The 144,179-nt window shown below is 35.5% G+C and overlaps 6 protein-coding genes, 2 long non-coding RNA genes and 3 pseudogenes across 22 annotated transcripts in view; 8 read left to right on the forward strand and 3 right to left on the reverse strand.

Annotated features, from left to right (window-relative positions):
- Positions 1-14,345: 14,345 nt before the first annotated feature.
- On the forward strand, positions 14,346-18,749 carry LOC124846876 (putative disease resistance RPP13-like protein 1). Its single transcript, XM_047324249.2, has one exon. It carries the CDS (start codon positions 14,540-14,542, stop codon positions 18,167-18,169), a length of 3,630 nt encoding a protein of 1,209 aa, XP_047180205.1. The 5' UTR covers positions 14,346-14,539; the 3' UTR covers positions 18,170-18,749.
- A 6,448-nt stretch (positions 18,750-25,197) lies between these two features.
- Positions 25,198-28,505, forward strand: LOC124846877 (putative disease resistance RPP13-like protein 1; annotated as a pseudogene).
- A 12,106-nt stretch (positions 28,506-40,611) lies between these two features.
- Positions 40,612-43,217, forward strand: LOC148196877 (uncharacterized). The gene is made up of 3 exons (XR_015780037.1): positions 40,612-40,779; positions 40,878-40,963; positions 42,793-43,217. It is a non-coding gene; the product is annotated as an uncharacterized LOC148196877 (long non-coding RNA).
- A 12,521-nt stretch (positions 43,218-55,738) lies between these two features.
- On the reverse strand, positions 55,739-60,992 carry LOC124846875 (uncharacterized). 7 transcript variants are annotated; one of them, XR_015780170.1, is made up of 9 exons: positions 60,842-60,989; positions 60,629-60,767; positions 60,460-60,549; positions 59,270-59,415; positions 58,485-58,588; positions 57,934-58,012; positions 56,506-56,590; positions 56,339-56,409; positions 55,739-56,056 (listed from the first exon to the last, which is right to left on the reverse strand). It is a non-coding gene; the product is annotated as an uncharacterized LOC124846875 (long non-coding RNA). The 7 variants fall into 7 exon arrangements; XR_015780174.1 differs by having other exon boundaries at positions 56,339-56,423; positions 60,629-60,992; XR_015780169.1 differs by having other exon boundaries at positions 57,934-58,000; positions 60,629-60,991.
- Positions 60,993-77,848: 16,856 nt separating this feature from the next.
- On the forward strand, positions 77,849-80,142 carry LOC148196878 (uncharacterized; annotated as a pseudogene).
- A 1,652-nt stretch (positions 80,143-81,794) lies between these two features.
- Positions 81,795-83,589, forward strand: LOC148196879 (uncharacterized). Its single transcript, XM_088092511.1, has 5 exons — positions 81,795-82,276; positions 82,358-82,484; positions 82,597-82,877; positions 82,921-82,996; positions 83,080-83,589. The coding sequence occupies exons 1-5, from the start codon at positions 81,795-81,797 to the stop codon at positions 83,587-83,589; spliced, it is 1,476 nt and encodes a 491-aa protein (XP_087948637.1).
- A 1,302-nt stretch (positions 83,590-84,891) lies between these two features.
- LOC148196880 (uncharacterized) lies at positions 84,892-89,007 on the forward strand. Of its 6 annotated transcripts, none has more exons than XM_088092478.1 (7): positions 84,892-84,929; positions 85,306-86,336; positions 86,597-86,662; positions 87,381-87,500; positions 87,580-87,671; positions 87,868-87,925; positions 88,730-89,007. In XM_088092478.1, exons 2-7 carry the CDS (start codon positions 86,334-86,336, stop codon positions 88,787-88,789), a joined length of 399 nt encoding a protein of 132 aa, XP_087948604.1. In that variant the 5' UTR covers positions 84,892-84,929; positions 85,306-86,333; the 3' UTR covers positions 88,790-89,007. The 6 variants fall into 6 exon arrangements, with proteins under 6 accessions (XP_087948604.1, XP_087948605.1, XP_087948608.1 ...); XM_088092479.1 differs by having other exon boundaries at positions 85,396-86,336; XM_088092482.1 differs by lacking the exon at positions 84,892-84,929 and having other exon boundaries at positions 84,939-86,078; positions 86,276-86,336; positions 86,597-86,647.
- Positions 89,008-92,200: 3,193 nt separating this feature from the next.
- LOC124845694 (fatty acyl-CoA reductase 8-like) lies at positions 92,201-97,693 on the forward strand. Its single transcript, XM_088093222.1, has 5 exons — positions 92,201-92,283; positions 92,372-92,475; positions 92,543-92,745; positions 92,839-92,939; positions 97,434-97,693. The coding sequence occupies exons 1-5, from the start codon at positions 92,205-92,207 to the stop codon at positions 97,508-97,510; spliced, it is 564 nt and encodes a 187-aa protein (XP_087949348.1). The 5' UTR covers positions 92,201-92,204; the 3' UTR covers positions 97,511-97,693.
- A 933-nt stretch (positions 97,694-98,626) lies between these two features.
- Positions 98,627-103,585, forward strand: LOC148196881 (alcohol-forming fatty acyl-CoA reductase-like). Of its 2 annotated transcripts, XM_088093220.1 has the most exons (9): positions 98,627-98,771; positions 98,840-99,153; positions 99,234-99,454; positions 99,537-99,698; positions 99,776-99,880; positions 99,949-100,024; positions 100,116-100,211; positions 100,295-100,359; positions 101,193-101,344. In XM_088093220.1, the coding sequence occupies exons 1-9, from the start codon at positions 98,651-98,653 to the stop codon at positions 101,206-101,208; spliced, it is 1,176 nt and encodes a 391-aa protein (XP_087949346.1). In that variant the 5' UTR covers positions 98,627-98,650; the 3' UTR covers positions 101,209-101,344. The 2 variants fall into 2 exon arrangements, with proteins under 2 accessions (XP_087949346.1, XP_087949347.1); XM_088093221.1 differs by lacking the exons at positions 98,627-98,771; positions 98,840-99,153; positions 99,234-99,454; ... (1 more) ...; positions 99,776-99,880; positions 99,949-100,024 and adding exons at positions 102,175-102,336; positions 102,458-102,539; positions 102,633-102,905; positions 103,072-103,199; positions 103,286-103,585 and having other exon boundaries at positions 100,135-100,211; positions 101,193-101,385.
- A 6,917-nt stretch (positions 103,586-110,502) lies between these two features.
- Positions 110,503-112,965, reverse strand: LOC124824002 (fatty acyl-CoA reductase 1-like; annotated as a pseudogene).
- A 29,407-nt stretch (positions 112,966-142,372) lies between these two features.
- The window catches only part of BUG22 (cilia/flagella-associated protein), a 5,380-nt gene continuing 3,573 nt past the window's right edge, over positions 142,373-144,179 (reverse strand). For 2 of the 3 annotated variants that reach the window (XM_047292866.2, XM_047292863.2), the window contains exons 5-6: positions 142,735-142,971; positions 142,373-142,592 (exon numbers count right to left, since the gene is read on the reverse strand). In XM_047292866.2, coding sequence (XP_047148822.1) covers positions 142,584-142,592; positions 142,735-142,971 — 246 coding nt within the window. In that variant the 3' untranslated portion in view covers positions 142,373-142,583. Of the gene's footprint in view, positions 142,593-142,734; positions 142,972-144,179 lie in introns of those variants that run through there. The other variant, XM_088093360.1, reaches the window with a different exon arrangement.

Consider the following 144,179-nt stretch of genomic DNA (forward strand, 5'->3'; position numbering starts at 1 on the left):
ATATTCAAAAATCAGAAACTTCAATTTTCTATCATAACATGAAAACGTATTTTTCAAAATCTTAACATTAAACATGCATAATTTATTCAAACTATATGGGTTCCAAAATACTTGTCCAATTACATTATTCAAAATAATGGAAATAACGACAACTACATTGTCTTAAATTTAACAAAATATCTCTCGAATCTATCCTTCCCCAGCACCATCTACAACACCATTTGCTAACGTATAATACATTATACGATCATCGCCAATAATTTCATTCACAACACACAAACACAAACACGTATACGGTAAACTACCGAAAAAACAATTATAATAATAATAAGATATAAACACACTGAATATATCAACCATAAACCAACTCATACCTAATTGTAATAACAATAATATTCCTAATCCTCTAGCATGACAACTTAATCAATATGAATTACTCAATTCTCGATCCTCGATCCTTGATTACTTGACCCTTGATGTCATTACTAACATCTCACAAATAGATCCTTGGTCTATCCACTCATTAACACCTATGCTAACTACATACTATAACCATTATAGTAACAACATTATCAACACAACATCATCTGAAGCATCTCCAATACTATGACCATCATTGCTGATAGGGGGAGCAATATCATGAATGCTAAACCCAACTCCTTATATGGTTTTTGTTTTGATGATGACAACACATGTAGTTGCTTTTGATGATGACAATACATATGTTTCCTTGATTGCAACACATTTTGTATGAACTGGTTGATGTGCATACTTACTGTGATTATACATGTGTTAACATCTATTGTATGCAAGCTACAACTTTTAACCAATTACATTATGTGTATAATCGATTAAAACTCGTGCCTTTGCAATACATCTTTCTGGATTGTGCTTTGATGAGTTTTGTGTTGAAAATGTTTTCAAAATTCCTAAGTGTTGTACTTAATCGATTACACCTGAAGAACAAATTTGGGTTTTCATTGCTGATCAACTACTGCACTACTAAGGTGTACTCTTCACTAATCAGATTTTGTTTTTAGCAATCTTGGATTGTGTAATTCCCTGTGCGTGCGGCATGGAAGAAGAGCGTGGAGTTATTTGTACTTTGAGAGGTGCGTCAAAGGGCGACTATAGAAGAGGATTGTTCTTGCTGCAGGGTTTTGTTGTTAGCTATATTATATTAGTGAGTTAGAGAGGTGGTTACACTTGAGAGGTGGTCTCTGTAAAGCCTTGTTGTATAATTTAAAATGTGTTGCTTGTTGAAGGCTTAAAACATAATCTTCTTAGTATAAGCCAACTCTGTGATAAAGGTCTGAAAATCACTTTTGAACCTAATCATTGTATTATCTGTAATGGTGCAATAAATGAACTTTAGTTGATTGAAAAGAAGGTGTAATAATATCTATATGATTGACTTAAGGAAAACATCTTTTAAATCGGTTATTTACTTGTTGTCCAAAGATGATGATGCTTGGTTATGGCATAAAAGGCTAGCTCACATTCATATGGCACAGTTAAATAAACTTGTTTCTAAACACCTTGTAGTCGGATTGCCAAACATAAAATGTGTCTTTGATAGGCTTTGTGATGCTTGTCAAAGGGGAAACAAACAAAAACATCTTTTAGAACCAAGAGGGAAATGTCTACCAGTAGACCTCTTGAACTACTTCACATGGATTTGTTTGTTCCCTCTAGAATCAAAAGCCTTGGAGGGAATCTTTATGGATTGGTAATTGTAGATGACTTCTCTAAATATACCTGAACTTTTTTTCTTGCTGTCAAAAGTGACACTTTCAGGTTATTCAAGAAGTTCGCAACAAAGATACAAAATGAAATGGATTTAAAAATTAAGTCTATCAAGAGTGATCATGAAGGGAATTCCAGAATGAATGCTATGACAATTATTGTGCCAAAATGGGAATATCTCACAACTTCTCAGCTCCCAGAACTCCTCAACAAAATGGCATGGTGGAGAGAAAGAATAGAGCTTTGGAAGACCTAGCATAAACAGTGTTGAATGAAAGGGACCTGCCACAATATTTCTGGGCAGACGCTGTTAGCACAGCATGCTATGTTCTCAACAAGACGATCATTAGACCGATACTATAGCTCACTCCATATGAACTGCTCAAGGGAAGAAAGCCAACCATTACACATTTGAAAGTCTTCGACAATAAGTGTTTTGTGGTCAATAATGGTCAAGATAGTCTTGGTAAATTCGACTCAAAAGCTGATGAGGGCATTTTCATTGGATATTCACCATCTAGTAAGGCTTATAGAGTATACAATAAAAGAACTTTATGTGTAGAAGAGTTTGTACATGTTGCATTTGATGAGTATATTGAAAATGCTACTGATAAAATGCATCCTAGAAAGTATGTAGATGTAGGTGATTCTACACGAGAAGAGTAAGAGAGTGAAGAGATCCAGGAAAATCAGAGTCCAGAGGTGACTATAGATCCTCCTATAACTAAGCCAGTAAAGGAATAGAAGACTCCACGAAATGTTTTAACTAGTAACATCGTTGGTGATATTTTTAGAGGCATATCAACCCATAGAAAACTCAACCAATTATGTATGAACGTTTCTTATTGATAATAGTTGAAAAACTGTTATTTTTAGACTTATTTGGACCTTAAAGACAACCTTTATGACTTAGAAACTAGCTTGTAATCATGCTTTTGCTTATGTTTTGAAAATAAGAGAGTTGGATGGGTTTTATGTTTGGTTTTCCTGGTTTTTGCAGTTCTAAGATGAATTGAATGGAAGAAGTGAAGTAGCCATAAGTTGGAATCAGAAAAGGAAGAAAAAGTGCATAAAAGAAGAGCCGCAAGTACCGCTTAACGCCACTTTTACCGCTGAGTGGCACTTTGAAGACCCGCAGTCACCGCTAAGGGGAAAAACTACAACTGAGCGTCAATTAGAAGAATCACACTCACCGCTGAGTGGTAATTACCGTTGAGTGCCATTTTTATGGGCCTTGGGCCACTTTTCTGTAATTTTTAGGAAGCTATATAAGGCTTTAGTCGACCTAGGTTAGACATCTTTGACCAGAACGAAGCAAAATCACACTTTCTTCCCCTTGGAGGCGGATTTTGGATGCAGAAGCTCCACTCTTCAAATTATAGGGTTTTATCTTTCACTCTTTCATTGTTTTTCATCTAGTTTCACCATGTCTATGGTGAACTAAACCTCCATTGTTGTTGGGGAACCGATGTAATCTTTTGAAACTCTCATGTATTGAATTTATTGTTGATTATATATGTTTTACTTCATTATTTGTTAGGGTTTTTCCTCTTTACTCTTTGCATGCTTTGTTTAACTCATTCAATTGCATGATCTTTGATTTTATCGATATGGACACATACGGGGAAATCTAGAACTGGGGAAATTCTCCCGGAAGCAATATTACCTAGACATAGGAATAGGAGGATCAATTGCCTTTAAGCTTCTGTGTGAATGTAATGCATGATTAATTGCTAGGGAGACAAGACATTGTGAACTAGTGATTATGATTAGGCTTTCTTCACCGAGACATCGGGTTTAAGGTAAATTAGAAAGTGACATTAACATTAATGAAGAAAGATGAATTCATATATGCATGAGAGTAAATTAGGTGAAATCTAAACCCAACAACAATATCATCAACTTCATCCATTCATGATTGTGTTTAGCCTCAATTGATCAAATTGCATTCATGTTTATTTTATTGATTTGCATTCAAAAACCCCCAAATTTTTTCTTTAGAGTCTTAATTAGTTGAGTAATCACATAACTTTTTAGTGTCGTGAGTCTCTTGGGAAACGATACTTGGTCTTACTATTTATTATTACTTGATACGATTCGGTACACTTGCCGATGTATTAACAAGTTTTTGACTCCGTTTTCGGGGATTAAAAATTTGTTTATCACTTATGTATCTCAGATTGAGCTTAAAAACATAGATACTGCACTGAAAGACGAGAACTGATTCATGGAAATGCAAGAGGAGCTGAATCAATTCAAGAGGAATAATGTTTTGGAACTTTTTCCAAGGGAAGACACACATAAAGTCATTGGTGCTAAATGGGTATTCCGAAATAAGATGAATGACTCTGGAGAGATTGTGAAGAACAAAGCCAGATTGGTAGCAAAAGGCTACTGTTAGGAGGAAGGAATCGATTAGGATGAATAATATGCTCCTATAACTAGATTAGAAGCCATCATAATTCTCCTTGCTATTGCATCAATGATGAAGTTCAAGTTGTATCAAATGGATGTGAAGACTGCATTCCTAAATGGTTATATCAAAGAAGAGGTGTTTATTGAACAACCCCCTGATTTTCAAGATTATGAGTTTCCAGATCATGTTTTCAAGCTGAGGAAGGCATTGTATGGATTAAAGCAGACACCAAGGTCCTGGTATGAGAGATTGAGTGAATTCCTAATAAAAAAGGGTTTCCTAAGGGGTAAAGTTGACTCAACTCTATTTATTAAAAAATATAGAAAGGACCATTTGTATGTGCAAATATATGTAGATGATATTATCTTTGGTTCTACTAATCAACTTCTTTGCAAGTAATTTTCAAAGACTATGCAAGATGAATTTGAAATGTCCATGATGGAGAACTGACCTACTTTCTTGGACTACAAGTCAAACAAGATGAAAGTGGCATCTTCATCCATCAATCTAAGTACTGCATAGGTCTACTCAAGAAGTACAAGATGTTCGAGTGCAAGGAAGCAGCCACACCAATGGCAACAAACTGTTATCTTGACTTGAATGAGAAAGGTAATTTTGTGGATCAAAAGCTATATAGAGGTATGATTGCATCCTTATTATACCTTACTACTAGTCGACCAGACATTGTGCACAGTGTTTGCCTATATGCTAGGTTTCAATCCAATTCAAAAGAGTCACACCTTACTACTGTAAATAGAATTTTAAAATACCTAAAGGGAACCAAGAATCTTAGATTATGGTACCCTAGTGGATCAAATATTTTTCTAGAAGGATATAGTGATTCTGACTTTAGTGGGTGTAAACTAGATAGGAAGAGCACTAGTGCCACATGTCATCTTCTAGGTTGTTCTCTAGTGTTTGGCATTCAAAGAAACAGGCCTGTGTGACATTGTCCACAACAGAAGCCGAGTGCATTGCAACAGGAAGTTGTTGTGCTCAGTCTCTTTAGATCAAAAGTCAACTAGAAGACTATGGTATTCTTTTAAATCATACACCTTTGAAATGTGATAACACAAGTGCTATAAATTTGACAAAAAATCTTGTACATCATTCGTAAACCAAGCACATTGAAATAAGGAACCACTTTATAAGAGATCACATTTTGAAAGGAGAAATCAAAATTGAATATGTGAATGCCTTACATCAATTGGCTGATATTTTTACAAAACCTATGAATAAAGAGATATTATATACAATAAGGAATGAATTAGGTATACTTGATCAAAATGGCATAAATGAACAATGAATCTACTGAATGTGTTGTATGAGTGTGAAACTGTGTTATTTACTGTTACATAATCCCTTTGCATGCTCATACTCAGTTTATGATTCTGTTTATTTCACAATTATGTTTTGTATCTGGACTAACCCTCAACAAAGTTGAGAAGAAAGTTTTATGCAGGTCTAATACTGAACATGAATGTAATTACTTTTATGAAATGGATTTTCAACACTCTATAGAATTTAATCAAATGCAAAAGCAATATAATCGATTACACATTGTGAATGTGGTTTGAGTCTCTATACTGTTAAGTCATATTTTCTATCACATTCATATTGTTCTCATATGTGTTCATTCATTCTAAAACTCATTGTTTCATATCCGTTGTATATCATCTTAAGCTTTATGAATGGTAACACACAAATATATTGGCTTCAAGCACTATCTGTTTTACTCTGACTTCTATCATTTCATATGATACATGCTTGAAACTAGTTCTGTTATATATGCTCTAATACAACTTTATCTTTTGCTCTAATACTGAATTGTGTATTTGAAATATTTTGGAAATACTGCATAGTGATAGGGGGAGCTTCAATATCTGATATTTATTTGTCCACATGAAAAAGGGGGAGAAATTATATATATTCAAAATTCCTTTTTTGCTAATGCCCAAAGGGGGAGAAATTTGTGGAAATATTTGTATTATCTGTGGTATTTTAATATGTTGATAATACTTATTGATATCTATGATTGTGCATCATGGTTTTGTTTTGCTATGTTTTGCGCATCAATGCATCATGGTTGTGCATCAATGCATCATGGTTGTGCATCATCAAAAAAGGGCGAGATTGTTGATAGAGGGAGAAATATGAATCTTAAACCTAACTGTTTATATGGTTTTTATTTTTGATGATGACAACACATGTAGTTGCTTTTGATGATGACATTACATATGTTTCCATGACTGGAACATATTTTGTATGAATTGGTTGATATGCATACTTACTATGATTATACCTGTGTTAACATCTATTGTATGCATACTCATACTCTGATATGTGAAAATCACTTGCACAATGTATTATTTGTATGAAGTAATCGATTACATAATTATGTAATCAATTAAGTTCAACAGATAGCCATATGCTTAAACTGGTACAAGCTACAAGTTTTAACCGATTACATTATGTGTATAATCGATTAAAACTCGTGTCTTTGCAATACATCTTTCTGGATTGTGTTGTGATGAGTTTTGCAATACATCTTTCTGGATTGTACTTAATCGATTACATAAATTTGTTATACATTGAAAACTGTTTGTTGATAAGTCTTAACTGTCGAAACGGTCATATTTTCATATGTTTTGACTTACATGATATATTTAACCAATTACATTATTATAGTAATCGATTTAATTGCGTCTGTCATGAGAAAACTATAAATTGACGCATTGCACACTATACTAAAAACTTTTGATCATTCTAAACTTTCATATCTAATATTTGTGGATTGAGAAAAAAGCTACATGTGTGCTGAGACACTCCAAAAAACAAGATACATAGAAGTTGATAATCCTGAAGGTTTCTTGAAGAACAACTTTGGGTTTTCATTACTGATCAACTATGCAGAATTGGACATCTTGACTTAAAGGCAAAAACTTAGTTTCTTAGTGTTGAAGATCTCACACCAATTATAAATAAAGTAGATTTATAACATATAAGTAGGTACAAACATCACTGCCTTACAAGTTGGTTTTAAAGTCCATCAATATCTTAACATGGTAGCAAAATCATGAATTAGAGTTTATTCTAGTGAAATTTGTTGTTTATTAGGCTTATTGTTATGACACAACTATCTATTAATGTTTAATTTCACACTCAAAATGTATATGTTTCGACATGAGATAAAATGAAGTGAAATAACTTTTAAATAACATAATTTAAATTGTTACACTGTTATAAAACTTATTAAACCTAAATCTTGATTAAGTATAAATAATATAACTTTTAAATAAGATGATTTAAATGGTTAAGCTATTATAAACATACCACTTATAATTAAAAAACAATATATCTCTTTTGTGATTAAGTATAAGTACTATAACTTTTAAATAACATGATTTAAATGGTTACACTATTATCAAACTTATTAAACCTAAATATTGAATAATATCAATAAAAAGAAAGAGATTTATTTTCTCTTTTATTGAATGAATAAAACTTTAGGATTTATTTAATCTTTAATACATAGTCTTTTATATATATAGGTCTAAACCCTCAGATCGTCCTCATATTTGTTGGAGAATCTCAAGTAGCTCCTCGTTTTTTAAACTGTCAAAACTGGGTTCTGATAACAGTTGAAAAACTGTTATTTTCATGCTTAAAATTGACACAAAAAGCAACCTTTACACTTAGAAACTAGCTTGAAATCATGCTTTTCTTCATATTTTCATAAATAAGAGAGCTCGACAGGTTTATGTTTGATTTCAGTGTTTTTGTGCAGGTTTTAAGGTGAATTTAGTGAAAGAAGTGAAGAAGGAGAGAGATGAAATCAGAAAAGACATCAAAAAGTGCAAAAGGAGAAGCCGAAGTCACCGCTCAGCGGCAGTTTACCGCTGAGCGGCACTCAGGAGCTTACGGGAGGTCCGCTGAGGGGCAAAATAGCCGCTGAGGGGAAGAAACGACTCACGCACTTACCGCTGAGCGGTACTTTACCGCTGAGCGGCACTTTTATGGGCTTGGACCTAATTTTCTGTAATTTACGAATAATATATAAGCTTTAGGGTTTCCTAGGGTTAGGTATCTTTGGCTGGAACGAAGCAAACACTCTCTCTTCCACCCCTTTGAAGGAGGATCTTGGACGCTCAGGCTTCCTCTTCACCTTTCTAGTGTTTTATCTTTCATTCTTTCATTGTTATTCATCTAGGTTCACCATGAATATGGTGAACTAAACTTTGTATGTTTGTTGGGGAATCAATGTAATCTTTTGAAGCTCTCATATATGGAATTTGTTTTTATGTCTTTTATTTAAGATCTATGCTTTCTTTCATCATTAGTTAGGGTTTTTCTTCTTTGCTTAATGCTTGCGTTGTTTAACTCATTCGATGCATGATTATTGGTTTTGTCGATACGGGCACGTACGGGGAAGTCTAGATCCGGGGAATTTCTCCCAATATTATATTGGTTGTCGTTAAGCTCCTGCACTTATGAACTAATTATTAGGAATGCTAGGAATTGTATGAACTCGTAATTAGGGAGAAGCCTTCGTGAAAGGTACTTTAGAGAGTGGCATTAACAATGATGATTTGAATGTTGAATTCCTAAAATATATGAGAGTGGATAAGATGAAATTGACTCCCAACAACATATTCATACATATATTTCATTGAAAGTGTTTATCTTTTGCTTTTGCCATTGATCAAAACTTCATGCATACATATTTAATTTTCGTCTTTTGCATATAAAAATCCAAATATTTCGTCTTTAAGTCTTAGCTAATCAATAAACCACACAACTAAACTAGGCCGTGAGTCCTTTGGGAAGAACGATACTTGATCTTACCAAGTTTATTACTTGAACGATTCGGTCATACTTGCCGATTGAAAAACAAGTTTGTGACATCATATTTTGGTGTTCATAAATTTGTCCATCAGGTTCATATATACTTGTAAAATTGAGTCAATTAGGTCCATCCATATATTTGAAAAATTGAGCCAATTAAGCTCTTTCAGTTAAATTTTCACATACGGCGTCAAAGTTTGCTAACGTGGTGCACATATAATATGCTCATGTATAAGTGTTATATTACATGGAATTTGTTATTTAAATTATCAGTGTTTGACATGGCACAAAACAAAACCTTCTGCTCTTAAACCACCCACGCTTCCACCGTCTATGGCCTTGCTGTCGTCGCTCTCGTGCTTCTTAGCCAGACACATCGTCACTCGATGCCTATTCTGCGACAAAGGGCTTGTTTCCGGTTGCTCGGCCACTTGCGTCGTGATCTCCTTCATCGTCTCCTGGTAGCACTTAATCAGGTGTTGTGAATTGATTGAACACTTTTCTGTTAAAGGATAAAAATTGGTAAAGATTGGAAATTGTTTGATTTTTTTTTGGGGCTTTGGGGCTTAGTCGAATCTTGGAGTGGAAGGGGGAAGGGGGAAACGATGTGGGAGAGGTGGGATTCGTTGACGAGGTCATGGTGGTGTCCGATGATGCAGGTGGAGAAGTGTTCAGGTCGCGACTGTCGATGGATGCGTTGGAAGGGCGTTGTTAGCGGCGGTGGAAGCGGATGTTGGGGTTTTGACGGTGTGCATGTTGCTAGACCAGAGTAGGAACGACCTGAGGGTCCTTGGTGAGACACTTAATTTGGTCTTCTACTTCGTGGCGGGGATGGCTGGTTTGGGCCTAGATTTGGTCTTCGAGGTGGATAAAGGTTGCGTTGGAGACATGACGATGGTTCCTCCGCTGTAGATTCCTCCATGGGTTCGACCTGATGGCCGATGCCCCATGAGTAGGGAGAGAAAGAGTCCCAGTCCCAAATGTCGGCATTTTCAATGTCAGCGACAACGTCAGGGTGGGAGTTGAAAGGACGATCTTGAAGGCACATAGGGAGAGCTTGAGGAAGTAGTGAAGATGGTGAACCAGTAGCTTTCTCGTACCTAGAAGTTGTAGTTCTGCTAGGTCTCCCTCCTTTGGCTTGGCTCTCTTGCGCAGGCGAAAAGAAAAACCATTTCTCTGTATCCCCACGACAAAGCTCCCCTGCAAGTGCTGCAAACAACCTTTTTACCAAAAATGAGTGAATCATATGCACAAAAGTTGGCTTATTTATTTATTTGTTTATGAATCACATACTTAGGAGGTTCCATGGTTCCAAGGCATTGATAACCACATATTTGTTTATGTCTATTTTACTTTTGTGCATATTGGAATGAGGTGAATATATATGTATAAACGAAGAAGGGGATTGAAGGAGAAAAAGATAGGGTGGTGGGGCAGAGAGATTCACCGTGTCACGACGATGAAGAACACGAAGAGTCCAAGAATGACTACCGTCGGCGAAGCTCCAACTGTGACCGGCGACTGGCGGCGAGGCCCATGGCCTGACTGGATGAAGAACGCACAGTGGTTAATGGCCTGACACTTTTCAGTCCCTAATCTATTATTTTAACATAAACCATTTCAATTTTGCCATGTCATAATCTTTTAATATAAATAAAAATTTCACATAATCAAATAATGCACATCAGCATAAACACGTGATCACAATTTAACGTCGTTTGTCAAAACTTAACGGAGAGGAAAAAATTGACTCAATTTTACAAGTATATAGACCCAATTTTGACGGTTTAAAAAACGAGGACCCACTTGAGATTCTCCAACAAATATGAGGACAATTTAATAGTTTAAACCTCTCTATATATATATTATTATGTAATTGTTGCACTGGTATTATATTTAAAGTGAGGAAATAATATAAAAATGTTTGATTTAATATAATAAATTCATTTTATAAATTATTAGATAATTTTAGTTTACATACTTTTTATTTTTGTTTGCTTATAACTTCACAAAATAATATAAATTATTTTAAATTTTATAAGCAAAATATACTAAATTATTAAAAATAAAAGCTACTAACATTTAATATTATATAAATAGTTTTAAAATTATATTTTAACTTACCATTTGTTCAGTTATTAATTATAATTGAGTTTTATTAAAAAAATATTCAAAATAGTGATTACTCTTAAAACGTTGGTTAACAATAATTAGATTATAAGGAATAAAATAGAAACATGAATGGTTTAATCAAAGGAGAATTCTCTTGAAATTTCTCTTATAATTAGGGATGGCAAAAAAATCTGCACCCGCGATATTCACGAATAAAATTCACGACGAATAGTTGGTACCCACGAATATTTACTGTCTGCGGTTGTGGGTAGCGGATATTTTAATACCGGCTTATAAATGGGTCGGGTGCGGGTATTATACTATTCGTACCTACAAATATCCTCTACCCAAAAAAATAAATATAAAAATTTAATTTATATTTTATTAAGTTAAATTTAATTAAAATTAAAATTAATTTATATTTATAGTTAAATTTAATTAAAATTAAATTTTAATTTATATTATATTTTATATATTTTTGTAATTTTATTTAAATTTTATTTTAATAATTTAAAATAAATATATTTTTTAAATATTTGCGGGTATCTGCGGATATCCACGGATATCCACAGGTTTTAAAATATTTGCGAATATTTTTTAAGCGGATATTTGTATGGGTAGCGGATGAATTATTTTTTTAGAGTTGTTCCCTCTACCACCCCAAGTGCTCCCTACACCTCCCCATTATTTTTTTTTGTTCCAAAAGTATCCTTATTAATTTAACTTTTACTATTTAATTTAATTTACCTTTTTAAAACTCTAAATCTCCGTACACCCCTACACTTCCAAGGTCCTACACCTGCACATACTGCAGAAGGGAGGCACAATTGGGAAGTCCATGGTGTAAACACCCCATTAACATATGTAACATTAGCTTCAACGACTGTCATGGTGTGGTTTGCTATGCGGAAAAAGAGCTCATCATTCACTGCAGCGTTGATCAAACATAGAAGATATGTCTTTTTTGGCTTCACTTTTAGGTTGAACGTATCTATCCACCATGAATAAACATAATTTCACTCATTGTGGAACCCATCACTCCACTATTTCACTCACCAAACACACTAACTCTCACTTTTACGTAGAAGCATTCAATAATACCACCCCTCTCCTTCTCTCACTTACTTCATCTCACACACCACATAATAACTCTTCTATTTATTTTTTTCTTTTCTTTTCTTCAACCCATAATACTTAATCCTCACATTCTCTCTCTAATTTCACGACACATATCCTCACACTTCTCCGTCTTACTTTTCTTTCCTCACTTCTACATACATGCATGTTAATCACACCATCAAACATTCTCTTCCCTACTCTAACCATACTTTCCTCTTTTCTCATAAAACCTACACACACTCTTCATTACTCCATACTTTCTTCCCTTTCATCACTCACCCCTAGAGTCATCTAGGTTTCCTACTTCTTCCCATACTTTTCGCTAACTCCACACTAACAACCATCACTCTTTTCCATGTACCCCATTATCTTCTTTTCTCACCACAGAAACAAAGCCCCAACACCCATCAACACTCTTCTCCTTCAATCTTTCCTATCATCTCATCTCTATTTTTTTTTCTTTTAACTACTTCACTCTACTCAAAAAATTCCAACCATCATAACCCCAACTCTATTTTAACCTTCCAATTCCCACAGTCAACCTTGCTCAATACTCTTATCTTCTCTGCATTCTCCGTCGTGGGACCTACATCCAAAATATATATTCAAATAAAGAGCCTCTGCATGCAAGACCTCCCTTGGCTTATTACTAAATACCAAGAATACACCACACTCAACTCACTCCTATATCATCTTCCAACCAACCGTCATTCACTTTATTGTTCACCCAACTCTCAACCCGGAAACCCTTCATCCTCTTTTCCTCCTACCACTCAAACCCGAGAACAACCCATCCTTCCTCTACTTCTTCTCTTCTTTCTTCTGGTCTACGTACAAAACTCTATCTTTTGTTGCCAAACCAACTCTTGCATGCTCACTTAAATGACCTCACCCAATACCCAAACATTGTTAATTGAGTCACCCACAACTACCACTATAATACTTCTCTCTTGTGCAATCACTATATGTGGTTGGACGGATGTCAGCATCCGTGGACCCTCAATTCTTAAACGGATGTCAACATCCATGGACGGATATCGACATCCGTTTGTCCTTCAATGGATGTCGATATTCGTCCACGGGTCTTGTCATCCGTTTAAGAATCTAATGCATATTCACATCCGTTTAAATATTACCGTGAAGGACAAAAGAGGAATGGAGAGGTGTAGTAAGCCGTATGTGGTAGTGGAGAGAGTAACTCTTTTTTTTTTCGGGTCGAGTTGCAGGTAAACAATATCTGTGCTCGACCCAACCCGTTGCCATGTTGACAAAATTTAAGATTCCACAAATCTAAGCATTGACATAACAGAATCAATATCGGTGTAGATAGTCACATAAGGCATTCATACAAAAATTTCTTGAAATGGTTATTGTCAATTAAACTATTTTGTTTAAACATTCTTTTCTCATTATTTAGTATACATTATTTATCCAAAATAAATTCACTGGACATGTTAAATATGCGATTTTTAACCTTCAAGTATGTGGATGAGGACGAGACACACAATTGAAAAAAATAAACATTACATGTTCGAATAATAACCACAAATTTTATTTGAATATTGTTCTTACGGGCTACCTTGGTGTTGTGACATAGATGAACTTTTATTAATACCTTCATTATAGACAAATGCCTTATCCTGAGGGTTAGTCGAATTGGATTAAGTATTTGATGTGGAGACTTACGAAAATAGTGGGTTAGAACGAATGGGCTATCTAGATGTTCATAGGTATATTGAGCATAGGCTTAGTTTGATTTGTGTTAGTTTGGGAGGAAACATGGGTTATGGTGTTGTGTTATATAGGGAAAAAAATGGACGTTGTGACTTTGTGGTAGTAAGTGGGCTAGTGGGCCGTGGTGTGGTGGGTTGGTGTGTGTTTAGATTGAGAGTATGGAATGAGAAATGGCATTATAGTTTACTTATGTTAGTATGGGGTGCAGGGAGAAAACACGTATAGAGTTTTTTTATTTTTTCTACGTTGTCATGGTTGAAAAAGATGCAGGTCTTGGGTTAATTTATTGATTTGGTTACCAACCGAAGTTGACTAAATGCCCTAAAGTTTGAAGATATTTTATTACAGCGAATCAAGCTAGAAAAGCAATTTTTATGTGCTCCAAATTGTGGCAGCAAACCTTGTATTGAAAGCAAATCCATCTCCAACAAAAGACAATCATTACCTTTTGTTAATGTTATTTCTGTTCTGTCTGCATTCATGCTTAGCCACTCATTCACATAACTAAGCTGCACTTCCAATTCAAAATCCTTTCTTCTCTTTGATTCGGTCACTTCCTTTCCAACCATGCCAGTGATAGAAACACTTGGTGGTGCTCTCTTTGGTGCTGTCCTTCAGCTGCTGTTTGACAGGCTGGATTCTCATCATGTTTTTGATTACTTTCGTCGAAGAAAGCTCAATGAGAAGCTACTGTACAAGTTGAAGGTGAAGCTGTTGTCCATCAATAATGTGATCGATGATGCAGAACTAAAGCAGTTCACTAATTCTTATGTGAAAGCATGGCTTGATGAGGTCAAAGATGCTGTGTTTGATGCAGAGGATCTGCTGGATGAAATAGACTATGAATTTTGCAAATACAAGTTGAAAGCTGAATCCCACACTCGCTCTAGAAAGGTATGGAAATTCTTCAAGCCTTCTTCCAAAAGTTTCTTTGACAAGAAAATTGAATCAAGGATGGAGCAAGTCCTTGAGCAAATAGAATTTCTTTCAAGCCAAAAGGGTGATCTAGGTTTGGAATATGTTAGTTGTGTTGGTGTTGGACCAGAGTCGGTTAGTAAAGTGACACAGAAACTGCCATCAACGTCTTTGGTGGTTGAAAGTGTTATTTATGGCAGAGAGGATGAAAAAGAAATGATTCTTAATTGGCTTAGTTCTGACACTGACAATCATAGCCAGCCTGCAGTACTTTCTATTGTAGCTATGGGTGGGATGGGTAAGACTACACTTGCCCAACATGTCTATAACGATCCAAGGATTGAGGAGGCTAAATTTGACCTCAAAGCCTGGGTCTGTGTTTCGGATGAATACGATGCTTTCAAGGTAGCCAGAGAAATTCTTCAGGCAATCCATAACTCAATTGATGATAGCAGAAACCTAGAAATGGTTCAGGTACGATTGAAAGAAAAATTGACAGGAAAGAAGTTTCTCCTCGTTCTGGATGATGTTTGGAACGAAGATCGAGACCGATGGAAACCACTGCAAACTCCTCTTAAATATGGGGCCAAGGGAAGTAAAATTCTTGTCACAACACGCAGCAGCAAAGTTGCTACTACCGTGCAGTCACATAAAGTACACGAACTAAAGCAGTTAGAAGAAGATCATAGTTGGCAAGTTTTTGCTAAACATGCATTTCAAGATAATAATCATCATTTGAATGTTGAAGCGGAGAAAATTGGTAAAAAGATAGTTGAAAAGTGCAAAGGATTGCCCCTGGCCCTGGAGACAGTTGGATGTCTATTACACACAAAGTCATCTGTTTCAGAATGGGACAGTGTATTGATAAGCAAAATATGGGACTTACCCAGAGAAGATAGTAAAATCATCCCTGCTTTATTGTTGAGCTATTATCATCTTCCTTCGCATCTCAAGAGATGTTTTGCTTATTGTGCTTTATTCCCCAAAGATCAGGAGTTTCACAAAGAGAGTTTAATTTTGTTATGGATGGCTGAAAATTTTCTACAATGTTCTCAGCAAGGTAGGAGTCCAGAAGTAGTTGGTGAGCTGTATTTCGATGAACTATTATCAAGGTCCTTCTTTCAAAAATCAATTCAAGACAACAAAACATGCTTTGTAATGCACGACCTTCTCAACGATTTGGCAAAATATGTTTGTGGGGACATATGTTTTAGGTTTGGAGTTGATGAAGAAAAGAAGACACTAGTAAAAACCCGTCACTTGTCGTTGGTAACAAATCAAGATCAATATTCTGATGGGTTTAGGAGTTTGTATGATGCTAAAGGGCTACGTACAATTATGCCAACAAGTGGAAGAATAAATATTGATTATTATTGGGATTGCAAGATGTCGGTGGATGAGTTATTCTCCAAGTTTAAGTTCTTACGCGTCTTGTCTCTGTCTTGGTGTCGTGGCCTTAAAGAGGTTCCTGGTTTAGTAGGTGATCTTAAGCATCTGCGTTCACTTGACCTTTCAGGCACCCTTATAGAAAAGGTCCCCGATTCAACATGCTCACTCTATAACTTGCAAATACTGAAGCTGAACTCTTGTTTCAATTTGAAGGTGCTGCCCTCTAATTTGCATCAACTCACCAATTTGCGTCGCCTTGAAGTTATGAAAACTAATGTGATAAAGATGCCAGTGCATTTAGGAAAGCTGAACAATCTTCAAGTGTTGATGAGTTCTTTTCGGGTTGGTGAAAGTAGTGAGTTCACTATTCAACAGTTAGGAGACCTCAGTCTACGTGGAGGGCTAACAATTGAGGATCTGCAGAATATTTTGAATCCCCTGGATGCAGTGGCAGCTGATTTGAAAAGTAAAAGAAATCTTGTTGAGCTAACGTTAAAATGGAATAATAGCTGGAACCTTGCGGATTTAATAAAAGAAACAGAAGTCCTTGAGAATTTGCAACCTTCCAAACATTTGGAGAAGTTGTCTATTTGGAACTACGGCGGTACACAATTCCCAAGTTGGTTAGCCAATACTTCATTGTCGTCTCTGGTGTCCTTAAGCTTAGAAAACTGTAATTTCTGCACACGTTTGCCTCCTCTTGGTCTTTTTCCATATCTCAAGGACCTTAGTATTAGTGGGTTGGGTGAGGTTGTGAGCATTAATGCTGATTTTTTTGGGAGTACATCTTCTTCATTTTCATCCTTGGAAACATTGAAGTTCTCGTTTATGTATGAATGGGAAAATTGGGAATGTCAAGCTGTGACAGTGACAGATGCTTTTCCACGTCTTCAACATCTTTCTATAAGACACTGTCCCAAGCTGAAAGGGAACCTACCAGAGAAACTTCTTCAGCTGAGGAAGCTACTTATATGTGAGTGCAAAGAACTTGTAGCTTCTGCTCCTGTGGCCCAAGAAATTTTTGAATTAGACCTACAAAACTGTGGAAAGCTGCAGTTTGATTATCATCCAACTGCTTTGAGAAGGCTAACGGTTATCGGAGACAGCAGCATGCAGTTGTCTCTTGATTTCTTATGCAAATCAAAAACAAATATTCCCGTGAGCTATTATGATTTTCTTGAAACACTGGACATCAATGATGGTTGTGACTCTCTTATGAACATTTCCCTGGACTGTTTCCCAAAACTGCTTCGGCTTTGCCTCAAGTATTGTCATAATTTACACACTATTTCACAGGGGCGCATTCATAATCATCTCAAGGATCTGCAAATTACTGGGTGCCCTCAATTCCAATCATTTCCTGATGAAGGATTATCAGCACCCAGGTTAGAGAGCTTTGCCATGAAAAGATTGGGCAAACTGAAATCATTGCCTCAACACATGCATGTTCTCCTTCCATCTCTGACTAGTCTGTTGATACATGATTGTCCACAAATGAAGATTCTCTCTGATGGAGGCTTGCCATCAAATCTGGAAAATATGAATATCTCAAATTGCTCCAGACTTGTTGCCTCACTGAAAGGGCCATTGGGAGCAAACACCTCTCTGCAAACCTTGTCTGTTCAAGAAGTGGATGTGGAGTCTTTTCCCAGTGAAGGGTTTTTGCCAATCTCTCTTACTTGTCTAATAATCCGTGATTGCCCTCATCTTAAAACACTAAACTACAAGGGTCTCTGCAATCCCTCCTCTCTTAAGAAATTGACACTCTTTGATTGCCCCAACATTCGATGCTTACCTGAAGAGGGTCTGCCCAAATCCATTTCAACTCTCCGGATTTTGGGCAATTGCCCTCTGCTCAAAGAGAGTTCCCAGAAACCACAAGGCCAAGACTAAGTAATGATTTCTTTTATCTGTCACTGCAACCACTTTCGTTCATAAGCTAACACTTTTTCTGTCTCTTCTCTTTGATCATATATATCACAAATGTTTACTATCATTGTGCTCCACGGTGTAGATGAATCTTGTCTAAGTACATTTTTATTAACTTCGTCTTCATATTTGCTGACAATGAAGACACCGAGAAAATGGTGGTCGTGAAACTCAAGTGTTCTGGCAACGGAAAAGAAAGACAGAACCTGGAATTTGATTTAGGGATGACCAACTTCCTACCAAAGCCTTTGAAAGTCCTTGAATGCAAGTAACTTATGAGATGCAGAGTAGCTAGCTACTTTTTAGCCTGGGAGATGGTTATTCTACTTTGTTTTAGATATTGGTCTTTCGTGTGCAAACACATGAATATGTCATTTTGTTTACTATCAAGAATCTCTCACTAAATTACAGGTTACGGAGATTGGTTTTATCTAAAATTCGACAGGTAAACAATTATGGAGTTTATGCCATGTACATTTCTTAAACTTCAAATTTGATTTCTCTGAAAATCAATAATTAATGGATGAAAATCACAAATTTACCATTGTCATCATTATCATTATCATCGTTATCAAGTAATAATGTCGAATTCACAACAAACCAACTTGTTCTTGACTATGTAATTTTCACAAATTATTATCAATTAAAAGAAAGAAAATATTTGAAGTGTTGCTGTCGAAGAAGAAAGTAAGATACAAAAATTGGGATGAAAAGAAAACTTCTAGGATTATGTTTCACGCTAAGACTTTCAATTAATTTAATTTCTTACTTTATTACTCTTTTTATTCTCTTTGAATTAACCTAATGTAATAACATATGATGTCTCTCGGCAAAGAAATCTGCAAGCATATATTGTATATTTCATCTTCTTGAAAACTAATATAATCTGAACAGCTACTGCTTGACCATCAAATCTTGAAATAAAGCCATCACTAAGAAAGCAGTTATTGTCTTATCTTTTGGTTCATCTTACCCCATATGATGTATCAACAAAAAATTAAATAAAGCTATCTACTTAGAGAACTAAATAAAATTATTGAAACTATCTCAATAATAAATTGGTTGATTATAAAGCATCAATGAATTAGGAATATTAACTTTATTATAGCAAACCACTTTTGTTTTCTTACGACATGATAAATTTTCCCAATAAATTCGAGATAAAAAGTATAAAAGTAGACAGGATAGTGAACTGATTCCACAGTGTCTAAACAAATAAATATAAGAAACTATAGAGTAAAGAAATAAATAAATGAGGAACGAGAAAGTAAACCCTCAATATTACTTCCATCCTTTGTTCTACACCCTATACAATGTTTGTGTTTGGAGATATATATAGATGCTTTGAAGACTAAATACCAGTCATACTATCTACTTAAGGTAATCGATTACGCATTTAATGAATGCACAACAATCAAAAACATGTCTAAAAACTCTAATGGCTAGTCGTGATAATGGATTATTGTAAATCATAATCAATTATGGATAATCTGGTAATCGATTATTCTAGAAACAAAAATGAGTTTTTAGCAAATTTAAAACTCTTTGTGATAACCAATTATCTTAAGTGCTAATCGATTATTGTAGAGTTTTTTTGGCTCCAAAATGAATTTTAAAGCATACAAAACATGAAATCAACCACAAATACAACCCTATAAATAAATCTACATATTACAAAAACTTTAACATGAAACATAAGTCTTTAGGAAGATCTTCTTGCCACTTGAGCCCTTGAGACTTGATTTGGGCATCATCAAAACTTCTAACTTCAAGATTTTGCTAACACAAGCCGAATTGGTAGACAATGTTCTTCCAAATGAAAGATTGTTCTTATCGAATGGTTATATGGTCGTTAAGGCTTCGACTTCTACCCATTTGGTTAAATACGCTATTGCCACTAGGATGAACTTCGTCTTGGTCTTGCTGATCGGGAATGGGCCAATGATGTCCATTCCCCACTACATGAATGGACATGGGGAGATGATGTTATGTAACTTCAAAGAAGGCACCTTGACATTGTTTTCATGCTCTTGGAAACCGTTGCACCTTTCAACGAATCTCTTGCAATTGGCCTCGATCGTTGAGCAGAAGTATGATGCTCATAAAACTCACACCTTCATAACTCGACGACTAGTGTACATGCCGCAGGCGTCGTCATGAAACTCGTTCATCACGTATTATGCTTCTTCTAAAGACAAACATTTGAGAAGGGCATGGAAAATCCTTTCTTGTAGAGGTCATTGTGCACACTTTTGTGATTCATCACTAGCCTCAACAATAATCATGAACAAGTGTTGATGACTATTAATAATGAGACAACGTATATATGACTACAGGTGGCAATGCGGGTCAACCCGCGTCTGTTTAGGCTCGGCTTGTACTTGGCTCGCAATATACGAACTATGCTGACTGTCCTGCACAAAATATGCAGGCTAAAAATACTGGCCCGTTGGATTGGAATTGGCTCGTTGGCATGCAGATCAACTCACATAATTGACTTGAAATTTTGTTTTTCTCAACTAATGACAAATTTCATACTTTACGAAATTTCTTTTTCTCACCTGTATGTAGTGGTTGAACAGTTTCTGCAAATTTCATACCTAGATCAACAGGTTTAGCAAAATGAAGTGGTTGAAACTCTATACTATTAAATTCTCATCAAATTTAATACTCATGCATGGAGGCCACAAACGTGAACAAAATAGAAGAGAACCTGAAGAGAGAAAGGAATTAGGGATTCACATTCTATGACAGATAGTTTATTATCAGTTATAATATGTTTTGAACTTTATTATAAAAATGTCACCGCATTTAATCTATTATGATAGGTGGTGAACCAACCATCATAATAAGGCCTACTATGACATGTCTCTTTAGACATGTCATAATACATTTTGAACATAATTTTAATTTTTTCACCGTGTTCATCTATTATGACAGGTCTCCCAAAGTACGTTATAATAATCCTTCCTTTTATTACAAAAATGTCACGAGTCAAACTTATTATAACAAGTGAATTTCACTTGTCATAATATATCATCATAGAATCACTTTTTTCCACTAGTGCTCCTAGCACCGTAGTATAACTCAGAGATTATTGATAGGATGGAGTTACATTATGTTCATTGATGATCACCCAAAGAATGCCGTATTTACTTTATGAACTTGAAATCTGAAGTGGCTATAATGTTTTTCAGAAGTTCAAAGCTTTAATGGAACATCAAGCAAGTGCAAAAAGCAATAATGGAACTAAAACAGTTATGGAAAATTTAATAAATTTTGTGAAGATATAGGTATAGAACACCAATTGACAACACTCTACATACTTCAACAAAATGATATTAACAAAAGGAAGAAGATAACAATCATGGAAATGGCTAGGTGGTTGCTACATGATAGAGGATTGTCAAAGAAATTTTGGTTAAAATTTGAAGCATGGTATGGTTACAAAAATGAGATACTAAATCTAGGAAAAATATATTAGTAAGTTGCTCATTTGTTAATTCAAATTAAATATAACTTCAATATTAGGAGTCTTTCTTTGTATTAGATTTTATTGTTTTAAAAATATGAATAACGGTCTAAAATAGAAGGAACAAAATTATTTCAAGTTCATGAAGGGGCAAGCTCTAAAATCTGTCAAAGTTCATGAGGGGGCAACCTCCGGCAAAGTTCATGAGGGGCAACCTCTGTCAAAGTTCATGAAGGGGCAAACGTTTTGTAAAATTTTAATTTTAAATTTTGTTGGATAAACTTAAATTAATAAAGGGTTAATTAATAAATTTGGTTAAGCCTTGATTTATTTGATTTATTTTAAAGTTATCGTATAAACTGGTTTTCTGTTAACTAGTTTTTTGTTTTTTTATCACGTTCAGTTTTTATATTTCAGCTGGATTGGGTAGTATTATTTTTCAGTTTGGGTGTTAAATTTCCTTTCTGTTTTCTTATTTGCTCTAGCGTGTACATGACTATTTAATAGCCTTTTCACGTTCAATGAAAATAACGCATACATTCAGAGCATCTTATCTTTTGTGCGTGAGATTTATTTTTAATAAATTAGTATAATAAGAGCTTTATGCTCTAAGAACAGAGAGAAAGAATAAAAACAAGGAGAATCAAACACGGTTAGGGAACCAATTAAGTTAGTGCTGGAGTGTTTTGTGGAGGAGACGATAAATGTAGTGAATTGAATGAGTTAACCACATTTGTCGGAAAATATCAATTACGATAATTGGTGTCTATAGATGAAGGTTCTTCTTGGATTCCAATATGTGTGAGACATAGTACAATGAACCTACGGAGGATAGCATTAAATAGTAACCTAGATTACTACATTGAAAAACATACGGGTAAAAAAAGAAGTTTGGGAAATTATGAAGGTGGCGTATAAAGGAGATATCCGTGTGAGGAAGGTCCGAGTACAAGCTCTCAAAGAGAGTTCTAACATATCAAAATGGATGAAAAGGAGGGAGTTGCCGAGTTTATAGCTCGAGTGCAGAAGATGGCCGAAAGGAATGTAGAAGAGATGCCTCCTAACTGGGTTGTCGAAAAGATCTTGAGAAATCTGACGAATGATTTTGAAAGCATCGTGGTAATTATTAAAGTGACAAAAGATCTGTCAACTCTTACTGTGGGGGAGCTAGCTGGGTCATTAAAGGCCCACGAACTAAGGAAGAAAAAGAAAAAGAAGCAACTCGAAGATCAAAAACTACAGGAACAATATTACACGAATGGAACTCGGAATACGTAGAGTCGAGGTCTTAGAGGTAGAGGTCAAGAATGAGGTGGACATGGGTGTGGTAATTTTAAGGATGATAGTAAACCGGTCAACATAATTGAAGTGGTCGAGGACAAGGGAAAGACCAAGGAGATCAGTCAAGAATGGAGTGCTTCAAATGTGGAAAATATTGCCACTATGCAAACGAATGCAAATTAGGGAGATGTTATAATTGTGGGAAGATTGGCCACATAGCAATGTTTTTCCGAGCTGAGAAGAAAAGTGATAGAGGTTTTGTTGAGCACCGAGTTGTCAAAGAACTCAACAGTGTTGATGAAGTGATCGAAAATGAAGGTGGTGAACTCAGATGTAGTGTCATGCTTGAAATCAGACATTGAGAAGATTGCTACTAACTCGATATGGTATCTAGATACTAGAGCTAACAACCATATGTATGGAGATGAGAACTGCTTTGATGAAGTCAACAAGGTAGAGGTTGGGTTCGTGTCTTTCAGAGATGATTCCAAGGTGGCTGTGAAAGGGCATGGAACAATCCGACAGATGTAGAAGGATTGACGACTTAGAGAGATTAGGAAAATTTACTATGTTTCTAAGATGAAGGACAATATTTTAAGTGTGGGTCAATTAATGGAAAAAGGTAACTCGGCCTTAATAAAGGACCATGTACTATATTTGAAGGATAAGAATGGTCATCTTGTAGCTTGGGTAGAAATGAAGAGAATCCAGGAGTTGAAGATCTTGCAGGAAAGGTGTTTGAAGTTGGACATGAAAGATGAAGTTATGATATCGTACTTCCAGTTTGGACACCTTAACTTTGGAAGCTTGGCTGAGTTGTCAAGGAGAGAACTAGTACTCAGATTACCCGATATAGAATTTGAGGAGAAATTTTGTAAAGAATGCTTGCTCAAAAAATAGTCAAGAACGAAGTTTCCAAACTCGGCCATGTATGGGAAAAAGAGCAATTTGAATTGGTACACACTTACCTGTGTGGACCTATTACTCCTAGCTCATTCGGTGGTAAAAGGTATTTCATCTAATTTATAGATGATTTCTCTAGAAAAGCCTAGGTGTAATTTTACAGGAGAAGTCAAAAGCATTGGGGGCATTTAAGATGTTCATGCTGATGGTGTAAAAGGAAATTATCAAGAAATTTAAAGCATTACCGTCTGACAAGGGAAGTGAATTCACATTAACAAAATTTAAGGAGTATTGTGAAGAGCAAGAGATAATGCATTTTCTTACCTCCATATTCACCAAAATAGAATGTTGTGGCAGAGAGGAAGAATAGGACTATTCTTGATATGGTCCGAACCATACTTAAAGGAAAAATATGCTAAAGGAGTTTTGGGCGGAGGCTGTGCAGTGTGCTATATATGTACAAAACAGGTGTCCACATTCGAAGCCTGGACTGGAAGAAAGCCTGAGTGTCAAGCATTTTAAAGTTTTCGAAAGCATAGCATATATGGACATGTCTCATGTCAACTCAGAATGAAACTTGATGATAAAAGCAAGAGGTATGTTTTCATTGACTACGATGAACAAGTAATAACCTACAAGTTGTACAACCCGGTTGCAGGCAAAATTCTGGGTGCCCGAATATCATAGAAGGAGTGAATGAACATGGTGAAGAAGGAGATGATCCTATAAGGTCCAAATTTCGAAGTCTAAATAACATTTATAACTCCATTAGTGAGTTACATGTAATATTCTCTCGACAGGTGCAAAAGATGTGAAAGTTTGAAGAAGTTAATGCCGCTACCTTCAGTATCGACCTCAAAAAGTTTATCGGATCGAAGGAGAGAAGAATTTAAATTTATGAGAGAATTTTGTTAGATAAACTTAAATTAATAAAGGGTTAATTAGTAAATTTGGTTAAGCCTGGTTTTATTTTAAAGTTATCGTATAAATTGGTTTCCTGTTAACCAGTTTTTTGTTTTTTAGTCACAGTTCAATTTTTATATTTCAGCTGGGTTGGGTAGTATTATTTTTCAGTTTGGCTGTTATTATTTCCTTTCTGTTTTCTTATTTGGTCCGGCGTCTGTACTGTATATAACTATTTAATAGTCTTCTCACGTTCAATGAAAGTAACGCATACATTCAGAGCATATTATTTTTTTTGTGAGATTTATTTTTAACAAATTTCACCAAGCTTTGAAAAATTAAACAGCCACCGTTTCTTGCTTGGCCCTCAATTCTTTTTTGAAGTAAAGTCATCTCCAATAACATAGTCATTCATTACCTTTTGCAGTCCTTCATTCACGTAACTAAGCTACACTTACAATATTCACAACCCTTTCTTCTCTTTGATTTGGCCACTACCTTTCAAACCATGCCAGTCCTAGAAACACTTGGTGGTGCTCTTTTTGGTGCTGTTCTTCAGGTGCTATTTGACAAGCTGGATTCTCATCAAGTTCTAAGCTACTTTCATAGGAGAAATCTCGATGAGAAGCTGCTGAAAAAGTTGAAGAGAAAGTTGATGGACGTCAATGCTGTGATTGACGATGCAGAAGAAAAGCAGTTCAGTAATCCATTGGTCAAAGAATGGCTTGATGAGGTTAGAGATGCGTTGTATGATGCAGAAGATCTGTTGGAGCAAATAGACCGTCTCCAAAAGTGAGTTGAAAGCTGAATTCCAATCCAGTGCTACCAAGGTATGCAGTTTTGAATCCAAGATGATAGAATTACTAGATGATTTAGAATCTCTCTTAGACCAAAAGGTTGTTCAAGCCTTCAAAATTTCTAGTAATGTTGGATCTGGGTTGGGTAATAAAGTGTTAGAGAGAAAAAATGAATCCTCATCGTTGGTTGCTGAAGATGTTATTTATGGCAGAGATGAGGAAAAAGAAATGATCCTTAATTGATTGACATCAGACAATAGCAATAATAACCAGTTGTTAATACTTTCTATCGTGGGTATGGGCGGGATGGGTAAGACTACACTTGCCCAACATGTATACAATGACACAAAGATCAAGGAAGCTAAATTTGAGCTTAAGGCGTGGGTCTGTGTTTCAGATGAATTTGATGTTTTGACAGTATCAAAAGCAATTATTGGGGCTTTCACTGAATCAAAAGATGATAGTAGAGACCTAGAAATGGTTCATGGAAAATTGAAAGAAAAATTGGCAGGAAAAGAGTTTCTACTGGTTCTAGATGACGTTTGGAACGAAGACAGAAACCAATGGAAAACATTGCAAACTCCTCTTATAAACGGGGCAAAGGGAAGTAAAATTCTGTCACAACACGCAGTAACAAAGTGGCCTCTATCATGCAGTCAAGCAATATACACCAACTAAAGCAATTACAAGAATTTTACAGCTGGCAAGTTTTTGCTAGACATGCATTCAATAATAATAACTCTAAGATGAATTCTGAGTTGAAGGAGATTGGCATGAAAATAGTTGAAAAGTGCCAAGGATTACGTCTAGCTCTTGAAACGGTAGGATGCCTTTTACAGTCAAAGTCTTCTGTTTCAGATTGGGAAGGTGTATTGAGAAGCAACATATGGGACTTGCCCATTGAAGATAGTAAAATCATCCCTGCTTTGTTGTTGAGTTATTACCATCTTCCTTCTCAACTCAAGAGATGTTTCGCTTATTGTGCGTTATTCCCCAAAGACCATGAGTTTGACAAGGAGAACTTAATTCTCTTATGGATGGCTCAAGGTTTTCTACAATGCTCTAAGCAGAGTAAGTCTCCAGAAGAAGTAGGTGAACAGTACTTCAATGATCTATTATCAAGGTCATTCTTTCAACAGATAATTTGGTACAACGAAACATATTTTGTCATGCACGACCTTCTTAATGATTTAGCAAAATATGTTTCTGGTGAAATCTGCTATAGGTTGGGTGTTGATAGAGCAAAAACAGTACCAAAGAGAACCCGACACTTTTCAGCTGTAAGGGATCCTGTTGAGTTTTCCACTGTTCAATGTCATGAATATAGGAGTTTATGTGATGCTACGACGCTACGAACTTTTTCGTCGATATCTATGGATTGTGGGATGTCAATACAAGAGTTGATCTCCAACTTTAAATTCTTACGACTCTTATCTTTGAATGGGTGTGATAACATAAAAGAGGTTCCTGACAGTGTAGGCAATCTTATACATCTCCGTTCACTAGACCTTTCAGGTACTGACATAGAGAGACTTCCTGACTCAACATGTTCACTCTGTAACTTGCAAGTGTTGAAGCTGAACGATTGTGATAATTTGCAGGAGCTGCCCTCGACTTTGCATGAACTCACCAATTTGCGCCGGCTTGAACTTATGGAAACTACTCTACGAAAGGTTCCAGTGCATTTAGGAAAGTTGAAGAATCTTCGAGTATGGATGGATAGTTTGCTGGTTGGTGAAATTAGTGAGAGATCTAGGAGTTTCATGGACAACTGTCAATTACAAATCTTGAAAATGTTGTGAATCCGTGTGATGCATTGGTAGCAGATTTGAAGAATAGAACACATCTTGTGGGGCTACGTTTAGAATGGAGTTTGATGCGAAACAATGAGGATTCCATGAACGAAAGAGAAATACTTGAGAATCTGCAACCTTCCAGACATTTGGAAAAGTTGTCAATCGATGGCTATTGTGGTACAAAATTTCCCCGTTTGTTATCTGATAATTATCTATCCAATGTGGTGTCCTTAATCTTAAATAACTGTAAATATTGCCTATGGCTGCCTTCCCTTGGACTTTTGACAGTTCTGAAGCATTTGACAATTGGCAGCCTTGATCAGATAGTGAGGATTAATGCTGACTTTTACGGGAATTGCTCTTCTGCATTTGCATCCTTGGAAACGTTAACATTCTCTAATATGAAAGAGTGGAAAGAATGGCGATGCATGACAGGTGCTTTTCGAAATCTTCAAAGTCTTCGTGTGACGAACTGTCCCAAGCTGAAAGGGCACTTGCCAAAGCAACTTTCTCATTTAAAGAAACTAACTATTGAGAACTGCAAACAATTTGTGGCTTCGATTCCCAGGATAGTAGAAATTCAAGATGTCCAGATGGAGCCATCTTCATTTGATATGACTGGGCCCTTCGTATCTGATATTCCTCTTGAATCCTTGGGTATTTATTCTTCTCCGGGCATCAATATTTCCATAAACCATTGCTACCATTTCCTCTTACAACTGAGTATTTATGGTAATGAATCTCTGACGAACTTGCCTCTTGATTTGTTCCCAAAACTCTGCAAGCTTGCATTATGGGAGTGTCGTAACCTGCAGATGATATCACAGAGGCACCCTCATAGTCATTTGAAGAGTCTGGCAATTGAAAAATGCTGTCAATTTGAATCATTTCCCAATGAAGGATTATTTGCACCTCAGCTAGAGACATTTCGAATTATGGGATTGGAGAAATTGAAAACATTTCCTAAACTGATGCCTTCTCTCCTTTCGTCACTTAATTTTCTGACCATACACGGTTGTCATGGAGTGGAGTTGTCCGATGGGTGTTTGCCATCAAATCTAAAAGACATGTGTCTCTTGGATTGCTCCAAATTCATAAAAATTCAATCTTTTTCAATATTCATAAAAATACAGTTAAAGAGATTTTAAGCCCTCGTAATTTCTTCTAACTAAAGAGTTGCATATTAAGCAACATGCAATTTAATTTTTTCGGTGTGAATGTCTGGATTTTGAAACTCAAGAAATGAATTTCATTGACCGCGAAACACCATTATAACTAGTCCTTTGACGGTCTCAAGTAGTAAATTCTTATTGTTTGTGCATATAACTAGTCTTCTTATTTTCTTCTAGTATCTGAATCTCTTGTTTCAAGTTTCTTCTAATCCGAGTCGAGGGCAAGGGTACTTGTAAAAGGCATTCTGACGCTCAAGTCAATGACGTGAGCTGTCAAAACGGGTAATCCGGCTCAACCGAACCCGATCCATCACGGGTTGGTCATTTAGTGAGTCAATCAAACCTGACTCACTTATTAGCGAGCTGAAAAAGTTCGAACCCGGCCCGGCCTGACGCACCACGGGTTGATGGGTTAAACGAGTTGGCTCATTGACTTATTTAATTATAAGTTTTTCTTAAAATAAAACAAATTACAATTTTTTTTAATTCAAATTTAAATAAATTTCACACTAAAATGATGTTAAACTCCAAAGACAATCCAAAGTAAAACAAAAGTATCATACAATCTAAGTGTAATCCAAAAACATGATAAAAGGCGAACAAATAAGTTTTTAATATTGATAATTTTTGTATCATTGTCCATTTATAATATTAGAGTCTTGAATAGATACATCTATAATGTTTTTCTCTTTTAAAAAATATTTTTCTTTATCACCATCTATAATATAATAAAAAAAATGTTAATTAATCATATGGAAACACAAAATAATAAATAATTTAATTAAATTAGGTGGGTTGGTGAGCCAACCCGGCTTATCACAGGTTCAACTCGGGTGAGCCAGGTTCTAAGTGAGCCGGGTTGAAAACTAGCCCACATAAAAAAATTACATTTTTTTCAAACCCAACCCGGCTCAAACTCGTGGTGAGCCGGGTTGGCTCGCGAGTTACAAACCATTTTGACAGCACTAGGCGTGCTAATATTGATAATGTTCAGTAGAGAGTGAATACTCAGAATTAATTCAACGTGCTTACCTTTGCGGCTTAGCCTTCTATTTATAAGTTATTTCATGGACCCTAAACTAGCATAGGTCCAATAAAACAAACTTACCTTTAGATTTGGTCTGTTACTCATAAATAACTTACTTATCCTACAATCAGTTATCAATATCTTTAATCAGTATCTTTAATTAATTTATTGGTTTTTTATTTTTCCAAAGAGCGTTACTCCCTCCATCACCACACATTACTTCCTACACCTCCCCAATTTTCTTTTAATTCAAAAAAATATCCTTTTTTACTTTTACCTTTTACCTTTTTTAACTTTTTCTTAAAACCCTAATTTTTTACTCTCTTATTCACTCAGCCGCACACCACCCCTACCCACACATTCTTACTTTCTCGCTTCCTCTCTTATTCTCCTCTTTCTATTTCCCCAATTTCTCATATTCCTCTTTTCCCAATTTTCCATTTCTGTCAAGGTTCTCTTCTCCATTTTTTTTGCTTGGTTCATGGTAGGTTTGTGCTGCTGCTTGGTTCGTGGTGCTGTGGAGTTTGGTGCTTACTTTGTTGTTGTCTTTGATCCAAGTTGGTGGTTTTATCCCTTGATAGATATGGTTTGATGTGAATGTATATTGTTGTGGATTCTCTATGTGCTGGGTGTTGCTATGTGCGGCTCTGTTTTGTGTTAAATGAAGAAGAAAACGCGAAAGGTTGCAACAGATATAGGACATCTAGAGAACACTTAAACAAATCTCGACATCTGTTTAAGTGTTCTACGAATACCGATATCCGTTTAAGGGTACTGAACTCCGTATTCACACCTGGGAACCTCCTGCTTGGCACCACCACTGGACCACCTTCGAGCACCACCACTATGCTCTGCCACCACCACAGGACCACCTTTGACCACCACCAGCAAATAACAACCATAATAGCATAGTTATAGGGGAGGAGAAGCAAGAGAAATTTGATTTCCGTGGAAGTGCTGGAATGTGGGGTGCATTAATGAAGTGGGTGGATGTTGGTGAAAGTAAATACCTTTTAACCAAGGGGTAAAAGTGGCATGAGGAGGTGTAGGAGTAGTGTGTGGTGGTGGAGTGAGTAACGCTCTTGCCCAAACCATTTGCCCTATTACAATAACTTAAGCGCAGATCCAACATCAATAATTTAAGCGCTGACCCAATATTAATAACTTAAGTGCCGGTCCAACATTTGAACTGTTTTGACCGTTGACAAATGTAACACACCAAACGATTGCAAATGTTGACCGTTCAAAATTATCCCGTGTACCATACACTTATCTTCTACACTCTAAATATATCTTAGATGAGTTAAATCCAATACAAATATAACAAAGTTATATTAATTGAAATCTTTGTACTTTCATTTTGACTATTTTCATTCACAAATACCCACATGAGATTAACAATACCCTCACCTGAGGGTCATCAACTTCTTTGACACTAAACTATTTTTTTACGGCCTTGAAGGTTAACTTGTTAATTAAGAAATCTAAAAATAGACATGAAATATTGGCAAAAATATACATAAAAATAAAAAATATAACAAAACAAAAAGAGAGATGTCATTTACAAATTAAAAAAACATTGGAAAATAAGAAATAAAAAAGTATAAAATTTTTTAAAATCAATATCTAAGTATATGATAAATTTTTAAAAAACTATTAATCAATTAGGCCGAGTAAATAACCAATCATTATTTTGATACCTAACTAAGATAAATCAATTAGGTAGAGTAAATAACCAATCATTTCCCACTAAGTTGATGGTTGCACATTTTTTTAATAATTACTGAGAAAAATGAGCTTACACGAAATATTGGTGTTAAAATTTGACAAATAAGTTTATCGAATTAATAATATAAAAACTTAACTAAAATAAAGGATAAAAAGAGGAAAAAATTAAATAATATTCAATAATGTAATTTTATTAAAAATAAGAAAATTATAATATCTTTCTCTCTAAAAGTGTGATAAATAAGTTCTATTAAAAGTTCACCAGTATATAGAAGCTAGTTAACTAAAAATATGCTACTGTCTTCACTTACTTACGAATACATTCTTGAGTTAGTATTAAATAAGTTAAAAAGTTTATAAAAGTTAGGAGTTGTGGTTATTGGTAAATATAGTAGTTCATAGATTGTATAGCATGGATAACCTGCAAAATACACTCTGACGCTCAAGTCAGAATTTTTCTCTATAGGTCGTTTGTAATTAAATTGTGAGTCAAAGTGAGTTTACCTTGAGACTAAACCCTTATTCATAGAGTCTAAAAGAATCTGACCAATTAATTTACCTCTTAATTATCATTAATGCAAACCTTAACTGCTTAACAGTAGCCGTTGTGACATTAATTGCGCCTTAACTCTGTTCAAAGGTTGTCGGGACTAGACAGTTATGAGATGCTTTCTCGGCATGTCAACCGCTCTGTCCCATCCAACTATTTTGCCATCTTAACCGATCGGTTAGATATAGGCTAGGCCCATAGTAACATTTAGTATTCTTATTTATAATTAAGAAAAGATAACTAATAGAATAACTGTTAAAATGCTGATTTTCTGTCAGTGAACCTTTATCTGAGTATTATAGAATGGTAATATCTGAAACAGATATTGTATGAAGATGAATGCTTTAATTTTAATTACTACTTTGTCCTAAGGTATAAGATAAACTAATAGGATATAGGGTGATAGGATATAATGAGCTTAAGATAGAAGCCAAACGATATAAAAGTAGGGAACCAAACGGTAGAAAGGGAGGAACCGAGGGCCACCGATCGGTAGAAAGGGGGGGAGCGAGAGTCGAACGGTTTTAACAGGTTAGGAAGTAATTGTTGTTGGTTAATTAGAAGTGGGTTGCAGGCAAGGGGGTCAGGTAGAGGGGAGTTTTTGAGTATTCTTTTGTAAAGTCTGAACCTTGACTAGAAGAGGGAGGTTATACTCCCAACCATTCTTGGTAAAGAGAATTCTATTGCTGTCAATAATATAACCCATTCTTTCTTTACTGTTTCTACCTACTGTCAGTGTTCATAGTTAGGTTTCCAACCCTGGAACCTAACATAAACCTTGGATGCTATGTTGGCAGAAGTCCAAGTGTTTATTAGGAGATTTAGTCTAGGTATTAACTTTTTTTTTTTTATGATTTTTGATTCTTTGGGAATTGATGTTAGAAGTTGAATGAGTTGAGAATATTTAATTGAAGATAGAAAAGTTTATGTAAAATCTATCTTGAACTAGAACTTTTATTTTGTCTGCACGAATAAGTTTTCATAGACTGTTTTATTGAAAAGTTCATCATTGTTTTCATTGCAAATGTGGTTGGATGTAACTCTATATAATATAACTATTAGCTTAATAATTGATTTCATACTTATCTTATTAATTTTCTTCAACCACTCTTGTTAATTTTCTTCAATTCTCCCCTACTTCCAACTTCCAACACCAACACCATTTATATATGCATCCTCTTTTCATGTCCTTTCTACCTATTTAATTACCTATTAGACTTGGAATAAGTACAAGAATTATTTCCTTTGCCAATTGTAAACCAGCTTTTTGAGGTCACATATATTTTGTATTTCAAGTTCTGTTTTATATCTCATTTTGTATCAACTGTCTTGTACTTGGATAAATTATTAGAAACATGAAAATTGAATTACATTTTTTAATCTTATAAAGTCAACTTTAGTCTTTATATTTGAAGACTATAGTTTTAGTTTCTTGAATGTGATGGATCCAAGATATGTTTCTGAACCTGATAACTGCGTCATATGTTGTCAATGGTCTTTTAATATAGTGGCAGCTAGCTTCATTGGTAAAGACATGAACTTGGGTTTGATCTTAGGTATAGAAAACAAGAGTGTTATTTTATCTGTCATTTGGCTCTATAACCATCTTATTATCCCTCTAATTGCTCTAATCCAAAAATTCTAATGAGTCATTTCAATTCACATGAATGTTGCCTTTCTCATAATGCAAGGTGCATTTTTCAGATTCTGCAAAAAGTCATGAATATGCTGACAAAGTTGTGATGATCTATGAAACTACTTCTTGTGCTCTTTCACTTGCTTATGAGTAATTTTTCTTCCTTTACTATCTGTAATATATAACTGCTTATTTTAAAAGTTATCTGAATCATTATACATCAATTTGATTGGATTTTTCTATCAGAATTTGTGACTTTTTTAGTTTCAATCTATTGATTCCTCTAGCAATTCGCCACCTCATACATGTTTTTTAAACAAAATAACTTTTTTTATATTAATTTTACAACATTACAATATTACTTTATTTAAATAAGCATGCTAGGGTACATATCCCTGCTCTGATTCTCAATGGATAACTAATCCTTTGTGAAAACACATGTAAAGTATACTTGGCATTTTTTTTCATACTATTTATAATTTTCCATGAGATTTTAGTATGTTGTACATAGTGATTTTGATAGCATTCAGGTTAGTTGTGATTAGTATTTGATAACATATAAATCATAAGTTCATGCTTTAAATTTTCTTTTTTTTATCAAAGAATGAGACATTTAAATGGTCAACCAATTTACAACATCTTGACTTGTGTTCAAACAGTTTGAGTAACATATTTCTTTTATCTCTGAGGGACCTTCCATATCTCTAGTTTCTTGATTTAAACAACAATCAATTATAAGGAGCGCTAGATATAAGTGGTCAGTATTCTATAAATTTATTTTTATGACATTCAAAAATATTTTGTTAATAGTATTAAACCGTTTCTTAGAAGTAATGATTTAATTCAGAGTCTAGTAAATATTTATCCTTATGCAATGCTATTATAGCTGGTACTTAGTGTTTTATTCATTCACCATTTACTTTTATGTGTTGTAAATGGATCAGAAATGCTTCCCTTGTAAGACATGAAATAATAATATGGCAACTTTCGTGTTATACCTGTACTTGGAAGCATGTGTATATGTCTTGTTTCCTTTTCATTTTATAATCTGTGTGGTGCAGATTCGAAAGTTAAAGATTATGGTTGATTTGCTTCTTGTCTCTTCAAAGATTATGGTTGATTTGCTTCTTGTCTCTTCAAAGATTATGGTTGATTTGCTTCTTGTCTCTTCTTGTGGTTTATGATGATGTAGAAAATTTTGGTGCATTTGGAATAAGATATTAAAAAAATTACTAAATACTTATCTAATTGTTTACACTAGTGTAGAATTGGCCTTTAACGTCACCCCGTAGACGTTGAACCCCAAAATAACTAACGTAAATTATTGATCGGTGGCATTTTCGTAAATAGGTGGGCATAGGGACGTCGGTTAGAAGGAGTCCGACGTCTATAATATGATAGACGTCGGGGCCCCTCCGAACTAACGTCTCTATGCCTGACACGTAGGTGAAAAGTCATTTTTTTCCGCCTTAGAGACGTCTAACCCCACCACCCCGACGTCTATATTCGATTATAGACGTCAGTGTCCCTTCTAACGGACGTGTATATGTCTGATAGGTAGATGAAAAGTTATTTTTTTTTCGCCGAACAGACGTCAGTGCTCGTCATCCAACGTCTAAATGGCCTGACAGGGTAGGTGAAAAGTTGTTTTGGACGTCATATTAGTGAGGGTCCCGACGTTTACGCGAGATTAGACGTCGATTACCCTAGGGAACCGACGTCTAGTTTGCTGTTAAATTAGACATCAATCTCGCACTTACGAGCACTCCATCATCGTCTTCCTTCTTGCCTTTTCTCTTCGCGACATTGCTTCTCCAGGTGCGTTTTTTCTCTTTTGAACCGTTTAAACATACTTTTATTCTGATTATATTAGTCTTTGGTTGATTATCTTTCATTTGAACCGATTAAAATGAGTTTTTGTTGTGTTTTGGTGCATTTTTTCTCGTGTCTATGGGTAGCGTAGTACCACATTCTCTCTTTGCTAGTTTCCTCATAAGAAAAGCTTGCGTCTTTTGCATGTCTTATAGCGTTTCAACCCGAATCCGAACTTCGGTCCTTGCCTAGTTCTATTGTCACCGTTTGTTTTCATTGGCAGTTTTAATGGAACTAGGCAAGGACCCAGATTCGGTTTTGGGTTGAAATGCCATAAGAGATGCAAAAGACACAATCTTTTTCTATGACGAAACTAGCAAAGGAAGAAGGTGCTACTACGTTACCCAAAGACACGAGCTGTAGTAGACGTCGGTTAATGCAATGTCCGACGTCTATGGAGCCTTTAGACGTCGGTTACTGCAAATGTCCGACGTCTATACAGCCTTTAGACGTCGGATAATGCTGTAACGTACGTCTATAAAGACGTTCGACCTTTTGAGTCTGATGTTTGATTAACGTCACCCACAAAGACGTCGGTTTTGGAGCTGACGTTAAAAGACCAAAATAACAGACGTTAAAAGCCCTTTCTGCACTAGTGTTATTACAATATTGTTTTAACTGTATTATTTTATTTGCAAATTTTTATTTATTCGTCTTGGATGGAAGGTCTATACATGGAAGACATTAAAACCAAATTAATTTCTTTTATTTTAAGTGTTAGTAAATTGTAGAAACTTGATTACAATTTAGTAGTATATGTAGGATAATGTAATTTTTGGATTGAATATATAGTTTTATGCACAAATGATGTATTAAATATTATTACACAATTTAATGTATGAAATGAACTTTATTTTGTTTATTTAATTGAATATGTTTATTAAAAAGGTATATTGATTATAAATTCATGAGATCATAATAATACAAAAAAAATTATTGTAAATTGATTTAATGTTAAATGTAAATATATATTTTTTAAAAAAATGATTTTTCTGGTGGTTTTGGAAAATCCTAGTAATTATCGGCGGTTTTGGAAAACCCCTGCTAATTACCGATGGTTTTCCAGATACCCCTAAAAATAGGGGCGGTTCCACAGAACCCCGGTTAATTTCGGCGGTTCCAAAAATCCTTGGAAATAGGGGTGATTTTGTAGAAAACCGTCGGTAATTTTGTGACGCTGATTTTTTCAGTGATTTTTGTAATCGCAGAAAACGTATTTTTTGGGGTTTAAAAGTCCTGATAACATAAAAAATAACCCTTACTTAGAGATAAATCCTTATGTAATTACTTATGGATAAATTCTTATGTAACCTATAAATCAAATTCATATGTAATCTTTTTTTATAACTTTGCTCAAACTAATTATTTTGTTATAGTTATATAATCTTAAACTTATTAAAATTTCTCATTGAAATAATTATTAAACTAATAAAAATGAAGAGAATTTATAATATATCATTAAGAAAAGCAAGTAATTAACATAAAATGTTATTTATTTAAATTTAACACTCTTAGAAATCCAAACATTGTAAAATCAAACTATATTAGAAAAAAAAATATATAACCTTATAACAAGCTTTACTAATATAAAATAATGTCTAACGCTCTAATAATAGCTAAACAAAAGCTTTTAACATTAACAATAATGTCTAAAGTTCCTATAAGTACAAATCCATTTATGTTGTTCTTCATCTTATTTATACACTACATTCCAAAATATTTTATATCATCCTTATTCATCATGCAGATATGATGATCTTCAATAACACGACAACTCTCATTGTTGTACCTTGAACCATTTAGGTGTGGCACCCAATCTCCCACAAAAAGATCGCACTCCACTACATCTAAATATTTCAAAGGAAAATTCATCAAACATAAACACACACAGACATTTCTAACTTTAAATCACAAAATATGTTGTTGTGGTTTCTCAATCCAATGGAAGAAAGAATGTGAATCTAGTTGAGAGAAAAATCTGAAGAAATGGGGTTATGCCAGTTATCTTATGATATTTTGTTTTTGATGAATATGCATAAAGAATTAAATCCAAATCTATACGAAGCAAAGCAACTAACATGGAAACCTGTATTAACCTAGCAAACTTCTTGGAGAAAACTAGGAAACTCCAACCAAAGACATGAATCAGAAACCAAAATACATACATATAAATCTTAAAAACAATCTAAGTAGAATGAAAAAAAAATCATTAATTTGGAAATAATTTAGCAAGAAAAATTAAACACCAGACATGTTGAATAAAACACATACAAAAGATTACCAAACCATGTGTGTTTTCAAGGTACCATTAGCAAGGATGAGAAAACAACACACACAAAAAATTACCGTGTAGAAAGCAAAGAAACAGAAAAATGTTAGTTCCAATAAGCTGACTGATAGCGGGCTACACTGCACCATGTTTTTCAATAAACAAAATTTACTCATTCCTCCCAAATTATCTAGCTTTTCCAATTTATCTCAAAACAAGTAATATACTTATTTTCTAATATACTATTAACTGTTTTTCTCCTAAACTTCAATTTTAACATTTTCACTTTATCACCTAAAGTAACTGAAATTTTCATTTTACAATATATTATTAATATTTTTTTAGTTTTCCCTCACATATTAATATTATGTTAACTATTCAACCACCACAATTACTTCATTATATATTGAAAGTAATGCAGCTACTTTTCTATATATATATATATATATATATATATATATATATATATATATATATATATAACCTTATTTAATCTATTAGAACTCATTTTATCAAGTTTAATTTTCTTTTACTATCTTATTTAGGGTGCAAATGATGTAATGTAAAATATAGGCTAAAACGTATATTATGTAACCTTCTTTCCTCTTATAGACCATTGCCGCCGCTTCAAGTTTCTTCCAGCAGTTTTTTTCTACTATGCACTTTGGCCCGTTTTCTTTTTCTCATGCAATTATTTAGATTAACTAGTTTTAGAACTTATAATTTATAAATATTTTGTAAATGACTTTGACTTATTAGAGTTTAAAAACAAACACCTGTTTTGTCTCTACCCTTTCATCCACAAATAAAATTCTCTTTCTTTGCTTCTAGACACTTCAAATGACACACTTCCATATGACTTTCGTATCCTTTTTCCCTTTTGTATTAAGTTCCATAAAGCTAAATTGTTGAAAGTGTGTTTTGACTCCATTAATTCAAACTTAACCTTGAGGATAATCTTGTTATTGCTCTTAATTATATACAGATGCCGAAAAACTGTTGTCAAGTTTGTGATCAGTTTTATTGAAGGTAAATTATGACAGATTTAATTTTTTTTTATTGATATTATATAGAATCTTATGCCATATTTAATAAAACTTTTTAGCAGTGATTAATTACTCAAATTTTTATTTATTTAAGGGCTGACCTGAAATCAAATCCCCTTATTTTATATTCTTTAAATACAAGCAATCTAATTAAGTACATATAATTTATACATTTGAGTCTTAACGTCCAAAAAAAAAATACACTTAACATAATTTAAATGGAGAATTATAAATATGGATAATTGAAATGTTAGAATGAAAAACAATTAGAGCCTTTATTCTAAACCACAACTGTAAATAAATACATAAAGCAGCAAAAAAAAAATGAAGGAACGTATCAAACTTAATAAGCAAAAGAAAAGTGATAAACCTCATAGGTAGATTAGGCAATGACTAAGAAAGTAAGAAGAATAGAAAGGAAAAAGACATAATATTAATTATAGCTACCAATAAGATTAAAAAATTGAAAAAAGAGATAAATAAATAAATAAAATATTGAAAACGAGAAAGAAACATACTTAAAGGTAAGGAATTATACAAAAAGTGATATCCAGATAAAGGTAGGTGTTATGGTTTATATTTCTATATTTCTTATAATATATCCTACCATTCACACTTTTATTGTAGTTAGAGAGATTTAGTTGTGCCCATATCCACGCAACCAGACTTCATTCAAATGCATTAGTAGTAAGGACGCGCAGGTGCAAAAATAACATTTTATGACGTAAAAAAGTAATCTATTATGACGTAGTTACTGAGATATAATTTTGGATGATATAATACGTCTGTACACTTTATGATAGTAGAAATTTATGTCATAATAAGTTCAGTATATTATGATGTACTTTTTGTCACCTGTCATGATGCGTCCAGTATGTGTATTATGACATACATGGTATGTACGTTATCAATTCTCCTGGTTTATCATCTCATCCAATTAATCTACAATTAATTTACCTGAAAATCAATAAATCCAATTGAACAAATAAAGTGAAATTCATTTCATACAATAACTTGTCCAATAACATTTAATACATTTGTACATAAAACTATATATTCAATCCAAATATTACATTAACACATATACTACTAAATTGTTGCCAAGTTTCTACAAGTTCCTGACACTTAAAATAAAAGAAGCCTAGTTGGTTGTAGAGTCTTTATCTCATAGGAATCTGAAGAGCATATGAAAGAATCTTGATAGTATGGAGCAAAGAGAGATGGCATAGCTTTAGAAAAAGTTGGATATTGCACAATACCTACACAAGTCAAAGAACAGATAATAATTAATGCTGAAGTTAATTATAAAAGAAATAGAATAAGATGAATATAAAATTAATCATGGAATTCAAATTTCAATTCGAAAATTCTGAAGTAATTATCATTGTTCTCAGGGAAGGAAGACATAATTTTGATAGAAGCATAGTAAAATTTAAACTATGGCCAACACTCCATTTTTTATAAGAAGCAATGAGCAGAAAAATTAAATAAAAAATAGCTATAAATTATATGATTAAATTTATTATATTATTATTATATTTACATATATTTTAACAAGTATAAAATATAAATAAATAAATAAATATGATTGTTACTTTATTAATAACCTAACGGATATTGATATCTGTGAGACCCTGGATAATTAGCAAATTTAATCCTGACATCACACCACTAACACACACACCACGTCACTGTTGCGGGTAATTAAAAACCCACTTTCAACTCTGATTTTCACCTCTGCAATGCACAGAAAACTGAACCACCATCATTCTCTGCAACATTAAAAACGCACCACTCCTTACATGCACACCTGCCACTTGTCACGTTAGAAACTTACAAATCAGAATTTAGTATGCAGGTGTCAGTCTTGGACATGTTTGTTCAAGCAAACGTTACTTTAACAAAACCAAAGTTTTCTGAGAACCCTTTCACCTGCACACTCATTCATCTTCTTCCTCAGAAAACCAAACTCTTCATTTTCTCCAAATTTCTCTCTAAGAATCCTTAACTTCTCTCTATCAGAAAACTCACGTTTCCTCTCTGATCACAATTGCAGCACCATAGGAATGTTAGTACTGCTGTGATCTCCATTTTGGACCAAACAGAAACTGAATCCAATCTGGTAAGCCTTCTTACTGTATTTCGTTCTTAGGTTTCTGGAAGAATAGAGTTTTAGTGCATGCAAGTATGTAGTCTCAGAGTTCTGCAATTTTTGATTAGATTTGTTTTGGAAGAATCAAGAATATAATAGAAGCATAGTTGGATAAAGCCATTTTCATCTAGGACAAGTTGGAACTTCAATCCGGGTAAGGGAAGCTTATATGTTTAATTCATACTGCTTGATTTTATAATCTGAGTTGCATGTATATGAAATCTGATATTTGAGCCTTATGAACGTTTACTGATATGAGATATAAATTCTGGTTCATTTGCATGTTGTTTTGGATACGCATGAAAGATGTGTGAATGTTATAGAGTTGGAATGATTAGATCGATTGAATCTGTCATGAATGAACACTGCTTAATTGTATTATATATGTTGTTGCTGATTTTTGATTTAAATGTATATTGATTTGATTCTGTATAAATGGAGTATGGTGATTGTATATTTGGAATGATCCAAATGTTGAAATCTGTATGATTTGATGTATTAAATCTGAAAGGAAAGTTGTCAAGTTCATAAAAATCGAAATCTGGAAAATTCTGTTAAGAGTTGAGAAATCTGGTCTCTGTACTGATAAAGGACATTCGTCCCTGTACGGTCTTAAACCGTTCGGTTTTCAGTTAAGCTTACTTAGACTAGAATTCTTTCATTTGGAAAGAATTCTGCCCGAGAATGAGCGTCCCTAGTTGATGATCTGAGCGTTCGTCTAGCTCAGTAATATTTAAATATTTAAAACTTTATAAATGAGTGACGTTCGGCCTTAAGTAGAGCGTCCGTCCTTAATAACGTTCGTCCTAAATGAAGTTCGACCTTCTGTTGAACGTTCGTCTACAGAGCGTTCGTTTCTATATTGAACGTTCGTTCATAACTGGTGTTCGGTCATATACCTAAACGTTCGTCCTACCCAACGTTCGGTTTATACCAACGTTCGTTCTGATTGTGCTCGGTCATTGACTTAGCGTTCGTTCCAAAGCGGGGTTCGGTTTCTAAACTGAACGTTCGTCCCTATTATTGAATTTTGAGCGAACATAACTGGCGTTCGTCCAAATTGTTAAATTACGTTCGTACTTGGACTGCCAGTGCTGTTCTTCTGAAATCAATTATATTGCTGGTGTATCTAAACACTTATCACTGGTTTTATTCCTTGGGTTCTATCTAGATTCTTTACACTTAAAATCTTTCAATGTATTATTCATCTCTTCTAAAGATCAGTATTTTCAAATTATCAAGAGTTGAAGCATATTAAGTGAATAAATGACTCGTTTCTTTTGTCCAGAAACGTGAAATCAAAGGTTCTGTGATAAGTTCATTTTATTTGATTAAAGAATGCATGACGTTAATATTAAGAGAGTGAAATACAGAATGGAGATATTATAATTATGAAAGGATATGATGGTTGAACACGACATGATATGATTATATGATTTTGAACTTGAATGAGCGTTCCATGGAGGAGCTTCTCAGTTGTATTAAATGCTAAATTTGTAAAGTATGAACATGGACAAGTTACTGATGGCTTGGTCCATCCTGATATTCCGTGATGCTCATCTTCACGTAGAAGGGGGTAGTCATGCGTGGGAATGGCAGGAGGTCATTCGTATCCCTCACTTAGCAGGGGCGAATGATTAACCTCAAGTGGAGGTCATTCGTATCCCTCACTTAGCAGGGGCGAAGGATTAACCGCATGTGGAAGCTGATTAGGTATATCCCGGCTACCACACCACTTGGGTGCAAGGACGCCTGTAACTACATGGTTCATACAGTTCAGTACAGTCTGTTTTATATAGATTTATATGTTAAATTTTATGATTAAGTTGTTTGATGTATCTGTGAATTAAATTGTGAACTGTATGTATGTTGTATTAATTAAACAATATAAGCTTACCCTTGCAATTTTCCTGGTGCTGTTTACTGTCCATGTATAATCCGTCTTGTCAAAATGCAATGATCATCCGTTGTGGATGTGAGCAGAGGGTGATGCATCTCTTGAAGTATTACTGGAAGAAGAAAATTTGGAAGATGCAAACCTGGTTGAAGTTGAAGTAAAAGCTGAACAGTAGAGGCGCGATTCCGTAGCAGTTTTAGTCTAGTGTGTTGTGCAGTATTTTTGGCAGTTGTATATATATATATAGTTCTGCAGATCTGTTTTGTATTTATCTGAAAATTTGGAATTCTGTCAAGTGCTGGACTGTATTTTGATATTCTGTATTTAAATTCTACAGAATGGATAATCAGAACTGGTTTCTGTTTATTTTTTTATGAATTCTGAACACTGCAGATTTTACTGTACGTGCTGTATGTTAAGTTTTAAAATTCTGAGCTACTGTAATATTCTTAAGACTGCACTGTTTATCTCTGTAAATGTGATCAGTTCTGGTTAATGGTAATTATCATTATTTGGGATGTTACATTAGTGGTATCAGAGCAGTTTTGTTCTCTTAAGGACACTGTAGGGTTATGAGTGCACTGTGTTTTGCTGTGTGCTTATTATATGTTTAATGAGTTATTATTATTTAACTCTTGGACATAACGAACGCTCCAGCCATCTTCATGGATTACATGAACCGGATATTTAGACCCTATTTGGATAAATTTGTAGTTGTGTTCATAGATGATATTCTCATCTACTCCAAAACCAATGCTGAACATGAAGAACACTTGAGAACAGTACTAACCGTGTTGAGGGAGAAAGAGTTGTACGCAAAGCTGTCCAAGTGTGAATTCTGGTTAAAGGAGGTGCAGTTTCTGGGGCATGTGATATCGTCTGAAGGTATTTCAGTAGATCCCTCTAAAGTGCAAGCAGTGTTAGATTGGAAGAGCCCGCGTTCAGTCACTGAAGTGAGGAGTTTCGTGGGGCTGGCTGGTTATTACAGACGTTTCATAGAGGGGTTCGCCAAGATAGTGGCTCCTCTTACTAGATTGACTAGAAAGGATCAGCCATTCGCTTGGACTGATCTGTGTGAGGAACGGTTCCAGGAGCTGAAGATGAAATTGACGAGCGCGCCAGTTTTGATTATTCCAGACACGTCCAAGCCATTTGAAGTGTACTGTGACGCATCTCACCAAGGTTTGGGCTGTGTGCTCATGCAAGAGAGACGTGTAGTAGCGTACGCGTCTCGCCAGTTGAAGATTCATGAACGCAATTATCCCACACACGACCTGGAGTTGGCAGCTGTCGTTTTTGCACTAAAGATTTGGAGGCACTATTTATACGGATCAACGTTCCAAGTCTTTAGTGATCACAAGAGCCTCAAATATTTGTTTGATCAGAGGGAGCTGAATATGAGGCAAAGACGTTGGCTGGAATTTTTAAAAGATTATGATTTTGAACTGCTATATCACCCTGGGAAAGCCAACGTAGTGGCAGACGCCCTAAGCAGGAATACAGTACAAGTCTCATTGATGATGGTGAAGGAGCTGAACTTGGTGGAGAATTTTAGAGATCTAAGATTACAATTTGAATTAGGAGAGAACGTAATAAGGTGCTGTAATCTTAGAATTTCTAGTGATGTGTTTGACAGAATCTGGATGAAGCAACGTGAGGATGAAGAACTGTTGAAGATATTTGATGCACTCGGTTCAGAAAAAGCTAAGGAGTTTAATGCTGGAACGGATGGTATGTTGCGTTATTTGGGAAGAACTTGCATTCCCAATGATGGAGAGCTGAAACGTATTATATTGGAAGAAGCTCATCATAGTCGTCTTAGCATACACCCCGGTATGACTAAGATGTATCAAGATCTTAGGAAATCTTTCTGGTGGCCGGGAATGAAGAGTGATGTTGCACGCTTTGTGGCATCTTGCTTAACCTGTCAACGCGCCAAGGCTGAACACCAACGTCCAGGTGGATTGCTTCAACAATTGGAGATTCCTGAATGGAAGTGGGACAGCATTTCCATGGACTTTGTGACTCATCTGCCACGCACAGTCAAGAATCACGATTCAATCTGGGTAATTGTGGACAGATTAACTAAGAGCGCCCACTTCTTAGCCGTGAATTTGAAGATGTCAATGACAAATTTGGCTAAGCTGTACATCAAGGAGATAGTGCGTCTTCATGGAGTGCCTTCAAGCATAGTTTCTGACCGAGACACGAGATTCACATCTCGGTTTTGGCAATCTTTACAAGGTGAATTGGGAAGCAAGCTACAGATGAGTTCTGCGTATCATCCGCAAACAGATGGCCAATCTGAAAGGACCATCCAGACGTTAGAAGATTTGCTTAGGACGTGTGTCCTGGACCATTTAGGCGCATGGGATGAGGTCTTGCCACTAGTGGAATTCACATACAATAACAGTTTCCAGTCTAGCATTGGTATGGCGCCTTTTGAAGCTCTCTATGGAAGGAAGTGCAGAACGCCACTTTGCTGGTTTCAGGAAGGAGAGAATGTGCTAACCGGACCAGAACTTATCCAGCAAACTACTGATAAAGTGAAATTGATTCAGGACAGATTGAAGACATCCTTGAGCAGACAGAAATCTTATGCAGATAGGAGGAGAAGACCCTTGGAGTTTGCAGCAGGAGACCATGTATTTTTAAGGTTGAATCCAATCACTGGAGTGGGAAGAGTTGTTCGTCCAAAGAAGCTGTCTCCCAAGTTCATAGGACCGTATCAAATTCTGAAGAAGATTGGACCAGTAGCTTATGAGCTTGCTTTGCCTCCTCAACTATCAAACCTTCATCCTGTTTTCCATGTGTCTCAACTCAGAAAGTATATAGCCAATCCCTCTCATGTTTTAGAACTGGAAGACATTCAACTACAACCTGATCGAACGCTGGAGTTGCAACCAATCCGCATTGATGATGTTCGCACTAAATTACACAAGAGGAAGGATGTTCGATTGGTGAAGGTAGTGTGGGATGCCAAGAATGGAGATTCAACGTGGGAGGTGGAGAGTGCAATGAGGGACTTATATCCACACTTATTCATAGGTAAATTCTGAATTTTCGAGGACGAAAATTTTTGTAGTTAGGGAGAATGTGAGACCCTGGATAATTAGCAAATTTAATCCTGACATCACACCACTAACACACACACCACGTCACTGTTGCGGGTAATTAAAAACCCACTTTCAACTCTGATTTTCACCTCTGCAATGCACAGAAAACTGAACCACCATCATTCTCTGCAACATTAAAAACGCACCACTCCTTACATGCACACCTGCCACTTGTCACGTTAGAAACTTACAAATCAGAATTTAGTATGCAGGTGTCAGTCTTGGACATGTTTGTTCAAGCAAACGTTACTTTAACAAAACCAAAGTTTTCTGAGAACCCTTTCACCTGCACACTCATTCATCTTCTTCCTCAGAAAACCAAACTCTTCATTTTCTCCAAATTTCTCTCTAAGAATCCTTAACTTCTCTCTATCAGAAAACTCACGTTTCCTCTCTGATCACAATTGCAGCACCATAGGAATGTTAGTACTGCTGTGATCTCCATTTTGGACCAAACAGAAACTGAATCCAATCTGGTAAGCCTTCTTACTGTATTTCGTTCTTAGGTTTCTGGAAGAATAGAGTTTTAGTGCATGCAAGTATGTAGTCTCAGAGTTCTGCAATTTTTGATTAGATTTGTTTTGGAAGAATCAAGAATATAATAGAAGCATAGTTGGATAAAGCCATTTTCATCTAGGACAAGTTGGAACTTCAATCCGGGTAAGGGAAGCTTATATGTTTAATTCATACTGCTTGATTTTATAATCTGAGTTGCATGTATATGAAATCTGATATTTGAGCCTTATGAACGTTTACTGATATGAGATATAAATTCTGGTTCATTTGCATGTTGTTTTGGATACGCATGAAAGATGTGTGAATGTTATAGAGTTGGAATGATTAGATCGATTGAATCTGTCATGAATGAACACTGCTTAATTGTATTATATATGTTGTTGCTGATTTTTGATTTAAATGTATATTGATTTGATTCTGTATAAATGGAGTATGGTGATTGTATATTTGGAATGATCCAAATGTTGAAATCTGTATGATTTGATGTATTAAATCTGAAAGGAAAGTTGTCAAGTTCATAAAAATCGAAATCTGGAAAATTCTGTTAAGAGTTGAGAAATCTGGTCTCTGTACTGATAAAGGACATTCGTCCCTGTACGGTCTTAAACCGTTCGGTTTTCAGTTAAGCTTACTTAGACTAGAATTCTTTCATTTGGAAAGAATTCTGCCCGAGAATGAGCGTCCCTAGTTGATGATCTGAGCGTTCGTCTAGCTCAGTAATATTTAAATATTTAAAACTTTATAAATGAGTGACGTTCGGCCTTAAGTAGAGCGTCCGTCCTTAATAACGTTCGTCCTAAATGAAGTTCGACCTTCTGTTGAACGTTCGTCTACAGAGCGTTCGTTTCTATATTGAACGTTCGTTCATAACTGGTGTTCGGTCATATACCTAAACGTTCGTCCTACCCAACGTTCGGTTTATACCAACGTTCGTTCTGATTGTGCTCGGTCATTGACTTAGCGTTCGTTCCAAAGCGGGGTTCGGTTTCTAAACTGAACGTTCGTCCCTATTATTGAATTTTGAGCGAACATAACTGGCGTTCGTCCAAATTGTTAAATTACGTTCGTACTTGGACTGCCAGTGCTGTTCTTCTGAAATCAATTATATTGCTGGTGTATCTAAACACTTATCACTGGTTTTATTCCTTGGGTTCTATCTAGATTCTTTACACTTAAAATCTTTCAATGTATTATTCATCTCTTCTAAAGATCAGTATTTTCAAATTATCAAGAGTTGAAGCATATTAAGTGAATAAATGACTCGTTTCTTTTGTCCAGAAACGTGAAATCAAAGGTTCTGTGATAAGTTCATTTTATTTGATTAAAGAATGCATGACGTTAATATTAAGAGAGTGAAATACAGAATGGAGATATTATAATTATGAAAGGATATGATGGTTGAACACGACATGATATGATTATATGATTTTGAACTTGAATGAGCGTTCCATGGAGGAGCTTCTCAGTTGTATTAAATGCTAAATTTGTAAAGTATGAACATGGACAAGTTACTGATGGCTTGGTCCATCCTGATATTCCGTGATGCTCATCTTCACGTAGAAGGGGGTAGTCATGCGTGGGAATGGCAGGAGGTCATTCGTATCCCTCACTTAGCAGGGGCGAATGATTAACCTCAAGTGGAGGTCATTCGTATCCCTCACTTAGCAGGGGCGAAGGATTAACCGCATGTGGAAGCTGATTAGGTATATCCCGGCTACCACACCACTTGGGTGCAAGGACGCCTGTAACTACATGGTTCATACAGTTCAGTACAGTCTGTTTTATATAGATTTATATGTTAAATTTTATGATTAAGTTGTTTGATGTATCTGTGAATTAAATTGTGAACTGTATGTATGTTGTATTAATTAAACAATATAAGCTTACCCTTGCAATTTTCCTGGTGCTGTTTACTGTCCATGTATAATCCGTCTTGTCAAAATGCAATGATCATCCGTTGTGGATGTGAGCAGAGGGTGATGCATCTCTTGAAGTATTACTGGAAGAAGAAAATTTGGAAGATGCAAACCTGGTTGAAGTTGAAGTAAAAGCTGAACAGTAGAGGCGCGATTCCGTAGCAGTTTTAGTCTAGTGTGTTGTGCAGTATTTTTGGCAGTTGTATATATATATATAGTTCTGCAGATCTGTTTTGTATTTATCTGAAAATTTGGAATTCTGTCAAGTGCTGGACTGTATTTTGATATTCTGTATTTAAATTCTACAGAATGGATAATCAGAACTGGTTTCTGTTTATTTTTTTATGAATTCTGAACACTGCAGATTTTACTGTACGTGCTGTATGTTAAGTTTTAAAATTCTGAGCTACTGTAATATTCTTAAGACTGCACTGTTTATCTCTGTAAATGTGATCAGTTCTGGTTAATGGTAATTATCATTATTTGGGATGTTACAATATCTATTTTATAATATTAGAATATATTATTTTGATCTGAAACAAAATCATCCTGGAGAAGTTGTATACCTCTGTCACTTGAAAATATTGCTTGGAATTAATGCATTGTAGCAGAACATAATCCAAGTAATTTATCTTCATAAGTAGCATAGCTCATTGGCTAGACTCAACCTTCGTCAGAATACATTCTAAAGGAAGAGCAAGGCTTGAATATGAGGACAGTTGAAGAGATCAAGGATGAGAGGTCTCATACTTTACATTTTCTTCTTCAACTCTTACTTTCGAAACAGTAGCAATGTTCCCCAATTTTCATACTGATCATTCATTGATATCATCACTAATCAATTTTCTCAGAGTTTTTTTTTTCAAACTGTATTTAATCCCAGACAAGTTATAAATAATATATTTTGAGGTAAGGTATGAAGTTATAGTTTAATGCAATACACCGTTGCATCTTCATAAATTCCAAAACCATATGCAGAAACTAGAGCTTAAGAGTGGTTATACTCACCTTTAAATTTCCTGCACATTGCCCAGTCAGGTATTGGAAGAAAACCATCAAAAGCAAGTCAACTCTCTGCCTTCGGAGATGGGAACACAGGAATTAGAACTAGTATACCATGATTTGAATTATATGTTAATTAAACTAAGGAATTAATGATTGACATATAAGTTTAGAACTAGTTCTTAAGGAATTAGAACTAGTATACCATGATTTGAATCTGTCGCAACCGGGATCGCATGAGGACGACGAACCATAAAAGAAGGAGTTTAAAAAAGAGGTTTTGAAGTTGTCACCATAGTTTATTCTAGAAAGACCATGGAAAACCATAAAATAAGAGATGAACTACGAAAACTGGATTTTGGGTTCGGAAGTCAGTTACATGTAGGAAAGGTATTAACACCCTATTACGCATGCCTAAAGGATAAACCTTTAACTAAATGTACAAAGTTGATGTGATTATGTGAAGGATTTACCTTCCCCATAAATAATATTATAAAAAAATAAAAATAAAATTTTGTTTTATGGCCCGACAAGAATTTGACCTATCTCCTACCTATTCTTATTAAGAATGACAAATTAGGGTTACATAGTTTTTTATAAATGATTACTTTTTAAGAATGTTCGTATTTTTAGTTTTTTAAGATTTTGGATATTTTTTGTATTATTGCCATTATTGAGAAAAAAAATTAAAATAGCAAGTGTTGGACTAACGCGAATGGTCAAACAAACGCCAAAATAAAAAAATAAAATATTTTTTATTTTTGAAATTTTTATTTAATTTTTTATATCATTTTACAAAAAAAGAAATTTGAAAATGGGTGTCACACGAGGAATCGAACCAACACTAAAAGACACGAGGAAAGACATTTTTTTTTTATTTTTTAAAACAATACATTTGTGAATAGTAAAAATAATGATCTAGAAGAAAATGTCAAATTTAAGCGTAAAAAAAAGTGCGTATAATATTAAGCCATAATATAATATTTAAATAAAGAAAAAGGAAGTGACATACCTTCCAAATTTTACAGCTACATTTAATATTCCAATGTTTTCTTCCTTGGTAAATGTTGTTAGTAGAGCCTAGAAGTTATTCTCCTTTATACTTTCCTCATATCTCTCCCTATGTATCTATTTTATTTTTTCGTTCTTTCTATCTCTCCTTTTTACGATGTGACGAGTATTTATAGACACACATAATATTTTGTAATCTTTTCTTAATTGTGAATTAATTAGAAATGAATAATATAGGAAAGAATTGGTCTTGATAGCAATGTATTTCAAAAATTAATCAAATCAAATAATACTTCAGATATTGATCTTAATTTTGCAAATCATTGTTGAGATTGGTATCGCGCAGCGGAATATTTTAAAGAGCCTGATAAAGAACAATAACCAAGAGGGGAGGAGTGAATTGATTCTATTAAAAATATGATTTTTCTTTGCAACTTTTATCAAACAGTTTATAAGCAAGAGATGTAGAGATAAGAGAAAATCACACAAGGAATTTTATCCTGGTTCAAATCAAAAGATTCTACTTTCAGTCGTTAATCACTATAAAAGAGTGATTAACCTTTCACTAAAAATTAATAACAATTTACAATAGAGAAATAGGGATATAGATTAGAAACTACCTCTCTTAACATATAAGAGATGAAAGACACCTCTTTTTGACGCACAAAAGGATGAACGACTTGGCTATGCTTTGTAGGTATACTCAACCACTTAGACACACCAAGAAAGAACACTTCCTCCTACAAGCACCAAGTTCACAAGCTCCCTTTTCACACACAGAGAGTTTCCCTTAGGCACACAACTCTAATAATCTCAAATGAAAACTTACTTTCTAAGAGTTGAGGAGAACTCTATTTATAAACCAAGGTTCGTGCAGGATCAGAAACTGAAAAGGTAGCTCCCAACTACCAGTAATAATCAATTTTCAAAAGTGGTGATGTGTAAAACCCTTGAGTTGTTGGGCTCACAAAATGAATCAAAAACAAATTGGGTTATTTTATTTTATATTTTTTTTATTCTTTTAAAGTTTGAAAAATTTAAAGAAAATTTAACACATATACTTTTTTTATCTTTTTTATTTATTTTTAAATGAATTTATTTACCCAGACAAAATTGGGTGTTGACAAAATGTTTGAATGAAACAATGTTGTATAGAGTTTTATCATCATGTGATTCATGAAACCCAATTCCATTGAAGTTTCATCTTTGTCTTAATCAAATTTTCTAAATTTCTTGTTGTTCATTAGTAAAAAAAAAAGGATTTTAACTCGCGTATTTGACATCGGTTTAGTTGTAACCGAAGCAAAAATGGTACGGTAACATTTTTGTAATTATTGTAAAAATATATGTCTCGGTTTGAAAAGAACTGATGCCTAAAACTGGTGCATTGTCATTTTTGTAATTATCACAAACGTATATGTCTCGGTACAAAAAGAACCCATGCCTAAAACTAGCGTGGTGACATTTTTGTAATTATCGCAAAGGTCTATTATCTCGGTTGTTTAAAGAATCAAGGCATAAAAGAGCTGAAATTTTTATTTTTTATTTTTTTGAGAGGGTTTAGGCAACGATTCTTTATAGAAACGAGACCGTAGACCCTTATTGCCTCGGTTAAAAAATAAACAAGGTAATAACATGTGTTTAGGGTTAAATTTCGCGAACAAAGACAGAAGTTACGCCGCTCCTCTCTTTTCTCCCACTTTCTTTCGTTGGCGAGAGGGAGGCTTCCTTCCTTTTCTTTGTTCCGATGGAGGCGTGGCGGAGAGGGATCATCAATGGCACAAAGCAGACACGACAGAGACGCGCCGGCACAAGGGCATGGTGGTCGTTCTCGTTCTTCTTCTTCTTCTCTCTGTTATTATTCGCAGCGAAGGAGGAAGCTTCCTTCCGTCCCTTTTTTCTGATTTCGATTGGGTTGTTTTATATTTGATTGATTCTCTACAGGAGTGGTGGTGTTTGATTGATTCTTTGCAGGTGATGGTGGGAGCGCGTCGTTCTCGTTCTTTGTTCTTCGCAGTTCGGAATCTTTGATGATGGTGGTGTAAGATGGAGCGGTGGGCGTTGATGGATTGCGGCCAAGGGCTAACAACTCACCTGGCGAATGGTGAAAATAAAAAAAAAAAACCCTATACTACCTCGGTTGGATTTGAACCGAGGCAAAAGCACACACCTTTTGGCATCGGTTCAGAACCGAGGAAAAAATCCTACCCCTTTTGTCTCTCCTGTATATGTCTCGGTTGCGGAACCGCTGCGTATAAGCGAAAATAACCGCTGTCGTTTCTTTTTACTGTACTAGTGGTTACAATTTGTTCTTTACTAATGAATTCAATCATCATCGTTATCTAAGTTGATGTTGATAAATAAAGGTTATTAGACAAACAAACATAAATTCCGTGGAAAACAATACTTGAAGCTTTCATCTACTACTTGTAACGAATTGCTACACTTGCCAAAATGTTAACATTTCTCTTTTGATCTCCTTTCTGTCACCAATGTGTTTGACTCGTCCATATATGTTTTTTCTCTAGTGACAAAGGTGACTTTTGTTAGTTTATTTATAGTCATGGTTGTTCTTCATCAATGACCTCCTTATCAACTACATGTCAACAATACATTCCTTATTGATGATTTGCAAGAAGAGATTTATATGTAGCAACCTCCCAGATTTGTTGCTAAAGGCAGTCTTCTGATATGTATTTCCTCTTCTATATCATCTTCACAAATCATTAACAATATGATGTCACTCAAATGCAAAAATAGATATTTTTACTAAGTCTTTATTGATTATATTAGTAAACCTTCGTACATACAATTTGTATGTACTAGCTTGAGGGGAATGTTAAATATATTATCTTTATCTTTTATTTTTAGTTAGTTTGTTATTATTTCTTATTTGTATTATGAACTTAATTCATATTTGTTCTTTATTGAAAACAGGAAAGATTAATCTTATACATAATTTTCACTATATTAAAAAAGATTCATATTTTTTTAATGATCAAGATTATCTTTAGAAACTTTCAAACCAAGCGTTGAAAAAACCATAAAACAAAGGCTAAACCCATCCTGGTTCATAACATAAATAACGTGTTTGGCTAAACCAAAAAAAAACATATATATACTCAAGTGGAATGCAATGATACGTCACCACCCCTCATGGCAACGATAACGATAGTGAACAAGTGTCGACGACAAATAATGAGACAATAAAAGTATGATTCCCAAGAGCTCTAATACCAACTGTAACTATGTAATGAACATAAAAATATTATTTTATTTATCAAAACCTTTAAAATGAAGAAATAACAATACATTGAAAAGTATAGAAATATTTCGGAGGTATTTTTCCTAATTTCCGTGGAGATTTCGTGGATATTTTTATCCTATAATAATTTATTAGTTTCAACAAAGAACACATGAAATCACTTCTAAATCATTTTGATTGTATTTCAAGAAATAAGACTGCTTTAGAAAAATGTTACAGTATTCCATATCCATTTTTTTCCTAGCACCGTAGACTCGGAGATTATTGTTAGAATACGCTCAAAATTACACTAGATGCTTGTGGCGGATTAGTCTTAGTATTTTTTTTGGCTAGAACTAATATAATGATGGAGATAAAAAAAATTATTGAAATTATTAAACAACATTATTGAAACATATATCCAAGTCTCGTTCTTGTGCTTTAAGCATATGTTATATCACACAAATTACGTACAAAGTGAAATACGATAATGAAAAAAAGCATAAATTTCAGAATTTATTATCTTTACGGATAAGTAATCATAATGGAGGGGATTAACATTATGAGCAAGCTATTGTATAATCTACAAAATAATGAACCGATTCAACAATCACTATATGTATAGTATGATATCTAGATCGAAGGGTTAGCATCCAAAACCGATCGGTCTATCTACTGTAACAACATTCGTCAACCAGGTCAAATCAGAATACATGATGATGTTGGACCGCAACGCTCGTATACATGGTCAAACCAGGATAAATGATGCTGGACCACAGCGATCGTCAACCAGGTCAAATCAGGTTAAATGATGTTGGGCCACAACGCTCGTCAACCAGGTCAAACCAGGTTATCTGATTAAAGATATTCATAAAGCTAATTATAAGCAACCGAGCGGATTTTAAGGTAAATCTGTTTAAGGTAAGTTTGTTTATATTTTATTAGGCTTGTGATAACCTATAAATACAAAACCAAGGCTAAAAGCCAGGTACGTTCTATTGATACTCAACTCATACTCATATTCTCAAATACTTAAAAGTGATAATCATTCACTAACTATTCAATTAAGAGCCAAAGCTCTTGATGGACGAGCGCCCGAGAAGATGACGATAGAAGCTGTGCGAGCACGATTCGAACTCCTCGAAGCTTCTCCGACGAGTAAAGACGCAACGGAATGGAAGCGAAGCTCTAGATTGAGAGCTGACTCTGCGCCCGAGAAGATGACGATAGAAGCTGTGCGAGCACGATTCGAACTCCTCGAAGCTTCTCCGATGAGTAAAGACGCAGCGGAATGGAAGCGAAGCTCTAGATTGAGAGCTGACTCTAAGGAAACTGAGAGAAACGAAATCGGTTGCAGAAAACCCTAAAATCTTGAACAAACCCTAGAAAAGAGGGAAAACTCAAATTGGACCGATTAAACGGTTCAAACGCAAGATTGATCGGTTCAAAAGCGTTTAAACGGTGCAAATGGAGGTTTAATCGGTAGAAATCAAAGAACAAATGATAAAAAGGGTTTCAATCGGCTAAATGGAGGGAAATGGTTTGAGAAGGAAGAAACCCTAATGTGTGGTTGGAGATTGAAAAAGAAGAACAAAGATGTGGTTCTGTGATGAAGAAGAAGTGAGAAAATATGAGAGGATGAAACTTACAGATAAGATGAAAATCGGAAGATGTGGCTTGCGAGATGGAGAAACGAGAGAGAGAATGTGGATGTGCGTGTTTGATGCGCGAGAGGTGAAATGTGAAATGAGATGGCGTTTCTGTGCGTGAGAGGAAAGGCCAAAGACATGGAATGGAGGAGCTGACGCATGCGCTAACGAGGTGGCAGCGAACACTACAAGAAAAAAGTGTATTATATACAGCAAAAATCCGTATATAAGACCCAAAATCCGTATATAATACTTGTTTATATACGGATTACATACGGACAAAAATCCGTATATAATACCGTCGTAGCTAGGTTTATATACGGATTTATCCGTATATAAATTATATACGGAAATTATATACGGATTTATCCGTATATAAATTATATACGGAAATTATATACGGATAAATCCGTATATAATTTTCGTATATAAATTATATACGGATAAATCCGTATATAATGGTTTAAGAAGAGCTAAATAAATGCCCTGTATATAGCAGTTATGCAGGTACTATAAGCTTTCCTTCTTGGTAACAGAATCTATTTCAACAACTTAAAGAATAGAAGAAAAAAATCAAGCAACCTCAAAGAAAAGTGAGACAAATTATAAGATAATATATTCATATGTACAATAATCATATAAACTATATACCATGAAGCTTCAAATTCAAGTGCACAAGTCTCATTACTATAGTGCATGTGCAAAATCTTAACTACACTGGCCAATTCTTAAGCAATCAACTTTGCAACAAAGGAGTTACAAGTTTTCAGAACAACAAAAAACATTAATTAGCAAATATAAGCTCAATCATTAAATAAGAGGATATCCTAGTACCATAAATGCAACCAAAAATGCACTGCAAGGTGGATGGGAAATTGTTTTCTGCTGCAATTGACCTGCAGAATATAAACATCAATCTTTTAACTGTTTACAACTATTGATAGTACATATAACTTCACAAAAATGCCAACTAATAAGAGTAAATTTCAATGTGCAGATTAGAAAAGCTACCCTTCAAAGTAGACTATAAGCTTAAGCGATTAAAGGAACTCGTGGTCAATAAATTTTTGTGAGTGGAAATTGACAAGCTATATAGACAGCACAACTTGCACAATCTAAAGTTAAATATCCACATGGTTAAGAGAGAGGAAAAAAAATAGCACATATTGTTTCCTTACTAATTCACCACTCAGATTCATGTAAGTCCGAGGAGGCTTTGCAAGGAAGACAAGAACTTCACCAACAAAACCTGCAACAAACCAACTTGCAAAAAAAATTTATCAATACAATAAACATAGACAGAAAAATAGAAAATAGAAATATCTAAGCAAGGCAGCGGGCAAACCTTTTCCGAAAATGGCTTTGGAATAGGAAGTGTTCATAGGAATCCCCTAAGATTCAGCAAATGCATCAATCATCTCAAAGCCCACCTAGACAATCATCAAATCAAACTTGTATTTCAGATTTAGCCATTTGTTCAAGAGGATTTATTTTTTCCTATTTAGCTATTGATCTGATCTCTGTTCTTATTTACTTAGCAGTCTTTAGAAACTTATTTTTAAATGTTTTAATGGTTTAATAACAGTTTAACCATTTTGACAGTTTTAAACAAAAAAAAAATGCCAAAAATAAAAGGTGACCAAAGATGAAAGGAAAACAGCTACATTAATAAATACATCACCATATGCTATAAGCTTGTGCAAAACAACCATTGATTAATCTTAAAGAAAAGTACAAACCAGTATATGGACAAAGCAATTGAACATCAAAACTCTGAAACTCAAGCAGAGCAATGTACTATATTTAAAGAAGCATGTAAGTGTATGTATGTTACATGAAAATTCAAAACCATCAATACCTGCCCCTATACTCATTGTATTCATCTTATTCAAAATCAAATCACGTTACTGGATAATTAAAACCAAAGGTTTCTGAAAATGTGAGTAATATTTTTGCAATTATTTTATATTATCATATTATCGTTTCTGTGTATATTCTTTTCCCCGAATAATTTATCATCTAAAACTAAAACTTGTTTATTTTATTCCCATTTTAAAAATATTTTTATGAAATGAAATTGATAGTGTAAATGAGAATTCGTTATCACCAAAGATTATATAGCATGAGCTATAAGGATCTATTACAGTTAACAAGCAAGGAATAACTATACAAAACAAAAAAGAGAAGTTAATTCATGACATCAAATGATTAACATTTAAAATAAACACTACTAGTAAGGTAAGTTTTTTCTCTGCTATTTTTTATTCCAGTAAGCTTCAAAGAAATTGGTCAAAGTGGGAAGTAAGGCATGGTGCATGATGACATGAAAGAATCACTTGTTGAGAAGGCAGCCCATGAGCATCAATATGGAGAGCACGGCCTTGGGAGCACGTGAATGATGGGAATTCATTTGTTTTTTTAATTGAAAAGTGCACATGGGAGGAGACAAAAACACACGGCTGAAAACAATAAGTGGAGGACCCTTTGTGACATGGAAAGCACTATATTATTGGAGAAATGAGAGACTTGATACGTGAAAGAAGAAGGGGGCAGTGTGGAATTAATGGAAAGGAAATGACCTCTTTTCTTGGCTGAAACAAAGTACATGATGACAAGGAAGCCACCCACATATAGGACAGACCAAGGAAGAAAGTGGAGAGCACATAGTTAATCACAATGAAAAACAAATAAGTAAAAGTAAATAATTAGCATGCATGGGTTTTACTGTTACAAAGTTAAGCATAAAAAAAAGATAGTTATGGGAACTGTCAACCTTCTTGGCCTTGTTGGTGGCTTCCTTGCTGATGCCAAACTTGGGAGATACCTCACTGTTGCCATATCTGCAACCATAGCTGCTGTGGTATGTTAAAAGATTTGCATATTTTGATACACTCAATAGTCACTTAACTCATTTCTCTGGCTTTTAACCACACTTAGGCAACCAATTTTCTCTCTTCCCTTAAGGGAAAGTGGTTTTCAAGTGCAAATTATACAATTAATTTTAAAAGAATGTTCACTATTTACTCTTAACATCTTTCTATCTATACTAGAAGTCAGTAATTAGTTTTCATGTCACTTGTCTTGGACCAGGGAGTGAGTTTGTTATAAAGAGACTGCATGTACCCAAAAAAGCTATATCTTGATCTTTTTTATACCTGACATAAGAAGATATGTATGTGAATTCATCTGATAATACTAGTTGATATTTTAAGTTTCTTCATATTTTAATCTAGTGAGAAATCAAACATTAAATAGAAAAAAAAAACGAATTAAATATGAACCATACATAACTAAAATATAAAATGCTTTAAAGACCATACTTACAAGTCCAATATTGTAGGGATAAGCCTTGGTAGGGAAGTCTTTAACTGTACTCGTGTTATGAGACCAACCATCTGCCCTAGTGCTTCTACAGATGCGACACGAACCTAAAACGAAATAAGTTTAAATAAGACAAAGATCAAAAACAATCAAGTAAAAAAGTCATAAATTATACACTAAAATACTCATTTATGTTCATCAACCACACAAACAGAACATGTTCAGAAACTTAACTTTTATAGATGTATCAGCAAAAAAAGGATCCAGAAAATTATAAAGTGGAGAGACTACTTCCAGGACTTGACGACTTGTCAACTTCTAAGAAAATTCTTAGCCCTCGTTTTTCATTCCTTTGACACTAGTGTTCTAAGTCAATTGATAAGTTAACAACTAATAATCTAAATTGTTCAGAATAAGGCATTAAGAACACGATAAATTATTGTTTATACTTTATAATTTGTCAAAAGGAATAAATGTTTAGAAGTGACACAAGTAGTTTAGAAGATGCAACTCATGTAGATCGAACTTCTTCTCCAATCAATTATGTTCACTATGGTATTGAAGAAGCCAATCAAGCTCAAATAATAGACGACGAGAAAAATAAATAAAAGTAGAGCTTTAAGAATTTATAAATAATCAGTCAATCCATCAAAAAATTATCCAACATGAAGAATATGACATGCAAAACAAAGGATCAGAAGCCATTCAAATTCAAAAGGATTTCTGATGGAAAGCACCTCCAGCTTCACACAAGGGAAGATAATGAAAATTCTTTAAACTTTACTTACAGAGAAGGAGTCACATTCATGTAAATGCAAATATTTTATAGGTGGCAAGGATTGATGGCTCCCATTACGTTCAAGTGCTGGACCAGGCCAATTCCGAACTAATTGTGCTTCTTGTTCAAGACCTACATCTGACGGCTTGATTCTCTCTGTAGAAATATTATGTAAGGTTATCAATAAAATATCTGTTAGACATGAAAATTATTCGGCTGCAGGATTAAAGTCATCTAATCTAAGAACTAAGATAGGAAACCATAAAGGTATTAGTAGTAATGTGTTAATTCTGTCTGCACTATAAACCACGCAGGCATGTCTCAAGATGAAGGAAAATAATTGAAGATACACACTTTGAACATACAACTTATGACAAATCCCTCTTTTCCTCACGTCAACTTACAACTTCTCTTTAGCTCCTTCCTCGTTAACGTCTGAATTCTAGCAGTAATCATATGATTTCTCACATGACTCAAATAACAAGTTCGGACACCATAGGCCTAGCCATAAACATTTTCTTTGATAGAAATGTTTTTTAATACCCTCTGTACCAACCAACAATATAAGAATGATGTAAACATAGACAAAGAATAAATTAGCTCTCCTTATTCCTTAATTTTGTTAGTTCCAACTATATATGTAGTAACACTTTTGAAGTTCATAGTGATCATATTGACCAAACTCCAGCTTATGCACTGACTTACTTTAATCATGTGACCACAGTTGGCATCAGTGTGTCTAAAATCATCAACAGGTCCAGCATGTGATGCCTTTTTTTTCGAGTCCCTAGTAAAGTGAATTTCAATTTTGACAACCTTCGTCCAAATCTTCTCTCCAGGCAAATTTGAAACCATTCAATTTCCAGCAAATTATTTGTCCATGTGGAAAATAAATTGGGGGAAGGACAACTTCATTTCAAACCTTGAATCACTTTTTGTTCAACCATCTATTAAATGAAGACTCAAGAATTATGCTTATCTCTCAAAAAAAATTATGTCAACAAGCTTAACATCCAATCCCCCAAAAATCAGACAAGCTATTTTTTTTAGGAAATCATCTTTCAAATTAAAATCAACATAGTCACGGTCACCTTAAGCTTCCTTATCATCTATTAAATCATCTAACAAAGTAAAATCACACAATAAAACAAATCCATCAAATGTGAACTAAACACAAACCCAAGTCTAATGAATTAATACCTGGAAGGTGCAGAAGGCAATTGGAGCTCCACCTTATCTCTTCCAACGGGAACAAACCAACCTAGGGTTTCAAAATTCGGGATTTCCAACCTCCAAAGAAACAAGAACAATAATCGGTCAATGTAACATTATAGATACTATGAAAATGAAGCAAATTTGGATTACTTACCAGATGAAGGTTTCAACTAACCACGGAGGTCGTCCTACAATGTTTGCTGAACGAGATTGTTTCGGCAGGCAACGACGCACAACCACATTAGGGAAAATGCTTCCAAGCCCTTTAGTGTGTTCGATAGAAGAGCCTTTCACTGCGTTCGACAGAGGAGACTTCAAGTTAGCCTTTGAGAGAGGTTCAACGAGGGAGAAGGTTGCAGTAGCATACAGAATAACGCTCCATGAGGGAGAATAAGCCTGAACGAGGGAGAAGGTTGCAGTGAGTGAGGAAGATTAATGACGAGAACGAGGCATACGTACGAGTGGAGAAGAACGAATAGCTAGGGCTCGAGAAGGGGAGAAACTTGGCTCGAGGGAGGGAGGGAGAAAAGTGATACTTCTATATTATTTAGTTTTACTTTTTAATTATTAATTATCTCCATATCCGTATAAAAAATCAGCGGGTAAATATTTTGTCAACTTACATACGGTCTTACATACGGATCTATCCTTGAAAAAGGTCCCGCTTACACGCACCAATTTTACCCACCGATATTATATACGGATAATCCGTATATAACATTTTACCTCATTATATACGGATTTTTCCGTATGTAAGGCTATTCCACAGATCCGTATATAAAATCCGTATATAACATCCCTATTATATACGGATAAAAATCCGTATATAATAATCTGTATATAATTGCCATTTTTCTTGTAGTGGAAGGAGAGGTAGCGTGGAGGAGAGAGAAAGCACCGTGAAAATGGAAAATGGAAGGGAGAGAGTGTGCATGGAAGGTGGCTAGAGGGAGTCTTTGGACTCTCTAGCCTATGACTTTCAAGAGAGAATAGTTTCTGATTCAGAAAAATCAATTCTCATTAATCTCAAAAGTGCTAATACAAGAGAGGAGTTGGGTATTTATAGTAACCCATGCTCCTTAAGAGCTAAGGTATGAAAAGGATTCCATCAGCTCTTCAATCACGCGCCTAACTTGGGCGTCGGAGTGTCTTGTGCAGGTACCTCCTGTAACACCCGAATATTTTAAAGGGTATTACTGATAGTAGAGACTAAATTAATTTGATATCTCATATAAACAATCAAACTTTATTTCAATTACTCCAAAGTACAATACCAAACTTACAAACTTTAAACAATATAGTCTTCACCATTGAAATTTCAACTTATAAATTTTACACAACATAATCTTCCCAATACAAATTTATTCTTTTTACAAAAATCCCTGAAAGTTTTTCCCCGCATCTCTCTCATCTCTAAGCTTTTTCAACCGCATCTGCAACATTATCTAATCACATATAACATGAGTTATATGATCATAGTACAAACAAATAAGGGTAAGCCAACCATATCATAAAATCATTAAACTTGTAACAAAAATATTAAAATCATGTATTTCTGCAATTGATAAAATATCATTATTCCGATGTCATTAATTCATCATTATCAAAATCATCTTTCTCATTTCCATAAATCTTACAAGTGTACCATGCTTACTCATGAAGCCTTATGATCAGACCGCTCTCTGCCTGCTTCCTTAAGCCTCACTTACATACTATGTCTTACTTTGTGAAGCCTTATGGTCAGACCCCTCGCTGCCTGCTTCCATAAACCTCAGGTGTTACTTTGCTCATACCAAACTCTCATGGTATAACTAGAACATACTACTCCCGGTAGTAAACATCATTTCATAAGTAATGATTTCTCATATCCACTCCAACATTTCATAAAAACCAACAATTCATACCCTCTTATCCACCTAACTCAATCATGTTCATTCTTTAATCATGAATTCATAATAATCCGTTTTGGTATCGATAAATTAAACATATTGCCAGATATCATGCTTCATATTATAAACTCATTTTGCCCATAACGAGTATAACTCAACATATTTTCACCAAACAAAGATCATGGATCAACCAAAATACATCAACATATCTTAGGAACTACATATTAAAGTCTGGGCTCAATGTAATGATAAATAAAATATATATGAAATTTTTTACCATGATAATATTATGCATCTACAATCAACTTGTTTTATTTTATTTTCATCCTAATAGAGATTTTTCTTTACCCCAATTGGTCACCGGAGAGGACCCAGATGTCTGAACGCATCAAACTCACCTTCGACGCTAGCACATATGACTAGTCACAACTGACTGGACCAGGCCAGGGCTGCTCTATGATCAGGGATGTGCCAACTCAGGTTTTTAAGGTTCCTCTATCCTACCAACAAAGGGAGGCCTTCAATAATTAACAATTTGTTTATTTAATTTATCTACCTTGTTTTCTTATGCTCTAAATCTTAAAATGCCTAATTTTACTTCCTCTCACAACAACCTCAAACACTGTATATATATTTAATACCCATATACAAGCTATTACAGAACCCTTATTCCAAACCTTCCAACAAGATTAATTTCAGCCAACAAACTCATTCAATAAAATCATCACAATAAACATCCATAGTAGAATTCATACAAGATAATTATAAACAATTAACAATAATAAAACATTACTATAAATGGTCATAGAAGAATACAATATTTGACAATCATAAAAATAATCTTAATATAAAAATTCATGGGGAAACAAGAAGTTGAATCTGGCAGAGCCGGTTAGACAACTTCTAATCCATCCATCAATACATTATAATTAAATAACAAGAACAATACATGTCTGGGGAAATAAGAAGTTGAATCTGGCAAAGCCGGTTAGACAACTTCTAATCCTTCCAAAAATGCAATAAAATAAATAAGTAAAGAAATAAATAGTTTGGGGAAACAAGAAGTTGAATCTGGCAGAGCCGGTTAGACAACTTCTAATCCTTCCAAAAATGTAATAAAATAAATACGGAAGGAAATAAAAAGTTTGGGGAATCAAGAAATTGAATCTGGCAGAGCCGGTTAGACAATTTCTAATCCTTCCAAAATACAATAAAAAAAATAAGGAAAACAATAAAATGTTTGGGGAAACAAGAAATTGAATCTGGCAGAGCCGGTTAGACAATTTCTAATCCTTCCAAAATACAATAAAAAAATAAGGAAAACAATAAAATGTTTGGGGAAACAAGAAATTGAATCTGGCAGAGCCGGTTAGACAATTTCTAATCCTTCCAAAATACAAAAATAAACCACTAATAACATACAATTGACATAACATAATCAATATCACATTTTACAACTATCACACTTGGATATTAACACACAAAAAAACATATTCTCATTTAAAATTCAAAATCATACAGAAACAAAATACTCCATATTTAAGATTTAAAATCAGACAAAAGAAAAATATAGCATATTCAAGACTCAAGATAATACAAAAAGAAATACTCAAAGTTAGCTTCCCTTACCTCTATTCCAGACTTAGTTTCCTCTTCTCAAACCGTTCTCCGGAAACTTCCAGAATTTCCTCTCTTTAACTAGAATTTCCTCTAACTCTCTTCTCTCACAATTTCTCTAGAATTTTGGTGTAAATCTTCAGCCTCCCCCCCTTGGCTATTTATAGCCAAAAATTTTACTATTCATTTTTACTATTCATTTTTACTATTCACTTTTACTATTCATTTTTACTATTCAAAAATTATTTTTTATTCACCATTCTTATCTCTGAATGATTAAATCTACGTGGAGTGTTCTCTTCCATAATTTATTTTAATATTTTTTTTTAACTATTCACTATTCACTATTCACTATTTACTATTTACTATTTACTATTCACATTTCTAAAAAAAATCCTAAATAAGTTATAAAAAATTTGAAGCTCTCCCTCTAAAATTACTATAACTTTATATCCAAAAATTTACATTTTTCTATCCATTAAAATTATTATTACTAATAAAATGTTAAAATTTACTATTATAAATATTTTTTTTTTCATGGATCTTACATTTTAACTTACAAATATTTTCAAGGATCTTACACCTCCCCTCTCTGTCAAGAAGGCAACCGTGCACTCCCTCCTGAAGACTGATCGGTCATAGAGGACCGAGTGATTCAGACTGAATGAAGGTAGACGATTCAAAAGATCCAGGCGTTCGGAAGCAAGGAAGACACGTTAGTAAAGGTGATGACAAATTTAAAACACCGAAAAACGGCGCCACAAACTTGTTTAACAATCGGCAAGTGTGACCGAATCGTATCAAGTAATAAACTCGGTAAGACCAAGTATCGTTCTCCCAAAGGACTCACGGCCTAGTTTAGCTATATGATTTGTTGATTATTTAAGACTTAAGAACAAATTGATTTTAGGTTTTAATGCAAGAGACAATAATTAAATATGTATGCATGAATTTGATCAATGGCGAAAAACAAAATACAAACACTTCAATGAATTAGATGGATGAGTATGTTGTTGGGGTTATCAATTTCATCTTATCCACTCTCATATACTTTAGGAATTCAACATTCTTTTCATCATTGTTAATGCCACTCTCTAAATTACCTTGCAAGAAGGCCAATCCCTAATTACGAGTTCATACGATTCCTAGCATTCCTAATAATTAGTTCTTTTAGTGTAGGAGCTTAACGGCAACCAATATTCTATTGGGAGAAATTCCCCGGATCTAGACTTCCCCGTACGTTCCCGTATCGACAAAATCAATAATCATGCATTGAATGAGTTAAACAAAGCAAGCATTGAGCAAAGAGGAAAAACCCTAACTAATGATGAAAGAAAGCATAGGTCTTAAATATAAGATGTAAAAACAAATTCCATATATGAGAGTTTCACAAGACTACATTGATTCCCCAACAACAATACAAGGTTTAGTTCACCATATTCATGGTGAAACTAGATGAATAATAATGAAAGAATGAAAGATAAAACCCTAGAAAGGTGAAGAGGTAGCCTGATCATCCAAGATCCTCCTTCAAAGGGGTGGAAGAGAGAGTGTTTGCTTCGTTTCTGCCAAAGATACAAACCCTAGGACGTCCTAAAGCTTATATACTATTCTAAAATTACAGAAAATTTAGGCCCAAGCCCATAAGTGTGCCGCTCAGCGGTAAAGTACCGCTCAGCGGTAAGTGCGTGAGTTGGTTTCTTCCCCTCAGCAGCCATTTTGCCCCTCAGCGGATCCCCCGTGAGCTTCTGAGTGCCGCTCAGCGGTAAACTGCCGCTGAGCGGCAGTTGCGGCTTCTCCTTTTGATCTTTTTCATGTCTTTTCTGATTTCATCTCTCTCCTTCTTCATTTCTTTCACCAAATTCACCTTAAAACCTGCACAAAAACACTGAAATCAAGCATAAACCTGTCCAGCTCTCTTATTTCTGAAAATATGAATAAAAGCATGATTTCAAGCTAGTTTCTAAGTATTATAGGTTGCTTTTAGTATCAATTTCAAGCATGAAAATAACAGTTTTTCAACTGTTATCACATTGTCAAAATTTCTAACTTTCTTACATAAGTCCAATGGTTTTAACTTGATTTTGTTGTTTAAGTGTGAGTAGAGGCTGGGAAGTCATGTTTGGGCATCCCATGATGGAAGAAATGAACAATGTTTATGAGATGAGCAACTTAGGTGAAGTCGTGAAACTTGTTTAGGGAATAACACCCTGGTAATCATTTACAACTGACTCGTAAACGATTACAGGATTAAAATATGGGTTTTGTACACGAAATTTTACTACAGGAGCCACATGTGGTAACGTGGGTGACCATGGTCAAAATTTGTAACTTTCTTACTTAAGCCTAGTGGTTTTCACTTGATTTTGTTGTTTAAGTGTGAGTAGAGGCTGGGAAGTCATGTTTGGGCACCCCATGATGCAGAAAAGGAACAATGTTTATGAGATGAGCAACTTAGGTGAAGTCTTGAAACTTGTGCAGGGAAAAACACCCTAGTAGTCGTTTACAATTGGCTTATAAACGACTACACGACTAAAATATGAGTTTTGTATAGGAAGTTGTACTATAAGAGCCACTTGTGGTAACGTGGGTGACCATGGTCAAAATTTGTAAGTTTCTTCATAAGCCCAGTGATTATCACTTGATTTTGTTGTTTAAGTGTGAGTAGAGGCTGGGAAGTCATGTTTGGGCACCCCATGATGGAGGAAAGGAACAATGTTTATGAGATGAGCAACTTAGGTGAACTCCAGAATCTTGTGCAGGGAAAAACACCCTAGTAATCGTTTATAATTGGCTCATAAACGATTACACGACTAAAATGTGGGTTTTGTACAGGAAGTTGTACAGTTGGAGCCACCTGTGGTAACGTGGGTGAACATTGTCAAAATTTGTAACTTTCTTACATAAGTCCAATGGTTTTAACTTGATTTTGTTGTTTAAGTGTGAGTAGAGGCTGGGAAGTCATGTTTGGGCATCCCATGATGGAGGAAATGAACAATGTTTATGAGATGAGCAACTTAGGTGAAGTCGTGAAACTTGTTTAGGGAATAACACCCTGGTAATCATTTACAACTGACTCGTAAACGATTACAGGATTAAAATATGGGTTTTGTACACAAAATTTGACTACAGGAGCCACATGTGGTAACGTGGGTGACCATGGTCAAAATTTGTAACTTTCTTACTTAAGCCTAGTGGTTTTCACTTGATTTTGTTGTTTAAGTGTGAGTAGAGGCTGGGAAGTCATGTTTGGGCACCCCATGATGCAGAAAAGGAACAATGTTTATGAGATGAGCAACTTAGGTGAAGTCCTGAAACTTGTGCAGAGAAAAACACCCTAGTAGTCGTTTACAATTGGCTTATAAACGACTACACGACTAAAATATGAGTTTTGTATAGGAAGTTGTACTATAAGAGCCACTTGTGGTAACGTGGGTGACCATGGTCAAAATTTGTAAGTTTCTTCATAAGCCAAGTGATTATCACTTGATTTTGTTGTTTAAGTGTGAGTAGAGGCTGGGAAGTCATGTTTGGGCACCCCATGATGGAGGAAAGGAACAATGTTTATGAGATGAGCAACTTAGGTGAACTCCAGAATCTTGTGCAGGGAAAAACACCCTAGTAATCGTTTATAATTGACTCATAAACGATTGTCAAATTTAAAATGTGGGTTTTGTACAGGAAGTTGTACAGTTGGAGCCACCTGTGGTAACGTGGGTGACCATTGTCAAAATTTGTAACTTTGCTACATAACTCTAATGGTTTTCACTTGATTTTGGTGTTTAAGTGTGAGTAGAGGTTGGGAATTCATGTTTGGGCACCCCATGATGGAGGAAAGGAACAATGTTTATGCAATGAGCAACTTAAGTGAAGTTCTCAAACTTGTGCAGGGAAAAACACCATGGTAATCGTTTATAATTGTCTGGTAAACGATTACATTAACAAATTTTGGCTTTTGTACAAAAACTTGTACCGTAGGAGCCAGCTGTGGTAACCTGGGTGACCATGGTCAAAATTTAAATTTTTTGACTAAAATCCAATGGTTATCACTCGATTTTATTTTTAAGAAGTCCATTAAACACCAGATTATCTAACTTGGTTTATTCATTTAAGTTTTTATCATAAATAATTCAGAAAAACTTCATGTAAACATTGATGATGAAAACTTTAAATATCCATAAAGCACTTGAGTATTAAAAACATTACAACATTGAACTAGCAACACAATAATTCATGAATGTTCGTAATGAAACTAATTAACTCTAAACAACCAATTCTAACTACGAGGTTTGTTATCAAAGTGGTTGCGCAAGTGCTGTAGTTATTCCTCAATGTTCCCTACTGATGGACAAATTTATGATCACCAAAATATGATGTCACAAACTTGTTGAACAATCGGCAAGTATGACCGAATCGTTTCAAGTAATAAACTCGGTAAGACCAAGTATCGTTCTCCCAAAGGACTCACGGCCTAGTTTAGTTATGTGATTTGTTGATTAGCTAAGACTTAAGAACAAAATAAGTGGAGTTTAATATGCAAAAGACGAAAATAAACATGTATGCATGAGGTTGATCAATGGCTAAAACAAAAGACAAGCACTTTCAATGAAATATATTGATGAATATGTTGTTGGGGGTCAATTTCATCTTATCCACTCTCATATATTTTAGGAATTCAACATTCAAGTCATCATTGTTAATGCCACTCTCTAAATTACCTTTCAAGAAGGCTTCTCCCTAATTATGAGTTCATACAATTCCTAGCATTCCTAATAATTAGTTCTCTTAGCACAGGAGCTTAACGACAACCAATATAATATTGGGAGTAATTCCCCGGATCTAGACTTCCCCGTACGTTCCCGTATCGACAAAATCAATAATCATGCATTGAATGAGTTAAACAAAGCAAGCATTAGGCAAAGAGGAAAAACCCTAACTAATGATGAAGGAAAGCATAAATCTTAGATTAAGATGCAAGCACAAATTCCATATATGAGAGCTTCAAAAGATTACATTGATTCCCCAACAAACATACAAGGTTTAGTTCGCCATATTCATGGTGAACCTAGATGAACAATAATGAAAGAATGAAAGATAAAATCCTAGAAAGGTGAAGAGGTAGCCTGAGCATCCAAGATCCTCCTTCAAAGGGGTGGAAGAGAGTGTTTGCTTTGTTTCTGCCAAAGATACCAACTCTAAGACATCTAGGTCTTTAAATAGGACATAAAAATAATAGAAAACGGGTTCAGGCCCAAACAGATCATAAAATCGCATAAAACTGGCCCAAAACTCGTCTGGTTGACTTTTTTCGTATTCTGGTTGACTAGTTGACTTTTTGGTTGACTGGTTGACTTTTCTGGTTGACTGGTTGACTTTTCTGGTTTCTGGTTGACTTTTCTGATTCCATCTCTCTCCTTCTTCACTTCTTTCACTAAATTCACCTTAAAACCTGCACAAAAACACTGAAATCAAGCATAAACCTGTCCAGCTCTCTTATTTATGAAAATATGGATAAAAGCATGATTTCAAGCTAGTTTCTAAGTGTAAAGGTTGCTTTTTGTGTCAATTTTAAGCATGAAAATAACAGTTTTTCAACTGTTATCATCTACTCACGATTCCAGCGCGTCAAATCTTGTCCCCATGGCCATGTCCATGTTTCCAAATCGCATTTCGAAGGCATCAAATCTTGTACCAACGAAGGTCTGCAATTGTTCTTTGCGGTTAATGACATCATTTATTGTTGTAGAAGAATTGGCTTGTTGATTATCCTCGTCTTGTCTGCCTTCACGCTGTTCATTGGGGGCGTTCTGTTTGGGAACCCACACTCCCTCATGATTTTGTACATAACCAAATGAAGCTATAACTTCATATCCCATCCTTTGTTTCAACTTAATTTTTGTAATAGAATCACTCTCAGTAGGGACTTGAAAGTGTTCCATGAAGATGGTAATCAAATTAGAATATGGCAGCTTGACGTTGTCCTTTAATGCCATTTTCATCCTATATTTGATTAGATGTCCCCAATTAATCTCCATGGAATTGAAAAGGGCCAACAACATCATAATATCCTCTTTGGATGCCTGACCAATATTGGTTGCACGAGGAATTAATACTCGGGTAAGAACGTAATGAAGTATCCTAGGTTGAACCTTCATTTGCCAAAATTCTGCTATGTATGTTAGCATCATCTCTACACATGAGTTGCCTAGCAGTTACAAAATCGTAATGCTCTTTCCACTCATTGACAAAACCTCCTTCATAACGAACACTAGTAGATGGGAGGAAAGTGAGCTGATGAAAAAGATTAGGTCCTATTCTGAGTTTGACCCCTTTTACTTCGCTTCGAATAACACCAGTATCCGAAATGGACATGTTGTTGTAGAAGACTCTAACTAATTCTGGGTAGAAATGTCTTCTTAAAGACACAAATTCCGTGAGTCCAGCGTCGGCCTATATGCCGTAGAATTGAAAATTTCTTCCTTCAAAGTCCTTGAGATATTTGCTTTCCAAGATTTCACGATTGAAAAAATGGTTAGCAAAGTTCTAGTATTGTTCATGCAACGAGAAAAGTTCATTGTTTACTAGTGGTGGGGATGATGGTGGGGATGGTGTTAGACTACGACGACGACGACATCCACCACGAGAAGAAGATGCCCTTTGTTTCTTGCTTGCGTGATCAGCCATTGCAGGATTCTTAGGGTTTTGGAGGGAGAATAATGTTCGAAGGGTACTTGAAGAACTTGAATAGTGGGTAGTTAAGTACACGAAACCTAAACTAGGGGACGTGGGGAGAAAAACTTGAAGAGTGGGTAGTTATATGGATGCACCATGAGCTGTAATCGTTTACAGATTACTGGTAATCGATTACCAAAAGGATTTTTGGCCCAAACATTCAATTTAAAACAGTACTCGCTGTAATTAATGTAAAGCAAACATTTTCAGTAACAATGCATCAAAGGGGTTTTTCACAGTGGTCATCAAGCAATGGATTATCATAAAATTCATGTATTCATTTAGACAACATTTACAAAAAATATACATAGAAGAAGAAGGAAGTTATATACATCAAAGAATATTGTTATCGAAATTGTTATCTACAGCTGACAACAAAGACATAAAACCAGAAGGAGGCACTTCAGATTGTTGTGATAGTTGGTAAGATTGGGATCCAAATTGGACGACCTCATGACTTTGTATAACATCAGGTATTCTTTTCTCCTGAATCAACACAATTACATTTAAAATACATGTAACAAAATTACGTCATAAATGGAACAAAAAACCAATTTAATTACATGTAACAAATTTTAGACAGGAGTACATCCAAAATTGTTTGGGATTCACTGAAAAATAAATTTGGAGGAATGCACGCATAAAGAGTCCATGCTTAATGCTGAGACAAGAGTTTGAGGTGCTTGAAATGATCGACACCGAAACTATCACGAAATATTTTGCTAGGGTAATCACAATGGCCAACAAGATGCGCAACAATGGATAAAATATGCCTGACTCTAAGGTGGTTGAAAAAAATACTTCACACCTTTGATAGATTGAGTAATCACAGGACACAGAGACCATATCCAATGACAAACTACAAAGTTCCTTGGTGGTCCATGAGCAAAAGTTTAAACGAATCACCCAAGATGATGAGCAAGTACTGACGTTAGAAAGCAATCGAGGCAGAGGTCGAGGAAGAGGTAGAGGGTCCAACCAAGGTCGTGGATGTGGCAGAGGAAGACAATCTTTCTCAAAAATAAATGTGGAATGCTTCAAGTGCCAAAAATTGGGTTATTTTCAGTATGAATGTCCGCATTGGCAAAAAGAAGCAAATTATGCAAAAGTAGATGACGTAAAAGAGCTGCACTTGATGGTTACCATCGATAAAGGAGTCAATAAGAACGCCACATGGTTTTTGGATTTCGGGTGTTCTAATCACATGTGTGGTGATAAAGGTGATTTCGTCAAATTGGTGTATGAGGCTAAACATTTTGTCAAATGTGGTAATGACTCTTAAATGAGTGTTGTTGGCACAGGAAGTGTCAGATTAGTCTTTAATGGCACTGCTTTTTTGCTACGAGATGTATATTATGTCTTGAGCTTCACAAAAAAATGTTAAGCATTGGCCAGTTGCAGAAAAAGGGTATTTGCATTCTCATACAAAATGGAAAATGTAATATTTATCATCTATCTAAAGGTTTGATTGCTCACACAAACATGAGCATAAATCATATGTTCATTCTATTTGATGAAAGTTTCATCACTCCTTCTTCTACTAAATAATGTTTACATACTTCCTCTGATCTCACTTATCTCTGGCATCAAAGGTTTGGTCACCTACACTACAAAGGCTTGAAGACTCTGCAAACACGAAACATGGTACATGGTTTAATGACACTTGATTCCTCGGGTGTTGTTTGTCCTGACTGTTTCAATGGTAACATCGAACTCCAATTCCTAAGACAAGCAAATGGCATGCCAACACCGCCTTGGAGCTCATACATGCAGATACTTGTGGACCCATAGAACCCATCTCCAATAGTGGAAAACAATATTTCTTAAGCTTCATTGATGATTATAGTCGTAAAGGTTGGGTATATTTGCTTTCAAAAAAATCTGAAGCTTTGGAATGTTTCAAGTCATAGAAGAACATGGTGGAAAAAGCAATCGGAGCGTTCATTAAATGTCTCTGAATAGATAGAGGAGGAGAGTTTAATTCTCTCACGTTCAAATCGTTTGGTGATGAAAATGGTATAAAACGACAATTTACCACAGCCTACACTCCACATCAAAACGGAGTCGCTGAACGCAAAAATAGGACTGTTATGAACACGATAAGGTGTATGCTCTCAGCCAAAAATGTTCCTAAATCCCATAATGATGACAATAAGCAGGAAAACAATGATAAGAATATATATTGGAAATTTGTTTGAGGAAGACATGGAGCTCGAGAGTGATGGTGAAACCAATGAAGTTCAACAGAGAGAGAGGCGGTAGCCAAATTGGATGGGAGATTTTGTCAGTGGTTAAGGTTTAAGTGAAAAAGAAGAAGTAGAGGAAACAACTTACATGGTTCAAAATATCACCAGTGATGATCCAATTCTGTTTGAAGAAGTTGTTCAACATGCAAAATGGAGAGAAGCTATGGACAGTGAAATACAATCAATTGAAAAGAATCAAACTTGGGAACTAATGGATCTACCAGCTAGAGCAAAAATAATAGAAGTTAAATGGGTTTATAAGACAAAATTGAATGAGTTGGGAAAAGTTGATAAGTATAAAGCAATGTTAGTAGCTAAGGGATATTCACAACAACATGGAATTGATTTCTCTAAAGTATTTGCTCATGTTGCACGCATGGACACAGGGCGACTAGTTGTGACTCTAGCAACATGCAAAGGGTGGAACATCTTTCAACCAGATGTCAAATCTGCATTCTTGCATGAAATGTGGAATGAAGATGTGTATGTTGAGCAACCAAAGGGATATGTGAAAAAACGGAAAAAGCACAAGGTTTACAACCTACATAAAGCTTTCTAAGGTGTAAAACAAACACCTAGAGCTTGGTTTAGTTGAAGAGAAACACATTTCATGTAGGATGGTTTTCAAAAATGCCCAAGTGAAGAGACCTTATTCATCAAAAAGGACACTGAAAGGAACATATTAATCGTCGGCATTTATGTTGATGATCTGATGTATACTGGCAATAATGTGAGTATGATTATTAATTTCAAGAAGTGTATGATGCATGTTTTTTATATGACTAATTTAGGAAAAATGAGATTTTTTCTTGGCATTAGGTCTTACAAAATCCAGGAGGAGTATTTTTGTGTCAACAGAAATATGCCAATGATCTGAAAATATCTTCTATGACTGAAAGAAAACATGTGAAGAGTCCAATTGTCCCAAGGAGTAAGCTTAATAAGGATGTTGATGGGACCATTGTGGATAACATTTACTTCAAACAGATTGTGGGAAGTTTAATGTATTTGACGGCTACACGGCCAGATATCATGTTCAGTGTGAGTTTAATTAGCAGATACATGTCCAAATCAATTGAGTTACACCTACAAGCAGCTAAAAGAATCCTACGGTATCACTACAAGAAATAATGAAATTACATACGGACAATTATATACGGATGTGAATCCGTATATAAATGAGGCATTATATACGGAAGTTATGTACGGATACCAGAAAAGGCTTTATATACGGATATTATATACGGATATTTATATACGGAATTTTCCGTATATAAATTCTGTATATAAAGTTTGCGCGTGGTCGCGGGAAAATTATCCAAGGATATATCCGTATATAACCCGTAGTATCCGTATGCAATTAGAACGAAGTTGTTAACTACGGATACTATATACGAATGTGGGAAATTATTTTTTTTAAATTTTTTTTTTCTGATTAATTGGATGCTGGAGCTGCATATCACACTCTAAAGAAGCATTTTCCCCTCTTTCTCGAACCCTAGAACTTTGTTCTCTCTCGAACTCTGTTCTCTCTCGAACTCTAGAACTCTGTTCTCTCTCTCGAACTCTCTTGCTGTCGAACCCTCTTCTCTGTGGAGTCATCTTCATCAACCATTCATTCACCTCTCCTCTCCAACCTTCAGTCAGCTCTCGTGTCGAACATTCGTCTCAAACCTTCAGTCACCTCCCCTTTGGATCGTCTCTTCTCTGCAGCTGTAAATCATTCTTCTCTAGAGCCCTAATCTGGTAAGTGATTCTTCTGTTTGTTCATGTTTATGGTAATATGTAATGGTTAGAAATCTTTAAAATTGAACCCTAATCTGTGTTGATTTGATTTTCATTGCCCCATTTTTGGTTCGTCTGGGAAGACGTAGTTGGATTTTGACGAGGCATCGATTGAGGCTGTTGTGTTGCGGTTTAAGCTGAGACATAGAACTTGGTGCTGCAAAGGCCGAAGGAACGACAAAAAGGTGTTTTTAATTTCCTCTCTTGCTCGGTTTTGTATGTAATGTAGTTCGGTTTTTAATTTCCCTCCATGAATGAGTTTTCTTCAAAGTAATTCCAGCATGGTAATGGGCGACCAATTGCTGCTGAACAGTAATATGTGGATGTAAGATTTATAATTGAGGGTAAAAGAATAATTGTATTGACGATAAAAAAAGAACAAAAGGACATATCATAAGCGTAAGCTAACAGAGTACAATGTAAAATACGCCTTGCTTCATAATTCATTTTTTCCTTCATATCATAAGCTTTGTTTCATATGAATGATACTATAAAGGATTCTTTCTTGTAAATTCCTATGATGGGGTTTGATAAATGATGATCTTACCAAGGAGGGGTTGTCCTTTTTTCTTTGGGGTGCATATCATCTCCAACATCAGCCTACCCAATGGAGTTTCAACCAGTGAAAGCGCATGGAAATATCCCACAACACTTTTTCAGTTTAGATCATTGAAAAGGTGCAACATTGCCATCAAGGCCAAGACAAAAGTTTAGGACACTAAGAAAAGGGGAAGTTAAATAAAACATTTACTTATTCACGTTAAAGTTCAGCTTAGGTGGCTGACTTTAGATAACACCAACCAAATAAAATAAAATAATATAATAGGTTATGATCAGTGAGTTGCTTCCACCCCTAAGATCCTCCTTTTGCTGGGAAAAATAAAAGCAAAAACTAAGTACCTTGTGTTCACCAGGAGGGACATAGATGTTTTAGGCCAGGGGTTTGCTCTCCTTGTTCTTGTAATGGAAATTAGCTTTTATAAATGTGATTCTAGTTTAGGTATGACATGAAAATTTGTTAGTATCATAATAGTATTTGAGTGTTGGCTTTGATGTTTTATAAGAAAATCTAGTACTGAAACATTTTGGCTGTGGCATTTCTGTTTTGCATGATAGGTTTCTGATGTCTAATTTTGTTTGTAGTATATTGTCAGAAACTACTCTGGTGCTATTTATGGACAGTGTAATGTTTTTAACAGTATTGGTGGGGACTGGAATCTGCATGGCCTTGGTAATATTATAGCATTCGGATTTCATTTTGGGGTTTGTCTTGTGACCAAGGTAGCTGATCCTTTCAGTAGTGAAGAAGATGTCTTTAGCATCCATCATTTTCTTGTGTTTCTTATTACTTATGGGTGTCCAGTACACGCATTCACTGTCCCTCATTTCTGAATCAATAATAGGGAGATATATGATTCCATATCTTGTGTTTCTTATCACTTCCTTTGCCACTACCATTTCCACCCTTTTTTTTACTATTCACTTCAAATTTTATTGCAGATGAGAGGAGAAACCATCTACTTCAATCTTTTTTAGTTCGAAAGTAGTCACTATAATACTAAAAGTTCAACTCCTCACTCCTTTAAACAAGCCCTCTTAGTTTTTCAATTTATGCAGAGATTTTCATTTTTTTATATATTTTCTTAAATTCTTTTATTCTAAAAATTCCTTTAAGTTCTAAAAATATTATTGTAGAATTGAAAAATGTAAATATGTGTAGTTTGAGATAATTGACTCAAACCTATATCTTAAGTTTGAAGTAAAATAAAACAAATTTGTGTAGGTTTTTCGTTTAGGTTTTTCATTTGGGCTTGTAGTTGTTATCACCGAATTTCGTTCATATAAATAAGAATTTATATGATTTTTAAAATAGAAGTCAAGATAAAATATTTTCAAGAAAATATTACTGTTTAATTAGAAAAAAACAAAACACATGGGGGAATAGTTTTTATTATTACTTTGTATATTTAAAGACTTATATTTAAAATTGTCCATTATATGATGAGATTTTGAAATATTTGATTAATTTAAACTTGAAGTATTTGACTTGTTTGAACTTCAACTTGAAGTACAATTTAGTGCATAACACAAATAGTCCATGAACTGTTGTTCAAGCATGGAATGTTGTTCAGACATAGAACTTGTGTTTGTAATCAAACCTTCGCATGCAAACCATTGATATAGAGGAAATAAAAGTAGGCTTTTTTTTTCGGTCCAGAAAAAAGCCACCTCGAAAGCTCTTATATACTTTAGATACCCACTCTATAGTATAGCTTGGATTAAAGTAAAGACTATAACTTTTTCTGTACAGTTCAAGAAGTCATAATTTCTTGTTAGGTGATTAAATTTAAACAAATTCATATTACAATATAAATATAAATATAAATATAGAATAATTGTTGTTAGGTAATTTCTTGTTACATTTTAATTAATTTCACGTGCCAATTTTGGCATGGATTTTCCTATTCCTAATATTCTTTGGGTTTTACTTAGTGGAATGTTGTTAAAATGTTTCCCATTGATAGAAAAGTAGTTGAAATTCGCCTCCCCTCCAATACTTTGTTATAAATTGATATGCCATGTTTCTTTTGTAGTTGCACTTGGTACCTGCAATCCAGTATACAACAAGGTTCTTTTATCAACCAAAGCTCCTAGTAAGACCTGAACCAATTAATAATTGTACTTTTGCAATGTATGCTTATGCAACTGTACCTAAAATATTATGAGGGTTATTTAGTTGTTAAAATATTTATCTTATGTATTTAAATTATTTAGCAAAACAATTAAACACATCAACTCCTGTCTAGCATAATTTGTTTTTTCTTTAACTATGTTTGGTTGTAGTTAGAGTCTTAAGTCAACGTTGTAGGTTGGCCAATATCCTTGTATATTGAAAGCTTAAAACAATTTTGTACATAGTGATTTACATGTACAAAAATAATACTAAGATAGAGACATGTAGAAAAACGTTGTATGATAGAGAGAAAAGGACCTAAAATAATTTAGGTTATTCTTTAGGAAGCCATTTGATAGGGCACGTGTCCTAATATGGACACGTGTATTAACCATTGGCTAATTGTTTTGTAATCGATTTATGTACAGAAAATGGATCATGCTCAACCAAATCATTCATGGATGTACGATAGGTGTCATAGAGGAAGAGGTGCTTTGAAAGAGTCTTTTGTAGTGGGTGTTGAAGAGTTTATAAGTAAAGCTTGTGAACAACAACGTTATCGTAGAGATGGGGGTCTTCGATGTCCATGTTTAAAGTGCGATTGTACAAAGATTCTGAACGAAAGAGTTGTGAAGGTTCACCTTTACAAGAACGGTTTCAAGCCTAATTATTTCATTTGGGAGGATCATGGGGAAATAATGCCAGAAGATCATGTACAGAATCATGACAGTTCGATGGCTGTAGAGACGGAAGGTGGTCAAATTAACCAATTTCAAACAATGGAAGACATGGTGCATGATGCTCTTAGGCAAAATGAGTCGTGGCAAGCATCTACTTCTAATAACATTGAAGAGGCTTCGAATGAAGAAACACAAAGGTTTTTTAATTTTTTGTTGGATGCAAACCAGCCGTTGTATGGAGGAGCATCAGACTCGAAATTATCAATGTGTGTCAGACTATTAGCTTGCAACTCAAATTGGAATATTCCTCACCAATGCATAGATTTTATTGCAAAAATGGTTATGGATGCAACACCCATCAAATCAGGTTTGCCTAAAACATACTACGATGCAAAAAAGTGTGTATCAAAGTTGGGATTACAATCGCAGAGGATTGATTGTTGCGTGGATGGTTGCATGCTCTTCTATGATAATGAATATGGTAAGAATGATGGCGCGTTGCTTGAATGCAAAATTTGTGGAAAGCCAAGATATCAACCACGTAACACGGGAACAACTACTACAAAACAAGTTCCTATGAAATCAATGTTCTATTTGCCATTAATTCCCAAACTACAAAGAATGTATGCCTCAACACAAACTGCAGGACAAATGACATGGCACTATCAGAACATGTCGTCGAATGGTGTTTTGCGTCATCCATGCGATGGAGAGGCTTGGAAGCACTTTGCTAGAATATATCCTGACTTTGGTATCGAGCCACGCAATGTACGACTCGGTTTATGCTCTGACGGTTTTAACCCATATGTACAGGCATCAAATATACCATATTCATGTTGGCCAGTTATTGTGACCCCTTATAATCTTCCTCCAGAAATGTGCATGTCTAAACCTTACATGTTCTTGACATGTCTCATTCCCAGGTCATTCAATCCAAAGGTTGGCATAGATGTGTACTTAGAGCCCTTGATAGACGAATTGAAGAAGCTGTGGACGGGTGTGATGACATATGATATTTCAAGGAAACAAAACTTTATTTTGAGGGCCATGCTAATGTGGACAATTAATGATTTTCCTGCTTATTTTGAGCACTCATGGTAAACTGGCATGCCCACATAACATGGAGCATACAAAGGCTTTTAGATTATATCATGGGGCAAAAAATTCATGGTTTGACTCCCATCGGAGGTTTTTACCGAATGACCATGCTTTTAGGAGGAATAGGAATGCTTTCAAGAAGGGGGAAGTGGAGATGGATGACGCACCACCATATCTTACGGGACCAGAAGTTTGGAATAGAATCAATGGTTATCCTAAAATAACTGAAAATGGTGCACCAAGAATTGATGGATATGGTGAGTGGCATAATTGGACGAAAAAAAAGCATCTTTTGGGATCTACCCTATTGGAAGGATAATTTGTTAAGGCATAATCTTGACTTCATGCACATTGAAAAAAATTTCTTTGACAACATCTTTAATACTGTGATGAATGTTGCGGGGAAGACAAAAGACAATGACAAGGCCCGAATGGATATAGCTTTGTACTGTAGACGAAAAGATTTGGAGCTAAAAAGTCATAGCAATGGAAACATGTATAAGCCAAAAGCAAATTATACACTTTCAACAGACCAAACAAAACAAGTCTGTCATTGGGTAAAAGGTCTTAGGATGCCTGATGGATATTCTTCTAACTTGTCAAGGTGTGTTGATGTGAATAAGGGAAAGCTCAATGGGATGAAAAGTCATGATTGCCATGTGTTTATGGAATGCTTACTTCCTATAGCGTTTAGTTCTTCACCGTCTCATGTTCTGAATCCCATTACAGAGATAAGTCATTTCTTTAGAGATTTGTGTTCTACTACATTGAACAAGGATGACCTAGCGAAGATGGAAGAAAACATTTCAATCATTCTTTGCAAGATGGAGAGAATATTTCCTCCCTCATTCTTTGATTCTATGGAACATCTCCCTATCCATCTTCCATATGAGACACGACTTGGTGGACCAGTCCACTATAGGTGGATGTACCCATTTGAAAGGTGACAATATGACATGTTATTGTTCAATTTACTAGGCATAATTCAAAAACCCTAACACATCAGTTTCAAATTTGTAGGTTCATGGGATATGCTAAACGTTCAGTAAAGAATAAAGCTAGAGTTGAAGGATCTATTTGCGCATCATACTTGCACAGAGAAACAACTCATTTTTGTTCTCACTATTTCAAAAACTTCATGTTAACACCACAAAGCAGTAGAAATGAAGTAGACATTCAAATAGAAAGCTTTACGACAACATTATCAGTGTTTGACCAACTTGGCCGTCATTCTGGGAGGGAATCAACACATTGGTTAAGTGATGAAGAATTGAGATCAGCTCATGTTCATGTATTGATCAATTGAAATGAAGTTGAACCTTACCTTGAGTAAGCCTCCCAAAATAAATTATATTTCCCAATTCTTTCATTTGATATAATTAATTGTCTTTGATCTAATCTGGTCGTACATGTCGACAGCTCATTCTTACATACCTATCAACTATCTGAGTCAAATAGTTCGACATACATACATGCTAATTTCCCATTGTGGTTCAGGCAAAAAGTACGACTTCTTATCATTCTTACACATTCATTTCTTCCTTAATTCTTTAATCATTACATTGTTGAATAGTTTCATATCCTGAATGGTTGTAGGTTCATAACGATCCTTTAAGTGTGAGGAACCAACATCTTAGAGATTTATCACTTGGTCCTTTAAGGTGTGTAAAGGAATGGCACACATTCTTTGCTAATGGATACAAATTTCATACCCATGCATGGAGTCAGGGCAAGTGGGGTTCATGTTAAAGGGCTAACAGAAGGAGGTCAAGATGATTTCTATGGTGTCATTAAACACATTTATGAGTTGGAATACAATTCAACAACCACATAAAAGAAAATTGTATTATTTTATTGTGATTGGTTTGATCCATCGACAGTAGGTACAAGGGTGGATTCAAAGTATGGCACTGTGGATATTCGAATGGATAAAAGATATGTGTTGTTTGATCCTTTTATAATTGCACATAATGTACAACAAGTGTATTATGTACCATGTCCTACATCACGCACGGACAAACAAGGTTGGTGTGTTGCGATAAAAACGAAGCCTAGAGGTCGCATTGATTCGAATGATGTAGAAGCTGATGTGCCATACCAAGTGGAGGAAATGTCACATGTTAATGACGTCATTGAAGTTGAAGAAGTAGTCCGATTACAAGATGTAGAAGCTGGTCTTGAAGAAGTGAACCCTAACAATATTTCATCATTTCAAGGGCAGATAGATGAAGATACAACGAAATCAGAAGAATACAATGCAGAGGGACAGGGTGAAGATGACAATGAAGATGAATTTCATAGTTGTAGCACTGAATAGAGTTAGGGTGTGTTCCTCCTTATTTTTGTTGCATTTATAATGTTGTCCACAATCTTAAGTTCTTATCAATGTAAGTCTCAAGATTAAACATTTACTAATAGAGTTTTATTGCAAAGCCAGAAACAATGTGATTTCATCTGTTGTTGATGTGTTTGTTTGTACTCGTGTTTTTTGTTTGTTTTTGGAGTATAATATTGTTTTTGGTTTACTTGTTACACATTTTTATCTTTGATTGTACTATTTCTAAGTTTTCTTTTCTTCTATTGTATAAAAATATATATTATGTTCAAGAATATGGCATCAGGTCCTTCTGGCCCTCCTATTCCACCTTCAGGAAATTCTGATAAGGGGAAGGGGAAGAAATCTTATGTAGTGAAGTTGATGACACGTTTCAATAATGAAATTGGTTCAACCAGTCAACCAACTACACCTACCTCTACCTCCACTGGTAGATCTGTTCCACCTCCATTAGTTGTTCCTGCCTTCACTCCTACTCCACATCAAGTTCCTACATCTACACCTACCTCTATTGGTACATCTCTTCCACCTCCGATACAAGTGCCTGGCTTGACACCCACTCCATACCAAGTGCCTCCTCATCGAATGGCTTTACTCTCTCCCAATGTTGGTTCTAACCCATCAACTCCCAGAAATATTGCACCATCACCTGATATAGAGGATGCAGATCCACATTCTAGTTCAGCCGCCAATTACGTGGAAGAATGTTCCAATAGTCGTCCAATGATTACACCTGTTGGAGGAGGGTAAGAAAAAAATTAACTCAATTAATATATACACAATTCATTGTTGTATTATTGTAATGTTTGAGTTTAATTTTGTTTTAGGTTTTATCCTACAAAAACTGCATCGAAGGCAATCACAGCCACCATCAAGGAACAGTTTGATGAGCCATGGCTAACATGGGGCTCAATCCCTAAGTCAACCAGAGATGTCTTCTTTGAACGTTTTAAGGTAAACACTTTTCATTCCCAATCCTGTTACAAAGTCAATAGTTGGTGTCCTACATTTAATTTATACTTTGAACTTGTTTACTTATTCAAACCTATTATTTCTAATATAACATAGAAGGGTTTCATGGAAGCCTGAAGATGAGGAAAAGGTAAAAAAAAATTATCACACCAAGGCATCTCATAGACTCTCAGAGATGTATAAAAAAGCTAGAACTCTAGGAAAAAGACCTGATTGGCTGGGGGACGATACTTGGAATGCTCTTTTGGAAAAGTGGAACATGCCACTTTATAGACAAAAGTGTGAAATGGCAAAGAAGAATCGGACATCTGAAAAGGGTGGTTGTTTGCACACTAGAGGATCTATAAGCGTGCATGAGCATGCTATTCGTTTGGTATATAACTTGTACATTTTTTTTCTTATATTTGTAATCATAAACTTTACAAATATTTCAGCAGACACATATTCGTCAATCAACAGGGGAATTTGTGGACGAAAGGTCTAGGCGGACCCATGTAAGTTTGTACTAACTCTATCACATTATAAATTTTCGGTTTTTAAACCTCATGTGTAATGATAATATTTATTCATTTAACAGGAACAATTTGTTGTAAAATTTTCTCAAATAAGATCTGAGACTATATCTGTTGGTGTCTCAACATCTTCTCCTCTAGACCCTGCGGAGGAGGAAAGATTGAGAAACCGATGTTGGTTAGAGGCTGCTGGTGGAAAATACAAGGGACGCGTATACGGCATTGGAAATGTCACTTCCCAAGATGACTGTGTTGATAGTTACATCCAACAGACACAAGCATCTTCTACTGCTCAACCACAAAATTCAGAAGAAATTGTTAACCTGAAATCGAAGTTACAACAATATGGTCAGCAGCTTCAAAAGTTTGAAGGCTTTATTGGCGTCCTCCTGCCATTCCTTCCGCCTTCAGCAGCCGCAGCTGCACAAGACTTTTTAAACCTTCAAAATCCTCAAGTTCAAAATGAAGTACCCAATAATGTCCAACCAGAACCGCAACCTCTAGAACAGCAACCACCACACCAGCAACCACCAGATGAACAACCACAAGATGGAAATGATTACATGCATTATTAGGCATTTTATAGAACTTATTTCCATTACTGTTGAACTTATTTAGAACCACAACTACAATCTGTTTATGAACTTACCTAATGTTTATTCTTGCAGTTATATTGATGTAAACAATATTTATGTATTCATATACAATGTTTCCTTTGTGGATTAAGTGTATCTGAAAACCTTATTGAATTTATATGTCAATGTGCAATGTATAATGTCCAGGTTTGCTTATAACAATGGTGAATGTTCACTATAATGTCCAGGTCTGCTTGTATATTGTGCATGGGGAACTACTATATACAGGGTATTTATTTAGCTCTTCTTAAAACATTATATACGGATTTATCCGTATATAAGTTATATACGGATATATTCGTATATAATTTTCGTATATAAGTTATATACGGATTTATCCGTATATAACTTATATATGGATATATCCGTATATAATTTTCGTATATAAGTTATATACAGATTTATCCATATATAAGTTATATACGGATATATCCGTATATAATTTCCGTATATAAGTTATATACAGATAAATCCGTATATAAACCTAGCTACGACGGTATTATATACGGATTTTTGCCCGTATGTAATCCGTATATAAACACGTATTATATACGGATTTTGGGTCTTATATACGGATTTTTGTTGTATGTAATACATTTTTTTCTTGTAGTGTATCTAAAGGGAACTACCAATTATGGAATATTTTATAGGAAAGGAGGGGAGGAAAATTTGCTTGCATTTACAGATTCTAATTATGCAGGAGATGAAGATGATTCTAAGAGCACATCTGGTTATGTATCTTATTCAGTTCAGGAGCAGTATCATGGATATCCAAGAAACAACCAATTGTTACTCTTTCAAGTACAGAGGCAGAGTTTGTAGTTGTTGCTGCCAGTACCTGTCAAGCAATATGGATGAGAAGAGTCACTACAAGAAAATTGTGTTTTATATACGGATTATTACATACGGATTTTAATCCGTATGTATTAAACATTTTACATACAGATATTATATACGGATTTTTAATTAATTAATAATTAAAAAAACTTTAAAAAAAGCTCTGATCTTCTTCTAACTTTGAAAAAAAAAAACCTAACTACAACTCTCCAAAATGAGTCCCTCACTCCCTCACTCACTCACTGACCCTTCCTTTCTTCCTTCATTTCGGATAAAAAAAAACCTACAAATCCTTTCTTCTCCCTTTTTATCAGTAGAAGAACCCTCGGATGGTTTTGTTTCCTCATCTCACACCCTTACTTCTTTCTTCTTCCTTCCATCCTTGTAGCCACGCGTTCTTCCTTTGCCACGTTCATTTTCTTCTCGAGAGCTCACCATCAACGGTAAGTTTTCTTTCTCTTCACAGATTCATTATCTTATTTCATATTTCTTTCCTTCCTCAGCCTATTTAACAACAAAATTTCTCTTCCACCGATTATCTTCATCTCCTTCTAGGGTTTCGTCATCCTTTCACCATTTTCTTGAAGTTTCACCGATTAAATCCTCTTTTACTCTGTTTAAAAGCTTTTCCTCCGATTGAAAATTCTTTTCCACCGTTTAATCTCGTTTTGAACCGATTAATCGGTTCATTTTAAGTTTCCTCCCTTTCTTGGGTTCCTTTAGTCCAGATTAGGGTTCCTACTCTATTTAGGGTTTCTGTGAGTCCTATCTCTGATTCGGTTCGTTCTCCTTCAAATTCTCTCTTCTATTTTTGCCTAGGGTTGGTGCAAAGGTTATCGCCATTAGGTCTTGGTAGAATCTTTCTTGATCTCTAATTCCTCGTTATTTCGCTGCGTTTCATTCTCGAAGAAGCTTCAAGATCCTTTAAATCAGCTCGCGTTGCGCATTCAGTCCTCTTCCTTGGAGCCTCTTCCATCAGGTGGTATTCAGAGCTCTGATTCTTCCATGCAATTCAAAAGCTAAGTATCTCTCTCCTTTGTGTCGTGTTTTCATTTGATTCATTATTGTGTTGACACTGTTTCGCATCTCTGTTTTGATGTTTTTCTTTGATTCATGTAAGGTTGAATTTGTATTGGCATGTTTTGTCTTAATTCTGAGTATTATATGTTAATTCTGCTCATAAAGTGTTTGTTTAAATGTCTAAGAGAGCTAATATGATATTGTTCATTCTTGATAACTTTCTACTCTTCATATTAAAATGCGCTCTTTGTATCCTCACGCCAAAGGCATACTGTTAGGGCTTAAAGAGAAAGGCATCGACGTTGCAATCGCTGCTCGCTCACCAACTGCTGACATAGCAACAGTTTTCTTTAATAAATTGGGCTTCTCGCCGTTGATCAATCTTTTTCATTTTTCTTTGTAATGGAGGTTTCTTTTTGTCATGTTAATACAGGATTTGATCACAAATAATGAAAGGCATTAGAGGAGCCATTTGTGGATGAAGAGGATAATTATAGCGGTGTTGCATGTTTGAATGTGATAGCAAAACGAATTGTTACAGTTTTTGCTTCTTTAAGAGGATAATTATAGCGGTAATACTAGGATTAGACATCCTCTTTTCTAATTCTGAATGTTGTTTTTTTTTTCTTTTGGAATGATGGAATTTTGACAATGAAGTATATTTTATAGGTATGTATTTTTAATGTATGTTAATTATGTGCAGGGGCTAGTTTTTTAAACATTATAGTTTGTTCTGTCATCCAACATGATTTGATTTTTATCTCTGCAGTCATGTCGGTATCCAGGTGGAAGATAATATATCTATTCTATGCTTAGATTTGTGATGAATGGTATAAGTAAAGATATCCTTGATTTCTTCTATTTATTTTAGAGGCGGCTTGGTTTCTACTATTTAACCATTTAAGCTATTTAGATTACTTAGTGTGTTTATAAAGAAATTTACTTATTGTGTTTCAGTTCAATCATTTCTATAAGAATAAGAATCAATTAAAAAGAAAAAAGGCTTTATCATTTTTCTGTTAACTGTTCTAACTATATAGTATTTGTAATTTGTCTATTGATGCGGGTGCTTCATGCTACAATGATGAAGCAGTTTGAGATTGCAGAGCTGGTGGAGAATTTGAATGCATCAAATAGTCAAGTAAATTTCTTTTTGGTAATATTTTACATTCCAACATTTTATATGTACCAATATTTTACCCTCCACTTAATACTTTTTTATATATCAGCTTTTCTCAGCTTTGCAATTAATATTATCTACACATTTATATTGTAATTAATTTATTAATTTGATTTATGTTACTGGTTTGATTTTGAACCCAGTAAGTTATACATATTATACTATTTGCCAAAGAAATTAATTTTAATGATTGAATACTAAATTAGAAATTAATGTGATTAAATAATTGATTAATTATTGATCAAATGTTATTACATTATTTGTTAGCTCTAAAAATATAAATAATGTGAAGATGCAATATTAGAAAATATTTTAGTTATGACAGAAGCTTTGGACTTAGTCAAAGTTGTTTTGATTTTGATTATGGTGAAGAAAGTCCGTATAGTTGATTGTCTATGTAGACCTACATAATTATCATACTATAATATTACAAATTGTTTTCTTATATATTAGTAGTAAATGTTCAAATGCATTTCCAAATGCGAAAAAAAGGTGTGCTCCTTTTTGTATTTGTCCTTAGTCTATAACATGCATTTCCTTCTTAGTCTATAACATTATGCATTTTCCCTTTAAAATCTTGCAACTTTAAAGGAGCACATTTCATAGTTTTTAGTTACATTTGTGAATATTGTCTTTGTATAATACGTCATGTCTCAAGAGTGTTCAAGTAATGTGGTCTATTTTATATTTGCAGGTGTTAGAATTTTTTAACAGTCGCATGGATGCCCAAAGAATGGATGGTGGATGGTCAGTCAATGAAGTACTCCAAGTGGTAATTGTAAACTGTCGATCTTGGCGTGTTGATGGAATGAAGGTAAAATGAAAATATCTATCATTTGTGGTTTCTCTTGATCACTTGCTTTGCTTCTGTAAGACTGTATCTTGTTTGGCAGATGTTTACTCAACTGAACTTCACATATGAACAAGAGAGTCACCCAGAGGAGTTCTTCATCCCATATGTCTGGAAGCTAGTACTCTCCAAATGGTATAAAGATTCTCATCCACACACCTTATGATGACTATTTGCAACTTTTTTCCTCTTTTATTGTTCGAACTTTGTTGATTATGGGGGTATATTAAATTCATCATCTTGTTTTTTACTGTAACTTTTGTTGATTACCTTCAAAAATGGTCTTCTTGCTCTGTGCATGTTTCTGATGTGAAATTTCTGTCGTCTGCAGTGAATTTGAATTCAATGCAACAGCTATAAATTTGTTTCCAGCTGATATACCTACCAAAGTACGTATATGAATCTCCAATATATATTTATATATATTTTTTCGATAAGCTCTATTATATATCTGTATAGCACTCCTTGTAATCAAATAACACAACTGTCTTTTTCCTCTAGTATTTTTGTTCCTCAATCCTTCCATAGTATCTAAACATGCTTGTTGCTGCCACTGCTTATATTACTGTTTCTATGATGGAATGAATACTACATTAGAATTTTTTTTTCCTGATAAAAGAACAAGCTAAGGAGTTAATATAAGTTCAGCTCATCATCTCTTTCTTTTCACGTTTGAAAGGAAATTGAGCTGTTGTTGTCCTGTGATCAAATTTATTTTCTGTGGTCAAAATGGAAAAATAAAGGATAATGTTTTCCTCTCTGTTTGGTTCACTTTTTTTTCAAAATACTAGAGTTCTAAAAACAAAGTAAAAGTCGTTTTGCAGCTTTGTTTCTCCATACAACATTGCTTCAATTTAAAGCAGCTTTGTTTCTCCATACAACATTGCTTCAAGCAATTCTAGTAAGGTCTTGTCTGCTGTCATTATTTCAAGTGATAGAACTTATTCCCGTCACATTTGTGTAATGCATAATTCTAGCTATGTTTCCTTTAATTCCTAAGCAACTTAATTGTTACTTGTCAGTAAAGAACCTAATTTGCACCAGCCATTCTCTTTGACTGATGAAAAAAATAATGGAAGAATTGGTTTTTTATGGTATATGATTTGTTGCTTTTGTTTCTTTTGCATAGGTTTGACATACTTATACATTAACTTGGATTATTGTCTTCAATGACAAAATTCACTGTGTTGCAGAAACTTGACAATGAGGTGGAAGGAAATACATTCCAAAACAGTGACTTTGACGAAGTCTGAGTATCAGCTTGATCCGTTGCCAAGTACTCCAATTCTGTTTGTGAATATTTGTATAGATAAATTAGTTACAAAAATGTAATGTTCTCATTCTTTTCTGTTCATAAATTTTGAGTGTAATTGTTCACTCCTGAAGATGAAAGTGGTTTGAGATATCCATGTAATGAATAAATGATGATGCTAACATGTCATCCATGTTATGTCAGTTTATACAAGTTTGCCATCACTTGCACTTCATTTTATGATTTTGTAGTAGTTTTATGATAAAGGCAAATCATCGTGGTACATCTTGATTTAGTTATTTAATATGTAAAAAAATATTAATATGTAAAAAAATAATAATTATGTTGTAAGTTTCTTTGTTTTAATCAATATATTATCACCCATTTATATTGTAAGTTTCTTTGTTTTAAAGCTTTTTATTTTTACAAATAATTTTTTTTTTCTCTATTGTATGTTACATACGGATAAATCCGTATGTAGAAAAAATATTTTTTTATTATATATAGATATTATATACGGATTTATCCGTATATAATTTATATACGGATATATCCGTATATAATTTAGCTACGATGATTTTATATACGGATTTTTGTCCGTATATAAGTTGTATGTAACCAAGTGTTATATACGGATTTTAGGTTTATATACGGATTTTGGTTGTATGTAATTCAACTTTTTCTTGTAGTGAGTTTTGAGTTTTTTAACTCATTCACAAGACAACACCCTTATCATGTGTGATAACAGTTCAACTAAACTTTCCAAAAATCCAATTATGCAGGGAAGAAGTAATCATATCAGAGTGCATTTTCATTTTTTAAGAGATCTTGTGAAAGATAAAGAAATTGAGTTGGTGCATTGTGAAACTCATGAACAAGTTGCAAATTTAATGACTAAACTTGAAATAAACTAATTGCAGTCTGCAGTCAGTTTAAGGGAAGGAATGAAACGATTTTTTTATTGTTAAAGTTATTTTTGCTTCTGTTTTAATAAATTCTGATATATAGGGAGAATCTTGTTTTTAGGAATAATTTATTTTGAACAAGGTCACGTAAGTTTTTGCTAAGTTTTACTGATTGAGATTTATTTGTGCTTTAATTTACCATATACTATCTGATACATACTCTCTCTTTTAATTTGAAAACTCTAGAATTGTACAATTCAACTGAAAAAAATAAGAAAATTTGTTACCCCTCAGTTTTAAAGTTTTCACGAATTTTAATTTTAATTTTTTGTGATTTCATTTTTATATTGTAGGTATCTGATTAAGGGAGTGTGCCAAACAATGGATGTAATGAAGAAGAAGAAAATTAGATATTGTTATTGAATATCTTTATGAGTCATATTTTTAGTATTGAACATTTGTATTGAATATATGTATTGAACATCTATATAGAACATATGTAATAACATCTTTCTTTTTAATTTTTATGTATGAACAATTAGTTGTATGAATGATGTTTATTTTATACAATATTATTCAATTTTAGTTCATAATAATTTATTGTTTGTTTTCTCAACAAAACCATTTTTATTATAATCCAATTTTATTACAATAAAAAAAATAAAAACAAATTAACTGGATACATTTCCGGCGGTTTTAAAACCCCGGTTAACTAAACCATGCAAATTAGGGGCGGTTTTGGGAGAACCCTAGCTAGTTCTGGCGGTTTTTCAGTAACCCCTCTAATACCGGCGGTTCTCACAAAACTCCGTTAATACCGGCGGTTTTCACAAAACTCCTGGTAATTCCGGCGGTTTTTGAAAACCCTCGTTATTTTCGGCGGTTCTGCAAAAAACCGCCGGTAATTACTTAGCGACGCAGGTTTTCCCAACGATTTTTCTAACCTTGGGTAACATATTTTCCGGAGGTTAAAACTGCCGGAAACGCAAAAAATAACCCTCGGTAGAAATCTAATTTTTTGTAGTGTACATGCACTAAGTTTTATGTATTTTGTTTGACTATATAATAGTCTTGACGAAATAAAGTAGCACAGTTTTGCACCAGAATATTCATATACTCTTCAGGTTCATGGCATCAGTGTTTTAACCTGTTGCTGAAATTTTCAGTTTGCTGTAGATTTCATTGCTAATAGATTTGAATTTGCAGGATGATAGTGATAATGTCACTCATTTTTAATGTTAGCGCGAGAACCTATAATTCCATTCAGTGATAGACCATTTAAAGTACTCAGAATAAATAAAGAAATTATTAAATTGAACACATAATATTTGTCCGGATTCCTACATTGATTGGATTTGATGCTTACTAATAAATATTAAATATTGCTATTGGTTAGCCAAGCATAGTTTTTTCTTTAGAAGAAGGTCCTGAGATTCTTTTCAAGGCCCTTCTGTTTTTCATTGCCTCAGGTTAATTAACCTTACCAAGTGTTACTATATGGGAACACAAAGGTTTTTTCTCTCTCTTGGTATCACCTGTTATATCTTTTGAGATGTTAGCAAACATTCTTTTTAGGCCTTTTCTAGTTATGTAATTCATTTGTTTTTCGAATAGATTGAAAGCGTTTATATGTGAAACCAATCTCTGTTCAAAGTTTCACATCGACTAGAGATTATACCAATTTACAATATATAAGTGTGTGCAAATCTTATTTTACAAACCGATTTTGTAAGTAAAATTAGACTTAAAATTCATTTCTTAATATATATTGGATCACTATCTGACCATCTACTAATGTCAAATCTTATGCTCAATATCTATATATTGTTAGTGATTGTTATGAGAGTAGTTCAATATCACAACTCATCCAACATTAGACAAACACCCTCCATCAACAAACACATGTTTTTTTCCTTTAATGAACACACATATATATCCTGGACAAGACTTTAATCCATCTCGATGACATTAATTATCCTTTCTATTTTCATCACAAGTTAGTTTCTGCCTACCAACTCTCCTTTCATTTCACTTTCAATGTTTATGATTTTAGGAAAAGGTTATTATATATGTAGACACACACCTTAATCCTTCAACAGCATTGAGAAATTAATTCAAGAAAATAATAATATTTTTAATTTTATAGTTGACATCTTAAATTATTTCACGTTTTTAAAATAAAAAAATTTCATGTTAATATATTTATATATATTTTTTATGAATGTTAAGTAAAATACGGGTGTTTGTTTATTCTTAAAAATTCCATGTTGCTATATTCTTGAAAACCATATTCCTAAAAATCTCAACTATTTTTAAAAATAATAGATATAAAGAAGATATTAAAGTAATTAATAGATACACGTCAATATATTTACCAAACCTTAGCTCAGATCTTTCGCTGTTTGTATTTTTTGCATTAAAATGTCGAGTTGCCTACTTCCTGCTTCTCTCTATATATAGATAGTTATGGCAATTGTCAAAACCATCATCACATAGCTATACAACACTTCAATGGAGTTTGGAAGTGCTCACAACTTTCTAGAGGGCAAAGCCATTTTAGTCATTGGTGCAACGGGATTCCTGGCAAAACGTATTTCTTCTTCCAAATTGTAACATACTTTGTACAACAGAATTGATTATCAGTACAGTATGATTAATCTTTGTTAGTGTTAATGCAGTTTTGGTGGAGAAGATATTAAGGGTTCAGCCAAACATAAAAAAGCTATACCTACTTCTAAGAGCAGGAAATTCAGAAGAAGCTACACAACGTCTGCACGATGAGGTAGTCATTATTGACTTAACTTATCTTTATTTGTAATCATAACTTTAACTGAGCACATATGTATCAGGTTCTGTCGAAGGATTTGTTCAAGGTGCTACGAGGAATGTGGGGTGCAGAGTTTGTCTCCTTCATATCTGAGAAGGTGTTGGCTGTTGGTGGCGATGTTTCTGTTGAGAACTTGGGAATCAAAGACACAAAGCTGAGGGAAAAGTTGTGGGAAGAGACAGACATCATAATAAATTCTGCTGCTACTACCAAGTTTTATGAGAGGTTAATTATTTTTAAACTAAAAATAGTGAATTCTTGTAATGTCTGATACGTTAATTTTCAATATGTATATAATTTGTTGTTTTTTTCCTACAGATTGGATGTTGCGATGGGGATTAATACGATGGGTGCTCTTCACGTTCTGAACTTTGCCAAGAACTGTAGTAAATTACAAATGCTTCTTCATGTATCTACAGGTACGTGTTTATAATAAGAAACGTGGAAAAGCTTTGATGATATTAACAGAATAAGTTTATCTTGTTCCCACATTAAACTAAGCATTTATTAAAGTGTAATGCAAATTCTAGAAGAATGTAGAAGCTCCTTAAATAGAAGAATTGAAATGTAATACAAGTTCTAGAATATTCTAGAAAAACCTAAGATAGGAAGAAAAATCAAGAATATTCTACATAGGTAAAAATCTAGAACATTCCACATAAGTTGTGGCTAGTATGTTCTAGAATAATCTATGGGTCTATAAATACCCATGAACTCTACCATTTGATGTATGAAGCCAACATCTACCATTTGTATGAGCTAACATCTACTACAACTAAAGACAACTACAACACTTCTTCCAACTACTACTTCTACATTCAACTATCTCTACATTTTCTCTATCCCATCAACTACTCCTTTCACAACCTTAAAATACTAACAGTGGTACCAGAGCTACGTTCGGTCATCTACTGGGCGTAGATAAAATTTTCAACTACCTCAAACAAAACTATAACTCATTCTACTACTTCCAAATATATTCTCAACACATGGCTACTACTAATCAAACATCATCAATTCCAGTACCTATTTTCAAAGGAGAAAATTATGATTTTTGGAGTGTCAAAATGAAGACATTCTTCCGCTCTCAAGATTTATGGGATATCATAGAAGAGGGATTCAATATTCCAGAAGACACCTCTACTCTTACTGCAGCTCAAAAGAAGGAGTTGAAAGAAAACAAGCAGAAGGATTCAAGGGCTTTATTTGTTCTTCAACAAGCAGTTGATGAGACAATTTTTTCAAGGATAATTGGTGCCACAAGTGCAAAACAAGCTTGGAACACAATACAAGAGGAGTTTCAAGGAAGTGACGAGGTACGCAATATTAAACTTCATTCTCTAAGACGAGAGTTTGAATTATTAAGAATGAAAGAATCTGAGACCATTAAAGACTACTATTCTAGAATAAAAGAAATAGTTAGTCAGATGAGAGCCTATGGGGAAAATATTCTTGACAAAAAGATCGTTGAGAAAATTTTAATTTCTATTCCCCAAAAGTATGATGCAATCGCAACCGCGATTGAACAAACAAAAGATTTGGCTACATTGTCAGTCACACAACTAATGGGCTCTCTTGAAGCTTATGAACAAAGATTGAAAAGGCATGAAGAAGACTCGGTTGAAAATGCCTTTCAATCAAAACTAAAATTACGGTCTCAGAATAAAGAATATGAAGGAAATAAAAGTAGAGAAGAAATTTCTAGAAATAAAGAAAATCCTAGAAGCTTCTCTAAGACTCGTCAAGAAAAATATCCTCCATGTGGCATATGTAAAAAGACAAGTCACTTGGAAAAAAATTGTTGGCATCATGGAAAACCTCAATGCCACTATTGCAAGAAATTTGGTCACGTAGAAAAGTATTGTCGTAATAAAAATAAGTATCAAGCAAACTTTGCGGAAGAAGATAATCAAGAGAAACTCTTATTCTACGCCAATCAAGAATCTTCTGGTAGAGAAGGAAGTTGGTACTTGGATAGTGGATGCAGCAATCACATGGCGAAAGATCAAAGCATCTTCAAAGACATTGATAAATCTGTCAATGTCAAAGTTCGGCTAGGAAATGGCACCACAGTGGAGTCTCGAGGCAAAGGAACTGTCATGGTGGAGACAAAGAAAGGTACGAAATTCATCAAGGATGTTTTACTAGTTCCAAATCTTAAAGAAAATCTTTTAAGTATTGGCCAAATGATGGAGAATGGATATTCTCTTCATTTTGAGAAAGATACATGCAAAATTTATGACAATAAAATGATAGAAATTGGCCAAGTAAAAATGGAGAAGAGAAATAGAAGCTTTCCTATAAGCTTCAAACCTGGAACTAATATTGCCATGAAGGTAGAAGTTGATGACTCATGGCTTTGGCATAGGAGATTTGGCCACTTCAACACACATGCCTTAAAACTTCTATATACGAAAAACATGATGAGAGATCTTCCATGCTTGAAGGAGAATAATGAATCATGTGAAGGATGTCTCCTCGGAAAACAACATCGATTACCATTCTCGACAGACAAAGCATGGAGAGCAAAAGACTTATTGGAGTTGATTCATACCGATGTTTGCGGACCGATGAGAACACCTTCACATCATAACAACAGGTATTTCATCCTCTTCATTGATGACTTCTCTAGAATGACATGGGTCTATTTCTTAAAGGCAAAGTCAGAAGTTTTTGGAGTATTCAAGAAATTCAAGGCCCTTGTTGAGAAGCAAAGTGGAAAACAGCTAAAAGTACTTAGAAGTGATCGTGGCAAGGAGTACACATCTCACGAGTTTGACAAATTCTGTGAAGATGAAGGCATAGAGCGACAACTTACAGTCGCATATACTCCACAACAAAATGGCGTGTCAGAGAGAAAGAATCGCACAGTTATGGAGATGGCAAGATCAATGCTGAAAGAGAAAAGTATGCCTAATACTTTTTGGGCTGAAGCAGTTTACACTGCAGTTTATATTCTAAACAGATGTCCAACTAAAGCAGTCCAAGACAAGACTCCTATTGAAGCTTGGAGTGGGAGAAAGCCATCGGCTAAACACCTACGAGTATTTGGATCTATCTGCTACATACATGTTCCTGATCAAAGGAGGCACAAGCTTGAAGACAAAACTATACGGGGAATATTTTTGGGATATAGCACACAGTCAAAAGGCTATCGAGTTTACAACCTACAAACTAAAAAGCTCATCATCAGTCGAGATGTTGAAGTTGATGAAAATGCTTCTTGGAATTGGGAAGAAGAAAAAGTTGTTAAAAGCAACATTCTACTTCCAGTGCAACAATCTCAAGAAGAAACTCAAGAAGAGGAAGAAAATTTAGGTACGCTTTCTCCACCTCCACAACAAGATTCTTCACCTGAATCTAGTCCAAGAAGAGTAAGATCTTTGGTAGACATATATGAAACTTGCAATATGGCCGTGATTGAGCCTAACTGTTATGAAGAAGCATCAAAGCAAGAAGTACGGTCAAGGAAATGGAGGAAGAAGATCAAATTGAAGATATGTTACCACGACAAAGATTTGAACTACTGCACACAATGCTTGGAGTTACCGAATAAGGAGGAGTATTAAAGTGTAATGCAAATTCTAGAAGAATGTAGAAGCTCCTTAAATAGAAGAATTGAAATGTAATACAAGTTCTAGAATATTCTAGAAAAACCTAAGATAGGAAGAAAAATCAAAAATATTCTACATAGGTAAAAATCACTAGTAAAAAATCGGGTTTTTACAGCGCACATTATGCCACGGTTCAACGAAAACCGCAGCATAATGGTGCGCGGTGGCAGTTTTGTAAATAAAACGAACATATATGCCGCGGTTCTACTGGGAACCGCGGCATATACCCCAGTCAACCATTGCCTTTGACGCCACGTATGAATAAAAAATTAAATAACAGAGTATATGCCGCGGTTCTCTGCACAACCGCGGCATATACCCAGCCAATTTATTGCAGGTGCTGACTGGGTCAGAGAATTTCAGAAGTTACAGGGGGTATATGCCGCGGTTCCCCAGAGAACCGCGGCATATACCCCCTGTAACTTCTGAAATTCTCTGAAAGGCAGTTGGGGAGACAGTTGTGTTGAACACGTTTCAGGGGTATATGCCGCGGTTCTACGAGCAACCGCGGCATATTCTCCTATCTGAAATTAATTTAATGTTTATTTGAAATATTTCGAGGTATATGCCGCGGTTGCCCGCTGAACCGCGGCATATAGTTTGAAAATAATTTCAAAAATGCCATTTCTGATAATTTTTTAAATTAGTATATGCCGCGGTTGGACGTGAAACCGCGACATATTCCCCTTTTATACCGCGGTTAAGTAGTGAACCGCGGTAGATTCCCCCGTTCAGAGTTAAAAATTAAAACTTGGAACAGTGTCGTCTTCCTCGCGCGTTCTCTGTTTTCTTTCGCGTTTCTTCTCCTCCGAACCACCCATCACCTCAGATTTCGCGTTTTTCACCGTTTAAACTCAGAATTGTTCGGTCATTATTCATTTTTGACGATAAAAACGAGTTTTAGCCGATCAAAATCGTGATTTTGTTGCGTTTTTCACCCTCACCGCCGTCGTTCCTCTTCCAGGTATTTATGTCCTTTTGCATTCTTAACGTTATTTCTTCATTAGTTTTGGTAATGTATGAAGTTTCTATAGTTTTGGTAATGTATGGTATAATTTTTGCTTTAATTTTGATAATGCATGAAATTGTTATAGTTTTGGTAATGTATGGTATGGTTTTTGCTATAGTTTTGGTAATGTACATGCAATTCGGTCAGATCATGATGAGGGAATATACATATGATGAATCCATATCTTTATGTATGAATTTTCAATTTGGATACTATTACATGTTTTGTTAATTTATATGATATTACATAAGTCTTGAAAGAAAATTTAATGTTGTTATTTATTTTGACAGATATATGGCTGATCATCCACATTCTTCAGGGGATGAGGCTCCCCCACCCAGATCCACTAGAGGACCCACTAGGATGAAACAACTATTAATCAGGAAAAATAGTGGTGAAAGAACTCCGGTGAATGTGAATGTCACCACGGGTGTGGCAACTGGCCCCTATGCAGATGACTTCCGATCATACCTTGGAGTAGTGGCACGTGATAAGATTAGCATTCTCATTCCATCTTTTGATCATGTGTCCGAGGGTGATCGGAACATTATTTGGCAAGATATATTGGTAAGTTAGTTAATAGCATTTGAATTATAATTTGTTTATATTGATAATTTTGTACTAATACAACTTTATTATGTTTTTTTCAGATGACATTTGACATTCCAAATGTCCCAACACTTAGAAATAAGTGTTTGTCAACTGTTGCAGAAAATTTCAGAAACTTTAAAAGCAAGTTGACATCAAGGTACATCTTTGGACACCTTAAACATAAAACTCCATGTAATGCATATAAGTCCATTGATGAGGAGACTTGGCGGGTTTTTAAAGAGAGTCGGATGTCAGAGGAATGGCAGGTTAGTGTAGTTCATATTATTCAATTCCTCATTAACAAATATATATCATATGAACTCATTAATTAATGTGTATGTGACAGGCAATTAGAAGCAAAGCACAAGGAACAAGTGCTAAGAACAAAAACCCCCACCTATTATCTCGTGGTGGGTATAGGAAGCTTGAGGAGAAAATCCTCAAGCAAAAGGCAGATGCTATACCACCATCTCAGAGTGGTAGCCCTCCTCAGCCTCCTTCTCCACCGTCTAGACATGAGAAATGGAAGTTGGCCCGTATGCGACCATCGGGCACCTACTCTTCCGACACTGCACGAGAGATTTCTGAAAAAATTGTAAGTTATCACTGTTCCTAAAATAATAAATATTGTCATTATACATACTACATTAAACTATTTAAAGAATAATGGTGTTTTGTAATGTTACAGGACGCCTTGGTTGAGCAGAGCTCCCAAGGCCAATTCACTCCAGAGGGTCGCCAGGATATTCTTGCTGCTGCAATTGGACGACCTGAGCACCCTGGACGTGTACGTGCTGCAGGTCCTGGAGTAGGCATTACGGATTATTTTGGGAGCTCTTCTCGTCAGCCTTCATATTCGTACAGCGATACACAAAGGATGACAGAAGAGATCACAAAAAAGGTCCGACAAGACCTTATGCAGGAGATCAGGGCCGAGGTGAGGGCTGAATTCCAGATGCTCTACCAGGAGCAGTTTCAGAGCATGCGCCCGATGCAGTCTCCTATAGAGGAACATGTGGTCCCTCCCCCTCCCACAGGTAAACTTAATAAACATTTATGTGCAATTATTTCTATCTCTTGTATAATCTAACATTTACTCTGACAGGGAGAAGCGGCAAAGGAAGTTGTTCCGCATCAGCCATCCCAGAGGATGACATGGACGATGGTAGTCCATGTCTGCTATACATTTTAGAAGAAGATGAGATGGTGCTGGTAGCTCGTGGAACAGAGTTTAGGTCAGCGACTGTATGTCATGGTATGCAACTATTAGAGGATGAGGTGAAGGTCTCAATGGATGAAATGATCATGCCAGATGCCTCGGTTCCACTGTCCACGGAAGAGATTTTCACTGTGGAACAAGCATATAAGTCGTTTATCACTTGGCCTAAATTTTTGGTTAAACCAGTTTCTGACCCCTCGGTATGAAATTCTTCTTTACACTTCTCAATTTTAAAGGTTTTTGATGTCAAAACTTATCTTATCTTTTCATGTAACAACAGACGCAGGAACAACAGAAGATTCCTCTATCTGAGGATGACCCTCTTTCTTCATTGCATCTACTTGCTGACATCCTTGATGATAAGCCTTTGGAGGTTCAGTATGATGCTAATGTATTTGGGCATGGCTCTGAGGTCCCAATATACCTTAATAGCCAAGATGTCCGTGAGCTTGCGTCGGGAACACAAGAGTTGAATATTTCAATTATTCAACTATGGACGATGTAAGTCTATGACCAATTATTTATATATAAAATTGATTTATATATCAAGTATCCTTATATCAAAGTTAATTTTTGATTTCAGGTATATGTTTGGGGTCGCTAATAAGTTGGGGCGTTCTGATGATTATGGATTCATTGATCCCCAAGAAATTCATGAATCAAATGATTTTGACCATATCAACATGAGTCTGATAAGAAGTTTTGGAAGGGGCAAGAAAATATACTTTTTGCCTTATATTTCCGGGTAAGTGAACTTTGTTAACATAATAATGTTCCATATGTGATTTTAATATTTAATAGTTACGTTATTATGAATTTCAGGCGCCATTGGCAACTTCTTGTTATGTCTGTGCAAGACAACTATGCTTTGTGGTTCTGCTCATTGCACAGGCCTCCTCCCACACAACTCAGACAAGCAATTGATTGGTAAGAACCTCAATGTTTGGACTTTCTTTGTTATATAACTGAATGCTAAAACATTTTTTTATATACAGTTCTATTCCAGCAAGTATGATGATGGACGGGAGATCAATTGCTAAGAGTAGAAAGATTGCTTGGATTTCTCTCAAGGTTTGACATATGCTAAAGTCTGACTTTGTTATAATTGTTTTATAACAAATGTTATTCACTAACTATTATCAACTGTGATGATATATTGTAGTGTAACAGACAAAATGGGTCATATGAGTGTGGATACTATGTAATGTATTGGATGACCCATATTGTTCGTTCTCACATCACAAGAAGCTGGGAAACGGTAATATTTAACTTTAACAAATTTTGATTTTTTAACAAATGTTGAATTCATATACACTAATTAAAATGAATTGTCTTTTGCAGAGATTCAAGACTACTACACCAGTTCCTGAGAAGTCACTACTATTCATTAGGAACGCTGCTGCGAAGTATATAGTTAGATTATACAATAGCTCTTAGATTTAGATTTAAACAATGCATTTGATTAGATAGAATTTTCTTAGACTCTCTACTTTATTTGATGTTGAAATACATTTGAACATGTGTTTGTTATGTTGAAATTGAATTTCTGTAAATGTTTTTATATGCAGGTCTGTTTTTGTGGTAATGGATATCACAAAAACAGACCTGCAATTTTAAAAAACTGCAGGGGAATATGCCGCGGTTCTAACCACAACCGCGGCATATAGTGCTTCGTTTTTTTTTTACAAACGAGACATATGGCCGCGGTTTTGACACTAACCGCGGCATATTCGTCGGCCTATATGCCGCGGTTGAACCGCGGCATATAGTGCATTTTTTAATTTTTTTTTTAAATTTTTTTTAGGGTTTAGGCAGCGGTTCCCTAGACAACCGCGGCATATTCCGCAGCCTATATACCGCGGTTCGAACCGCGGCATAAAGTGTCTGACTTACTACCGCGGCTGAATATGCCGCGGTTCAAGAACCGCGACATATAGTGAAAATCAACCGCGGTAAAAGCCCCTCGCTGCACTAGTGAATCTAGAACATTCCACATAAGTTGTGACTAGTATGTTCTAGAATAATCTATGGGTCTATAAATACCCATGAACTCTACCATTTGATGTATGAAGCCAACATCTACCATTTGTATGAGCTAACATCTACTACAACTAAAGACAACTACAACACTTCTTCCAACTACTACTTCTACATTCAACTATCTCTACATTTTCTCTATCCCATCAACTACTCCTTTCACAACCTTAAAATACTAACAGCATTCTTTTTTTCTTTTCAGCTTACGTATGCGGTGAGCGCAAAGGACCTGTGGCAGAGAAACCTTTTCATATGGGTGAGACCCTAAATGGGTCCTCAAGATTAGACATCAACTTAGAAAAACTGTTAACCGAAGAAAAATTGAAGGAACTTGAAGCAGAAAATGCCAGTGAAAAAACAATCACATCGGTTATGAAAAGCCTTGGAACTGTAAGGTGATACGTGGAATTCAAAAAGAGGGCTTTGTTACCTAGGCAAAAATAGATCATATGTTACGAGAATAGGCAAATTCAATTCAAAATACAAAAATGGGGAAGTCGTGGGGGGCCAAAACGACTTCAAATGAAGAAGTCGTGCCCCCTGCACGACTTCACGCTGTGCATTTGACCAGTGGTGAAGTCGTGCACCCTAAAAACGATTTCTGGATCCTGTAATCGATTACAAGGTACTGGTAATCGATTACACAATGTTGAAATCGTGACCCCCCTCCACGACTTCAGTGTAGTAGGCAAAAATGCTACTGGTAATCGATTACGACACTTCTGTAATCGATTACCAGTGTTTTAAGTGTGCACTTAAAACACGGTTCTTGCACACTTAAAACACGGGTAATCGATTACAGAAGTGTCGAAATCGATTACTAGTAGTATTTTTGCCTACTACACTGAAGTCGTGCAGGGGGTCATGATTTGAACATTGTGTAATCGATTATAGGATCTTGTAATCGATTACAAGACCCAGAAGTCGTTTTTAGGGTGCACCACTTCACCACTTGTCAAATGAACAGTGTGAAGTCGTGCAGGGGCACGACTTCTTCATTTGAAGTCGTTTTGGCCTCCCACGACTTCATATTTGGGCAAAAATTGCCCATTTACGTAATATTATAGGCAAATATGCCTAGTTTGGTGCAAAAGCCCAAAAAGAGAGTTATTTCATTTTTCCTGTATTTTGGAAACCCTAAAATTTGGATGTTGAATGTTTGGCAATTATACATTTGAATTCAGGTCAAACTTACACGGATGGCCAAATGTGTATGTATTTACGAAAGCAATGGGGGAACAGATTTTGATGAACATGAAAGGTGATATACCATTGATCATTGCACGCCCCACCGTAATACTCAGCACTCACTCTGAACCATTTCCCGGTTGGATTGAAGGTGTCAGGTATATGTATTTCAAATAATTATGAGAATATTTAGAAATTTGTATATATTATGAATCTTCTCTTTATCTTTTAGGTGTATGGTGAAAGAAATTCTTACACAATTTAATTACGTGAATGCAGAACTATGGACCTCTTTGTTGCGATGTATGGTAAAGGAAAATTAAGAAGAAGCGTGGGTCGCCGGAGTACAATTATAGATGCGGCAAGTTATCAATTTATTCTTTTTCTTTTTCTTTTTCTCTCATAATTTTTTATTTGAAAACTGAAGAATAAACTGTGATGATTATGTATGCAGATACCAGCAGACATGGTGATAAACTCCATGATAGTAGCACTGGAGGCTTGTTCAAAGAGTTGTTCAAAGACATTGATTTATCATATTGGTTCTTCACTGAGAAATCCATTCAGAATTTCTGATCTTGAGGACTTGGCTCATCAATACTTTACAAAACATCCTTTGACAGACATGAATGGAAAACCAGTGGCTGTTCCCGAGAAAGTTACGTGGATGTCTAGTCTGAGTTCATTTCACAGATACATCAACATTCGATACATGCTAGCTCTCAAGGTTTGGACCTAATTGTTTCATGGAAATTAAAGCACACATATTTTTACCTTATATTCTAGTGTGTTTTTCAGATTGAGTTAAACTGAATAATAAATACAATTATATATTTATGTTACTATGCTATTTTTGCACTTTCTAATTCAATTTTTTGTCTCTTATTTCGAAGGGACTAAAGGTGATGAACAAAGTGTGCTGCTACGGTCACGAGGCATTTTACAATGAAAGTAAAGAGAAAGTGAAAAAGATGATGGGAATACTGAGACTTTATAAACCTTATCTCCTCTTTGAGGGAATGTAAGAAGAAAATACTCCTAAACTGATGTTCCAATTTCGGTTTTATGTATATATGATATATTTTTTGTGGATCGTCAATGACACAGCTTCGATGACAAGAACGCAGAAAATTTAAGGATGAAAATGAAGGGAAAAGATGACGATGATGTTGGAAGATTTAACTTTGATCCCACAACTATTGATTGGACTCACTATGTGTTAAACGCTCACATTCCTGGACTTGTGAAGTATGGTGTCAAGTAATTACGTTGGATTTGTTCTTTTGTGAGTTTCTTTCATATCTTCTGTGATACGTATTACTTTCTTCAAGGTTGTCGTTTTAGAGAAATGTTCCTATCCTAATAAATGTTTGTGCTAGCAAATGTACTTGAATCCTGTATCAGTCATATCTTCCTCTTCATCAAGTTCTTAATTCTCTTTCCTAATACGATATATGAATAATTTGTTCTCTGATCTTTTTAGTTTTTGTATACTTATTTTAGTCTCTTATTATTTTTAATTTTCTTAGCCTAAATTAACCCAAGTCCAATCCGTTTTCCATAAAAGCGTTTCTAATATATATAACTTTTGTCATTTTCTAACATCAAATCCACTTTCTTCTCGTCTTTGTGAATTATTTGACGTTTGAACCCTAACATGAATGAAATCTCATCAATTATCATTTATCACAGCAAAAAACCGTATAAATTATGACAAGTTATTAAACTGTCATATTTTTCACATAAAATATGATTGTTTAAACCATATTTTTAAATGATGATAAGCAATAAAAAAACCAATATTAATAAAAAATCATAATTTGTTGAAAACGAATCTATTGGTAATTTATAACTTTTGACCGATATTACGATTTATAGACAAATTATTTATAAAATTTAATTTATCGATAATTTACTTGTCTGTAAAATTTATTGAGAGAAATATTTCAAGAAATATCGACAGCACATGAAATGTCAGTAAATTATTATTATTAACAAATACTTTTATTCGTATTAGGACGAATAAGACAAAAATATTTATCAATAACTTAAACACTTTAAAGATAAAAAAAAAATTAGTTGATAACCGAAAAATATACAATAAATACAGTAGGTTATATTCTCAGCAACTAAATAAATATGCCAATACACAAACAAAAAGACAATCCCAATTCAAACCTGTCAATATTTCTATCTAAATAAAGACATGCAATACTTGTCAAACATACATATATTTCACAAATATAAGTAAATCCAATATCATAATATCAAATAAGGTAAGTTATTCAACTTGTAATAATACATGTAAGTACATAATTATGAAAATTCTTTTGGTCTTGTTGTCATTGGTGTTCTAGTTGTTTTCCTTGGGACAATGGGTTTTGGGCTGGGTTAGGTGCTATCTATTTTTAGATATGAGGCTTCTTCTTTCTATACATGCCTCCCACACTGCATACTATTAGTTCCCTAATATGTTTCTCCCAACCATAAGAAAAATAAAGTAGGAAAACTATAATACATAAATAATTTTTTTTGTCTGTTTTAAATTTATAATTTTTTTATTTTTAAACCAACTAATTGTATAGAAGTTATTGATATAAAATATATGAAACAAAATTTAAATAAAGTTCAATGTAAAATATAAATGTAATATTATTAAAAATATTAATTTTAATGAAAATATTATTATACATCTATATAAAAATTAAGTTTGGTCTTAAGTTGGAGAGGTATGAAGTTGTTCCAATTTAAAAAAAAAGAACTAAATTGAGATAAAATGACCAAATTGAGATTTTTTATAACACTTTCTACAATAGTGACATATGACATTATCACTGTCACATTACAATATTTTTGTCACATAACAGGATTTTCATTGGACATGTGACGAAGTTTTTGTTTTTGAAAAACAATTAAAAATCACGAACTGACATGTGACACTGAGTTAACATCGTCATCAGTGCTATACTAACAGAAATGATCAAATTGCATCAAATTTTTTTAAATGATGACTCAATTGAAACTACTAAAATCTAATTACTGAATTGAAAATCCAGTACAAATATAAAGATCATCCGAAGATTTTAATCAATGGTTAAATATTATGAAATATTCGTTATCCTATTAATTATGATAAAACTTATTTATTTCGAAAAGCCACTACAAAAATATTTTTAATGTAAAACAAAATAGAATATATAGATTAAAAAAGTATTTGTATGCTATTTTAATATGGTACTATATCTTATATGATATATATTTTCACTCTCCTGTTCTACTTTTTGTCATGAAAAACCAATTCGAAAATATCAATTTAAAGAGATGAGGCACCAATTTAACGAAATTCATTACCTGTTGTGATTACCGCATTCTTTCGAAGAACTAGTTTGAACATCATTGATAATTCAACCTAACATTTGTTTCAACTATGGAAACCTAGGCATTTTAGAATGACCCCTAATGATCACTTTCTACTACATATGCCTCCCACGTTGCACATCAGTCCTCTTATTAATATGTTTCTCCTGGCTGTCTGGGACGCTTGCTCTTCTCCAATTGTTGTTGTTCATACTCTCCAAAGGAGGGGGAGGTACCTGCAAAGATACTCCGACGCTCAAGTCAGACGTGAGTTATGGAGCCTCAGCTCTCAAGAGAGTGATTATAATACTGCTCTGAAATATTATTTAGGGTCTCTAGAACATAGAGAGAACGTACCTGGACCTTTGCCCTGTTACTGTATTTATAAGCAAAATAAGAATAACCACCTTACCTAAAAATGTGGTTAGTTACTTATAAATATCTTAACTGTTTAAAATATATAAGATATTTTATGTAATAAATCTAATATTTAAGATAAAATATCTTACTACATAACATGCCCCACAAGTCCGAGTTAACCGTTCCGTTTTACGGACGTGGTAACTATAGGACTTATGATTTTGATGGAGGCTGTATTCGCTGTATTAGAGATCGTGAACCAAGGATGACCGAGCGGTAGAGGCTGTATAGCCGAAGGTCATAGAAGCTGAATGCTTGAGGCCACGGACGGTAGAGGTCGAGTGGCATGTGAGGCCGAATGATTGAAGCCAAGCGGACGAACGTCAATGCGGCCGAATGGACAACATTAATGGCGTTGCACGGCCGAATACTTGAGCGCTCGTGGCCATGGATCGCTCGTGGCCATGGATTGACGAGCGGTTGAAGCCAAGGGGACGACTACCTTTGAGGTCGAACGTCGAATGTTTGACCGCTTGTGGCCATGGATTGACGAGCGTTTGAAGCCAAGGGCACGACTACCTTTGAGGTCGAACGGCCGTATGTTTGAACGCTCGTGGCTATGTATGGTCGAGCGGTTCAAATCAACGTGCAAATACCTTTGAGGCCGAACCGTCGACTGTTTGAACGCTCGTACACATGGATTGTCGAGCGGTTGAAAGCAAGGGTCGAAACACCTTTGAGGCCGAACAGCCGACTGTTTGAGCGCTCGTACACATGGATTGACGAGCGAGTTAAAGCAAAGGTCGGACACCTTTGAGGCCGAACGGCCGACTTCTTGAACGCTCGTACACAAGGATTGTCGAGCGATTGATGTTCTGGGTATTCTAGGGCGAACAACGACCAGAGGGAGTGTATCCCTTAGAACGCTCGTGGACATGGTTTGTCGAGCGGTTGACGTTCTGGATGTTCTAGGGCGAACAACGACCAGAGGGAGTGTATCCCTTAGAACGCTCGTGGACATGGTTTGTCGAGCGGTTGATTTCTGGGTGTTCTAGGGCGAACAACTACCAGGTCTAGGAGTGTTTTTCCCGGTTTTGCGTGCTTCAGCACGGACGAGTCTATGGTGTCCGCCTATGCATGTAAGGTGTGCTTATCTGTGCTGTAACATTTAGAGAAAAACAAACCAATGCATTTACAAAGTTTGGAAAATTTAACATAAAAAACAGATGTTGTAAGGCCGTTCGGTTTAGGTAGTAGAATGCTTGGTTTTCGGTTGACCGTTTACTATGACCTGCATAAGATATATATAAAATGTATAGATGAGACCGTTCGGTCGAGTTGTAAACCTGGCGGCCGAACGTCAGGCCAAATGATGGACGCTCGAGGCCGAGCGTCGAAGGGATCGAATGGTCGAACAGTCGTGTCGATGGATGGTCGAGCCGTAGAGGCCGAGTTGACGAACGTCAGTGAGGCTGAGTGCTGGACGCTGGTGAAAACGAATGCTGGAATGCTTGAGACGTAAACTGCCGAACGACTGAGGCGAAAGGGTGGAGGCCAAGCGGGCGAATGCCATTGAGACCTACAGATGAACGACTGAGGCAAGCGGACGAACGTTATCGAGTCCGACTGGCTGATCATCAGTGGGGTCGAATGGCCTAATGCTTGAGTGCTCGTGTAGACGTATGGTCGAGCAGTAGAGGCCGAAAGACCGAGAGTCAATGCGGCTGAGTGGTCGAAAGCAGGAATGTTCGAGGTTGAATGTTTGAACACATGAGACCGATTGGCCGAAAGGTTGAATGTTTGAACACATGAGACCATGTGTGGGCGAGCGCTAGCGACCGAACGTCAATGATGAGCGAAGTGCCGAACGGCCGCGAGAACGAATGCTAGAATGTTTGAGATCAAGGAGACTGAACACTGGACGCTGCCGAACGTCAGTGAGACCGAGGTGCCGAACGTCATGATGCTGAACCAGAGTATGGCCGAAGGCTGGAGTGCTCGTGTCAATGTATGTTCCAGCGGTAGAGGCCGAGTGACATGTGAGGCCGATCGCGAGGCCGAGTGACATGTGAGGCCGAACGCGGGGCCGAGTGGCACGTGAGGCCGAACGTCAGAACTGTTTGAACGCTCGACATATAGGTTGTCGAGCGGCCGAGTGGCACGTGAGGCCGAGGGCTGGGGACCGAACGTCAATGATGAGCGAAGTGCCGAACGCTCTAGGCCGAACGGCCACGACAGGGAATGCTCGAACGTGTGAGACGCAAATGGCCGAACGATTGAAGCAAAATGATGGAGGCTAAATGCTCGAACGTCATTGAGACGTGTGGCCGAACGGTCGAGGCCGCGGATGGCCGATCGTTATGGAGACAGGTGCCCGAATGGTTGAGGCCGCGGATGGCCGAACGACGATGAGACGGATGGTCGAACGATTGAGTCCAAGCGTCCGATCGTCATTAAGTCGGGTGGCCGAACGGTTGACCGCCAGGGAGGCCGATCGGCCGTACATCAGTTGGGTCGAACGGTGGGGTCGGATGACCAAAAATATGCGAGGGCGAACGGCGAAAATTCGGTCCTCCGGCCTCGTTGTCGTTCGGTCGAGTGCTGTAGTGCTTGTGGTCACTGAGCCGCTTTCTCACGAGCTAATGTCAAGGGAGGCGGAGATCAACCCTAAGATGTCCTTAAACGGTCGTTCTTCTAAATTAGTGTACGATCGGTTAAGGACGACCGTATGCTGTCGATCATCAGTGGTCGACAAAGTGGACGATCAGTTTGACGGCTGTACGCTGTCTATCATCAGTGGTCGACAAAGTGGGCGATCGGTCAAGGACGACCGTACCCTGTCTATCATCAGTGGTCGACAAATTGGGCGATCGGTCACGGACGACCGTATGCTGTATATCACCAATGGTCGACAAAGTGGGCGATCTTGGAGGATCGTTGAGTCTATGTGTCGGACTTATCGGAGGGTTCCGTGAAAGTAGGGTTCAGGCCAAATTAGTTGCTGCGTTCACAATGGATGGCGGCGGATTTCGGCAACGCCGGCCGAGGCCCTACAGAGGAGAGATAGGATGAGACCCTCCATGACAGAGAAGGAAGCATCTGTTCAGAGATTTTACTCGCGAACCCTAAATTGTCGAGGACGTTGGTGGTCAGGTAATGATAACCGAAGTTTGACATATGGGGATTAGAAATTTGGACGTCGTGGAGGCAGAAACAAAACGGCACGTGGATGCCGTTGGTGCTGCGGAAGACGCGGAAGATGGGTCGGACAATGCGGCAGACTTAGAGGCGCCGAAAGGGCTTGTCTCTGGTTTGGGTCTGACCCGCCAAGGGGTGCGATTTCTCAGAGGCACTTACTGGCGCGATTTCGTAGAGGCGCTCGCGGTGGAGTCAATGGCTCACGGAGGAGAATCCTGGCGGTGATGCGGCAGCTTCATCTTGATAGAGTTTTGTCCGGAAAAATGATTCGTGGAGGCCGAGGCTCCTCTTGTGGCTTCTTTGGGATGGCACTCGGCCCCACGGTGGGCGCCAAAATGTTTCGGTGTAGATATTTTCCCGTGTGTCTTTGTTGCTCCTGGCTGTCTGGGACGCTTGCTCTTCTCCAATTGTTGTTGTTCATACTCTTCAAAGGAGGGGGAGGTACCTGCAAAGATACTCCGACGCTCAAGTCAGACGTGAGTTATGGAGCCTCAGCTCTCAAGAGAGTGATTATAATACTGCTCTGAAATATTATTTAGGGTCTCTAGAACATAGAGAGGACGTACCTGGACCTTTGCCCTGTTACTGTATTTATAAGCAAAATAAGAATAACCACCTTACCTAAAAATATGGTTAGTTACTTATAAATATCTTAACTGTTTAAAATATCTAAGATATTTTATGTAATAAATCTAATATTTAAGATAAAATATCTTACTACATAACATCAATTTAAAGAGATGAGGCACCAATTTAACGAACTTCATTACCTGTTGTGATTACCGCATTCTTTCGAAGAACTAGTTTGAACATCATTGATAATTCAACCTAACATTTGTTTCAACTTTGGAAACCTAGGCATTTTAGAATGACCCCTAATGATCACTTTCTACTACATATGCCTCCCACGTTGCACATCAGTCCTCTTATTAATATGTTTCTCTCAGCCATAGATAAATAAATTTTTTCTTATCTTTAGGAAATAAGAAAGCCTGCTCGAGAGGAAATCATCAAATGTAAAAATTGGCAACAAAAATTTCAATAATAAATAACAAAATATTTTTAATAAATAACAAATATCATTATAATAACATTCATTTGACTCTAATAACATCTCAAGTGAATGGTATATAAGATAATGTTTATATATTATTAGTCTATACGAGATTTTTAATCATTATCTTTATATTTAATATTTGTATATAGACGAGAGAACCCCAAATGCTCTCATGTTTATATATTCATTTTGTCGATAAAAAGAAAATAGGCATTTAACATAAATGCAATCCAAATGTAAAAGTAAATTACTCAATTCTATTATTATGTTCCATTCTTATATTACAAACCAAACAATAAAAGTTTATTAAAACATTGTGCACCCATTTCAAAGCAGAAACTTCAAATATCAATCATTTCAATGCATACTTTACAAGACCAGGAATGTGTGTTCATCACGTAGTCTTCCCCATCGATGCTATTAGGGTCAAAGTCCAATCCATCAACCTCCATGTTATTACTTGTTGCTCTTCGTAAATTTTGTGTGTTTAAATCATCGAAGCTGAAACCGAAAATTCGTATGAGAATGATGGTTATGAATCAAAGTAGTTCATGTATGATTTCTGTTTCGGTGTACATTTTCCTGCGTGTCTTTATTGCTCTTGGCTGTCTGGGTTGCTTACTGGTTGTCCGGGACGCGTGCTTTTCTCCAATTGTTGTTGTTCATACTCGCCAAAGGAGGGGGAGGTACCTGCAAAGATACTCCGACGCTCAAGTCAGATGTGAGTTATGGAGCTGAAGCTCTCAAGAAAATGATTATGATACTGCTGTGAAATATTATTCAGGATCTCTAGAGCATAAAGAGAACGTACCTGGACTTTGGTCCTGTCACTGTATTTATAAGCAAAATAAAAATAACCATCTTACCTAAAAATGTGGTTAGTGGCTTTGATAAATATCTTAACTGTCTAAAATATCTAATATATTTATGTTATTACATAAATATCCTTACTACATAACAATTTCTAGTAACCACAGACCAAGGAAAATACATACACGCCCTTAAAAAACAGGTATGGTTTGTACAGTTGAACTAGTCGTGTCACCCTTTTGATTTTTTTGTAGCTATCCTCGTAAACATCTCGAGAGCATTAACAAAACGCTTCGTTCACCAAATTTAAGACCTAAATATAAGCAAAGATTTTATGGAAAACATTATAAATATGTATGATTATAGTTTTTGCTTCATTCTATAGTTAAACTTGGTATTCGACAAACCTTTAGTGGCAAAACATATCGGACTGTCATGAGAATGTCGAAAGCAACCCTACTTGATATCAAAGTTGGCTTGGAAACTGTTATTGGCTTTCCAATTTTGTTTCTGATGATCGGGAATTTAGTGAAATAACGATACATGAAATCACGAACATCGGCAATTCTGAATAGATTTCTTAACGATGATGAAACGTGGTAGATGAAATTCTTTGCAGCTTCATTTGAACAAGCAACAATTGCTGTCATCATACAATTGACAACCATGTCCGCAGGTATCTGCACCATATAGCAGTTAGTATAAACAAAATCATGTTGTAAGTATGTTTACACCAAAAATGTTTTCCAAAACAAACTTGTGCTTTTTAGACGTTGAATGATAAGTAGTCTAAACTTTTGGAGTTTTATTCTTCAAATAATCATGTATGTAGGTATATCCATTAATATAAGCGAAGTAAATTTAAAATAGTTTAACTTACTGTATCCAAAATTGTCTTGGGATGACCAAGAAAGCTTGTTATTTTCCCTTGACCATAGCTGCATATTATGCTGTCCAGAGTTCTGTAAATACAAAATACATTCATTAACTTATAATTCCTCGTCAAGAGCATATATAGGTCTAACAAAATCTTCAACATAATGCAGTAAACTCTGTAAGTTTAACTTTAAGTTGAACTGATAAATAATTAAGAGTTTATTTTGTTGTCTAGATGTTAGGTATTTCAAGTGAAGACATAAGAGAAATTCGACTATAGTTAATCATGAACAAGTTTATACCTTAAGCCTTCAATCCAACCAGGAAATGGGTCCTTAAGGGTACTGGTAACCATGGTGGGACGTATAATGATTAGTGGAACATTATCTTTGTGATGAACCACTTGCATTTCTCCCATTGCTTTTGTGAATGTGTATGTGTTTGGCCAACCATACAACTTTGCTCTGATACATCACAAAAAAATAATGTCATTTATAGATCAATGAATATATCCAAAAGAATAAGAATTTGATGTACCTTTCAATTCCGTAATCTTTCATTACATATTTGATTGTGTTTTCAGTAGCATTCTCTGATCGGATTTCATCGATTTTCTTCTTCAGCAAATTCATTTCTACAGTGATGTCTAATTTCGAGGTCTCTTTCAGGGTCTGACCCATCTCAAAGGGTTTCTCTTGCACAATTGTTTTTCTATCCTTAATCTCTCCACACACATATTCTGACATATTCATTCATACCAAAAGATGTATTATGAATGGAAATTAGCGTAATCTTAAGTGAACAACGTTTTGGTAAATATAGTAATGTAAGTTATAGTTAACTACAATTACCAGTTGATGTATGCACAAAAGCCTTTATCTGACGACAATTCTTTGCGAAGTTTAAGACATGTAAGGCACCCATCGTATTTACACCCATTAAGATGTCAAATCTGTGGACAAAATGAATCCAAAAATGTCGAATTTATTGGAGAAGCAAAAGTTGTCGATTATTCCTAATAGATAATGTACCTTTCGTCAAATTTAGTAGATGCTGCAAAATTCACAACAACGTTAAACATCTTACTCTTAAGCTTTTCATCTTTCAGACCAAAGTTATGGAGAGAAACATCACCCCATTGGTTCCGTAACACTCAAAATAAATCTGTCAGAATCACCTATGACCATTGTTTCAATTGTGGGATTGAGTCATTGGACACCTTCACAATTTGTCCTTTCTTGCCGTTTGGAGGTGTACATGTTAAAGGTGCTCCGATACCAAATTCAGTAAGTGATTCGTCCGGTAATCCAATACGACAATGTGATGGTAATAAATATACAGTAAATGCGATCACCTACCTCTTATCTTTGACTTATATTTATAGTTTTTGGGTGTGGGCTAGGATTAGCCATATTTTAATCTAAGTCCAACCCTGGTCCAATACCCTTAAACATGATTTACCTTAATCTTCATAGGATTAGTCATTCTCTGTTGTAGTGTCGTCCGTCCTTGCCGGGCGTCCCTATGAAAGCTATTTTTGACCGACCGGTCATACGATACACTAGGTCCCCCAAGCCCTAGTCAACGTAGGTGACGTTGGGTTTAAATAGTCGTTGGCGGTTTGCTTAGAGGTCGGGCGTCCCTGACGATCTTTTTGAATGTAACATTTGGGCGGGAAAACACGTGTCGCAAGCTTATGCGGCCTCCATCTCAGGTAGTGGAAACGTCGCTCGATCTGGGTCGTTGGTCGTGGTTGATCTCAATGGCTATCATGAAGCGACGGTTTTCAAAAAAAATTCTATAAGTAAGGGTGCCAGGGATCGCCATTTTCATTCTTTACTCTTTCTTACTCCATACCGTTGGGTGCATTCTTTTTCCAAGGTAACTTAATAATGTCTGCTGTTAGTATTTCTTCGTCTGAGGAGTCGGCGGGCCAGGGTGGAAGGGGTACGGTAGGTGGCGACGTTCGGTCTCCAAGCTCTGTGTCGTCTTCTCTACTCGAGAGGTCTGATCGGAGGGAGGAAGAATCAGTGTCGGGGTCGCCTATCTACGGTGGAGAGATGGTTATAAACGGGGTTTCTCTCTTTCTTCTGAAGGGTGGCGTTCGGATCGACCGGGAGGACGCGAAACCTGCTGGTGGTTGGCCGCGTATCAGGGGGTACGATTGGGCCTCTCATGATGTAAGTACCTTTGTCTCGGACTACGGAACTAGGGAAGAGCTCCAATGGTGGGCTGACCGGTCACACATAGCGCGAGACGCGAAGGACACTTGTTTGTTTCGCCTTGGAGTGAGTTATCGGAACGAGCGGGTTTTTCACTGGAAGGGACTCAGCCAGGAGGATTTCTTCTTTGTGTACACCTATATGTTCAATCAGTTGTTCGTTCGGGTGTCGTTCATAGCTTTCCAGGCGGCCATCCTGCGGGAGTTGAACGTTGCCCCATCTCAACTTCATCCTAACGGTTGGGCCGCTATACAAGCTTTTGTGACGATGCGTGCTGCCATGGGGATTACTCCTACCATGCTGGTCTTCCTTCATTATTTTAATGTTCGGCCCTTGGCGAGACGGGGATGGGTATCGCTTTCATCCGTCGAAAATCGCACCCTGTTTAGACCGTACTCAGAGTCGTTCAAAAATTTCAAGAAACGATACTTCAAGATAATAATAAGGGACGTCGGTCAGTCCGAATTTCATGACAAGAAGGCCTCCCCCTGTTCCCCTTTTATTGGACGGAGAACCCTCGAAAAATAAACGCGTTGTTAAGACCTCGGCAAGTGTACCGAATCGTATCAAGTAATAATAATTGGTAAGACCAAGTATCATTTCCCAAGAGACTCACGGCACTCAACAGTCATGTAATTACTTAACTACTTAAGACTTTGAAGAACAATTTTAGGGTTTTGAATGCAAAAACAAGAAAGTAAATATGAATGCACTTTTGATCAATTGAAGAAAAACACAAAAGGATGATATTGAAAATATGAGATGACTATGTTGTTGGGGTCTAGATTTCACCTAGTTACTCTCATGCATATATGAATTCATCTTCTTTGTTAATGTTAATATCACTTTCTAAATTACTTAAAATTCAATGTCTCGGCGAAGAAAGTCTATCCTTAATTACTAGATCACAATGTCTTGTATCCTAATAATTAATTTTGCACTACGATTATAAGCTTAAGATAGACAAAACTCATATTTCCATCACTGAGCAATATTGCTTTTGAGAGAAATACTCCAGATCTAGGTTTCTCCGTATGTGTCCATATCACGAAAACCAATAATCATATGTCATGAATGAGTTAAACATAACAAGCATTGAGCAAAGAAGAATAACCTTAACAATTAATGCAAGAAGCATATATCAATTAAAACCAATTCAAATACATGAGAGTTCACAAGGTTACATCATCCCCCAACAGCAATTTGAATTTAGTTCCCCCTTGTCATGGAGAAACTAGATGAACAATTGAATAAGAATGAAAGATAAACCCTAAAAATCGAAGAGGAGAGCTTCCGCATCCAATTCTGCCTCCAGAGAGTTGTAAAAATCTGAATTTGTGTCAATTCTGTCAAAAGATACTCCGTCTAGGACGTCCAAGTCCTTATATACAGCTGAATTGGATCATGGGCCAATGTTGACACCGCTCAGCACCCCAACTTAGGGTGCCTAGGCGAGCTTACGAGAGCAGTGCCGCTTAGCGCCCTAGGAAGGGTGCCCAAGCGTGAAACGTTACAAGAAGACTGGCGCTCAACGTCCTTGAAAGGGTGCTCAGGCGTGTTGCGAGACATCCTGCGCTGAGGGCCCCATAAAAGGGCGCCCAAGCGTCCTACGACCTTCAGTAGCCTTCTCTTCTAGTGCTCTTTTTGTCCTTTCTGAGTTCCAACTTCTTGACAATTTAACTCCTCTTCCAATTCATCCCAGTTTCCTACAAAATCAAGAGAATTTAGTGATAAAATCTTCAAGTATAATCTCAACTCTCTTATTCACCAAAATAAGCTAAAAACAAGAGAACAAGCGAGTTCCTAAGTCAAAAAGGGTTCTTTTATTATCAAAATTTAATCCCAAATAACGGTGAAATCAACCATTATCAGTGGGCGATCGGTCGAATGAATCTGGAGGAGTTGGAAGCCGTGAGGATCATAAATACCCTGCCCCACTGCCTTAGTGCCCGCGGCTTTGTTGAGTGTTTGGGTCATGAGGATTTTGACCAAATGACGTTTGGTATGGTGTGTTCCATGGGTTTGCTTGTTGTTTTGTTGTATAACTTAGCAAAATTTTTGTTATCTTTGCTATCTGTGATATAATTTTGATATTAAATCAACCCTTTTTGGACTTAGAAGCTTTCCTGAACTCATGTTTTTTGTACAGTTTTGTGAATAAGTGAGTAGAGGGTATACTTGATGATTTTATCACTAAATTCGCTTGATTTTGTAGGTTATTGGTATGATTTGGAAGAAGAGAAAAAGTATCAAGGAGTTGGAATTCAAGAGGGACAGTCAAAGCATCAAAAAAGGAGCACAAGAGGTCACGCAGGGCGCCTGGGCGACCCATTATGGGCGCCTGAGCACCAGTTTTTATAGTGCAGGGCACTTGGGCGCCCTAGAAGCGCGCTTGAGCGCCAACTTTGTACTGTGGGCGCCTAAGCACCTTAGAAGGGTGCTTGAGCGCCAGTTTTCTCCCGCACAACGCCTCGACGCCTCACTTAGGGCGTTGAGCGCCAGCGAAGTGGGCTTGGACTTGTTTTATATTATTTTTTAGTTCTATTTAAGGACTTGGACGTCCTAGGGATTTATCTTTTGATGGCTTGAGCACAAAAACACACTTTTCACCCCTTGGAGCAAGATTTGGGGATGTGGGAGCTCTCCTCTTCAGTTTCTAGGGTTTTTCTATATCTTTCATTCCATTGTTTATCTAGTTTCTCCATGACAATGGAGAACTAAACCTTATTTGTTGTTGGGGAAGATGTAACCTCTAAACTCTCATGTATTTGAATTGATTCTTATTTATTTATGATTCTATCATTAATTGTTAGGGTTATTCTTCTTTGCTCAATGCTTGTTATGTTTAACTCATTCATGGTATGATTATTGGTTTTCATGATATGGACACATACGGCGAAACCTAGATCTGGAGAACTGCTCCCAAAAGCAGTATTGCCTAGACATAGGGATATGAGTTTTGGTTATCTTAAGCTTTTGTGTGTATGTAATGCAAAATTAATTGTTAGGGAGACAAGACATTGTAAACTAGTAATTAAGGATAGGCTTTCTTCACCGAGACATCGGGTTTTAAGTAATTTAGAAAGTGATATTAATATTAACGAAGAAGTTGAATTCATATATGCATGAGAGGAAACTTGGTGAAATCTAAACCCCAACAACATATTCATTGTGTTTAGCCTCAATTGACCAAATTGCATTCATGTTTATTTTTATTGCATTTGCATTCAAAACCTCTAAATTGTTCTTCAAAAGTCTTAATTAGTTCAGTAATCACATAATTGTTTAGTGTTGTGAGTCCTTTGGGAAACAATACTTGGTCTTACCATTTCATTATTACTTGATACGATTTGGTACACTTGCCGACATCTTAACACGGACGGCCTCTTCTAGCTTGCCCTCGACATCTGCCAAGGGTCGTCCTATGGTTCCTCCCCTCGATAGGGTGATCGTGGCTGTGGCACCTCAGCCAAAGTGGTCGACCTAGAGCGTTCCGCGGAGGCTGTCGGGGCCGCCACGGTCTCTCCTTCCACCGAAAAGAAGAGGAAGTCGAAGGAAGGAGAGAGATCTTCCTTGAAGAGGAGTCGTCGGGAGGGAAGCGTGCCCCGCCCTATTCCGGCCGGCGTTTTCGACCCTGATTTTCACGCCGATGGCCGCGTGAACTTTCACATGAGGACCTCCCAGCGTGCCGTCATTGAGCAGATGTCCGAGGGGGATCTTATCAATGCCGCCCTAGAGCTGACCACCTACGGGGCCATCTTGACCTGGTGTGCCCTATTAACACTCGGCAAGGTTACCAAATCGTATCAAGTAATAATAAAATGGTAAGACCAAGTATCGTTTCCCAAAGGACTCACGGCCTAAACAGTTATGTGATTTCTTGATTAAATTAGACTTGTAAACAAAATCTTTTAGGTTTATATGCAAATACTGATAAGTAAATATGAATGCATGTGTTGATCAATTGGATTGAAAGATGCAAAAGAGATTGATGTAAAATATGAATGAATATGTTGTTGGGCTTTCCGACTCATCCTATCCATTCTCATGTATTCAAGAATTCATCTTTCTTCATTAATGTTAATGCCACTTTCTAATTTACCTTAAACCCGATGTCTCGGTGAGGAAAGCCTACACCTAATCACTATTTTACAATGTCTTGTCTCCCTAGTAATTATTCATGCATTACATTCGCATAGAAGCTTAAAGGCAACCAATCCCCCTATCCCAATGTCTAGGTAATATTGCTCTTGGGAGAATTTCCTTAGTTCTAGATGTATCTATATGTGTCCATATAGATAACATCAATGATCATGCAATTGAATGAGTTAAACAAATCATGCAAAGAGTATAGAAGAAAATCCCTAACAATTAATGAAGCAAAGCATATAAAATATATAATCAATTCAATACATGAGAGTTTCAAAGGATTATATTAGTTCCCCAACAACAATGGAGGTTTAGTTCACCATAGGCATGGTAAAACTAGATGAAACACAATGAAAGAATGAAAGATACAAACACTAGAATTCGAAGAAAGGAGCATTCGCATCCAAAATCCTCCTCCAAAGGGTGGAGAAAGTGTGATTTCGCCTCTTTCTGTCCAAAGATATTAACCCTAGGACGTGCAAGTCCTTAAATAGAACATAAAAATAACATAAAACATAAAAATAACATAAAACAGGTTCAAGCCCATAAAAATAACAGAAAACAGGTCCAAGCCCACTTCGTTGGCGCTCAGCGGTAGCTACGGCACTCAAAACTAGCGCTCAGTGCAACTTTTTCTACACTCTGGTTGACTTTTCTGCATTCTGGTTGACTGGTTGACTTTTATGCATTCTGGTTGAATTTTCTGCACTGTGGTTAACTTTTCTGCATTCTTGTTGACTTTTCTGCATTCCAACCATTCGATACTTTAACTCTTCTTTCAAATCATTCCAATAGCCTACAAAATCAAGGGAATCTAGCACAAAAACCATTTAATTCACCTTCAACTCTCTTATTCACAAAAGCTAAAGCAAAACATGAGTTAAAGCAAGTTTCTAAGTCATAAAGGGTGTTTTTAATATCAAAATTAAGTATAAAAATAACGATTTTTCAACCGTTATCACAACCCCAAACTTGAAACTTTGCTTATCCTCAAGCAAAATGTAACTTAACTTAAACAAAATACTCATACTACAATGGTCTAGCACACCAAAAAGCATTTTTCTCTTAGGACAAGTAAATCACTCATGAATGTTCATCATTGAAAGATTAGTCAAGATATAATGATGCTTTAGCCAATCAAGCTTCAATTATGGTGCTCACATAATCAAGACATACACAATAGATGCAAACCTCATGAATAATCAACCAACCAACCAAGAATGTTATCATATAGTGTATGGAATAATTCATCACCAAAGACAGTGTTTCACTCAAGCACTCAAAAGTGTTTCACTCAAGCACTCAAAAGTGTTTCACTCAAGCACTCAAAAGTGTTTCACTCAAACTCAAAGATGTATAGTGAGGTGTGATTCTTACACTCTACCATCACAATGTCACATGAATCAACTTTGCCTTTCATTTAACCACATATCAAACACACTCGCAAGCAAGTTATCATCACAAGAACTTTTCAAGGCTTGTATTGAGACTGGGCTAAGAAGAAAATTGGTTTTTCTAGACAACAAAATTCCTTGAGTTAAGAGAGTGCACAATTCATTTATTCACATTAACAATAATCTCTCTTTCTCCTTTTATGTGAGAAACCAAATCTTCAACTTATTCCCATCTTTACTTGCATTGAGCTTAACCTTTTCTTTTCTTCTCTTTTCTTTTTCTTTTGCTTTTTGCTTTTGCTCAATGATCTTTGATAAATTTCACGAAGGTCTTTCCGGTTTCTCACCACCCCAAACTTGAACCATTCTCCATTACCACAAAACATACTCTACTTAACTCAAGGTAAGGATTTCAAAAAGGGTTTTTCCACTTTTGAAATTTAGGCTCAAGGTGCAAAGGTTGGAGAAAAATTGTTCTTTATTGGGTTCACCTATTTGCATTGGCTCTAAGGGAGAAGAAAAAATGGCCTTGATCATGTGTAACAAGCAAGCAAGTGGTTCAATCATAGAAAATTAGGCAAAATCAATCATGCTTCCAAAGCAATAGCATTCAATCAATCAAAAACTCTAGAGCCTAATCTCTCACAGGTTAGCTCAAGTTCCACAATTTGATAAACATCCTGCCCAGCATATTAATCACAATTGAAATCATGCATCTGTTTTTAACAATATTTGAGCAACCACCATCTATGCTTAAAAAGTCTCAACAATCATTAACTCAACATTCATCATATAACAATAGAGAAAACACAAGAATATTACTCATCACAAACAATAGTTTATCACATCATACCAAACCATTGCACACAGCTCATTAAACCAAGTACATAAGCAAAAATAAAAATAAAACAAAATTCAAAAAAAGCAAAAACATAAAAATTCTGATCCAGCAGCATCCATTAGTAGATGTTGTCAGTAATATCCATCAGTAGACGTCTAGTAGCATAGCATCCATCAGTATATGCTCTTAGTAGCATCCATCAGTAGATGCTCTCTCATCTGAATCTTCCTATATCCATTAGTAGATGTGAATCCTTCTCATTAGCATCCATCAGTAGATGCTAATCTTTCTCATCTTCATCAGCATCCATCAGTAGATGTCTTTAGTAGCATCCATCAGTAGACACTTAATCACATAGCATACATCAGTAGATACTATCAATCATCATCCTTATCATAGCAACATCCATCAGTAGATGTTGTCATCTGAGTCCTCCTAGCATCCATCAGTAGATGTTGTCCAACATCCATCAGTTGATGCTATCATCTGCAAAGCAAAATCAAATTTAAAAGAAAAAGTCAGAAATTTGGTTGCCTCCCAATAAGCGCTTGTTTAATGTCACGAGGCTGACACCATTAAGCACAATCTGCATCTATGATGTTGGTGTTCCTTTTGCTTTCATCATACCAACTTATCTGCAACATCTTCTTGTTCACCATCTTTACCCTCCTTGAATAAGGAACCTAAATCTCAATAACTTCATTCTCATCTTTGATAGTTTTAACCACTTCATGCACAGAACTTGGTGAACATGACACTTGAAGGATGGTGATCAACGCCCTTAATGGGGCACCCAAGCGCCCTACGACCTTTTTTCTCCTTCTTCTCTTGATGATCTTGTACTCCTAGTACAGATTTTCGAATTTTTTCCTGCAGACACTAAAGAACACTGCACTAGAGCACCCAATTAGCACAAACAGATAAAAAATTAAAAAGATAAAAAGATGAAGAGATAGAAAGATAAAAAGATAGAAAGATAAAAAGATAAACAATTAAAAAATGAAGAGATAGAAAGATAAAAAGATAAAAAGATAAAAAAAATAAAAAGAAAAAGAAAAAAATGAAGAGATAGAAAGATAAAAAGATAGAAAGATAAAAAAAACTAAAAAGATAAAAAAAAACTAAAAGATAAAAAGATAAAAAGAGAAAAAGAGAAAAAGATAAAAAGACAAAAAGATAAAAGAGAAAAGAAAAGATAAAAAGATAGAAAGATACAAAAACAAAAACATAAAAAAAATAAAAAGATAAAAAAAATAAAAAGATAAAAAGTCTAATCGGTTAAGAATCACACAAATAGAATAGTTATACCACGAGTCCCCGGCAATGGCGCCAAAAGCTTGTTAACACTCGGCAAGTGTACCGAATCGTATCAAGTAATAATAAAATGGTAAGACCAAGTATCGTTTCCCAAAGGACTCACGGCCTAAACAGTTATGTGATTTCCCTGTTTAAATTAGACTTGTAAACAAAATCTTTTAGCTTTAGATGCAAATACTGAAAAGTAAATATGAATGCATGTGTTGATCAATTGAATTGAAAGATGCAAAAGAGATTAATGTAAAATAGGAATGATTATGTTGTTAGGGTTTCCAACTCATCCTATCCACTCTCATGTATTCAAGAATTCATCTTTCTTCATTAATGTTAATGTCACTTTCTAATTTACCTTAAACCCAATGTCTTGGTGAAGAAAGCCTACACCTAATCACTAGATTATAATGTTTTGTCTCCCTAGCAATTATTCATGCATTACATTCGCACAGAAGCTTAAAGGCAACCAATCCTCCTATCCCTGTGTTTAGGTAATATTGCTCTTGGGAGAATTTCCTCAGTTCTAGATGTATCTATATGTGTCCAAATAGATAACATCAATGATCATGCAATTGAATGAGTTAAACAAAGCATGCATAGAGTATAGAACAAAAACCCTAACAATTAATGAAGCAAAGCATATAAAATATAGAACCAATTCAATACATGAGAGTTTCAAAAGATTATATCAGTTCCCCAAAACAATGGAGGTTTAGTTCACCATAGACATGATGAAACTAGATGAAAAACAGTGAAAGAATGAAAGATAGAACCCTAGAATTCGAAGAAAGGAGCTTCCGCATCCAAAGTCCTCCTCCAAGGGGTGAAGAAAGTGTGATTTCGCCTCTTTATGTCCAAAAATAGTAACCCTAAGACGTGCAAGTCCTTAAATAGAACATAAAAATAACAGAAAACAGGTCCAAGCCCATAAAAATAGCAGAAAACAGGTCCAACCCCACGTCGTCGACGCTCAGCGATAGTTGCGGCACTCAAAACTAGCGCTCAGCGCAACTTTTTCTGCACTCTAATTGACTTTTCTTCACTCTTGTTCATTGATTGACTTTTATGCATTCTAGTTGACTTTTCTGCACTCTAGTTGACTTTTCTGCATTCTGGTTGACTTTTCTGCATTCCAACCATTCGGTACTTTAACTCTTCTTTCTAATCATTTCAATAGCCTACAAAATCAAGGGAATCGAGCACAAAACCATTAAATTCACCTTCAACTCTTTTATTCACAAAACTAAAGCAAAAACATGTGTTAAAGCAAGTTTCTAAGTCAGAAAGGGTGTTTTTAATATCAAAATTAAGTATAAAAATAACGGTTTTTGAACCGTTATCATGCCCGCATGCTCGCCAACCAGCGAGGTGCTCGTGATTTACAAACTGGGTTAGACGAGGAAAAGAAAACCTCGGTTGCACTTCGAGCTCGGTTGGAAGCTTTAGCGATTCATCACCCCGGGTGTGCCGAGTTGCTAACTAGTTTGCAGACCAAGCTTCATGATGTTCGTGAAGAGTTGGGCAGGACAGCCAATCAACTGAAGGTCGCCCGGGCGAAGGGTGATCAAGTGACGGAGGAGGTTGGCAAGTTGAAGGTCAAAGTTAAGAGGCTAGGGAGACGGGAGGAGGAGCTATCCGGCCAAAACGAAACCCTTACCTCGGAGCTGCTCAAAGGGAACGAGGCGATCGCCACCTTGAATTCGAATGTGGTAATCAAACATGAAGAGGGTTTTAATAAGTCAATGCGTCAAACGACCTTCCTCCTCCATGTGGATCCTCTGGCCTCAGGTTTTGACATCAACCAGGATGTGTTTGACGGAAAGATGCTCCCGATAGACAAGACCGATGATGATGAGGCGGGAGTGAATGAGCCCGCTAATGACGAAAATGTGGCTCCTAAGGGCAATCAGGTTGACGAAGAGCGGGCTGGGGGAGAAGAGTAGGCAGATGGTCGGTTAATGGGGAGCTTCTTTTTGTTTATTTTTTACGAGGTGTGGTCGAACGTTAGAAACTTTAGGTTTAGTAAGTCTTTTGTTATCGACCCGCCTATACCGTTTAATGTATACAACTTCCTTCCTTTATATGAATAGAATACTCGCATTTCATTTTAATTCTTGCGTTACTTTCGTCCGATTTTTGATTCGTTGAATGTTACAACTAACTTAGCGATAGCGAGCTTCAATTTTGGGTTTCGAACTTTCATATACATTTTACCGGTCGTTGCTTAATCTAGATAAACGTCATCATACTTTTACCTCCGATTCATTTTAGCGGCATTGGTAGTAATAGTTTCTTGTTCATTTGTGACTAAGCCTTTAAGGGCGGTGATGCATCCAAAGGACTTGCCATTTACCGCTCGGTAAAGCTGATAGGGGATCCTTTCGGAACTGTCCAAGCTTGGGTTTTTTTTTAACTGAGTGGCAGCGGTTCTCATTCGAACTCGTCGTTCACCACTCGTCCAAGTTGACAGTGGTTCCTTTCGGAACTCTTCATTCATCAACTTTTGTTTTTTGAACCAAGCGGCAGGGGTTCTCATTCGAACTCGTCGTTCACCACTCGGCCAAGTTGACAGTGGTTCCTTTCGGAACTCTTCGTTCATCAACTTGGGTTTTTTGAACCAAGGGGCAGGGGTTCTCATTTGAACTCGTCGTTCACCACCCGGCCAAGTTGACAGTGGTTCATTTCGGAACTCTCCGTTCATCAACTTGGGTTTTATGAACTGAGCGGCAGGGATTCTCATTCGAACTCGTCGTTCACCACTCGGCCAAGTTGACAGTGGTTCCTTTCGGAACTCTCTGTTCATCAACTTGGGTTTTATTAACCGAGCGGTAGGGGTTTTCATTCAAACTCGCCGTTCACCACTCAGCCAACTTGCATGCTTCCGCCCTTAATGTCGCTCGGTCACGTTGCTCCTCCAAGGTATCCAGTTCTACCCTTAGCTCCTCATTATTCAGATGAATATCTTATAGCTGCCACCACAAAGAGGGCCCTCCTAACTCGACCGGCAGCATGGCATCAGTGTCATATGTCAAGTTAAAGGGTGTCTCCCTAGTTGTTACGTGTGGGGTGCATCTATAGGTCTACAAGACCTTTGGCAGTTCGTCGACCCAGGCTCCCTTTTTCTCGCCCAGTCGCTTCTTTAGTTCAGCGACGATTGCTTTCTTCATGGCCTCCACTTGACTGTTTGTTGAGGATGTTCCACGGAACTAGTCATGTGATTGATCCCCAAGCCCATGTAAAATTAGCATAACTTCTTATCGATGAACTATCGTCCGTTGTCCGTGATAATCGTTCGTGGGAGCTTGAACCGACACACTAACCTCCAGCAAAATTTTTGCACTTGCGACGCCGTAATGGTTGTCAAGGCTTCTGCCTCCACCCACTTGGTCAAGTAGTCAACCGCGACGATGAGGAACTTCTTCTATGCCCAGCCTGGGGAGAACGGGCCGACAATATCCATTCCCCACTTAGTGAATGGCCATGGTGACACTAGGGTATGCAGGGCGTGCGGTGGTGCGTGGGTGTCGTTGGCGTGGGCCTGGAAGCTGAGACACTTTTGAACACACAGCTTGGTGTCCTCCTCCAGGGACGTCCAATAGTACCCGTCTCGCAACACCCGAGCTTTCAAGGTTCGACGGCCGGTGTGGAATCTGTAGATCTCGTTATGCAGTTCGTCCATCACATATTGAGCTTCCGCGTTGGAGAGGCACTTAAGGAGGGGGGGTGGAGAACCCTCTTCAGTACAGGTAATTCCCCACCATGACGTAGCGGGCAATCTTCTTGGTGTTGGCTTGGTGGAGGGATTGGCCAACATCCTGTTGACCCATTAGTTTTCAGATTTCCGCCCTCTAGTCCTTACTTCCGTCCACCACCACGGCCATGCATTCCACCAATGGTTGTAGCAGCACCTCGCGGATGATTGTGATTAACTGCCCTTTTGTCTTTGTCGGAGCTAAGTTTTGAAAGCATATCCGTCGGGGAATTGTCTTCGTAGGGGATGTGTCGGATTTCGATCTTTTCAAATTCCTTGGTCAGGGCAGAAGCCTTGTGGAAGTACCAGAGGAGGTTATCTTCCTTAACTTGGAATTCCCCGTTCATTATGCCTACCACGAGTTGGGAGTCTGTCCAGCACAAGACCTTCTAGGCTCCCATATCCCTTGCCAACTCCAACCCCGCCACTAGGGCTTCGTACTCCGCTTGATTATTGGCAGTTTTGAATTTGAATACCAAGGAGTGCTCCAGTAGGGAGCCATTCGGGCCTTCCAAAACCACCCCAGCTCCGCTTATTGACCGTCCGGAAGCTCCATCAACATACAAGTTCCATTCATCATTGACCGCTAATAACAGTTGAAAAACTGTTATTTTAATGCTTAAAATTGATACTAAAAGCAACCTTTAACACTTAGAAACTAGCTTGGAATCATGCTTTTGTTTATATTTTTGGAAATAAGAGAGTTGGACAGGTTTATGCTTGATTTCAGTGTTTTATGCAGGTTTTAAGGTGAATTTGATGAAAGAAGTGAAGAAGGATAGAGATGGAATTAGAAAAGAACTCAAAAAGTGCAAAAGAAGAGAAGTCGCAAGTACCGCTCAGCGTCATTTTACCGCTGAGCAGCACAAATGAACACCCGCTGGCTCCGTTGAGGGGTGAAAATGCAGCTGAGGGGAAGAATTCAACACATGCACTTACCGCTGAGCGCCATTATTTTGGGCTTAGGCCCACTTTTCTGTAATATTTAGAATAATATATAAGCTTTAGGACTTCCTAGGGTTTGTATCTTTGGCAGAGTACGAAGTAAACACACACCTTTCCACCCCTTGGAGGAAGATCTTGGATGCTAAGGCTACCTACTCAACTTTCTAGGGTTCTATCTTTCACTCTTTCATTGTATTTCATCTAGTTTCATCGTGAATATGGTGAACTAAACTCTTCTTGTTGTTGGGGAATTAATGTAATCTTTTGAAGCTCTCATATATGGAATTTTGTGTTTAAACATCATATTTGTGATACATGCTTTCTTTCATCATTAGTTAGGGTTTTTTCCTCTTTGCTCAAAGCATGCATTGTTTAACTCATTCGATGTCATGATTATTGGTTTTATTGATATGGACACATACGGTAAAATCTAGATCCAGGGAAACTCTCCCAACAGTAGTATAAACCTAGACATAGGAATATGATGGTTGGTTGCCGTTAAGCTTCCGTTCACTATAATGCATGATTATTGCTAGGAGACAAGACATTGTAAACTAGTGATTATGATTAGGCTTTCTTCGCCGAGACATCGGGTTGAAGGTAATTTAGAGAGTGACATTAACATTGATGAAAAGAATGATGAATTCCTAAAATATATGAGAGTTGATAAGATGAAATTGATTGCCCCAACAACATACTCATCCACATATTTCAATTCACGTGTTTTGTTTCTTCTTTCCCATTGATCATCACATGCATACATGTTTACTTTTTGTCTTTTGCATTTGAAACTTATAACAATTTGTTCTCAAGTCTTAAATAATCAAGAAATCATATAACTAACTAGGTCGTGAGTCCTTTGGGAGAACGATACTTGATCTTACCGAGTTTATTACTTGATACGATTCGGTCACACTTGCCGAGGGTTAAAGAAGTTTTTAGCGCCGTTGCTGGGGACTCGTGGTTTAACTAGTTTATTTGTGTGATTATTGATTATCTTTGACTTGTTTTTGAATTTTGAATTTTAAATTTTGAATTTTGTTTTTCTATTTTTACTTTTCTGTTTTTATTTTCGTTTTTTCTGTTTTTATTTTCTGTTTTTCAGTTTTTAATTTCTGTTTTTATTTTTCTATTTTTATTTTTTTGTTTTCTATTTTTATTTTTCTGTTTTTATTTTTTTGTTTTCTATTTTTTCTATTTTTATTTTTTCGGATATTATTTTATTTTATTTTATTTTATTTTATTTTCTGTTTTATTTTTCGGTTATTATTTTATTTTATTTTGTTTTATTTTCTGTTTTTATTTTTCTGTTTTTATTTTATCTTCTTATCTCTTATTTTATATCTTCTCTATCTTTTTGTGCTAACAAATTTTTCTAGGGACTTGTTTTCTTGTGTATGCAGGAAGCAATTCAAACTAGAAGTAAGAAAACCTCAGAACCTCTTCTTGAAGGCTTAGACGAGAGTAGACGGAGGAGAAGAATCTGTACATATAGAGAACTTTTCCCTCCTTCGAAAGATCTTTTACAACCTTCACCACAAGGTTCTCACCATAGGACTGAGGAGATGGAGAATAATAATGTTAGACGGACTCTTGCAGATTACACCAATGTGGTTGGCCCTCAACATTTTAACAGCATAGCAAGACCGAGGGTCAATGCAGCCAACATGGAGGTGAAATCGGCGTTAATCCAACTGGTTAAGAGTAATCAATTTAATGGGTTTTGTCACATGAAAGCCCATATGAGCACCTCACAACCTTTAATGAAATTTGCAATACAGTGAAGATAAATGGGGTGCCTGACGAAGCAATCAAACTTAGCTTGTTTCCTTTCTCATTGGGAGGAAATGCTAAGCTTTGGTTGATCTCTTTTCCAGAAGGGAGCTTTACAGAGTGGGAAGCTGTGGTGACAAAGTTTTTAAACAAATATTTCCCACAATCCAAGGTCAACAAAGGGAAGCAAGAGATCTCATCTTTCAGGCAAGGCATGGAGGAATTACTAGGTCATGCATGGGACAGGTACAAAAGCCTATTAAGAAAGACTCTCACGCATGGATTTGACAAAGTAGAAGTAGTCCTATTCTTCCTTGGAGGTCTTGGTTCACAAACCAAGTTGATGCTAGACGCCTCAACTGGAGGCAATATTAAATGGAAGACTCTAGAGGAAGCAACTGAAATAATTGAAAACATGGTTACTAATGACAATGAGCTAAATAGTGAAAGAGGAGCTCCTAGTCAGAAGGAGTTACTACAATTTCAATCAAATGATGCCCTGCTTATTCAAAATAAGATTATCTCTCAACAATTGGAACAAGTCATTAAGAAACTTTCTCAATTACCACAAGAAATACAAAATATCTCAAGGGTTCAATGGCAGCAGCAAAGATGGCAAACACAACCTACTCCATCTGGGAAGACAACAAAACTTGACGAGACTTTCCAACAATTTTTGAAGACGAATGCATCTTACTGTAAGAATGTGGAAGTTGCATTTAAAAATATGAAGAACCATATTGAACAAATAGTTGACAAGATGAAAAATGGTAATCTCAGAGAGGAGTGTAAGACTATTGTTACTAGAAGTGGTAAGGTGTTAGAGGAGAGAAAAATAGAAAGAGAGGAGAAAGAAAATGAGAGTGAAAAAGAAACATGTGAGTGGAAAGAAAGAGTTGAGAGAGAGAAAAAGAAAGAAGAAGAATATGAATGGAAAAAGAAAGAGAGAGAAGAGATAGATGAGAGACAAAAAGAAAAGGAGTTTGAAAAACCACTTCCTTATCCAAAGAATTATTCAAGGAAGGAGAAAGAAAAACAGTTGGAAAGATTCATGGAGTTGTTTAAGAAGTTGCAGATTACTATACCCTTCTCTGAAGCATTGCAACAGATGCCATCATATGCAAAATTTTTGAAGGAGCTCCTTACAAAGAAAAGCAAGTAATTGAGAAGGAAACTATCAAAGTACAGGGTAATTGGAGTGCAATCATACAGAAATTACCTCCTAAGCTTAAAGATCCAGGAAGCTTCACTATTTCGTGCACCATAGGAGACTTGGAAGTTGGAAGAGCATTGATTGATTTGGGAGCTAGCATTAATTTAATGCTGTTATCCATGTTTAAAACAATTGAGGATATGGAACTCAAACCTACCAGAATGGCTCTTCAATTGGCAGATAGGTCTCTTAAATATCCATATGGAGTGGTTGAAGACGTTTTAGTGAAGGTTGACAAGTTTGTATTCCCAATAGATTTTATTGTAATAGAGATGGAAGGGAATGGTGATGTGCCTCTTATTCTTGGAAGACCTTTTATGAAGACTGCTAGAGTTTTAATTGATGTAGAGAATGGTAAGCTTAAAGTGAGAGTTCATGATAAAGAAGTAAACTTTGACGTATTCAAAGCCATGACATATCCAAATGATGATAAAACATGTTTTCAACTTGACGAACTTGATAAAGTTTGTATGGTGCAAGAAAGGATGGTGCGTTATGCTTCTCCATTAGAAAAAACTCTTATTGATGATTGTGAAGATTTAGATGAAGGAGAAGAGAAATTAATTGAAGAATGTATGATGGATTTGGAAACATTGAAGGAGATTCCAGTGGAGGATGCCAGGTTTGAGATAATTGATAAGGAAGAAGAAGTCAAAGCAAAGAAGTTAGAATTAAAAATACTACCATCACATCTGATGTATGCTTTTCTAGAAGAAGATGGAACAAAGCCAGTCATCATCAGTAATTCTTTGCTTCCAAAAGAAGAAGAACAGTTGATAGAAATTTTGAAAGCTAACAAAGAAGCGATTGGGTGGTCAATCTCAAATCTTAAAGGTATCAGCCCAACTTATTGCATGCATAAGATCTTTATGGAAGATGATTATAGACCGAGTGCTCAACCACAGAGAAGGTTAAATCCTGTAATGAAGGAGGTGGTTAGAAAAGAAGTGCTGAAACTTTTGGAAGCTGGTATCATTTATCCAATCTCTGATAGTGAATGGGTAAGTCCAGTACAGGTGGTTCCAAAGAAAGGTAGGATGACAGTAATTCATAATGAGAAGAATGAACTTATTCCTACTCGGACAGTTACTGGATGGCGAATGTGCATTGATTACAGGAAGCTAAATAAAGCCAGTAGAAAGGATCATTTTCCTCTTCCTTTCATGGACCAGATGTTAGAGAGATTAGCAGGTCAAGCTTTCTATTGCTTTCTAGATGGATATTCTGGATACAATCAAATTGTGGTAGATCCAAAAGACCAAGAGAAGACGGCCTTCACTTGTCCTTTTGGTATCTTTGCGTACAGAAAGATGCCATTTGGATTATGTAATGCTCAAGCTACATTTCAAAGGTGTATGCAGGCAATTTTTGCAGATCTCCTAAAAAAGTGCATTGAAGTCTTCATGGATGATTTTTTCATTCTTTGGAAATTCTTTCCAAAGGTGTTTGGCTAATTTGGATATTGTTCTTAAAAGATGTGTTCAGACAAATCTTGTTCTTAATTGGGAGAAATGTCATTTCATGGTAACAGAAGGAATTGTGCTGGGACATAAAATTTCTTCTAAAGGGATTGAGGTGGATAAAGCCAAAGTAGAAGTCATTGAGAAATTGCTAAACCAAGAAATTGCTACCTCCACCAACAAATGTTAAGTTCATGCACTTCAGAACTAATTACTAGGAATGCTAGGAATTGTATGAACTCGTAATTAAGGATAGGCCTTCTTGCAAGGTGATTTAGAGAGTGGCATTAGCAATTGATGAAAAGAATGATGAATTCCTAAAGTATATGAGAGTGAACAAGATGAAATTGATAACCCCAACAACATACTCATCCATCTAATTCATTGAAGTGTTTGTATTTTGTTTTTCTCCATTGATCAAATTCATGCATACATATTTAATTACTGTCTCTTGCATTTAAACCTACAATCAATTTGTTCTTAAGTCTTAAATAATCAACAAATCATATAGCTAAACTAGGTCGTGAGTCCTTTGGGAGAACGATACTTGGTCTTACCGAGTTTATTACTTGATACGATTCGGTCACACTTTCCGATTGTTAAACAAGTTTGTGGCGCCGTTTTTCGGTGTTCATAAATCTGTCATCAGCTGCAAATTGCTTGGCATCACCCTTCTTTTTTATTGAGTCCATGTGGGCTCCCTTGTGCTTGGACGTGCCACTTCCTCCCATGCCGTGAGCTTCCCTTCCCAGCCAACTGGATGTATGAAGTCTTCTCTCTACTGGACCGAAGTTGTTGGGTGCTACCTGGACCGTGAACTGCTGCTGGAAAAATGAAGATATGGGCCGTGTTGGATGCTTTCTCTTTGGACACCTTGCTTTAGTGAAACACCTCCTCAAAGTGGCTGCTCCTGCTGGACGTGGCAGTGTATGTGATGATTCCCAGCCAATTTTGCTTCTTAAAATTCAAGAATGACATGTTCTCCCTCTTTCACGTGCAACCTTTATGCTCTTTTAGATGTTTCCAAAACCTTTGGACCATGCACTTCCTTCTAATTTTTAGCCAATCCAAACAAAATATTCCATCTCAAGTTTCCACGCATCAACACAAAATAAATCTTCCAAGTATATAACACCGTGTATAAATGAATGTTCTTCCAAATGTCCCAAAATGTATTTCAAAATTTTCCTGCAATCAATAATGAAAATAATAAGCTCAGATAATTCAAATTAATTAAAATAAGAATTTCCGGTCAAATTACGCACAATTAGTAAAAATAGAAAAATACCGGACATTTAAGCACAATTCCCTGATTAAATTCGGTATAATAAGCTAAGTGAAGTGAATAAAATATTGACTCATCACAATTACAAAATCCCAAAATTAAAAAAAATAAATCAAGAAATAAACTTAACCCAATTACATTATTTCTGAAATTTGATAACCCAAAACTTTAAATAAAAAGTTGTTCCCCACTCTCGCGTCTCTATCATGCATCTGGAGTATCTGCTACATCTCCTGCAAAACACACACACAACCACAAGCACAAACAAATAAGGGTAAGCTATCATAACACGACAAGTAACAATAAAATATGTACATGACAAGTAAACACAACGTAATAACAATCATTCATCTACAGTGTTACCCTTACTCACATAATTGTTTCTATATCATAAACATAATCAACATCCCAAGTACCTCCATCAAAATTAACCTCATCATGAACCTTTCATCATGAATCACGCCATGAGCCTCCACAATACCATAACTCCATAGTGAAAAGAATTAGTCACACTCTTGTACCCTACCTCAAACCTGTAGCCTCCCCACATGTCCCCTGTAGCCTCTCCTACAAGTCTGCTCGAGTAGTCCCGCCTACTTGGCTAAGGAACATGTTTCCCTGTCACAACAAGGTGAACACCATCACCCCCATACATAGAAGGCTCCATACCCGAGCACTCCATTTTCGCACACAAGGCCAAAGGGAGTTGATATCTCGACTAGTCGATAGTCTCAGGCTTTACTAAGTACATCAAGTGGACCTATCTTTCACTCTTATGCTCATCAGCCGCACATTCTGGTACATCTCAACACTCACTCGTTCCAACATATATATCTAAGTACAACAACCATTCTCACTCTCCACCTAATATTGGTCATACATCATTATCTAATTTTTAAATCTTTTCGCAAACTTAGAATGATCTTTTAATCTATGTTGAAATCCAAGCAATAAAGCACATGCAATGAAAGTAAAAGAGATAAGGAAAGAAATACAAACCCAGGGTTTATATTGGTTCGTCCTCAATGCCTACATCTAGTGTCATTTCAATCAACCTAAGATTGAAAGTCAATTGCACTATAAAGATATGAGTTTTTACAAACAGGATTTACAGAGACCACCTCACAAGTGTAACCACCTCTCTAACTAACTAATCTAATATAGCCAACAACAAACCCTACAGCAAGAAATATCCTCTTCTACAATCACCCTTTGAGACACCTCTCAAAGTATAAAGAACTTCACGCTCTTCTTCCTGGCCGCACGCACGGGGAACAACACAATCCAAGATTGCTAAAAACGAAATCTAATCAGTCAAGAGTACACCTCAATAGTGTAGTAGTTGATCAGCAATGAAAACCCAAATTTGTTCTTCAAGAAACCATCAAGATTATCAACTTCTGTGTATCTTGTTTCTTAGAGCGTCTCAGCACACCTGTAACTCTTTTCTCAATTCATAAAAATCATATATGAAAGTTTAGAATGATCAAAAGTTTTTAGATCAGTGTGTAATGCGTCAATTTATAGTTTTCTCATAACAGACGCAATCTAATCGATTACTATAATAATGTAATCGGTTACATTAGTAACAAAGTTACACCTGAAAAACATTCAAACATATTTAATAGATTAAGAACATAATGTAATGATTGACTTTATCACGTAGGTCAAAACATATAAAAATATGACCTTTGAGACAGTTAAGACTTATCAACAAACAGTTTTCAAAGTATAACAAACTTAAATGATTACATAAAATGTGTAATCGATTAAGTACAACACTTAGTCATTTTGAAAACATTTTCACTTCAAAACTCATCACGCCACATTTCAAAAAGATGTTTATAAAGACACGAGTTTTAATCGATTTTACACTTAATGTAATCGTTAAAACTTGTTGTTTTTCCATAGTTTAAAACATAAGCTATCTAATGAACTTAATTGAATATAACATCACTGTAATCGATTATTTCATACAGAGTTGCTTTGTCCTTGTGGTTTTATCACACAGAAACATTTAGTATGCATACAGTAGATATAAACCCAATTATGATCATAGAAGTATGCAGACCAAACAACATAGCATCATATGTATCAATCATAAAGAAACATTTACATACCAACATATGTATCAATCACAAATACACATTTATGTTGTTCTCATGAAAACATATATGTGTTGTTACAATCAATGTGTTGTCATCATCAAAAACCAAACACATCAGGGATTGGGTTTCGCACTTATATTACTCCCCCTATCAACAGTATGTAATTGTTAGGATATCATAATTTGTACAACTATTAATATTTTGGCTTATAAGGATATCCTATTTTGTTTCTGTTATGGGTATTTTATGTTGGATTTTATGCTGGTTGTATATGTAGGATGAAACATAAACAGGAAAAATATTTAAAAAAGAAAAAACTCCAACATTAGGTTTCAGTTATAGACAAAACTGAAACAGGAAGGGTATTTGACTTCGATTCAAGTCATAACTGAAGCCAATTATCATTTAAGAAAAAAATATTTTAAAAAAAAAGCAACTCTTAGCCTCAATTATGGTTAGAATTTAGGCAAAGTCAACCAATGCAAAAAATTGATTTTGTCTCGAGTTTGAACGTTTGTCAAAGACCCTTAAAATTAATTAATTAGTTTTAATTAAAAAGGGTATATGGTATCGGTTATTCTCACACACTAGTACAAAAAAGAATTTTAACTCGCCTATTTGACATCGGTTTTATCGCAACTGAAGCATAAAATGATGCAGTGGAATTTTTGTAATTCTCGCAAACGTATATGCCTCGGTTCAAAAAGAACCGAGGCCTAAAGGGGTCTACGACCTCGGTTGTTTAGAGAACCGGCATAAAATAATTGAATTTTTTTGTAGACTTTAGGCAGCAGTTCTTTATAGAACCGAGGCAGTAGAGGCTTATTTCCTCGGTTAAAAAAATAATCAAGGTAATAACATGCGTTTATGTTTAAATTTCACAAACAAAGGCATTTTTAGATAGAAATCATCTTTTGTGACGTTGCTCTCTCTCGTCTTCGATTTCACGACCACCATCTTCAACATTTCTTCCAATTTTTCTTTCATTTTTCGTTGATTAAGTGCCTAGGAATGATTTTATTTCAATTTGACCGATTGATTTTGTGTATAGATGTTCTTCGAATAAACAATTTGGGATGTTCATTTGGTTTCGTTTCAACCCCAAACTCACCTTCAAGGTTAGATCCGTTTTAGGGTTTTCATGCTTACGTTTGGTTGTTTGTTGGACAACGTTTTATGTGTTGTGTTTTCTAGACGTTTCACGTTTTCTGCTTTCCCGATAAATAGAAAACAATGTTTTATGGACAATGTTTTCTGTGCAAGTTTGTTTATGTGTTTGTTTTTGTGTTTCTGGACAACGTTTATCATTTTGTGTGCAGTATTTCTGGACAGTGTTCGTGTGCGAATCTGAAATGGTTATAGAAACGATCAATTTTTTTTAAAAAAAACATGCTTTAGACAACGGTTCTAATAAAAATCGAGGCAAAAAAGGTTCTATTGCCTCGGTTCTGGATCCAACCGAGTCAATAGACCCAATTTTTTTTTTTTTGCTTTACAGTTTTTGGGTTTTTTGGATCAAGGCAAAAAGTTTCAACTTTTTACCTCGCCTGAATATACCTCTGTTTTCAACCGCTTTCATAAAGCCAAAACAATCGAGCCAATATCTTTTTGTTGCACTAATGACAATCGAAGAATAAAAGAGATTTGAACCTCGGTTTCTGTTCATAATCGAGATCATATGCCCTTTCTAATTTAAAATAATTATTTAATTTTAAATCATAAAGGGCATATAGCCTCAATTATGAGGGGAACCGCCGAATAACCAAATTTTTTTATTTTTTATTTTTGTTTTAGTATTTCAGTTTTTTAATCGAAACAAAAATGTTGATTTTTTTGTTTCGGTTCATAATTGATATCAAAAATCTTCTCTTTTTTATTTTATCATATGTTTTGGTTGTACAATCAATATCCATTATCGATAATTGTTGTCGTATATCTTTCCTGCACTAGTGAAAGCATTAAAAAAATGAGAAGAAAATTATTTTACTTCGAGGCTAAAGAACCTCTTAAAGAAAAAAGGAAATAGAGAAATGATAATAACTTGCTGCAATATTTGGTTCAGATAATAACCAAATAACATACTCTAACCCTCTAGATTATTAACAGCCCATACGTAAATATTCTCTCACAAAAATTGTGACTCTACAACTTGTAATCAGCTAGGTGTTTTGGCAACCTTCGAATCCTTGCTGCAATATTTGGTTCAGATACCTCATTGGGCCTTTTGACAGGGATAGTTTCAACATTTGGGCCTGGATAAGCTATCAGCCTACAATGTGATTAGGTTCAAGAGTGTTACTTCCTCGACCACCACACAGTGCTCCTTGCACCTCCTCATTCCTCTTATGCCCTTCTAAATATTTAATTTTTGTGATTAAAAATTTTAACTTTCACCAACATAATTCATGAAACGGATGTTAGTATTCATTTATTCTTAAACGGATATCAAGATTCGTTGACGAATATCTAACTCCATTGAAGATAAGAGATTTGTTTTACTTCTTTCAGTTCTTCCTCTTGGAGCTCACCAATAGAACTAGAAATTGAGTCGAGCTCAGGAACCCCTTCAAAGCCAAACATCGACAGTAATATGACACTTCCACCAGAATATAAAGGAGCAATGAAGAAGCAGTCATTACTGATATAAAAAAATGGAAATGAAGAGATTATAATACCTAATACAACCATCGTCCCAGAAAGCACCTTAGTGAATTTCAATACCCTAGCAGAATCTGTAGCACAAACAAAAGTTGCAACTTTATTCAGCTCAAACTCCTCTTTCAACGCTCATCATCTAGTTTATCATTTTGTTGGTTGGGTGTATTCTTTTTAATAATACATTATTATGTGTGTACTTAATATCGAACATTTTTTCATCAATGCTTACTTAAATATACATAAAGTGTGGAACGACATGGTTTTGGGGCAGTGGTTGCGACGATGGGAGGAGAGCAGAGGAACACGACGGGGAGTGTGGCAGAGAAGGGAGGAAATGAGATATGCAATAGGCCATTGGCATTGTGGAAGAAGAAACTGAAACTGTAAGTGTAACTGTAACTGAGTCAGTTTAGGGTTTTAGGGTCCTTTTAATTGTGGAAGTACTCCATAGTTTCATTTACGCCGGTTGGAGCATCACCGACGGGTGAGGTGATCGAGGCAGCGACATCCTGGTGAGCAACCACAATTTTAACAATTGCTACAAAGAACATAAACAAACCTTGATCATCATATCTATCACATGAGTAAGTGACAATGAAAGCAACGAAAATGGAGAAGGAAATGAAAATAAAAAATAAGAGAGCTAAGAGGAGGAAAGGAAGAAAAGAGGAGAAATGAAGGTTATGTGAAGGTGTGGGGGTACTGCGGAAGTGAGAAAGAGACTGGGAATGGGATTAGAGTTATAGATTAAAATAGGTAAAAGTAAAAAATAAATATTTATGAAGTTAGTTTTGGAAATAAAAAAAGTTGGAGAGGTGCACGAAACAAACACTCAAACACGGTGGTGGAGAGAGTAAGACTGTAGGTTCAAATGTTCCACTCTCTTTAAGCATTTCAAATACAATCTTATTTAGTACAAATATTTTAATCTCTTGTTGAGCACTTTCTTCACGCATCAACTTTTGTTCTTTTTAATGTCTTATTATCGATATTCTCTTCTGAAGTTGGAGGACAGTGGAAAATGGTGAAGGGGAAAGTGTGAAAGTTCAGGCGCCAATTTTGTACTTCGTAGTTGGGAGTCGTCGGTTTCATCCTTCTTTGTTCATACACTATATGATTTTGTTTCCAATAATTTATTAAGTCGATTGGTTATAATCTTCTCGAAAAATGGATAAATGGATATCTGAACAGAGTAATGGCCAACTTCTAACTAATGTACTTACAAGTTGTCTGTTTACACAATCTGTATCTTCATCATAAAATAGAGTTATGAAAAAATAGTCCAGGACACAATCTGCGCGATAAATTTAACTCTAGCATAACTTTTCTCCTTTTCCTTAATAAATCTTCTAACTCAGAAGATTTCATGCAAAAACTGGCGTCAATGAATGCTTCCAAATTGATGACCGTAATGCAAAAAGGAAGGAGTCGTTGCCGCTGGCTCATGCCGAGGTGATTGAGAAATTCCTCTTCACCGGAGATGCGTCACCGGAAAAGTTACCGTTATCTTAGTCGGAGACAATATCTGAAACATTATCTCCCCATTCGTGCATGTATTTGCGATTTGGGGGATTGGTAAATTTCTCCCTGTTCTATGGTATATAATACCATTAATTTTGATTGAAGACTTGAACGATGTTGTTTGATCGACCGGCGGTCGCACTGACTTGGGCATACTCTAAAAGTTAACCCATGTACCGTGTCTTCGTCACTTTGTATCAACTTAACGTTCTCAACTTATTTATAATTAAGGTTATCACGAAATTTACGTAAACTCTAAGAACTATATGAGTTTGTTTTATATGAAAAAACATTATATAAATAATATTTTAGTCTACAAAATTATATAATTTTAAATAAATAAAATTTTAAATTATATTATTTATAAAAATAAATATTATAAAATATAAATATTTGGATTATTATAATTAATTTTGATATATTTTATTAAATATAGAATTTTCAAGTTTGCAAAATCACTCAAAATTTGTAATTTTATCTTATCTTACCAATTTTACAGTCGATTCTACTGAATTTACGCAAAAAAAACAAATTTATTTTCGAGTTAATTCGAAAACTAAGTCTAAGAACATAAACTCGTACAAATTTACAAGTTAACTCGAAAATTGTTTTGACTATAGTACAATTGAATCAAAGGTATTTGTAAAATAAAATTATTGAAAAGATGAACAAATCTCAAGAATACACTCTAAGGTTAACTTCCATGCGACTACGAACAACAAATAAAATGAGTAGGTATTCTTTGAATTAGTAATCTCCATTTGGAGACTGAATTTCTTTTTTGCGTGTAAGTATAGATACGATTAATATTTAAATTTTTAAATTGGTTATATACAAGTATTATCTATTTTTTAATTGGGACATGAGCACGGAATAAGTATTAATTTATTCATCGCATCTCATCTCAATATTCATCTTTATCCTCACTGATATATTTTTCCAATTTATTAATAAAGTATCTCTAAATATATTATTCTTTAGATTTGTAACCATTCTTCTTGTTGTTTTAGCTACACGAATTTGAATTTTCTGTTAAATTTTTATATGTTGGTCTTTCGGTAAGTCTTCAAAATACACGGATACATACTAGTTTTGATATTTTAAAATATATTAAAATGAGTTTTAAAAATCAACATTAATGTATTTCAAAGGCACATCAGAGGACAGCACCAAAAATCTCAGTAAAGAATCTGAACTTGACTTCTCTTATTCTTTCTTTTAATTATTTGGCTTATTTTATATACATAAATTTCAACCACACACACACACACACACACACACACACATATATATATATATATATATATATATATATATATATATATATATATATATATATATATATATATATATATATATCTAAAGTACGTTTTTTCTCATCACAGCCTTGATTGACTATTTCTAATTCCTTTTAATATTTTTATTTATTATTTATTTTTCTTGCACCAAAAATGTGTAGATTCCCAATTCCAAAAATCTTTAGTTTTTATTTTATTTAAAAAAAATATTTTATTAAAATAATTTTCATTATCTCTCACTACTTCAACTGGATTCAAGTTATTTGATATCTAATAATTTTTTCTAGATCTTGAAGGTATTTTTTTTTTTCTATTGTACTCTTAATTATACATTTTTTTTATTCGAAAGTTTTTTTTTAGTCCTCTTAGTTTTGAAACTCTTATGTTTAGTTCTTAAAATTGAATGGCGAGTCACGTGTGATACCAGCTTCCTCGTGAATGTGTTCCACGTTACGCTTTTTTTCTAAAATGAGCAGCTACAAACGGTAACCATACTCACCAACGTTGGTCGATTGCAAGTGTGGTCCACCAGCACCGCCACCTCATCCGACAGTGTTGTTTTGTGGTAGAGCTTCGATTTCTCGACCGACAAACTTCTTCCAAACCAGCCTTTGAGAGGGAGCACCAACCTCATTTCCTTGAGAAGTAGGAGCAACCACTCTTCTGGGAGCTTCAATTTCCCGACCGACACACTTCTACAAGAGCACATCCCCCGCACACTGTTCCCTACCAAACGCACAAAAAAGTGAAATACTAAAAATAAAACAAACAGGAAAAACTCTACACAGACAAAAGAGTTCACACTGAAACATCGAGAATGATAACATCAGCGAAAGTGCCGAAAGCTCCTGTGACGCATCACCAACCAATTGAAGATTAGCATCATCAGACTCACCGCCAGAACCGTCATTGTCATCGATTCCACCAAGCGACAGAGCTCGAAATGCAGCGGAGTTGGCACGGCTTTCACGGGAGCAATCCGCCAAAGTAGCAGAGCGAGGACGGCGACGATGCGAAAGTAAAAGAACATGTTCACCTACGATTTGCTCTGGCTCTTCAAAAGGACCTACCGAGAAACCTCCAATGGAAGTCCCGTTCACCGTCTCATCGAACAGGTTTCTTCCTTCTCCTCTCGTCTTTCCTCGCTTTATTCCCTCATCATTTCTTGATCTGTTAATTGCGTCAGTTGGTTGTGATTGTGAATGTAGCACTCCATTGATTACTGGCTTTGGGCGGATCTCATCGCAAGCACCCCAATCTCCAAGAGGGCCTTGAACAATGTCATCAGGATTCAATAGAAGGAGGCAATCACTTTTCCCCGATTAAAAAATAAAATAAACTAAGAACCCTAATCTGATTTCAGAAACCAAAACGTCGTGGTACAGTAACTTGCATCAGACGTGGCTCGCCGTTTGCCACATCAAAGAAAATTTAACATCGTTCAATTTTAAGGACTAAAAATAAGAGTTTTAAAGCTAAGAGTACTAAAAGGAACAAAACTTAAATAGGGACTAAATCCAAAATCACGTGATAGTTTAAGGACTAAAAACATATTTAACTTTTTTATTTAATAATGTATTAAATAGTTTATAACACATATATGATATTTTTTTCTTCTTTTTAATATTTTTATTTGTTGTTCATTTTTATCATAGAGTTTTAATGATCTTTTATACCTATTTTCATTTTTTTTAACATGTTCTTATGAATATAATTTTACCACCGCAAATATCTAAATATATTTCATTTATTATAACACAAAAGCGTATTATAATATTTAGTAGTATAAAACAATTTCATTAAAATTTAGAGAAAGAAAATAAAGAGATGTTTAAAATATATTTAAATTTAATTGTTTGAATTTTTTTTTGTAATTTTAAAAAGTATTTTTTTAATTTTATCTACTTTGTTTGGCTAGAAACAAGTGAAACAATTCAATGTTTATATAATTTATAAATGTTTTGATTTTTATAAAATTTTAATTAAGTGTAATTATTTACTATTTTATATAACTATTGACTTTTATTTAATTACTATTTAATATTCTGTTTTGAAATCTATACAATTATATTTTTTTATTAATAGTTGACATTAAAATCGAGAAAATTTCTTTCTAAAATTAAATATTTAATAATATTATATTTCTCTTTTTGTGATATTTATTTTTTAATAAAGTTTATTTAATTGATATTAGAATAATAAAAAAAGGAATACAAACATGGAAACAAATACATCCATTATTCTATGAGAATGGGACAAATTATAACCTCTAACTATAGAGATAGATATAGAAAAAAAAATTACTTCAGAGATACTAATGGAATAATGAAATCTGTATCACCCCGTATGGTTGTCATCTCTATACATGACATACAATAAAGAAAAGAGAAACATATCCATGCTTTAAATTCTATCCTCTTTGAAATATTATTGTAACTTTAACTAAAACAGCAATAAATTAGGAACATTACTTTTGTTATAGCCAAGCAATTTATTTATGTTACATATAATATCGTTAATTATTAGACTGTTTTGAGTGAACTTCTTACTCCATTCTTCTCACAAGAATGGAAATCCTTCATTGGATAAGCAGATATCAGCACATCATCATAAAATTAACCTCAAATATAAGAGATAAGCATATCTGAACCTCCTACACAAGTCAGGAACAAGCTGTTGCAAAAGTTAATATAGGATCTAGCACAACATACATACAAATTTTAGAATAGAGTCCAATATTATACTTATTATCTGTAGCATGCATAAATATAACATCCAACTCTCTCTCCAAGCTCCATTCCATCCTTCAACAACATATTCATGATTTCTGCATGATGACAAGAACAGGGTGAGATTTTATCCAAAAAAAGAAAGTAAAAAAATACAAATAAAGAGAGAAATTCCTAGTTACACTTGACAAGAAAAGATAAATATGAAAAAAGTAGTTGTACTTATGCAGAATCTCTAACCTGCATTGGAAGGTACAATTTGAACTCGGGTGGGAGTTCTTCTTCAGAGTAGAGGCGATCAGAGAAGTATATCCTTCTCAGGCGACAGTTTGCATGAACCTGAACTCGCAGCGTCTCCACATAATTAGTACCATATGCTCTCTTGGTGAAATCAGCCAGGTTAAACTGTATTTGATTCCAGCCGTCATCCATTCTTAGTGGCATAGTGCAAATGTACGGCTTTACTCGAGTGACGGCCTATTATGTATAATGACATGAAAATTAGAACGCATGAATCATTTGTAAATCATACAGATTGTATTCCAGTAAAGATATTGAGATCATTTTAGCAAAACAATGTTACAATATTCCATATCTTCCTTTTTCAAGTACCGTAGTATTCCTCAGAGATGACTGTTAGAATAGGCATAGAACAGGGTTTTATTAAAAAGTTGTTGAGTTGATCCTATCTATATGACACCACCAGTTATTACCTACCAATAATGTTAGGTTTCTGAGTTAGAAGCTTAACTTTCTCACAACACTCACTCACGCAAAGGCAATCAAACCAGAGAGAACACAGGAATTGTATGTATTCACTGTAACTTACAACAAAATACAATAACGATTCGGGAGCCTAATCCCCCTCAACAAGGTCCAAGACCTGTTTACATAAAGTAAATGGCTAGCTACTCAACAAAATCACAAAAGGTTTATTTATATTCTCTCTCCCCCTAGCAACCTAACAAACTTTCCTGCCTTTTTATTCATCCTCTACCATTCTGTCTTAGTGTAGATACCGTTTGGCTCCTTCACTCCTATTCCCCTATCGTCTGGCCCTCGATTCCCCCTTTCTACTGTTCGGTTCCCTTACTTTCCACCGTTCTGCTCACCAATGCGACTCACACAACCTACTGCCTTTAACCGTTCAGTTCTCCCCTACCTACTACCGTTCGGCTAGACTCCCTTCCCCCTGCCTCCTACCATTTGGCTCAGCCACTTCCTGCCTTCTATCCTAAACCCAATCTATCCTATCATCCTATATCCTAACAAATAATGACCCAAATGATTAGTCCAATGCTCCCAGGTGAATCCTCTTCATTAAATTCTTTTCAATTATCACTCAAACACTCCTAATAATGACGACACAAATTAGCCCATTGCTATCTAAAAAGGCACTCATTCTACTCGTAATTCACATCCTGTTTACAATTTTCTCAGCTATAGTAGGTTGTCTCCTTGACATTTTTCTTTTCTCTCCTCTCTTCTACAATTTCTAAAAATGTGAATAAAGCATTTGATCATCATGGACAGTGACCATGATTGTTGTGAAGTTTTCTCTATGGTCCTCAAGCAATGTTCACATGGTTACTTTGGAAAATTTAGTCACATTATTCAAAATATGTTTACTTAATAGTGTGCATTGATGATATAGTCAGTATAAGGGAATGACACTACTAGAATTT

The sequence above is a fragment of the Vigna umbellata genome, chromosome 6 (genome assembly GCF_029865625.1).
Source record: "Vigna umbellata cultivar VRB3 chromosome 6, Vumbellata_1.0, whole genome shotgun sequence".
In the NCBI taxonomy this organism is placed as follows: domain Eukaryota; kingdom Viridiplantae; phylum Streptophyta; class Magnoliopsida; order Fabales; family Fabaceae; genus Vigna; species Vigna umbellata.

Coding starts and splice junctions, on each gene's coding strand:
- LOC124846876 (XM_047324249.2), top strand. CDS start 14,540: ATGCCAGTGATAGAAACACTTGGTGGTGCTCTCTTTGGTGCTGTCCTT.
- LOC148196879 (XM_088092511.1), top strand. CDS start 81,795: ATGTTCAAGAATATGGCATCAGGTCCTTCTGGCCCTCCTATTCCACCT. Junction 82,485..82,596: donor TCTTCTTTGAACGTTTTAAG/GTAAACACTTTT, acceptor CTAATATAACAT/AGAAGGGTTTCATGGAAGCC. Junction 82,997..83,079: donor AAAGGTCTAGGCGGACCCAT/GTAAGTTTGTAC, acceptor TTCATTTAACAG/GAACAATTTGTTGTAAAATT.
- LOC148196880 (XM_088092478.1), top strand. Junction 87,501..87,579: donor GGCGTGTTGATGGAATGAAG/GTAAAATGAAAA, acceptor CTTGTTTGGCAG/ATGTTTACTCAACTGAACTT. Junction 87,926..88,729: donor CAGCTGATATACCTACCAAA/GTACGTATATGA, acceptor ACTGTGTTGCAG/AAACTTGACAATGAGGTGGA.
- LOC124845694 (XM_088093222.1), top strand. CDS start 92,205: ATGGAGTTTGGAAGTGCTCACAACTTTCTAGAGGGCAAAGCCATTTTA. Junction 92,476..92,542: donor CACAACGTCTGCACGATGAG/GTAGTCATTATT, acceptor CATATGTATCAG/GTTCTGTCGAAGGATTTGTT. Junction 92,940..97,433: donor GCTTCTTCATGTATCTACAG/GTACGTGTTTAT, acceptor TTATTTTGACAG/ATATATGGCTGATCATCCAC.
- LOC148196881 (XM_088093220.1), top strand. CDS start 98,651: ATGCAGGAGATCAGGGCCGAGGTGAGGGCTGAATTCCAGATGCTCTAC. Junction 99,699..99,775: donor TTTTTGCCTTATATTTCCGG/GTAAGTGAACTT, acceptor TATGAATTTCAG/GCGCCATTGGCAACTTCTTG. Junction 100,025..100,115: donor TTGCTTGGATTTCTCTCAAG/GTTTGACATATG, acceptor GATATATTGTAG/TGTAACAGACAAAATGGGTC.